Source organism: Argiope bruennichi, chromosome X1, assembly GCF_947563725.1.
Source record: "Argiope bruennichi chromosome X1, qqArgBrue1.1, whole genome shotgun sequence".
NCBI classification, from domain to species: domain Eukaryota; kingdom Metazoa; phylum Arthropoda; class Arachnida; order Araneae; family Araneidae; genus Argiope; species Argiope bruennichi.
In genome coordinates, this window is record NC_079162.1 from 101839987 (window position 1) to 101984165 (window position 144179).

General features: G+C 29.5%; 1 protein-coding gene across 2 annotated transcripts; it reads right to left on the minus strand.

Annotated features, from left to right (window-relative positions):
• Window positions 1–29928: 29928 nt before the first annotated feature.
• On the minus strand, window positions 29929–75756 carry LOC129958803 (putative glycerol kinase 5). 2 transcript variants are annotated; one of them, XM_056071491.1, is made up of 16 exons: window positions 75191–75756; window positions 74341–74434; window positions 64685–64760; window positions 64497–64590; window positions 64252–64341; window positions 60758–60799; window positions 54550–54687; window positions 50300–50373; window positions 48446–48506; window positions 46124–46250; window positions 44630–44734; window positions 41161–41211; window positions 36052–36095; window positions 35238–35401; window positions 31553–31686; window positions 29929–31346 (listed from the first exon to the last, which is right to left on the minus strand). In XM_056071491.1, exons 1-16 carry the CDS (start codon window positions 75305–75307, stop codon window positions 31213–31215), a joined length of 1545 nt encoding a protein of 514 aa, XP_055927466.1. In that variant the 5' UTR covers window positions 75308–75756; the 3' UTR covers window positions 29929–31212. The 2 variants fall into 2 exon arrangements, with proteins under 2 accessions (XP_055927466.1, XP_055927467.1); XM_056071492.1 differs by having other exon boundaries at window positions 74341–74415; window positions 75191–75314.
• Window positions 75757–144179: the final 68423 nt, after the last annotated feature.

Consider the following 144179-nt stretch of genomic DNA (forward strand, 5'->3'; position numbering starts at 1 on the left):
ATTCTGACTGAGTAATAATAAAAGTATTTTTTGAGTATGTATATAAAAATGAAAGACAAAAGATATGAATTTTCAAAGTGGTATATATTAGCTTCTTTTTTTAAAAAATTTCAAGTAAACTATAATACGTAAAATGTTGGTTCTCTTATTATTCCAATATTTTTATACATGAAAAAACTACTTATATTAAGAACAATAATATGAATGGAATGGAGGAAATGGAAATGAATACAAAAAAAAGTGTGGGAAAAAGGAACAAAGTTCAGTTTTAGCTTTTCTTATTAAAAAATCGTATTTATATCTTAAATAAGAACATATTTCCATGGAAAAACATTTATATATTCTATAAATATGTAAATGTTTATATATTTTATACAAATAGCCAATAAGATAATGAGTAAGTGCCGAACAATTTGGGCAAAATGACCCCGCGCGTGTGCTAATGTTAAAAAAAATGGGTGCGCGTGTTGAAGAGTTAATAAACAACACCAGTCTCAATTTCCCAAATTTAGGATTGAAAGAAGAAAGTGAATTTTTTTGCAACCGATGGCGAATTGTTCTGTTTTATGTTGTTGTTGTTGTTTCCCCTTCAAATTTTATAGGAACATGAGACCGCATTTCATGCTTAATGTGAAAGAAAGCCAAAAATATACATTATTGATTGCAAAAAAATCTTATTATTTAATTGCGTGTTCTTCTTCTTCTTCTTACGGAATTTAGAAAATTGAGATGGTTGGTGCTCTTTATTAAGCAATGATATGCTAATTTTTAGCATATAATTTTTAAGTTATGGAACTGACGACAATCAGTGAATGAAATATTTAACTTGCTGAATATTCTCAAAATATAAACAAATGTTTCTGAGTCATTTCTTTCTGGTGCTCAAATTCACAAGTACATTGTTTATGAGACATAATCTATGCTCAGATGCAATTCTGTTATTAATTAATTACAGAATTTGTTTTTCAAACGAATTTCTGAAAAAATTTATAAATTCATATTTAATCATAAAACTGACATGGCGCTTTAAATCAGTAATATTTTTGCCATTCAGCAATTATTTTTCTGGGCTTTGCAGCGACAAAGTTAACGCAAAGGATATGGTCCTATTATTATAATCTTCTGATATCGAGATTTCCAAGTCATACGGTTTAATGAGATATAACATTCATTTGAATAGCTCCTGGTGAGTTTAAATAAAATTACGAAAAAATACAAAATCGGAGCTACAGTAAGAAGTAGACAAAAATGACCTTCCTTTGACTCTTTGCGCAACAATCTTAGTTCAAAACAAAATCCTCCATTGGTAAAATATTATAGCAGATAACATCTCACAGCCTTTAAAACCCGTGCGGATCCTCCTACGTTTATTTATAAAGATAGCCCTTTTCAATAAAAAATAATGTTGATGTTTATAAGAAGTGGCCTAATGAAAAGTCTTAATTCCCCTTTAAAGCAAGTAAATACTTTTAGATGTCCAAGCACAATAAACCTTAATTGCGGAGAGAGATTTTGAGTTCCTTCAATGTAGTGGCCTTAATTGCGTCGCCATCCATAGAAAAAGTATATTTCACTTTCGATTCAAAATCCGAAATAGAAAACTCCTCTCATTACTAATAGGGGGAAATGACGCGAGATGAGATTCCTAGTTCTTTTGAATTTATAAAATCGCCAATTAGGATCAGAAATCAAAAGGAAACTACGTGCTATTGATCATTGATGAAAGGATGCTATAGATCACAACTATTTATAAACGAGAATATCACTATTTTAAATGAGTTTTTCAGAAATCCGTTTGAAAAACAAAATATTATCTTGCCTCAGATGTCGAAACAAGATGGAATTACCGCTGGGTTATGATGGGCCTAATTGCACAAAAATAATCTGATTCATCCTCTGCTTTTCACCTTCCCACATAAAATTAAATTTTCGTTTACATTTCCATTATAGAAATCGTCCTTGGTAAAATCTGAATAAAAATAGCTACAGTAAAGCCACTCAACATCAAATACTTCTAATGAATAAAAGAAGTGTGGCCTTTCTCGGTGTGTCCTAATCACTTATTTGTATACTTTCACACAGTTTGCTCTTGCTGTAAACAATTTTATATTTCATTCTTTTTATCGTTCCTATTTTTTTTCCGCAAAACCTCAATGCAAATTTTTATACTCATTTTCTATTTTCCCTTATCTTTCTCATCATTTTTATTTTATTTTTTGTATTCTCAAAAATGTACTTCTCAAAATTAATCTTGCCATGCCTCTTTTTTAATCCCCATTTTTAAATATGTGCTTTTTTACTCACTTTATGTGCCTATTAATAAGCAAGTCTGAGGTCTTGAGCTGTGTGTGCGCATGTGTGCCCCCAATGGATCTTTCTCCTAAATTAAGAAATGACTAACAAATTTTCGCCCTCAACTGTAAAAATAATTTTTAATAGCCCTATACTCTGAACCAGAATTTGCTGGATTCTGTTCGAGTTTTACTCTTCTTTCAGGTGTTAACTATGGAAAGTGAAAAAAATCAATTGCCTTTTTGCATAGGATTTCCACCTTAAAAACAGACTTAATTGGAATTTTCAACGATTTCAGATCCCTCCTTGATCAGTCTTCCTTTTGTACGTCCAAACCATCTCCGTAAATCAACAAAGAAAAAATTATGACGCACAAGAGTGAGGTACTCCACCAAGCCTCACAGAAGGAAATAAAAAAAACCTTGTTCCTCTATGAACGATTAATGTTCACTTTTGGCTAGTTTTTATCAAGATTATTCATAAAATTCGTAAATTAATCGCTAATAAATACATTTTTGCCAGCGTCTATACAGTTATAAGCAAAAAAAGTGTAACTTACATTCATCCGGCACCAAACCGCCATGACGCCTTGGCACGAGCCAAATCAAAGAAATGGTAACGCTTCTCAATCGAAATCCCCTGCTGTTTACACTACAGTTTCTCCTCCATCTCTGCCACTAGTGCCAATGTTGTCAGCTCTATTGCCTCCCCAACTGAACTGGAAGTGAAACTCCCTCATCTTGCCTCTCAACCCCGTTTTTCCCACTCTTCCCTCTCTTATTCAAATATTCAGAAAATTCCTTTCAGTGCGTTTGACAGTTATTAAATTTGACTTTCGTCTAATTGGATATTAATTTTAAACCAACTCCCCATCTTTTTAAAACTATTTATCTTTTTTTTTAGAATCAACACTTCTGCTGACTTAACCAGATAAAAATGCTCCAAAAACTATGATCACCTTATAAAAATACATTTGCTTTATTCCTTTGCTCTATTTTTTTTTTAATTGACCACTATCAGAAAGATTTTGATCTTTTTTTTTCTGATTTAAAAATTACTTTTAAAAATCACTTATGCTTCATGTTCTATTCTTTATTGATTTATCATTTCACGACTTTTTTCTTTCCGAGAAAACTTATAAAAATCGAATATAAAATAGGGAATTTTTTTTCTAAATTTTTTTGATCTGCTTAAAAGATGTTGTTGAATATGTTTTCATTTGCCCATCTTCAAAAGTGATCTTTTTAGAATTAAAGCAATAAAAGATCATTTTATAGACTGTTTTTCTCACAGAAATCTAAGCTGTCTGTTTCTAACGCAGGGATTCTGCTAAAATATTGGGGTGTTTTTTTTTCCCCCTAAATTTTTTTATCTGGTTAAAAGATGCTGTTGAAAACGTTTTTATTTATTGTTTTTTAAAAGTTTCCCATCATACCTTTTTAGAATTAAAGAAATAAAAGATCATTTGATTGACTTTCACAGAAATCTAAGCTGCCTGTTTCTAACATAGAGATTCTGCTAAAATAGGATTTTTTTTTCTAAATTTTTTTATCTGCTTAAAATATTCAGTTGAATATGTTTTTATTTATTGTTTTTTAAAAGTTTCCCATTATACCTTTTTTAAATTAAAGAAAAAAAAGATCGTTTCATAGACTGTTTCTTTCACAGAAATCTAAGCTGTCTGCTTCTAACCGTGATGTGCCAAAAAATATCTTGAATAACTTAACAACTTAACTATAAAAATAAGGACAATTTTAATTCTTACAACTTAATTATAAAAATAATACGTTTTTATGAAGCTTAACGTTTTATCGAAATTAAACTTTTTATTAAATAATGTACATGAAAATTGCACAAAGAGTGTATTTCATTTGATTCTATTTTATTTCTAAAAATTAACTGAGAATATTGCAACTATTTGAATAAATGGATAAGTGAAAATAGAAAAGACAATAATTAAAAAACATTTAAGTTTTGTTGCTGCCAAGAAGACGTGATAAGGCTCTTACAAATTAGGCTTCTACTAAGGAGAAAGTTATCACTGCTCTCAGTTAAAAAAACGATGAATATAATACTATTGTACTTAAAAGACTAGTATATGGGAAAAGAATTTAGTTTTAAAGTACTAAGTTAAAGTACTGTTACGAATCTGTGATGCCGCTTCCCAGAATAGTTGGTTCCATCATCAGAAAGACTGTTTTACAGTCATCTGTATTGGACGGAGTCCAGGTGTCGCGTCGGAGGTCCCAGAGCTTGGCGACAAACTTGGCGACCATTTTTTGATTTGGCGACGAATTTGGCGACTTTCCCGATCCGTCCAGTAGGAACCGAGATACGCCTCGAAAGTTCCTGATTGGTTGAGAGGCTTCTAACCCCGCCTCCTGAGACCTATAAAAGGAGGCAGTCTGCAGCTGCCAGAGTATTCGGAATCGACGGTAGACAACTGGTCTTCGAGAGATTAGCAGAGCAGCGACGGAGTCAAGCTAGTGCTGAACTAAGCTGCGCGCTACTGTCTGCAGTAGAGTCTTCTTGTGTGCACGTCTCGGCTGAAAATAATTGTCTTCCCTATGCTGTATATAGTTGTAGTCTTTGTGCTGTCCTGTGTGTCTTCGTGTAAATAAACGTCGTTGTTTTTTTTCTACTGCCGCCTGCTGATTGAGCGTTCTCCACACCATAAAACTTCCACTATCCAAACGAACCCGGAAATTTCGTAACAGTACTTTTAGTACTTTTACGAAGCACTCTTTAAAATCTACTCTAATTATTGAAGATCCACGACATATTTTTTAAAAACGATTACACAACGATATTTTGACAGTTTTATACACATATTTATACCATAACAACTTTCACCATAATGGAGCATTGATAATTTCTTGCATACAATATGTTAGCAATAAAACAAATATCTTTAGATTTTTATTATCTTGTTATTTTTATAGAATAAAAATAGGTCTTTATTCATAATGCACTTGATTTTATAAGGCATACTAATGAGCAAACATTATTTTCTAAATCGCAGTTCTTACAAAAATGAAATTTGTGAAACTTTGCGCTCTGACTGTGAATCTATTCCATTCTATCTATTCCAGATTGAAGCCAGTATATATTTGAGTTTTAGTTTAGTTATATTAAAGTTCCGTTTTAAAGCAACAAGAGATATTTTGGGACAGACTTTGTAATTTTAACTGTGACGAGAAGGACAATTGAGCTGGCACCTCCTCCTCCAAACCCCCTTACAAGGTGGTTCTTTGGTAGAATCCGATCTCGAATCTGGAAACCTCTGATCCCAAAGCTGAGACCTTACCACCAGGCCGCCGCTACCATGACCTATATTTGAGAAGGATTCAGAAAGCTTTATGCAGTATATCGTCCTCTTTGTCTAAAGACACCCCTTAAGGAACATTTTTCTATTGTTTATTTATCATATTGATGCTGTTTTTCTTATAGTATATGGTAATTTTCTCTTTGTAATTTGTCATCTTGCGGCTTCCATTTACAAAGCAATTTTTTACCGGATAATCTGTTAAAATGTAACTCACAGCTGACTTCCATTTTGACGACATTCTCATCGTCAGCTTTTGGAAATTGCCCTATTTCCTGTGGTTCGAAATAAAATGGCAAATTTCTAACAAAAGATTTCCTAGTGATATAGGATCTCTTTCTGATGTGAAAGAAATCCATAATGCCTTTGCGTCATTGTTTCGCTCATCTTCTGCAACGTTTCATCCCTATTAATTGTGAGCAATTAGCCATGGCAGATGAAAAAAATCTCCATCTCCAAAAATTTTCTAATTAAATTGTTATATTCAAATTGCGAGGAAATCTGCCATATTCTTCGACTTAACAGGACATGGAAGAGCCTATTTCACTATATAAGAAATGTCATACAAGGTCATAATCTTTCAAAGGTGTATTAACTGCATGACATTGGCGAACAATGATTATGAAAGATCAGTCTTTTGCGTAAATATGGCCTTCTTACAGAATCTAACGTACGTTTTTTGGCGATAAATTCCTGACACGGAATGAAATATATATATATATATATATATATATATATTCGACGCCTTTCTTTTTTTTTTTTCCAGATGGAATGAAACCAAAATTTGACATAAAATTACAATTATAATCACAAGATCACATACCGAATATTATTTATTTAAGTTATTGGGTTTTTGAGATCACAATTGCATGCATGAGGAAGTACAGACCGACAGACGGTCAACCCTTTGATAGATTTGGCTCAAAATTTGATGGAAATATACGCCTTAGATGCTAAAATGCGTGTACCAAATTTCATTGACTTAAGTTAATACGCTTTTGAATTATTACGCTCTCATACACGCAAAAGTACAGATCGACAGACCTTGACAGATTTGGTTCCAAATTTGATACGGATCTAAACCTGTGTACAAATTTTATCTATCTTGATTTTTTCGTTTTTGTACTTATCGTGTTCACTTGCACTCGGACTGCCGGAAAAACTTCCTCTGAATGGATTTTGTTCAAAAAGTGATAGAAATTACAGATTTGGTATAACATATACCAAATTTCATCGATCTGAAATTATTTTTCAGTTATCGAGTTCACAGACAAACAGACATAATTCCAGACAAACAGACATAATTGTCGGATTCAGTGAAGTCCGAAACCTGGAGATTCGTCATACTCTCGAGTTCGAATTTTTTTCCTATTACACTATATGTAATACTTCCCCTAGTATATTCTGTATGTAAAAAGCTATTCCTTTTTCTTTCAACATGTTTGGGACTTATGGAGGGAAAAATTATCAAAATGAAACTCATTCCAGGAGAAGTGAACAATGATTCCAAAGAAGTGAAAATTGAATTTGTTGAAAATCACGCGAATCTCAAGTGCAAAAGTTTTAGAAGGCACTCTACGAAATGGGCTTTAACCCTTTCTAGGGCCGTGGGAAGTATGCTTCCCACCAAATTTATCAATCTTTGTATGAAATTATGTAGGTTGGCATAAGTTCTGACATTTTTTTTTAGAAAGATAGAAACTTAGATGCTTCAGTTCTTTATCTTACAAAAAATGATGTATCTTGATTTGTTACTTAATTATTAATTAACCAAATTAATTAATTAATTAAATGAAATTTATCTAATAAGCTAAATGAATCCCTTTTCTTATTCTAATTTCAAGCCTAAAAATATTTTAACATAATATGACTAGAAAAAAATGGCCCTTTAAAGGGTTAATAAATATAACCTTAGTAAAAAGTTACATTAGTATGATAATACTGTCCTTCGTTACTTTTTTTGAATAAAATTTGCTAACAATCTCTTATATTATTATAATATATAAGAAACGCGAACAAAGAAACAAGAAAATCAATTCCTTCAAGACACCGAAAAGTTTAAAAGAAAATATTAAATCTGACAGAAAATCACCTTGCCGATTCAATATTATTGAGCATTGTATAGATATTGAAGAAAATCATAGATACCAACAGGAGTGGTTTCCTCCATTTTCACGCACTCTTTTTAATAAAGGTGTTATCCGTCCGTAAAAAATTATGGACTTTGGGTAAGACAGCGAAATGCTCAGATTCCTATTTTCAACGCTCCGCACATGAGAATGTTACACTTTATTGGGCTGAAAAGAAAACTGAATATGTATTTTTAACGTCCTCTTTCCGACAGACTAAAACCCAAATTTGACTACGGTAAATTTAGTAACCAGATCACATACCGAATTTCATTTATTTAAATCATTGCGTTTATAAGTTATTGAGTTTATATGCATGTGAAAGAACAAATCGAAAGATGGGCAACCCCTTAATGGATTTGATTTCAAATGTGATGCGAATCTAAATTATAGATGCTAAACCTATGTACCAAATTTTATCTATCTATCTCCTTGCGAATTGTAGTTAGCGTGTTTACCTGCTCTTGAGCAGACAAATATACTTCCTTTGGATTGATTTCGTTCAAAACTTGATGGAAAAACCCTATACCAAATTTCATTTATCTAGTTCAAGGCATTTTTTAAATATCATGTTCACAGACAAGTATACAGATGTAATTTTAATAATGTGTGTTTTTTGGTATTCAAAGAAGTCTAGAGTGAGGAGATTCGTAAAAATCTCGTGTTTGAATTTTTTGGTGATTACAATACTTTCTCTTTGCATACTTCATTAATACTATATAAGTTTCGAAGAGTATAAGAAATACTACATTAATTTAGAAGAAATTAATGAATAACAATAAAGAGCCAAAGCAGAAAATAACTTCTGATAGTTATTTGCTATTAATTTTTAATTACTTTAAATACTTTCTTCAATTCTCGTTCAAAAGATTTCGTGAATAGTGTTGTATACTTTTCGTTTATTCAATATGATACATTTAAAGCCAATTCCTTGCAAGTTCAAATAGCATTTTCTGAAAATTCTTTACATAATAGAGAAAACTAAAATTTGTATTTGAAATCAGTAATGGTTTAAAATACAAACATTTTTCCAAAGTCTGAATTGTGTAGTTTCGCGAGTCGTGAATTTGAAGGTTTTGAAATCTATCGAATGGGCTTCAACCTTTCCTCATCTGTAAAACACAACATTAATGTACTGCGTTAATAAATATTCATAGCATTAATGTAACACATTAATAAGTATTCACAGCATTAATGTAATACATTAATAAATTTTCATTATAAATAATTAATGAGTTACATTCATCATTTTGAAAATAGTGAATGTAACACATTCATTGTATTCAAAACATTCAATCGCACATATTTTTCTTAGCTAAAAATTGCTATCATGCAAAATTTTTCTTAATTTTTTTATAACTTACGACTATACGGGTGAATACATAATTTTTGTTTCAAATGAAACTTATTCCTTAAATAAAACCCTTGAAAATTAAAGTATAAAAGATTAGAAAAAGTAAATAAAGAAACAAAAGAAAATACGGATATGAGTCAAAGACTTTATCAAGAATCATCTTTAGTGAGTATTAAAACTAGGGTGTTTTTTTTTTGCCAGGGGCTTGACAATAATCCAAAAAGTAATCCTCGTGACCCCAAAAATCCCAATAAATTGAGGCTTCGGAGCGAAAACAAAACATGAAAAGATACACATAACGCAAGAGCAGAAAAGCCAAGAATGAAAAACAGAATCACCAAAAAAACAAAACAAAAAAAGCAGAAACTCAAATTCTGAAAACTGAGAAAGAGCAAGAACCAAACAACGGAATGGCAAAATATCAAAATTTAAAATACTCATTTACAAAAGTAAATAAACATACATAATTTAGAAAATTGAGCGAGCAGTTTAGCCATAATTATCATCAAAGAGATCAGAACAGTGATAAAAGAGTTATGTTTATTTGATTTTATTATATTTCACCATTTTTTTGAGAGAAGGGGAGTACTCCTTATAAATTTTCAGGGTTTGAGTTTCTGATTTTCCTGTTTTTTGTGTGTTTCTGTTACTTGTTCTGTGTCTTTCTATTTTTGCGTTATATGTTTTTTTCTTCTAAAATATTTTTCCGAAACCTCAATTTCTTGGGATTTTAAAGTTAATTTTGGGGAAATTGTCAGATATCTCCCCAAAAAAATCCCAGGTTTGCATCCATACTCAAAGATAACCAATGATAAAATCTTCGAGGCAAATTCATATTGCCGCATTCAAAACAGGTAGCGGACTCTCCATGGCCGAATGGTCATAGAACTGATCTCATAATCAAGAGATTGTAAGTCCGAATCACGCTAGAGACAATGCGATTCACAGTCTGTGTAAATATTTAATTCCTTTATTTCATGTTCCAGAAGATTCTGGACATTTCTTTAGTCCACCAGACTCGTATTCTGGACTTTTCTTACTGTCTCCAGAAAAATATCCTGTAACTTTCCCTGCTAGTATAAAAGCAGAAGATCTGTCAGTCACTGTGTTCTCAGTTCAGAGTTGAGTTAATAAATTGGTTTAGCTCTACTTCTTGTGTGTGTTATTGAGTTTCACACTAAAGAAGCTACATGACATTCTTTGGTGGAGGCGCCGGGTACGATTTTGAAGAAGCGTGGAAACGGATTTACGAAGAAGCGATCGCCTTAAAGGCCTTGAACCAGAATTTGTACTTTATAACCCACCACCCAGAAAGACAAGGAAAATGCCTGTGAAACAGGACACTAAACCGGTCATCCTAACACCAGCACAGCCACAATACAGGAATCCATCTGTATTTAAAGAAGACGTGGGACAGGACCCAAACAAATGGATTAAAGAATATGACATATTGTTAAAATTCAACAGATGGCATGACATGACTTGTCTCGCAAATAGGCACAGCAAAACACAAACAATGGTTCGAAAATAATGAAGATAAATTGACTTCCTGGGATGTTTTCAAATCAATGTTAAAAGAGGCATTTGGAGAAACACGGCACTATGTAAAGAAGGCAAAAGATGAGCTCAAAAATCTAGCGAAAGCACGCAGTCGTACATCCAAAGCGGGTTGGGGTTATGCCATCAAGTCAAACCAGATATGTCAGAAGAAGAGAAAGTGTCTCATCTGATGAAAGGAGTCGCCGAAAATGTTTACCAGCCACTACTGACGGAAGAAATAACCACTACAGAGAACTTTATTAAATGGTGTAGATCGAAGAGATGCAGCAAAAGAGGATCGGGGGTAGGAAATTTAAAAGGCTCCCAAATGTCGTACCAATGGCTGCAATTGACCAACAACTGGATCTGGTATTAGTAATACGTCAAGTAGTGAGAGAAGAGGTCCAGCGCCTCATATCTCCGGTAGTCGATCCCGAACTCAAAGATAAAGGCATTGAAATCATTGTTCGGGAGGAAGTGGAAAATGCTTTGGCTCCTTTATCACAGACAACACCAGAGTGGAAAAATGTCAAACCAAGACGCCAACCTTCCTATGATGACGTTGCCAGACGACCCTACGCCCGTAACATAGCAACCACAGAGGAAGACAAATGCCTGGCGCACTCCTGATAGATGACCCGTCTGTTTCAATTGTGGTCGCCCTGGCCATGTAGTTCGATACTGCCGAGATCGCAAACCTATTTTTGAGGCATATCGGGCTAATAGGGGAGATTTCGGCCGTCCGCCGTCGAATGAGGAACGCTATGCCGACGAATACAGCCGACCAGCAGCCCAAAGTTTGTCGCCCAGCCCATCACGAGGACGATCGCCGACATGCCGCTATAGATCTCCGTCACCATATAGAAGAGCCAGTCAATCTCCTAGCCGGAGAAATGAGGAAAACTAAGCGGTGCGACCTTCCTTGGGGGTGAGGCCGCTAGTGACAAAAATCCTCCAATTGCCGCAAAGATGTCCGGAAACAACATTGAAGTACTCGTCGACAATGAGCCAGTACCTGCCCTTGTGGACTCTGGAGTCTCATTTTCTATCATCTCGGAGAAGTATCGTCGCCTACTGAAGAAAGTTTTGTTTCCAACAACTAACAATGTTCTTTTAAAAGTCGCCGATGGAAATTACATGAGACCAGTGGGTAAAATGTACGCTTCGTCTCGAAATCAATGGCCGACCTCAAGCTTTCGAATTTTTGTTTTGCCGCAATGCAGTCACGATATCATCCTTGGATGGGACTTTCGGGGCACTTCTAAAGCTGTTATAGATTCTAGTAGTTCGGAGCTCTTGTTTCAAGACGTCATTCGAGAATTCCAGACTCTAGCCGTTTATTCACGTTGGAAGACTATACAGTGCCTGCTCGTTCTATCAGAAAGATTACTGTCTTAGGGCGTAAGAACCATCGAGCTATCGACGTAATGGTAGAGGGAAACAGGATGCTCCTCTTAAACAAGGAAGTTGCTATCCCGTCTACTATAGTTACGCTCCTTAATGGTAAAGCCGAACTATGGGTTTCCAATGGACAAGGAGAACCTCAGCTCATCCCTAAAGGTATGTACATCGGGTATGCCGAACCCTTACGCGAAGACTGCGTAAATACCACAAACGGAGAACCTCTTTATTCCACGACCATTTCAAAGGCAAAGTTGGGCGTCATCGACTGTACCACGATGATAGCTCCGGATTTGAGGATCAACCAAAAAGAAAGAATGTTGCATCTACTCCAAAGGTTTCCAGAAATTTTCGATCAAGAAAGGAAGTCAACTCAATGTTAAACACCGAATAAACATAGCGACCACTTACCTATCAGTCAGAGAACTTACAGAGTGTCCCCATCTGAACGCCGCATTATCAGTGAGTAGGAAACCAAAATTTTAGAAAGAAACATCATTCAACCATCAGAAAGTCCATGGTCATCTCCAGTCGTCTTGTTCAGAAAAAAAGATGGAAGCTGGCGTTTTTGTGTTGATTATCGCCGACTCAACAAAATTACCAAGAAAGACTTGTATCCATTTCCGCGTATTGACGATATCTTGGATTGCCTGAAGGGGACAAAATATTTTTCGTCTATGGATCCCTACTCCAGTTACTGGCAAATAGAAGTTGATGAAGCCGATCGTGAGAAAGCAGCTTTTATAGCACCTGAGGGATTATACGAGTTTCAATTGATGCCATTTGGCTTATACAACGCTCCTGCAACTTTTTAAAGGATGATGGATAATCTTCTACGACATTTAAAATGACAATGTGCCTTTGCTACTTAGATGACATTGTGGTGTTCTCAGAAACATACGATGAACATCTTCAGAGGTTGAATACGGTCCTTCAGTGTATAAAGAACGCAGGCCTTATCCTTAATCCAAGAAAATATCGCTTTGGAGCACAAGAGATAAAGATCTTGGGACACTTAGTATCCAGTGATGGCGTACTACCGGACTCAGAAAAAGTAAAGGCCGTGAGTGACTTTCTCTTGCCTAGGAATATCCATGACATCAGAAGCTTTCTGGGACTTTGCTCTTACTATCGCCGATTTATAAAGGACTTTTGCCATAAAGCCGAACCTCTACAGTTGTTACTGAAGGGGGACACAAAATTCTGTTGGGGACCTGAACAAGTGGAAGCTTTTAATAACTTAAAGAAAGATCTTACCTCCGATCCTGTATTAGGCCTTTATGACGAAAAGGCACCAAAGGATCTTCACACCGACGCGAGTGGATACGGAATCGGCGCAGTATTTGTCCAAATCCAAGATGGGAAGGAAAAAGTAATAGCTTATGCCTCGCGTACTCTGACGAAGGCTGAGAGAAACTATTCCACAACTGAAAGAGAATGCCTTGCGGCCATATGGGCTATAACTAAGTTTCGGCCATATCTCTTTGGAAAGGCTTTCAAGATCGTCAGTGACTATCATTCCCTGTGTTGGCTGACAGGACTGAAGGATCCCTCTGGAAGACTCGCTAGATGGGCGCTCCGACTCTAAGAATACGACGTATCAGGGGTTTACAAAAGTGGAAGGACTCACAAAGATACTGATAGTCTGTCCAGAAACCCGTCCAGTCGATGCTTCATGGTCTGGGGACTCCATAAGTGCCACTTTATTCACTAATCTCTCAGAAGTTCAGATGCAAGATCCGGAATTGGCAAAAATAATAAGATACCAACAAAGTACCGAAGCAAGCAGGCTGGGAAACTTTGAATTAGTCGAAGGAGTCTTCTACAAGAAGAATTTTGATCCGTCTGGAAGGAAATTTCGACCAGTGATCCCGAAGCAATTACGGTTCAGTATTCTAGAATCTCTCCATGAAGACCTACCGCCGGACATCTAGGATTCACCAGGACGTATGATAGAATAAGAAAGCGATTTCATTTGCCAGGCTTCTACAGAAATGTTCGAAGATATGTGATGCACTGCCGAGAATGTCAAAGGAGAAAATCTATTCCCCAGAAGCCATAAGGTCGTCTCGTGCTTATTCCACCAGTGCCGCTTCTTTCCGTCGCATCGGAATCGACCTAATAGGACGATTTCCAAAATCTGACGACGGCAACAAATGGATTGTGGTATGCACAGATTATTTGACATGGTACGCAGTCACCAGAGCTTTACCGACGGCGGAAGCTACACAAATAGCCAAATTCCTACTAGAGGACATAATTCTGAAGCATGGAGTTCCACGAGTTATCATTACAGACCGTGGTCAAATATTACAGTCCAAGCTGGTGTCCGATATTAATCGACTGCGCAATATCATTCATCGAATGACTATAGCCTATCATCCGCAAACAAATGGTCTCACAGAGCGATTCCACAAAACGCTAGCAGATATGCTTTCTATGTATGTTGATGTCGAACAGAAGAACAGGGACCAGTTATTGCCATTCTTCACATTCGCCTACAACACTTCCAAGCACGACACGACAGGTTTTACGCCCTTCTACCTACTATATGGGCGAGAAGCTGAAACGCCGTTGTATACGCTGTTTCCCCTCTGCCCCAACGAGTTCAGCCAAGAAGACGATTACGTTAGTCATCTGATCAATAAAGCAGGAGAATCTAGGTAATTAACTCGTGCACGAACTCTCGATTTTCAGCAGAAAGATGATCGCCGGCGTTATGACTCCAAACATCGGATGGTGGCATACGAACCAGGGGATTTGGTGTGGATTTTTATACCAGTTCGTAAAATAGGGCTTTTCGAGAAGCTCCGCAAGAGGTACTTCGGCCCTTATCAAGTTTTGAGGCGGTTGTCCGACGTCACCTATGAAGTAGCCGATTTCGATCCTAATTCTAGTAGGCGGAAACCGAAGGAAGTTGTCCATGTCTTACGCATGAAGCCATACCATGACCCAGAAGAACAAGACGACCAACATTCTAAGGAAAGTATAGAGGTTCCGGAAAGAGACATTTCTCAAGAGACTACTCCCCGTGATGACACGACGACTTATACTGGTCCTGTGACTCGATCAAGAACTAGAGCCACAAAATTAAATGTCGCAACATCGAGACGCTGTTCTTCTAAGGAAGCAGAAATGCCGCATTGAAAAGAGGTAGTGGACCCTCTATGGCCGAATGGTCATAACACTGATCTCATAATCAAGAGATTGTAAGTTCGAATCCCGCTAGAGACAATGCGATTCACAGTCTGTGTAAATAATTAATTCCTTGACTTTATGTTTTCCTTTATTTCATGTTCCAGAAAATTCTGGACTTTTCTTACTGTCTCCAGAAAAGTATTCTGGAACTTTCTCTGCTAGTATAAAAGCAGAAAATCTATCAGTCACTGTGTTCTCAGTTCAGAGTTGAGTTAATAAATTGGTTTAGCTCTACTTCTTGTGTGTGTCATTGAGTTCCACACTACAGAACCTACGTGACAATATTTTCAATTTTTTTTAAATTTTATTTCATTTTTATTCCTATTTTTTTCACTATTTTTATACACAGTAATCTTCAAGTTTTCCTTTTAGGAAAAGTCTAATATTATGCTTTTTAGATGTTGCAGCTCTCAAAGGAGCACTCTAATTGTCATTGTTTTACTCAAGAAATTTTTCTTATAATTTGAATTATTTTAATAATTTTTTCTTGACAAATTTTTGCTATAATTATGTTTAGATATTCTTACTTTTTAAACAGTTTTTAAAGAAAAAACGTAAGCATTAATTAACAGTTTCTTAACTGTGTTTAAAAAATTCCCTCATTTGAATATAAATGTCTGAGAATGTATGTATTACCCAAGACGGAAAACATTTTCTTTTGTCAGAAAAACTGCGCCTTTAGTCACTGACAAAGACTTATTCATTTCAGATTCATATGAAGTAGGATTCAAACATAAATTTACGGTAGGTTTAATTTATCTTATGTGAACTACTTTTCGAAAATATATAGAAATTTATCGGGAAGAGATTAATATATATTATCTATAAACATTTTTAATACTTAAGTATTTGATGAAATTTTAAAGTTGGAATATTTTTTATTAAAAAAAGTCATTTATCTTTTGTTACTCATTTAACGCTCTAATTAGCCTCCTCTTAAATAAATTTTACTGAAAGAAATTAATTTTAAATTAATTATTAGTATGCATTATACATTATTGATTTTAAATCATCATTAAAAAGTTTTAGTGATTAAATGGCGTGATTTTAAGTATTTCTGTAATGAAATAAACATTTATGTAAAACATTATACAGAAATAACTCCAGCTGTGTCCCTTCTTTGGCCTATTAACCCTAATTTAACGAATTAAAAATTGGGCATAAGGTACTTTGGATATTAAATTAAATTCTCGACACGACCTCGGCGATTTAGTTTATCGCTGGCTACATAAAAATGAAGTGTAAACAAAATAGTATCGAAAATATTTCTGTATCCCAAAAACACACAAATAAACACATTATTTATGTACTCGTTGTTGCTTCTTTTATAATTTGATTGCAAAATTATGACAAAATTTTAAATAAGTTTTTAATTTTTCACAGTAAGAAGAATAAGAAAAAAAGAATTCCATGCTTCAATACACGCTGACGCTCTTTCCATATATATATGAGAAAAGTTTAAGGCAATTAATTATTGAATGTGCCTCGGAAATAATATAACAAAAAAATTTCATATCTAGAACTATTAATTGAAAAGTCGGGTAGACTTTAATATTACTCTTTCAGCTTATTACTTTTTGAAGTGCCTATTTTTATTTTCCTGGAAATGAGGGCTAGAAATAATTGAGTCAAGACTTCCTAGAAAAATGGTAGAAGAAATTAAACCTTCTCAAGCAGACGATGAGAATTGTGGTTTTCTTCATCTAAAGGCATCCGTTTATGACGTCAGCAAAAGAATATGATAAAATAATCTTCTGCCTCCTCTTTCTTTTATCCTATTACAACCACATACAGAAATATTTATCAAGGAGATTTTGAATTAATGTAATAAAAAAAAAAGTATTCCACGCACCCACTCGAATCAACAGTAAAATAAATCAATACCTGAAAGAAATCTCCTCTTAAAAATTCAATAAATGAAAACTGAAAAATTATGTTTTTGAATTCTAAGAATCCTTTTTTTGATCCCGAATATCTTTATACTTTACGTGATTACTTAGTGCCATCTATCGAACTTAAAATAACGAATTAATCTAATTATGACTGTACAAAATGCACTTTTAGATACTTAGTGCCATCTATCGGACTTAGAATGAAGAATTATCCTAGTTATGATTATACAAAATGCAATTTTAGATGGTAATCCTTTTTCAAAGGAAAAATATTCGAAAAAAGAATACATAAACGGTAAACACTCGTAAATGAAAGTGAAGCTTGTTAAAGCTTCAATATTCGATTCCATTTGTCGATACCATCTATCGGACTTAAAATAAAGAATTATCCTAGTTATGATTATACAAAATGCAATTTTAGAGGGTAAAATTGTTGTTAAGCTTGTTAAAGCTTGAATATTCGATTCAGACGTTGATAAAGTCTTTTATTAAATCTATTATGTTTTTATTGTTGTAGTTGTCGATAGCATTTGCAAATGGACACAAATTTACATTTTTGTTTCAATTATCCCATAGATGGCAGCATGAGTCTGAGTTTCTTTGAAGTTCTGCTTTAATGTATTTGCTTGACATTAGTACCTGTAGAACGCCCAAATTGATTAGGACATTATTTCTCTTTAAAATGTTCTTTCGACAATCGAGTAAAATATAATCATAAATTATATCGACGATAAAATTTTTAAATAAATTGTATTAATATTTTTTTGCTTTAGTGATTAAATCAATAAATAAAATATGAAATTTATTATTAAATTAATTGAAATCTATTTAATTTACTTGATTAAACTTTTCTTTCGTAATTTTTAAAAAATATCATATAAATAATTATAGTAAAGCGTCTGTCTTTTAATTTATTTTCATTTTCATTAATTAAAAAAAATCTCTATTTTTTGAATATGGAAAATAACCCATTCCAAATATACTAATATACTAATAAATAATAGAAGTTATTTTAGATTTAATATATATTCACAAACTATAGATTAATTACCTGGTAATTTGATTGTAGAAATCATTTCGTAGCAACAATTTAAAAATTTATATGAACAAATTTAGCAATTACTGGTCTTGAGGCTTATTCCTTCTCTTGCAAATAAATAATTGCTTACAGAATATTTAATCATGAAAATAATTCTAATTATGAAAATAATTGAATCATGAAGATAATTCTAAATTTCAATTTCCCAATAATTTTTCAAACTTTGGTACTCAATATTCATAAAAATCTCTCTACTGGGTTTTTCTTTTCTATTCGTGATTGTACTGAATCTCGATAGCATATGATTACAAACTAATTCCCTGGGGGGGGGGACAGTACAGAAAATATGGGGAGTAGGACGACTATGTCAATCAGCGAAGTCAAAACATTGTTGAAATATATCTAGCAATTCAGTTTCTGGAGAATGCTATGATTCAAATTAATAATTATGTAAAATAACAGGTTTTATCAATAAGCTACATCTTTTTTTTAAATGACTATATTATTTCCAGTGCAATATAAGTATTGCGGGCCCCGAGTCAGATCTATTTATAATAAATTTTATTTATCCTTGCTTTTAAAATAAATTCTTTTGCCTGCTGCATAATTTTTAAAAATAAACTTATTTTACTTCAACAAAATTTAAACTATTACTTCGATTTAAAAGTCATGTGAGTTTTTAATTTTTCCCAAGCCTCTAAAAATTTTATGACTATAACTCTCAATATCTGGAGATAAAATTGCCTTACAGTGGCATTATGCAGATTTAGCAATATTTCAGAGTCTCATTCCAAAATCATAAAAGAAATATAAACATAGTCACGTTTTTTGCCATTTGACATTTTGTATTTCATGCCACTTTATCGATATCCTAGAAATGGCAATGGATTGAAGTGATTTAAAATACCTTAAGCTTTCATCTAAATTTAACATTGTGTTCGAAACATTAATAAACGAATTTCTTTGTTTATATAATTACCAGTTCCTTTAAAATACTAACAATTCCCAGATACGGAAACCCGCCATGCTTTTGAGCATGCGTCAGGATGCATTTATTTCACCAAAAAAAGGGGTAAGATGAAACAAAGTAGGAGATGTTTAGATGAATTCAAGATAATTCGCAGAAGATAAAAACGTAGTAACCCGCAAAACAGCCGAAAGGAGACACAAATTTACAATAAAATATTTTAGAACAATTTTTATTTAGAATTAAAGAGAATAACATAGAATTATTACTTAATAGACAGCAGATTTCTGAAATTAAAATTTGTTGATTTACTTTTTTACAAATAATAATAATAATTTTCATATTTTACAATTTCTTTTTTATTTATCATTAAATTTTTCAACAACTTTATTATAACATTATATAAAATATCCTTAGTGTCATTCCCGAAAGTTTTATCACTACTTGAAATAGCCATATGAATAATCATTACAGAAGTTTCGGATTAAAATAAAATAGTACGATCCAAAGCAACAAATAAATATAAAACTGAAAGAAAATGCATTTTAAGACACGGAAGTCAACTCCTAACAAAGAATTAGGGAAATGTGTTCATCTTGCTGGGCATCATCCCTTTGCGAAGTAAAATCGTCCAAAAGTACTAATCTCAAGATTCTGAAATGAGCAGCATCTTCTCTACACAAGAGAACGTCTTAGGTTACATGCTTTAAATGCATTAATCAAGTATCTGGATGTATCGGATACTTCAACACTGTACTTCAACACTGCTTCTGCTGCTTTTTCCTCTAGTAATCATAAAAAGAGGATTGAAAGAGTGATAAAGATTTTAAGTAAATAATTCAAATAAAAATTATTTTTATAGTTTTTTTTAATCAAATGAGAAGAAATCTACTAAAAACATATTGCAAATTGTAAGGAAAAATTTCCTGAAGGTGTAGTATCTCTTCTCAGAAGTGATTTATTTCATTAACCAATTTATCAGTAAAATATAAAGGGTGTCTCAAAATTAAAGCAAGAGTTGAATTTGCTACCATTCGTGCAGTAAAGTGTTGACAATCCTATTTAAAAAAAACATTTGACAGCTGATAGTTTAGGATTAGTAAAAATGGAGCGTTACACGATAGAAAGCGTGTTTTCATTGTTGAACAATATTTTAAAAATAATGAAAGTCCGGCGACCACAGTAAGAAAGTTTGGTACAAGATATGGTCGAAATAGGGATTTAACTTCATCAACTGTGAAGAGAGTAATTGAAAAATTCAGGATGACTGGATCATTTGGTGATGATAAACACACTAGTCATCCAAAAATAAGCCGCTCAAATATCAGTATCGAATCAGTGCGTGAGAGTGTTGGTGAAATTCCAGGAACAGCAATTCGTCGTCGTGGACAAAACTTGCAAATTTCAGGAAGCTCCCTACAGCGTATATTCACTGAAGATCTGCGTCTCCATGCTTACAAAGTTTAATTGACACAGAACTAAGGCCTAGTGACCATGCACAACGAAGAGAGTTGAATTGAGCATCAACAAGTGGATGTCGATTTTTCGAACAAAATCATTTTCAGCGATGAAGCACACTTTCACCTAGACGGATTTGTTAATCGTCAATATTGCCGCATTTGGGGTTCAGAGAGCCCACATGTGATTGTCAAAAAACAAATGCATCCTCAAAGTGTCACTGTTTGGTGCTGATTTTGGGCTGCAGGCATCAGTGGACCATACTTTTTCGAAAATGAACCTAATCAAGCAATGAATGTTACTAGTGCTTGATATCCCGACATGATAATACAATTCTTCCTGCCTAAATTGGGTGATATTGATGTGGACGACATGCGGTTTCAACAAGACGGTGCCACATGCCATACAGCCAGTAAAACAATTCAATTACTGCCTGTGACATTTCCTGGGCGTGTACTCTTTCTTTTCGGTGATAAAATTTGAATTAAATAAAAAAATTGTTTTTTTTTTTATTTAATTCAAATCATGCTTTAACACGTCGTTCTATCTCCATTTTCTCAGACTCTGAACTATCAGCTGTCAAATGGTTTTTTTCTTATAGGATTGGCAAAACTTAACTGCAAGAATGGTGGCAAATTCAAATCTTGCGTTAATTTTGGGATACCCTATATTAGGGGATAATGATAGAGCATTAAATTAAAATTAAATAACAAAAGAAAAACTTTTATAAGTATTAGAATTTATTTAATATAAATAATAAATCTGCCATTAAAAGACTGCTAGGTATGTCCAAATGCCTTTCTTGTGAACACTTTCAGATTTTATAATTTCTTTCTTCAGTAAAATGAAATTATTCTTGATGAGCATAGACTTCTACCCTATTCTGGAATATTTTTCTCACCCAACAACCTCGATAAGTGACTTCTCACCAGTTTAGGCTGTACACTAGTTATATTCTAGGGCCACAAATTATGTAAATTTTGTTCGATATGTGATAAATGTATCCATAATTCTGATTTCCGTCATCGATCACGGTGGTTTATCCAAGGATTAAAGCGAACTTCACTGAGAGTCTTTAAAAAAGCTAAAAGTGATCACACTTATAAAAACTTTCCAAAAAATACACTAATAAAAATAAAAGGTGATTTATCTTTATCATGAATAATTCTCATGAATATTTTTCAGATACACTGTTTTAAAAAATGCGATACATTTATATTTACAAAACAATTTTTAGATGGGAAGTGCTAAAAGTTTGACATTTTTTGTGCAGTATTTAAGTACTGAAAATAATTATTTTTTATTTTTAAAAGGTTTTAGTGATTAAGTCCTTCAATACATTTGGGAAAGAATGTCTGACTTCCCAATGATTTGAAGGATTATCACTAACAGACTACTCCAACCCGCCCGTAGGCACACGGATAAAACTGAATGACCGAACCACGGCGGTAGCAACACTGGCTGGAATTGTGGTTGAGTTCTAAGGGTCATCACCGGCCACGGCACAACCCTTCCCTAGGGAAGTACGTCCCGTCATTAATGGAAGGTTGCCAACCCGCCTTTTTCTGTACCCGCCAGGACGACGAGAACCAACCTCCACACCAGAAACTTCTCATCTTCATTTTTGAAGTCCCCTTCCCCAATGGGAGTGATTTGAAGGATAACCAATCATTGAAACAATAAAGCGCTTTCCTCTTAAGCAGTCAACAGTAATATAAAATATTAGGAGCTTCTCGCTCTACTTTCTTCGCAATCAAATAAAAAGCCGTGTAAAATTATGTATACTTGAGGTCAAAGCGCATTGACATGATCTTCTGGGCTAGTTGTATAACGTCATGAAAGTGAATAATATATGTATAAAAGTTTTTTTTAAAAAAATAAACACTTTTATAAATGTATTAAAAGGGGTAAATAATTTTTTATCAAAAATTTGCAGGTCAAAACAAAAAAAACGTAAGAGCAAAAGGTACAGATAGGAAAGCTTTAAGTAAAGTAGAATCGTAATCATATTGATAATGTATTTCAAATTTTATATAAAGAATGTTTGAGATTTTTTTACAACATTTATTGTCGCTTTATTGCCTTCTCTTATTATTTTTTGCGCATCACACTTTTTGCTTCAGCCTGCAATTTTTGATTAAATAAATAATATTTTTCTTTCGTAGTGTACCGACAAAAGCGCTTTTAAAGAAGTTTTTTTTATATTTATTATTCTCTAATTTTCAGTTTTTATCTATTAAGATATTTATTGTCACTTTAAAGAAAAAAACGTAAAATACTTAAATTTTACCCGGGAATCAAACGTACGCAACACCAGGTGCAAACCATTATACCAAACCAAATGGCTTACGTTAGGTCTACATCTATGCTCTAAATAGTCATATAAAATTTTATCGCGGAGAAAATTGCCTCTTTATCATTTTTTTTAGAATTCTTACAATAATATTCTAATTTGTAGATTTTTATTATTTTGATATAAAAGTAAATATTATTGTTTGCAATAGCAATACTCCTATTGTAAAAATAATTTTTTCAATTCTTATCTTTTTGTAATATCTTTAATTGTTCACTTTAATGAATTTCTTTACCAAAAATATAATTGTCAAAACAAAACTATAAAAAAATGAGATTCTAATAAAAACTACTAAACTGTAGATCAAAATGTTAATCAAATTTATATTATGTTTTAAATTTCAAAAGTGCTCAAGAATTCCCCTCTTGTATTTCTTAGCATTGTCTCTTTAGATTTTATCTTAACTGCTTTATAATAATCTTTGATTTTCGATATAAAAAAAAATCTTATTTCGTACTTTTTCACTATATTAATCAAACAGTATTAAAAATCTCTTTGATTTTTTATACTTTTTTTATATTTTAGTTTTTAATATACTTTATAGTTGCATCTCTCTAAAATCATTATTAAGTTAAATTAATATATTAATTGACAACTTTAAAATTATCAAAATATTCTATTGTCATCTGAAACCAATAACTGTCCAATGATTACAGTTCTCTATAATTTTCAGAACACTAGGACTTGAGGAAGCGAGTGATGAAGAGATTACAAAATTCTATTCTTTCAAACATGAAAATTGCTAAGTTATATAGAAGCATTTAAAATGAAAATAAAGGATCTATAAAAACAGTTGATTAATCACTATTTGATCAAAAGTATTTAACAAGACTAGAGATGAAAGAACAGCATAAGAGATCTATTCCCTCCTCCAACTCAATTTGTTTCTCATCAGTCATCAAAATCTGACTTGCTTAAGGATACCTTATTGTGTAACCTAGTTATATGAAGCAGCATACATATCCTTTATGAATTCTAATATAGGCCAATTTGTATTTATACATTTTTAACCTTTTTTTGAAAATTTTTAAAAAGGGAAATGCGTAATTATTGATTCACCCAAAAAAAGCTTCTTTTGTTTCCCAAGCTTAATTTGCTTTATATTTGAAGTCAGAACGAAATTATGCATTGGTAAAAACAAAATTACCTTCAATACCAAAAAAAGTTTTTCTGTTCGGGGAATTACGAGTTTAGCATATTTCAAGTATTAATAGATACAGTGATATCTTTTGATAGATATAGTAATATTTTTTATAGATACAGTGATATCTTTTGATAGATATAGTAATATTTTTTTATAGATAGAGTGATATCTTTTGATAGATATAGTAATATTTTTTTATAGATACAGTGATATCTTTTGATAGATATAGTAATATTTTTTTATAGATACAGTGATATCTTTTGATAGATATAGTAATATTTTTTTATAGATACAGTGATATCTTTTGATAGATATAGTAATATTTTTTTATAGATACATTGATATCTTTTGATAGATATAGTAATATTTTTTTATAGATACAGTGATATCTTTTGATAGGTGCAGTGTAATTCATTTTCACATTATCACATATTGTACATGAATAATTTACACAATACATGAAAGGCAAATACAAAACCTGTGTCCCACCTCCTATTTTGAAATGGGATACCTACATGGGATATTCTACAAAGATATCAACTTAGTTGAGAACCATCGTTTTTTTCTAATACAAAAACCTTAAATCTATTTTTTTTTTAAATCAGTGAAAATACTGTAATATGAGTAAGAAAGTGAAAGATTAAAGCGAAATTAATAAGCGAATAAAACTGACATAATCAGTCTGGTTATTAAGGGGCGATTGCTGTGTTATAGTTTTATTTTGCAGTAACTCTCAAAATGGGGTGATAGGGTCGACATGCGATCATTGAGGATTTATCTAGAGATCAGGAGGTTCCAGTGAAACAGAAACAGGCGAAATCTAACTGGCGGTTGTGGCTGGGTGACTCGATAGTCTTTTTTTTTTTTTTTGTCTGTATTATTTTAGCAATAGATTGTTGATTTAATAATATCGGTTGATTTAATTTTATCATATATATATCTTAGAAACTCCCTGAATATCACGGCTTCCGAAAGTTACTTGGTAATCTTTTTTTTTTTTTTTTTTTTTTTTTTCCTTCGTACTCCTATCAGTATTTATTCTCTCCGTCATTTCATTTGGCTCTTTATATACATTCATTTTTTTTAAAGAAAAAGTAAGGGGAGAAATTTCTGTGAACCAGACCGAAAGGGAGACTGAGGGCAAAAAAAAAAAAAATCTAACTGTTTAGCAATATGATATACGCCGAAATAGATTTTGAGACCCCCTGTAAATGTCGAGGCACGAGGTGAATGCCTCCTGTGCGGACAATCACCACTGTCAATAGTTACACCATTTATATATATTTTCCGTAATGTTTTGAATTTTTTTATAATAAATTATAAGGAATGGTGTGTACAGAACACGAAGATGTTATCCATAAAGAAGATACACTCAATACCTTCCACCCAGGTTTCATAGAAATCGTGCATAAAAAAGACGCATAGAATGGGTGATATTCATAGGCAACGACGCATAGAGTGGTGATACTAGATAATGAATGTCTCCAAAGAATCTATAAAGTTCTGGGTTGAAGGGAGTTGGATAACCACTTTACCATATTGTCTATTATACCAAACTGTAAAATTTTAAAAATGAGTTTATCAGTATGGACGGAATCGTATGCACTCTTGATATCAAGATTGGTGCAAACAAAATTTTTTTATTTTACTTTTAATTTATGAGCTTTTGCAGTTTTTGTCTGAATATTGTATATTGCAGTTTTGTTATATCTGAAAGATAGAAAGTCCTGCAGATTATTGTGAAATCTTTTATTAGAAGTTAAATAATGCGTTGAGTAAAAATACATTCAAAGCACTGAGTTGAAATTACTATTTCTACTAAATAGTTCAAAGACTTTGCCAAAAACCAAAGTTAGGGAGATTAGACAATATGAAGATGTCTTAGTTTTATCTTGGTTTGTTATGGGAATTGAAATGGTTGTTACAACGTGTTTCCTTCCAATCCATTCCAGCAAAATCAAATTGGTGTTGAAATAATTTTAAAATAACTTGGAGTTTATCATTTTATAAATTTTTAGCCAGATAATTGGGATGTAATGAGTTCTAGCAGTGGAGTTTTTAATTCTGTGAATTGCTGTCTTAAGTTGCCAAATTTCCCATTCGTTATTAAGGGAAGTTTTTTTTTTTTTTTTTTTTTTTTTTTTTTCCAAAGTAATTCAATTTGTATTAGAAAATAATGCACTTTGTCAAGCATGATTCACAAATAATGATTGTTTTGTAAAATAATGTAGTTGTATTTAGAATGCGGATTTGTAACATTCGAAAGCGTATTTAAAATTTAAAACATACACATATTTTTGGATTTCGAGATATTGTGCAAATTTTTCTCCTATATTCTCTTTTCGCTTTTTTAAGATGATAGAGTTATTGACTTGTGAATTTCTTATACTTTATCTAGTCTGCCACAGAAATGTTTCTTATTGCTTTTCTCCAAAAAAAAAAAAAACTCATTTAGCTTTTCATAATTATGACAAGAAATGTTCCAACAAGGAGGGTAAAACTATAGGACAAGAGTTTAAAGGAAACCTTTTAGATAATTATATCGGTTGTATTCACATTGATTTCTTTTATGGGAAATTAAATAGCAGTCAGTATTTCATGTTTTTTGTGAAATTCTCTACCAGTTAATTATTTTCAATCTACGATTGGCACCTTCAACAATATAGTCAACCAGGAAACAGCTGAAGGTTGTGATCGCTAAAGTTGAATGAACTACCTTACAAGTGGTTTGATTATAAATATCAGATGAACAAAGAGTTTGATCTAAGAGTAACTGTATGTGGAAATAGTTGTATTAAGAATTATGGAATGCGTAGTAATTAGCCAATCAATAGAATTATTACTTAGAGCTAATGAATGGAATCTTCCCCAAAGAGTGTGGTGCAGATTAAAATTACCAAGGATTAAAGTCAGGGACAATGAAGTGACAACGAATCAAAGAAGTATTTTGTATACTCCATACTGAAACCCTATGGAGAATATAACTGGGTAATATTAAATTTGGTCTTCAGAATTAATGAGGTATTTATCTTTAGTTTTTGTATGTTCTCTTCGTAGAAAGATGCCACCTGCGATGGTGAATACAACTTTAAATTTGAGGAAAATTCATTTACACTATCGTAATGGCGAATCTTCTATTCTTTTTAATCTTCTATTCAATCGCTATAAACAAATCTTCAACAATTAGAGACCACTGCCCATTTCTTTTTTCATCGTGAATGTTTTCACGTCTTTATTGAAACTGCGTTTCGACTTCCTTAACATCGAATGACTCATTGCGTTTTGCTATCAAACTTCACAAATTTATCTGTAAATTTCAATTGATTTTGTATTCCTAGTATTGAGAAAACGGATGACAGAATACAACTCGCATGCGGTAGAATATTCATTATTTTTTAATTTTAAACGCTTCATATGCAGCCGACGCAATACTCAACGATCAAAAAATTAATTATATTGTTTGACAATGAATCAATAAAGTGGACGGGCAAGCATAAAGTCACAAACTCAGATCTTCCGCAACAAAAATTTAAAACAAAGCTTCTGAATTGTATTTGTTTTAATTGCATTGGAATAATTTGATTTTGAAGATTGTTGGAAGAGACGTCTGGCCTTTCCCGTCGTCAAGTGATTTCGATATATGAATTCAAGCATTTGTCGTTCCGTGATGCAATGAAGACAAAATTTTGATGTCACTGGATGAGGATCCTGGAGATTGATGCATTTTTCGGGAGCGTGGTATTGATTTTCGTATGTTTTACCATATAGATGATAATTATTTTTTCGTTTTTGCATATTCTAGTTTCATGCAAGAAGTTATACTTCACGCATTGCCATGGTTTATCTACAAACTTCCGAATTTTTGATTTGCAAACCAAAAGTTTAACGGATTCTAGTATGGCAATGCGAGAATTATGAAGAGAGCATGGGTAAGATCTCGAGTAGATTTAGATTTCATAAATCGTTTCATTTCTATATCTTTACTGTGTGTTAGTTTCTGAGATAATTCTGCTAACGAAATTTCAGTGGGAATATCAACGATCAGTAATCTATCAATCACATTTTCAATGATGGTTTCAAGGATTTTATCCAAATTTAAGAGCTGGTATTGTACATGGGTAACGATGCGAAAACTTTTCTTTCCATGTCGCATTAATTTCATATTAGAAATATCAATATGCGTTTCGTTTTATATAGCCTTGAATAAGAAATGGGTTTGTACGAGGGATTTCGGATGTTGCGGCTCTGTGGTGCACAATTTTGTTAATTTCTTCATAGCCAGTTTGAATAATAAGTAATTCTAGTACCATAGGAATGACCATAATTTTCTTATAAAAAATTAATAACATATTAATTGAAACTATCTGTAAGTTTACAATTACTGTGTATACAATTACTGCAAAATATACTGCATATACAATGAAGTTTTAAGGCTGAACTGAAATGCTAATTTCGAAATCTTCTGAATGCTGCTTCTAGTATTTTATATTTAATAATTTAAATACTAGATAGATATAGTTTATAATTAATTACATGGATTGAGAAAAATGTGTTCTCTTATTTTTTTATGATACAAATATCGTCATATGTCTGCTAATTCTTTTCGTATTATATAGAAAAACTGAAAATTATTAATCATCAAAATAGCCTATATTTGTTTTAAATCACAAAAAATTCAATTTTTACAGAAAAATACTTTCAAATTGTATTATATTATAAAATTAAATATACGAGAGGCATTATTTACATGAATAAAAATTAATTAAATTTTAATAGTTATCTCATTTTACTTATTTATTATGATTCATAATTATGTATACAAAAGTGTTCCTCAGTGTTTATACTTTAACTGACATATTTCTGAAACCCCAATAATCGACAGTTCCATTTTGTTATTTTACAACTCTCTAAGTACGTAACTAAACAATTGATAATTTTATCGAAAAGTATACATATACGTTGCAAAGTTGCTTTTTATATTGTGCAATGCGCAAGATTTTTTTTTTTTTTTTTAAGTTAGTTAATGTAAAAAATGGCTCTATCTTTAAAACTGAAGACAATATCAGTAATAACATACTGTGTGAAATAAATATTTACTTAATGTGCAAAATATTAAAATTATCCCCACGATACTATGGCTTATCACACTTTCATCTTCTGATTTCCCATAATTTTTTTAAAAAACCTGTCATAAAAAATAATATTTTGGAAAATTTTTCGCTCAGATTACAATTTTTTTTAATAAATAAAAATATCTTAACCGATGATATTTTTGGATCATTAAAAAAACAAAATTTATAGCCTATTCTTTTTAATATAACCCCCAAACCAGTCATTAACTTTAAATGCTTTCAAAGAAAAATCTATTTCTTAACTTAAAATTCAGAATTAATGAAAAAAATAAAAAACACAAATCAAATCGTTCCCCTTAGGAAATGCCTTGTATGACACATATCAATTGCATTCTTAAGATGGATCTCACAACCAAAAAATAGTAAACAACAATCGTTACGAACAGATAATCGGGAAGCTGGTTGTTTGGCACCTGTCATGGAACTTAAATATTAAAATGTCTTTTCCCTAGCAATTTGGCTGTTTTATCTCAAGGATTCTTTGTTATATCCCCTATGTTATTAGATGAGAAACAGTGTAAGAGAAATATCAAAATAAACAGTGTAAAAGAAATATAAAATCAATCTACTAAAATAAATATAGAATTAACCTCTCACTGAGGGTTTTTTTTTTTTTTTTTTTTTTTTGAAGAAACCTAAGAAACATTTGAAGACCTTAATATTTCTATTGAAATGTGACACAACAAACATATGAAAACATTTTTTTATTTCAAAAAGTGTATAATAATTTCATCTCATAAAATAACAATTAAATAACAATATATGTTAAAATAATTATCAAAGTTTGCATATATATTTAAGCTATTTAAAAAACAATATATTACATTGCTGCATTATGGAATCGCAGGCAGAAAATTTAATGACAATGATACATTCTTAATGAATAATCTGTACATCATCTACTCACAATAAAAATATTTAAATTACAGACATTTTAAAACGAATTGAAAATACTAAATTCAGTAAAAAATAGCAGCGTCCAAAATTTCAGCCTATAATGTTCAACACTCTTACTAAGCCCTTATTAAAAATATCTCACAAAAATTATAAATACGACCTTATGCTAGAAATGAAACCAAAAACTGTAATACCAGTGGTTATCTACCTTTTATGCATTAAGAGTAATTAAAAAACCGCAGCGAAATTCGGGAAAAAAGATATGGCAACAATTATTAATCTAGAAATAGAGAGTGAAATGTTACATCACGGATATTGATTAATTTCACAAAAATAATGGAAGAGAGAAATCAGTATATTATCTCTCCAGAGATTCGTATAAGTTTTCAGCCATTCCAACGATTTCATAAGATGAATTTAAATAGACTATAAAAATTTAATAGATAAGCGTATGTATGCTTGGATTCATTTTTAGAATTCTTTTATCGTAGTAATATTTTTCTATTTACGTATGTACAAAATTCAACACTTAAAATAGCATGTGGGAAACGAAACATAAGAAGATGAAAACCACAGGACTGGACTACTACTAAAGAGGGATAAACAAATATAAGAAAAAAACTAAACACCTTTTATCATCAAACAAAAATTTAGAGTTAACATATTATTAGCAAATCGACAGGCTTAATAAATATTAACTTTCTAAGTTATAGGCCGTTTTGGAGAGAGAGCATAATTCATCACAGCATCATGAGCAAAGCGTTTAACTACAAACCTATACATAGTTTTTAGACGATCATCACTAACCAAAACTTAAAGCTCTTTAAAAGTGAAATTGGAATGTTGAAAAATGAACAGTGTAATATCAATTAAGTATATATAATTTCAAATGGCAGGCTAAATTAGTGTGAACTAAAAGTATGTATCTTTTATTTTTTCCATAGAAAGTAATCTAAATGTTTCAACATATTGCGATAGTTTTTAGACAAGATACAAGAACAAGATACAAACTTTTCTTATTATTACACTCAAAAGTGATATTTTTGGATTACACATTGCTTTACAATAATAAAACTTCAGAATTACTTTGGATTAGTTATATGATGAAACAGCTTTTTTCCAGTTCAAATATCGCATCTCAAATGATGATGTAGAAATACTTCGAGGAGAAAAAATATCACGATCGGTTTGTATTGCCCGTATTTCATCCATATTTTGCCAGACACCTATAAAAATCATTAAGTTTTCTTTACATACCATTTATTTACTGAAACACACTAATTTGAAAAATTAAAAATTTGTGGAAAAGCCTTTTTTTTTCAATGCATATGAAAATTTTTTAAAGAACGGCTTTATTATAATAAAATATACTAGGACTATTTGTTATATTATTACGAGATTAAAGGAACATTAACTAAACACAGATACATACCAGTGTGAAGACCAGCAAATAAAGCAGCTCCAAGACTAGAACATTCAGTGTGTTTCATTCGTTCAACACGCTTTTTGCATAAATCAGATACAAGTTGAAGAATAAAATCGTTGTTAGAAATGCCACCACAAGCTCTAAATTCAACAAGAAAATATGTACAAATGAATAAAATATTTACAATCACACAAACATACTGAAAAAAGTTATTCTCATGATCAATTTCTAATAGACAAGTTATAGGTATCTGTCAAACAATTGCTTTTAAAAAAGTAATTGATTTGAAATGAATAAACTAATGACTAATATTATAATATATAAATAGGTTAAACAACAATGTATATACTCCTAACAAATTAAGTCATGACAGGCTGCTAAGAAAGCATTTCCTACCATCCCTCCTCTATTTTCGACTGAATTGAATAGATTCAGCCTGTAGCTTATAACTTCATGATCTTGACTGCAAATGTATATCTTGAAGATTTGGCGAATAATTTTTCTTACATTCCAGTTGTTTCCACAGGGCACCTTCATACAAACAGTGCCGTAAAAATATTATTTAAGCCTCAGAGAACGAAATGAAACTGATCTCTGAAATATCAAACAATTTTATGTTCCTTATGACACAAAATACGAGATTTTTAACTAGGAAGTGATTTCAATAATGAAGATAATTATACAGTGAAATTTTTGATCGAAAGTTCGCATTGGTGTAATTCTGAATTATTTCTAAATAGAGAAAACCTACAAGAAAATGAACCACGGTCAAAATTTGTTATTATGGAGGGGGTGGGATTGTTTTAAATACTCATTTGTTTCAAACATATTCCGCATATTCATATGACAGATGAACAAGGTGATTCCCTGGGATTTTTTATAGGTTGTTATGAATACTGCAAATTCGTATATTTTGAAACAAAGTTATCAGGTATATCTTATATCTTATTTTGAATAGAAAGCAGTTTTCAAAAGAGCTCACAAGAAACTTAATATTCCCCAAAATAAGAAGAACAAAAAATTCAGAAATAAGCTAACAATTAAACATGACAATGAAAGAATATTAGGAAGTGCTGCTTGATCTAGTTGGAAGCATACGAAAACATATAATTTATATCCACCAAAGAAATGGAAAGCAGCATATTTATGCGTAGATTGTAAAAAAAAGATCTGTACGTTCAAAATATCCACACTATGCATGTTCACTATTCACAATAAGTATGTTAATAAGAAACTGAACAGAAATAATTCCATATAAAATTAGGTAAGTTTTACCCATTGTTATTTACTTTTAAGTAATAATAATTTTTCCAAATCTGTTACCTTCGTCATACATTTTCATAACAGAAAAATAAATAAGATAAGAAATTTTTTTTTAAATTAATATTAGCTAAAATATATATTCTGAGAAAAAATATATGTTCCAATATAATTAATTTTTCTAGTGAACAATACATTTTGTGATATTTTTAAAAAATATTTTGATGGTAATAAAAAAACTCAGATAATATATCGGTAGAATCCTATAAAGGTAATTTTATTAGAAATTTCGTTTGAATTTTAAAAACACGCAATTTCGTACGCACATCACAGCAGATAAGCTTAAACATTTCACTTCCCAGTTAAAGATTAAAAAATAATAATAATAATAATTGAAACCACTTTATCCACTGATGACACAAAGTGAAAAAAATTTTTAAGTAAGATGTTTTTTTAATACACACATCATTTTATGAAGGGTAACAATCTAATATTACTGAAGTACATTTTAATCCATTTCTTGGCGAATACAGTGCATGAAAAGTTAATAATATATGTAACCAAAAAGCTAGGGGGGGGGATTCAAGAGAGCATTACAAATGATTCAAGAAAACACAATAATTACCTAAAATTTATATAGAATGATACATTCAAATACTTAGATCGGATTTCTTACTACAACACTAACTTATACAACAAAATAATTCATAAATTGATGCAAAAAGACAAATTTCAGCAACTTTAGTCGATTACTATCAGTTTTACATAAACATTAAAAAAAAAAAAAAAAAACGATAAGTTCAATTAACTATTAACTTTTGCACTACGTGGAAAAACAAGAAAATTCTTGCAAAAATAACAATTTCCTAATCATCAAAAATCAAATAATCCCACAATCATAAAGATTTCGAACATGCCTATGTGCGGGAAAGTAGGTAGAGTGTATGAACTCTAAGGCTCTACATCTCCGGGCATTACTAATGAATGAGGGGGGGGGGTAGATTTACAATAATATTACATAGCAAGATGGTAGGAGATTTCGAACACAGTTCACAATGCATCAGAGGAAGCTCTGGCACACATACTTTTTGATCTAAATAAGCAAAGATCACTTTATATACGAAAATGCTTAAGGTGCTAATGACTTTTACCATATTTTTGCCTTAAAGAGTAGATCCCACGAGTTTTTAGAATTTTTTTAAAAATAAATTCTGGGAAAATATTTATATTTTTTTAAAAATCAAGAAACGATATAATTGATACAGGTTTAATTACTTTAAGAATATATTCTCTTTAAATAATTCATAGCATAGTTTATGATTCATAAGCTACAAACATCTCTAATGTTTCATGAATTCATATTAAGTTATCACTATAATAAAAATTGGGAAATCATATTTTGGACTAATTATTTTTCTCCTAGAGTTTTACAAAAGGTACAGACCAAACATAATACTCGTACATAAAAAATGAAATAATAAATTTTCTAAAATTAGCGCAAACTTCATTATATTTTAGTTTTTGATTTTAAAACAATGAGCTGCTTATTAATACTGCCTTCATAATGCTCTTTTATACCTCAATGTTCTTTCTTCTTAATACAACTTTCTTCAATTTTTTACAGAAGAATGTCCCCCCTCCCCACTGTTTTTTTTTTTTTTTACACTCACAAAACAGCATCCTTTTAACTGTTTCAAAGACCAACGCATTTTTTTAAATAAATATTTCAATTTAAATAAACATAAATTCAATTTTTTATACTTTTTTACAACACAAAAACAACATATGAGCCAGGTAAAATGAAGTATTGCTAATAGTTAAAACAAATAAAGAAAGTTCGCTACCTATTGATGAACATTAATTTCTTCAATGATTGCCTTCTTGCTCCGAAGAGAAAATGGCTGTTTTGTATATTTTAAAGCAGATTTTGCTAGCCATTTAAAAGCATGTCTTTTCTACTATATATAGATGACAGATGTTGAAATAAAGGTATTTATGCATTTTCGAATGAAGTTTACTTAATTACTAATTAACTTTCTGGTGTAGTTCTTAAATAAGAATTATTTTACTAACTATGAAGTATAAAAAAATTTAGACATAAAAATAATATTTTCAATGTGCAAAGCATAACTATTCGGGAGAATGATCTGCTTGAAAAAATAAGTTGAACGTTTAAGTTATTAATATAAAAAAGAAAGAAAAAATACGACTCACATTTTTAAACTGAAATTTGCAAATACAAGTGACTTGATAATGGTACTGCTTCATTCCAGTTTAAAATTTATAATAAACAAAATTTTATTCGAAATTACATTACTTCTTACATGTTCAAAGAATAGAAAACAAAATCAAAGATGAAATATAATAAGAAACACACAAGTAAATAAAGAGCTCTCATAAGCAAATGAGGCCATAATTCACCTTTACTAACCTAAATTTTTTAACATCAGTTTCATAATAAGTTTCCACAGTATCCAGTAACAAACGAACTTGGAAAGCTATTGATTCTAGAATGGCTCTAACAATATGATTCTTAGATGTTTGTACTTTTAAACCAGTCAGTGATGATATATTTCCATTTCGTTGACCAGAACACTGGAAAAAAAATCCTAAAATAAATGCTTTTTTCCAAATATCTGCCATTTGTATTAAAATACTATTGCATTGAAATTATTAAAATAAAAGTGGTTACCGAATTTCATTAAATATAAAAAAGGTAAATTAAAGCATCATGTATTACATACAAATAAAATTGAATATAGATATCTTGCATTTGAGTTAATATTTTTTTTTAGAATAAATACCTATAGCTATGTATGCATATACTAAATGACCATAATTAAAACATCCCTTTTCTCAGTATTCTGCAATCTAATCTATCTAAATTACATTTACTCAACGGGTGGAAATAGGATTTGATTTCTAAAAACGAAACAGTTTTAAAATTATCTGACACATTTGAAAAAAAATGTTTCAAAAACAACATATAAAGATATAAAAAATGAAACTTCTCAAATGCTTTACTATTATTCAAAAGAATTCTAGCTAAATAAAATATACCTGGATAAATAAACAAAAAAAAACTAGGTAAAAGGTAAATTATTACCCTTTTTATCATTTAAGATTATGCTATTGAAATGATATCAAGTTGCTTTCAAAATGGAAATGTAGTACGATACAAAATATAAAGTACATAATAACGTAGTAATGAAAAATACATTTGGAATACAATAAAATGCACTTACTAAAGAAGAGCAAGAACTTGGCAAGAAATAAACATCACCAGTATCTACATAAAAAAGAATTAAAAAATAAAGTTCGTTGAATAAATATCCATTCATAATAGAAAGTTTAATGATACCAAGGAGACAAATTTAATTTGAAACACTGAGAATTAAAACTGAAGATTTCAGCAATTTATATAATCGCAGTTTTGTAATCAAGATATCAAGATTTGAACTTTAAAAAAAAAATCTGTCGTAGTTAATTGAATATATGATAAAATTACAAGAACTAACTCAAAAAATCCAATAAAGAAAAAACAATTTCAAGTATACAAGGTAAATACCGGCGTTAAAATCTCAAAATTGCTCTGAATAAAAATTACAGTTTGATATAAAATAAATTACTACTAAGTTTGTAATAAGTATAGTTGCAGCCATAACCAAGTCTTCATTCAAGATACTGCACGATAATATAAATTCTTCGAAATCACATTTCAAATCATTTTTACCAAGGTCAGGAAATCTGTATATTCCTAATGGAAACAATCATTTTTAATCTTGAAAAATTTGTATACAGGATGAATTTTATCAATTCTGACAAACGAAAGAGGGGCCTAGAAGAGGCCGTGCGGATCATAAAACACTATAGCAACCTTGGCCCATCTCCAACCGTTTGCTAGTTACGGCAAATATACTAAATTTGCTCAAAATCGTAAAAAAAATCTAAATTTTAAAAAATTGGGTACATTGTCACGCAAAGTAAGCACATATTATGAAAGAACTCTTCAAATCCTTTACGTTGACACCAGATTAATGAAAATACATTGATTTACAGTCGAGTAATAAGTGCTGAAACATTGACAAAATTCAAAATCGAAATGTTGCCAAATTTTAAATTCTGAATTTCGAAAAAACAGTACACGCTACAATTTTTTCACATTTACCAAAAACTTGTCCATACCATAGGCTTTCCAATGAGTCCACCATAAACCATAAAAATATTTCATTTCAGGAAAATTCCTTTGTTGGCAACACATGCCTGAAATCGTTCGTCAAAAAAGAAACTTAAGACGGGTCATTGCCACTCCTGATTTTAATTTCCTCTTTACCTTCATCCTGGTATTTAAGTTAGGAACAAGAAGAAAAAAAGGCTTAAAGAGAAATAAGTTTTAAAAAAAACTTTTATTAAGAATGGTAAAAAAGTACTGAGACTTTTCCCAAAAAAAAATGCAAAAATAAAATGTTGAATTAAAAACTGTTTAATGAATTTAAAGCTGCTGCTCAAATTGGTTGCCGCCACATCTAATACACGCTCTTGATCTTTTCCGAATGGATTTAACAGTTTTTTTTAATAATAGTTCATCCTTAAGTTATAAAATCTCATCGAGTTCTTATGCCTTCAAACCTGGCGACTTCTGCACAGTAAAGTTCTTGCTTCAGAAAACCTCAAACAGAGGAGTTCACTGGAGTCAAATATGGCGATCTAGGTGTCCAAAAAATTGGCTTCTACAACCAATCCATCGTAGATAATGTTTATTTAAGTTCTGAACCGCCATTGAAAAATGTGTAAAGATCCCATTTCGTTGGAGAATGACTTCCCATCGTTTGGGTGCGGGAATGATATCAAATAATCCAAGCAGATGACGTTAAAAGAATTAAAAATACGCATTGCTTGCCAAATAACCCTGGAAAACATGCGGACCAATTAAGCAATCGTCGATCACCCCAAGCAAAACACTTAAACAGAATTGTATCTGGAACGAAGAGTTTCGTGTTAAATGCAGAATTTGTTGCACGTAATGATGCCAAATAGGCTAACTGAAATGCCATCTCGAGTAAAAAGTGACTCACCTGTCCACAGTATCATTCTCAAGAAAGGCCTTTCTTCAATATTTCTTAATAACAGCTAACGGCAAAATGTTACACGCTTTTGGAAGTCTGAACTCCGTAATTCTTGTACTTGTGTAAAATGGCATGGGCGATATTCATTTTCGTGCAAGATTTTCATCACTGTAAAGATGATACTCTTGCTAGGTTCCCCGAAAGTTACCATTGCAAAATTCGTACACAAAATGAATACTACATACTCTTCGTTTGTAAAATGAGACATACAGTTAAGAAGCAGTAGTAATAAGCATAACATGAAAAAAAAAAAAATCGGGCGAGCTAAAGCAATAGCAGTAACAAACATCTAAAAGGTTGACAAGCTAATGATGCAATTAGTGGATTGTCTTGCCCTTTTGCACCTGTGTGTGTGATATGTACGTAGGTAGATTAAAACACATCTGCACATCCGAAAAAACTAATAATAGCGGATTGGCGTACATTCCACTTATCCGCAATTGTTTTCTTTTGTTCTGTTTTTTTTGTTGTTGTTGTTTGTTTGTTTTGTTTTGTTTTTGGCAAATTTTTGTCGAATATCTCTTTCAATGAACACTGATTTCCATGATGCATTGTCAACAAAAGACTTAATTTCTCCTGAAATAAAATTCTTATATGGTTTATGGTGTGTTTATTCGAAAGTTTTTGGCATGAGCAAGTTTTGGGTAAATTTGACAAATTGTAGCTTGTACGGTATATATATATTTTTTTAAAATTCAGAATCAAAAATTTTGGCGACATTTTGAATTTCGCAAACGTTTCAGCGCTTTTTACTCGGCCGTAAATCCATATATTTTCATGCAACTGGTGTCAACTTAAAGGATTTAAACCGTTCTTGCAGAATATGTGCTTACTTTACGTAAAAATGCAACCAATTTTATTTTTTTTTTAATTTAGATAATTTTATGTTTTTCAGCAAACTCAATATATCTGCCCTAGCTCGCAAACGGTTAGAGAAGGTACAGGGTTTTTATAGTGTTTTATGATCCTCTTGGGCTCTTCTATCACCCTCTTTCCTTTGTCAGAATTGATTAAACTCACCTTATATACAACTTTTATCTGCAATTAATCACTGCATGAAAATAAATCATGAAGCTTATTATTCTGAAATCATCGAAAATGGAAGCTGTAAAAGACTGGCTATTATTTAAACTTGAGAATTTCTCAGTAACAAATTCATGAAAAAAATATTGCACATGATTTGTGATACTTTTTTACAGTAAAACAACCAATTTTAAGATATGACACTGGATATAAAAAAAACTCATGCAAAAGTAACAGCATAAACTATCATAATCTACTTTTCAAAACTAGCAATTTAAATTATATTAATGAGCAAATCTTTTAAATTTAATCTAATTAACAAAAGCTTTTACCACATTTCAATTCACCACACATTTTACGTAAACTAACATAAAGATAACCAAGAAAATGTTTAAAAAGCATTCAACTTAGATAAGACTACATTATTTTTACTATTTATTTATACATGAGAGTTAAGTACATCATTTATCAAAGTGTAAACATCAATCAACAGAAATAAATTCCTACAAATAATGTAGTCAAAATATTGATAAATATTCCAAATTTTACTAGTGAATTCTGGTTATTATATCACTATTAAATTAGAGTAGAGCATTAACATCCTAAAGAATGTCCCTTAACACATTATACAGTAAAACTCTTTCACTTTTTCAAAGAAACTACATTGAATTGAGAACATAAATGAAATATGAAAGAGGACAAGGGCCTAATTTTTTTTAATTACAGTGAATTGTATTTTTAATAACAAAAATTATTTTTGTGGACATGGTACATTTTACAGCAGTCAGTGCAACAATCAAAACTTTAATTTTCACAACTTAGAAACAAATAAAAAATACAAGTGCCTCAAAAAAAAAAGAGAGAAAAGAAAGAAAGAAGGAACAATGGCAATGGTAACTATTTGAATCCTACCAATCTGCATTTTACCTATAAGGTATTTCAACAGAAATATGTTAAAGAAATAAAATGCTCTTGTTGTATACAGTAATATATTCTGGGAATATTATATTGATTACTATCATGAAGATTCTAAAATATGGGATATTAACCTTAGCCGCTATATCACATTTCAATGCTGCTAAAAATGCTAAAACTCTTAAAGAATATCTTCCAATCAGATAGGCTTTTTTTTTTTTTTTTCCTACTTCTTAAAATTCTATATTTATAAAAAAATTAATAAAACTATTTAAATAAAAGAAAGTAATAACTGAAAGATTAATCCATAATGCTTAGCAATTCTCAGTAAACTAAATTCACTTTCACAGTGAGCTCCAACAGAAAAGCAAATACTTTTATAATATCCCTATATTTTATAAAATTAGGATTTTGCTCATTGATATTTCTGTCGTTTCTATACATGACAAGAATGCCTGCCTTTAATATTACAAAATGATACTGTAATATTTCGCACAATGGGAGAGTATTATTCTTATCCAATAAGTTATTTTAACTAGATCGCAAATATTATATAAATGTGATAAATTATTTTTAAAATAATACATTTGTAATCATAACTCATTCATAAAGCAATTTTTAAATCTTTAATATTAGTGAAAAATTCATCCTGTTCTCAAACTCAAGAGTTGTGATTAATTTTTTCTCCTTAAGTAGGTCATTACTCGATCCCACGCATTCTTAATAAATACTATCGCAATCTGTAAGCTTTAGCATCTCGTCTACTTTCAAGGACATAAAACGCTATAATTTGTAAAACACTCGATACATTATCTTACAGTGATAATAAATTCAAGTTTTGTCATCTTTATAATTCCATAAATGTGCATGCGCAAATTGTGATTATTGATATAATCAGCAAAAATTCCAGAAATAAATTGAAACAAACAGCAAAAAGGGATTCTTATTCAATTCTAAAAACAAGTAGCATAGATATTCTTCTGACGCGAAGAAAGAAATAACAAATTTTACATTTTAAATAATGCTTAAAATGTATGTTTCACCTTGATATATCTACGATTCAGTTGCTATAGTGTTAAGTCTTAAATATAATTTCCTTCCTTTATACATATTTTTCTTTTGCGTCTGAATCGAAATGATTGTTGAAGGAAAACAACAAAGCCAGTAATATTTAGTGTGAGAATTTAAAATCAGTTTCCTACATTTATAAAAATAAGTATATTATATATAAAGTGAAAAATGAAACGATTCAAGACAAGTGTTACTAAAATAATGAAAATTGCAAAATACCTGACACTGATTCGGCAATTGAACACGATTTGGCTGGATGATCAAAGAAACCTAATAAATAAATAAAACCAAAAAGGTTTCTGAAATAAACATGTTAAAAAACACAAATGCATGTGAAAATAATTTCTAACATCGTAAATAAATTTTAAAACAGAATGTAGTTAATTTTTAAACAATTTAAAATCGCACACAATAATATAAATTTAACACAGAAATTTTCTCTTCTAAAATATCTTACGTGTGATTGAGATTTTATTAATTTAAATTTCCGAAATGGAAGACGGTACACCAATGCAGCGTCACTCACAAGTACTTCTAAATTTCTCACATCGACCAGGTACTTTTGGCATTCGTCATCAGATTCTTAAGCAACATCAATAATGTTTTATTAGACACAAAATAATTTTAATGAATTTAATGGTAGCAATTTAAAATATAAATATCCATTTCAATTTCTGGAATCATCAAGAACGGAGAAAATATTATTTCTATGCATTTAAAAAATGCAAGGGTGAACTAAAATTTTAATTTAAATATTATCAATCAATATTTTCTTATTCGTGCTTTGAAATAAAAAAAAATAATGTAGTTATTTCAAAATTTTGAATTACTTTTATAGAAATCATGTGCGAATATTGTAAATAGATTAAGCATAGAAAGAAAATATTTGAGTACTACAATAACTGAGAAATATTTAATTTCTTTACATCTCCTCATTTAAGAAATAGGAAACAATATACTATAAAACAGAATAAGTTATGATTTGCAGTGCTATAAGTGTCAACAAAAGACGATACCATAACTTAAGAAAACATTCTCCCAAAAAATTTAATGTATATAAATATGATTATTAGCATACATGATTATAATTATACTCAATCCAGAATAAATTTGTTATTCAAGTATTCTTCTCTCTTAACAATTTCTAAAGCCTTTTTAAGAAGCTTTAATAATTTTTTTAAGAAATAAGAAATTCTTTATATTTTCAATTTTCTGAGTTTTTTAAATGCGGCACACCTGGGTGTATAAATAATATTCAGAGACAAACTGAAGATACTATGATCATAAAGAAAAGAATACAAAATTTTCATGAGACTGCTATTTACAATATTCTTTTTTTAAAATACAGGCAAAACGCTCAGTCATAATTTCAGTTAAAAGACAACATAACACTTCTCTAATTTTTTTTTATTCTGGTCATATGTTTCAGCACTTAAGGACTAATGTTTTTCAACAGGATCTTGCTCAGGAGATAAAATTTTAGACAAGAAAACTCTTCAACCTTTTTCCAGTAGTTGTTTTAGAATTGTTTGGATCTTAATTATAATTTTGTTAAGATAAATAATAATTCTACAATATTTTCAATGATATTTGGAACTCACTATTAATCGATGATCCAGCTTATATAATATTCAATTATGAATGTTTTAACTGCAATTCACTGTCACTTTTTATTTAAGTTAAGTCATTTCTCTTCAATTAAATTTGATATAAATTAACAGAAATAAAAAAAATTCACATTAATCCGAAATTTAAAATTTATGAAGATATCCTTTAAAAATCACTGCTTAATAACTATAAAAGCAATTTTTATAATCTGCTTTTTAAAATATACGAATATATAAAGTTTGTAATCAATATGGGAAAGAAAGCATTAATCAGCAAACTTCATATTCAGAATTATTTGATTAATATAAAATTCTATTTTGAAAAATAAATATTTTTCATCAAATTTCGCCAAATCGTTTTCGAAAAAAGAAATATAAAATTAAAATACTGCCAAAGCATATAAGCACACATAAAAAATATAGGTTAGAAAATTCATAATCAAGTTTTAGTAGATTGTAAATCTAAAAAAAACCTTAACGTATGTGGTACAGAAATCGCTCTTATTACTACTTATTGTCAAATGGCAAAAATCAAATATAAACAACCGATAGTATGAATTTCAGACTACTTCATGGAATGTTTTACAGCTGCACTGAATTCAACATTTCGCTTAGGTAATAAATGGAGGTGCAAAATATTACTAGAATTGTTCTGGAGAATATTCGTCGTGTCACTGAAAAGTTCATTCAATCAGAAACAAAAAGATATAAAAGAAATAGAGAAATAAGTTTCAAACAGAAAGCTTAATAGGACGCAAAAATAGACTTAATCGCCGCAAATGGGTAATCGCTATTACTTCACTTCAGAAATTGATGTTCATATTTTATAAAAACGATGTTCGTATTAATGGAATTAAAACTAAATCATCAAAATATCCAAATGCATGCTTTTGCCAGTTATGAACTCCATAGTCGGATTTTGACTTCCTCTTTTATTTCCTAATATACGCAGTTTTTAATTTGCAGTAAATCAACTCAATTGAACTCATACTTTTCAGTTGTGTCAAATAACAAGGTGAATTTTTTTAAATACTTATATATGCATTCGATATTAATCATTTAACAACTTAAAAAGTCAATAATCGGAGCGAACAAGCTGGTCACCAAAGGTGGATAGTGTAAATGAATGTTTTATAATGTAATCTTATAATCGTATACCTATTCATTTTGTTTCAAAGTTCAAGTCAAAGTTTGCAAAAGAAAATCTTAAAGATTTTCTGATTAAACAAAGAAAATAGCACATAAAAGTAATATAAAAGATAAAATTGAAATGTAATTCACGTTTTACGTCAAGACAAATCAAAAGCTTTTACTTTACGCTTTCTATTTGTAAGATTCGAATATTTGTAGCAAAATATAAATAGTTAAAATAATAATACAAATTTTCATTAAAAAAAACTTAAATGATAAAAATCAAGCATTTTTTTATTCAATATAAAAAATTTGGTCGACCTGTATATAATTTTCTTTTTCATAAACATTTTATTGATGTCAAATTTTGCGACTCAAAGTTCGATTCCCTACATATCAGTATCACACTTAAATCCCTTCCCCCTTCCAAATCATGATCAACAAGTCACTGAAAATAATACTGGCAAAACTCGATTATCTGCTGCTGATGCTGAATGTTACTACACGCAAAGAATTTCAGCAAAATCGCTCCTCTGAAAATTTCACTCTTCGATAGAATTTTAAAAGGAAAATATCTCCATAAACAACATTCAAAAAATCATTTTTTTAGATGTTGTAAAAATTTAGTAAACTCTTAAAAAGCAAAGTATGTAGTTAATTTAAATGAATTAATTTAGGAAAGAATACGTGCGAGCTTCACAAAAACTACAAACTAGAAGTATATAAATATTTATCAGCACTTTTTGTCAAATTTTATTAAAGCAGTTTCTACTCAATCTTTCGTGTAAATATTTCAAGTGCCGATAAATGAAGCGCTAACATTAAAAATACATATAGAAAAGTCCACCAACATCAGTGAATGCATGCAAGAGTGGAATAAAAAATCATCACTGCCATCGCGATTCACAATATTATTGCACAAGAGTGGAAAAAGTTTAAGAAATACTTACCTAAATTTTGTGCTACAGATAAAACGGCGCCAACATCATGAAAGCCACATTCTAAAATATATGTAGTTTTTGCAGATATAGTCCATCCAACTAATGTATAAATACCTACATAAATACAAATGAATAATTCGCTTGATCAAAGAAGATAAACATTTAAAATACATAAAGATTTTTTTAATTCTATACTTCAGAGACTTTGTTAATTTGAATGTTAAGAAAAAAAAATCGAAGTTAAATTACAGAATAACTAAAATAATTTAAAATAAAATAAATATTACTAAATAATAATTATACCAACATTAAAAGAAAATTACACATTTACCATATTTCAAAAATCAAATAAAAAGCACAAAAAAATTAAAATTACAAAAACTTTCAATTTTTATTAATCTGCTCGTTTTCACACACACACACACAAAAGGAATGTAATAACACAAAAAGATAAACTAAGGCAATGATTTGAAGCAGAGTAATATTCAAGAATGATATCTTATTGGCTTAAAAACGGATATTTTATGGTTTTTAATCATAAAAACATACTAAAATAAACGTATACTAAGAAATCTTCCAAAAGTTTAAATTCGAATGAGATCAAATGAAATTAAACAAAGAGTAAATTTTTCATACATTAAAAAAAAAACACTACAAATCTGAATAATTTAGAAAAGGGACTATGTTGACTACTACATGGCAGGAAGCTAAAACTTTTATTTATGAAAGTGAGCGAATTAATTCTTTCTCAGATAAAATAATGGATAAGAACATTTCATAGCTCTATTTACAGAGAGAACAGTTAACAATGCATGTTACCGCATAAGCAAACAACAGAAACAAACTTCAAGAAACATCGCTAATAAGAAATCCATATAGTGCTAATACATTCTGAAGTAAAATTATGAATGAGCAAAGGAAATTCGCTAAATATTTCATATAAAAACCTAAAAAAATAACAAGAACGAATATAGGAAAAATCTCAAAACCAACTCAAACCAGTGACAACTGTAAGAATAAATATCCAACTGATAAACTCAATTTATTGTTGTTCTCATGTCTATGGATTAGCAGGAAAATAAAAATTAAAAACACTCAATACACTTCAAAATATATATTATATTTATGATCAGAGCTTTACTTTACACTACATATATCTTTATTGTGACTTGATAACCATTTTTGCTTTTGAGAGAATAAAACAAAAACTTTCATTCTCCATATTTGCACTGACACAAAACAAGCACAATGTTGATGGGAAATATATACAAGCGAAAACACTCGCGTAAAAAATATAAAGATTGTTAACAACAATTTTAGCGTTCTAACAGTGATCAGGCAGCTATACAAAACATTCAGAATAATCTAAGTATTTCAGACAGTAATCAAAACATTCAGAACAACCTAAGTGTTCAGACAGTAACAGACAGTAACCTAACGTAAATCAAAAATATATGAATATTTGCCACTTGAGAGAAGAATCAATACAAAATAAATTCATACCATTGCTTGCAACTACAGGTTCAGAACCAGTATTGATGTTTAAAAACGTTCCAGTACCCATTGTACAGTTTATATCATCCTTTCTAAAACAGCCTGATCCAAATAGAGATGCTTGCTGATCACCAACCTAAAATAAAGATTTTATTCATTTTCATATTAAATATATTTTATTTATACAGGGTTATCCAAAGAGTTTTTTTTCAAATTTTATGTGTTCGTCAGCCAGACCATGACCTTTTATGCTGGAACCTGCGTCCACAAACGGGACCCTGATAGTCAGAGACTGCCAATATTCGCAGATATATTTAAAAAAAACAGGTTAAAATTATCTCAAGTGAGACTACTGCAGTAAAAGGATTATCCTCCCCGGAACATGGAATTGGCAAATATGTTTCACGTTTATGGCGCCATGAGTAGAAATACGAGAGTAGCGGTGTGGATGACCCAACAGTTTTTCCTAGATGTCTTTAGAAAATTACATAGCCCATTTCAAAAAAATGTGCAGGGATACATTGATATGACTATTATCATCGTTGAATTAACAGAAATGAACCAATAAAATGACCATCCTTATCTCATCAACATGGATTTCTGGAGATAAACAAAGTGTGTGATAAATAATATATATGTAACATCGCACATCGATAACGTCACTAAAATCATGGAACTGGCAGTACATAAATGCGCCACACTTGTTCAATTTTAGCAAGTCTAAGAATTCATATACAGATAGATATAAGGAAGCTCACATTTTGGCGGATAGAAAGAATTTCGAACTCCTGTGATGTAGCCAAAAATTTTTTCTCTATACATATACTTAAGGTTTTTTTTATTAGTAAAATGGTAACATAGCTATTGACTTCTTTGACCTGTATATCGATTATATTGCTGTAGCACTGCAATATTTTATTTTTGGGATACAATCTTCTAGTAAAAGAAAATAAATAAAAAAATATATATATAAAACCTTGTCTATTGTGGTTTGACAAACGAGGATGTTAAATTTGTAAACGACGTTTCTGGATACTCTAAATAATTGTCTTAAATACTTTAATATACTATAAAAAATTTCCATCAATATTAGGGAGGAAAAAAGCATGGGTATTTTTCACATTCTTTTCATTACAGCAAACAATTCCACAAACACAATAATGTGTAGCATCTAATTGCAATCCGGAACAGTTATCTATGACTGATATCATTATCAGCAAAAATAAGTAGGGGAAATCTGTGTAGACTTAAGCAACTGCATGAGTAGTGTAGGTGAATACCCAAAATTTTGAACACTTGTCTACAGTCACACTCAGTAACATCTGAATAAAAAGTAATTATTATAAACATCACACTGAATGCTTTGCATTTTGAAGTATGCAACTGAATCGGTGCGGAAAAGAACAGAGTAAGTTCTAAATTCTCAATTCAAGATAATCAGGTATTAAATTTGGTGTGTGAGTGTGTGAATGAGTGGTCTACTTTGGAATAAATGTGGATTTGGCCTAATTTTTTTTTTTTTTTTTATCAGAACAGAAATCAGTTAAACTTTAACATTACATATTGATTTAAGAAAACATTTCAAGTTAGAAAAACAGAATGATTATTGAAGAATCTGGCATGAACAAATATTTTTGATAATATGTTGTCAGAATACTTTATTAACCCTAATTCATTAGGAATGTTAGTCATCTGAATATCCTGAGTCAATAGAAATTAATTTGTAACACTAGACAAGAAATAATAAATCGAATAAAATCCCCAAAACACACAAATTTAAAATATACATCAGCAAAAAAGATTAGGGAACAAAGCAGAATATCAGTTTACAAACAAAATCATCAGTAACAATTAAAAGGCTTAAATATTTCCAATAAAAGCATGATTTGCAAAAGTAAATAAATATACAAACTAAATGCATCACAGAAGCAAAAATTTCATTTTAAAACATCCTACTGCGTGTTATTCATTTTATGATAAATCAGAATTTAATTTTATTTAGTTATATAGTAGACATATATTGTTATTTCGAGCCATGATCAGACGACAAGGATAGCATCTAAACCAACAAATCCTTCACAAACTTCCACTATACTCCAGATAAAAATTTGTGAACTTCAATGTTGAATTTAACATTCATCAGACCCACATGCGCGTGTAACGTTTGCCAGAATCGCGGTTCGAATTTGGAAACTTCTAGTAGCAAAGAGAGTCCTTATCACCAGGGCAATGCCGCCAATGATGGTATTAAGGAGAGGAAAAGAAAACTTATACATATTTATCAAAACATTGCTTTTTAATGCATAAAATGTATTAATAAAAAAAACTTACCACAGCAAAAATAGGAAAAGCTGCTCCAAATATTTCAGGTAATACTTGACCATAATTATCGCTAAATTAATAAAAAGCAAGTGATATTAAAAATTGTTTTTAAAAAAACTCACTGATAAGATTTTTTTTTTAATTAAAATTACAGAAAATCGACACGAAATATAATTAATAAAACATTTGCTTGCTTTTACGAACAGTGAAATGTGTTCGCTTTCAATTAACATAAATAACAAATAATAATAATCATGAATAATAAAAATATAATTTCAAAGCAAATTTACAATTATATCACAGAAATATATAAACTAAGAAATGAATAAATACATAAAAAGGTATACAAAAATTACTTTTCATTTTATTTCCTCCTTCTAAAATTTTCTTAAATATATTAGAAAAGTTCTCTACTTTAACTTAAAATTCAATATTGGAAAATTTTAGTTAAATAATAAATATAAGATATAAAAGGGAAAAAAGTACTTTCTAAAATAGATTTTAAAATATTGTTTACTTGTAAATACAAATGCCATTAACTTCCGATTTATTTAATATTTCACTAAAATGTTTTAAATCGACTGCAATAAATAAATAAAAATAAAAATTCCTAGAATAAAATTTTGTGAAATTCAAATGACTGAAAATGATTTATTTCAATATAACTGAAAACGCGTAATTTAAATCTTACATAAAAATCACTTATCACTTGATCACTTATTAAAATCACAAACTAGAGTTCAACTAGTAAATAACTGTAGTCCGAAACTAAAGAATACATTTATTTTCATGCTTCTAATTTTTACAGTTCTATCTAACAAATTCTCTGATAATTCTAAAAAAAAAATTTGTAAGATGATCTTGAAAGATAGCTCCAAACTCTTGCCACGTAGTTTTGCTGCTTTCTCAGTCTAACATCACTCCATAATTAATATTAAAATTTAAAGAAAATAAAATACGAATCAATAAATCTAAAAAAATAATTTCTGCACAGTCGAAGTTGGAACATTACAATGTTATCTATATATTTGAAATAACTAGCAAAACCAAATAACTGGATTTTCAGCATCAACCATTGAATCGATTTCGCCACTTTTGATTTTACTATATTTACTATATGCAATCTATATGCAGATCCACCAAATGTCTCTCATACTTGATGATTCATTTCCTATCCTTTTTTTTTATTATTATTATTATTATTATTCCTTTTTCCATTTTCGATGATAATCTCTCATAGCGGGGGGGGGGGGAATGCAAGTTTCTAAAATAATTTCAGGTGGTGTTGCTGCTGCAGCCCTAATGGATGAACAGCCACAGATATTAATGGACTTTAAGTAGAACAACTGTTCAATTCAACACTTCTCATACACCAAAAATAAAAACATTTCAATTAAAAATGTTCAAAAACAAACACAAAATAATCAATTGCAGGATAGATGGAATACATAAAGAATCGGCCCTTTATAACGAAATTCATAAAAAGGTAGCTATTACATCAAAACACCATTAACGGAAATAAACTAATAAAAGATAATTTTATTTTCAAAAGTCATATTCATACAAGAAAAATGTCGATTCCTAAATGACGCAATATCTACCACAGCAATGAAAGCTGACGATTTTTTGACATTTCAAAACGCTGCTCATTTTCATATTTTAAAAACACTTGCTAAGAAGTATAATCAAGTACTAGAGTAAAAAAGATAACACAAAGTATGGCATTAAGCATGTTTCGTTTACACTACATTAAGTAAATGAGAAAACTGAAGTTCACTGGTAAAATCTATATTTCTTAAAATACTAACACTGATATAAAATAACTTCACATTAAAGATCAAATTCAATATTATGAATGCTTACCAAGTATTCTTAACTTCAGGCAGAATATTTCTAGGAATACTGCATGCATTTAATACCATTTTAGACCATTCCATCTGAAAAATAAATAGGGAGAAAATGAGAAATCAAATCTCCGAAATGAGAACCATTTTCTTTTATTTAATTTATATATATTATACTGTAAACATAATTTTGAAGATTCACAGCCGAAAAGAAGAAACTTTTCGAATAAAATTCAGTTTATTTCATCACGGGAGGCATATTTTATACACAAGGAAGATCGTTGATAAAGAGACGCATTTGTTTGCATCGCGGCACAAGAACAAATATGACGAAAATTTTTCCCTTTAGTGATTTTACTAAGAGACTCAGCTAGGGATTTCTTTAACACGTGGAGATTTAAAAAAGAGAATCTTGGGTATATTTGAAAGGAGTGCGTAGGTCTTTTAAGTAGGCAGGAAAGGAGTATGTTTCATTCACTACGTTGTGATTGTGAGAAATTGCAGTAGTCATGAAATTATCTTCCCCTATAGTAACTTTAATATTTAGAAAAAATAGTTCTCATTTATGAGCATGTTTCCCACTCTTATTGAAGGGGGGGGGATTAAAGAGATTTCAAGTAGCTTTTAAATTAAATTCAAAGATCATACAGTTGCATGTCTTAAACACAAAAATGCAAATGGTAAATTTAAATAAAATATTTTCACCATTAACGTTCAAATAAGGCATTTTCTTGCTCACCATTACTAGATGCTTAAGTGATGCGCACTACATGCACCCATTACCCTTATCCTGCAATTAATAAGCCTAAACTTACAATTCAAAATGAATTTTAAGATTACAATGCGAACGCCTTTACCACTAACCACCAAAAGTCTATAACAAGATGGTAATTTCATACAAAATACTACTGGGTATTCACTTCACAAACACATCCAGATTTTAGATTAAACAAAATCAATTTTTTTTAAAATTCACAAGAATCTCTAACATTACTTTTGTAAAATACTTGACAGAATGAAGAAAAACGCATGAAATACACCAACCCTTTATTTATATTTAAACAAATAGCTAGCAAAGAGAGTAATTTAGAAATTCTGTATTATATCCTTTTTTTTTTTCGTTTAATTTAAAATCAAATGTTTTGTAACTTATGTTTTTCTTTTAGGTTTCCGAACCCAACAATTTCGTGTAAGAAAATTCCCTATCAGTTATGATTTGATCATAGGAGAGTATTATCAGAATCTTAATTACCTCTTATAACTTCTGATATGATTTTGACCTTACAAATAAATACCTTGATAAAAACTCATCATACCATTTTTTCATACTTCAGATTCCTCAAATTCTGATGTATCTCAAGCCACATAATAATAATAAAATAAATAAATAAATAAAATAACACCCTCCGTTTGTTTGTTTTTTTAATAATCCCTTGAAATTTACAAGAACAGAAAGAATGGCATTTATCTTGTTATAACAGGAAAGAATTTGTTTGACATCTTCAACTAATCGTTAGAACATAGTTGAGAAGGACTTATACAAAACTCCAAGACTGAAGTTATTGTAAAATCCTAATATGTTCAAAATCTTTAAACTGTTTTTTACGAAATTTTTCCCCAATTAGTGATTTTTTTTAAGCATTCTGCCATTATTGAATCCCCAGCTAACTTTTTTTTTATCCTTGTTAAAACATCGAACTAATTATATCAAAAAAATTAATGCTTTAAAATCGTTAGGCCTTCAAGAACATCACTGAATGTTTTCAAACAACCAATGATCATCTTTTTTTACGCAATGTTTAAAAAATAGCAAAAGTAGACAGTCTCTCTCAAATATTAAAAATGTCTGGAAACGACAAGAAACACTTTACTTTGACAGGTAGGTTTGAAATTCGGCTTTGCAACAACTTTGCAACAAATTTATACAATTCAGATTTTGGAGTAGAAAACTTGACCTTTTAAGGCCTCTTTTACATTGTTCATAGCAATGTGAAAATACCAAGTCGTCTAACACTTCGATTGCGTTTAGTAGCAGCTACACTCTCTACCCACTTGGTCTACCATTCTGAAAATTCTAAGTCCAGTGGCGTGGCAACAGGGGGCAAGGCAGTATATATATAACGGGTGCCAGTCTCATGGGGACACCACGGAGGCAAAACCTTAGAGTGTTTATGTCATCTTTTAAAACCAATTATGATAAAGGGAAAAAATACAATATTTTGGGCAATGCCACTTACATTTGCTGAATGCATAATAGTTTTGTCCCCAGCTGCTAGATACGTTGAAGATTCCTTGACAACTATGATATAATCTTTCTTTCTCCCCTTCTATCTTTTTCGAAACTACACAAAGAAAAAAATTTGGAGATTGACAGGGTTCCCATAACAACACCTTTTTTTCAGTTGATAAAATTCTCAATGCAAAACCATATCACAAACAGATTTTCTCTTCTCTCTCAAAGAATAATGGATGCACTCTTAGCCTATTTTGAAGGACTTTTCAAGAACTCAACGAAAATTCAAGTGCTTTCCTGGGACCCCGAGTACAAGAAAATAATTTTACAGGCATCCGCATAAACAAAAATTAGGCAGTTTTTAAGAACCATAGGAAAGCTAAGGAAATAACAATTTAGCGCAAATTTTAATATTTATATAAAAATTTCTACTTGGTATGCAGGGTACAAAGTATTAAAATCATTATTCCTTACAATAAAGCGTCCATCACAAGAGACTGATGAATTTAGTAAGTATTGAAATAAAAAGAATAATAGAAATGAAAAAAAGAATTGGAATAAACACAAATGTTTTTAACTATCAATAATAAATATTAACTGCACTAATCGTTAACTATGATCATTTCTAAATTATCAGAGATACACAAACACATTTAATTGGAAAAATGCTTTCAAATGAAGAAAAGAATTTTATGACTTTTGAATCAATAAATGTAATGTAAAAAAATGTGAAGTCTAAATTTTTATACAGTTTTACGATCCTATTAGTCATAATTTAACAAAACATTCTTGACGCATTATTATTTCAAACAAAAAAAACACTTTTCTGCAATCGAAACTGATTAAGTTAAGAAGCTTTGAATATCACTATTCAAGACGAATTTTACATCTGCCTTCCGAGATCTCAAGAATGCTTTTAAGGGCCGTATGCAAGTCAAAAATATTCATTCACTTATTAATAAGTTTAGATTTCTTTCGATTACTTGACATGTAGTATAAATACTGCTTTGGGCATATTTTTAACATTAAATTATGTATTTAGAAGAAATTTAATATGCCTCATACTTTAATCGAACCATTTAACCCCTAACAGTACATAACTCAATTCATCGGTGGTGGTGGTGGGGATTTTGGAAAGAGGTATTAAGATAAAATGATCTTGAAACATAAGAACATAAAACTTTTGGAAATTAGACAAATAATTTGAGAAATTAAAGATGACAAATACACTTTATCAGTAATCATACATGACAAACTGGAAGCGCTAACCACACTTACCTCTGAGACTAAGAGTGAAATTATCGTTGAATGTTCACTAGTAAGTGTAATTAGAACTTAATTTTAAAGAAATTAAAGTAATTTTTTAGCATAGAACAATCAAATTTTTAAGAATTGAAAATAAAAGAAAAAGCAAATTTAAACAGAATTTTGCATCTTATGTAATTTCCACACAAAGGGTAATATTACAAAATAAAAGAAAAATGCTGTGGTCGAATATAACTCAGCTTTGTTTGCGAAGCAAACTAAAAAATAAAAAATTACACCCTTTAAGAGTGCAATACATTTAAAACGGAAGCAGTTAATATGCAAGATTAATAATGGGAGTTCTCGAATTTGAAGGAAGCTCTGCTACAAACTTTGAAACATACATTCAACCATCGGCATTGTGTTTTTGTTGCTGGTTAACCTTTTGAAGTTCAGAACATAAAACTACTGAATTTCAGGCGGAAATTGATTAAATTGAATGAAATACGCAATAAGGAAATAAAAATAACAGTTTATTAATTTTTTCGTATATTTGCATACAAGTTAGGAGCTGGCTTTATTTGAAGCACCTGTGGCAGCGGCATACACGGCTGAGAACAAATAAAAGGGTACGTGGACTCAAAGAAAGTCAAAGGGTGCCTCAAAGGGTTAAGAAAGATTCCACTGCCGTGTATGCCGCCTCTATCACCTTTCCCCATTTTGAATTATCAGTTTTATCAGAGAAACATATGCTAACATATATAACTGAAAATTGAAACATCAAAACAAACCTTAATAATGTCAAAAAATCCTGTAACGCAAGCATTAGAAGAATCTGTGGCATGCACTTTTCCACCAGTTAATTTCCAAACTAACCAAGAGTCAATAGTACCAAACAAAGCTTCATTTTGAAAAATTTTGTCTCGTACCTGAAATAAATAAAATCAAGAAATGCATAAATTTTACTATATTATCACGCAAAATACATTGTCCTTCAATGTATTTATTTTAAAAGCTTATACCAATGAAAATAACATTAGGATTCATAATAATAAGTGTAATCAAATATTTAGAATATATTTTCTTGATTATAATAAAGTATTAAATAAAGCAATACACTACAACAATTTTCATTAGTACAAAAGTTCAAAATTTGCACAGTGCAACAAAAAAAAATTGAAGTCAAAAAATCCACAATAATAATAAAAATACAGAACTGAATATATACAATAAAATTAGCAAAATAATTAACATAAAGCAATGAAACTGTGGCATCTACAGAAAAAAAAATCCAACCTTTAAAAATATATCCTTAGAAAACTGAGTCAAAAAATTTATCAGAAAATTGGCAGTTACTCAGAAATATCTGACAACTGAAATAATGGTGTTCATTTTGTTTGTATACGCAAATATATCTGAATAGAAATTTCCATTCACTCAGTATTTTTCAAATAAAAAATAATAATAATTCAAATAAATTTCAAACTCTCCAGGTTAAAATAATTTCAAAACATTATATATTTCATTCGAAAGAAGTGATTGATTATTTTGAATAGTCGAATTTTTTTAACAGAATTCTTTATGTATTCAGTTGATAGCATCAATACCTTTCTACTATAACTACAAAATAATCAAAACAAAAACTATGCACTTTTTCAAAGTGCATTTTATTGTATTATTAATTAAGTTTATATTTTGGAAATTTATGAATAGAGCTTGTAAGGTCTTTGACTATAATGATTCAGCAACAGCTAAGTAGTAATTAAGAAATGCAACATTTAGGAATATTAAAAATAGTTCTCCCCCCTCTCCACGCTTTCATAGGGAATTGTCACAAAATAGCACAAAAATTCGCAGAATGGAAATTACTTCTAACACATAAAAAGAAAATACTATCCGTCTTAGGATAATATGTCGTGAATTATTCTCAAATCTTTTTTATGAGGTAAGTATCTTTAAAACAAAAAAATAAAATAAACTTTATTTTCCGAAATTTATTTTTAACCTTTTCAAATAATTCTTAATCAGACAAACTTAAGAAGCAGGGTAGCAATAGTCAAATCATATTAACATCAAAGCAAATCATTGAAAGACCTGATTTTATTCAGACTCTTTTATGAGAAATGAAAATACAATGGAATAAAAATGTATTTTGTAATGAAAACATTCTGCAGTCTTCTAATGATTTCGAAAGAGTAACCAGATTTTGCCTTTGGAAGTATGATTTCAAAAATATATATAAAAGAAATATAGTACATTGGGAACAATTTTCCTTTTCTATTTAGTATGAATGTTCATCACAAAACATTGGAACTCTATGCAATAATTACTGCAAAGTGAAAGGTATTTCATATTGCAAATTACTGGGATATTATAATTCGGATATCTTATATACGCATTTTCAGACTGGTTAATTATGCCTGCAAAATGGCAAAATTAAGTAACGATGAAAATCTGCGAAATCGGTCCAATTGTTGACTTCATGGCCTCTATTTTGCAACATCTCTCAAAACTGGAAATGACTGGAAAAAACTGGAAAGACCCTTACTAAAACATCGAGGAATCATGAACTGCCATACGAAATTAAAATTAGCAAAATCGGTACACTAGATATTTTAATTAGTGATTCTGATTGGAAATTGCGATCATGGATATTCAAAATAGAGAACGAGAAGTGAAGTAATGTTTTCGATATTTCTCTCAAAAATGGACGGTGGTTGAGAAAAGAACTACACTAATTCGATGCGAAATTCATGTAACCTTTAAATAGTATTAATTTAATATGAAATAAAAATTGGCGTAATCAGAACAGTATCCGGGGCTGTGAGAAATGATTCTTTGATTTTGCCAATTACTTTAAGAATATAAATGGTAGGCGAATAGCTAGTCATAAAAGGCGGCTAATAAAAAATGATAGTAAAACATCCCGCTTTATAAACAATTTTTATTCGAATATTTTAAACAGTTTCAGGCTACAACTTTCCTATCAATAAAAGTAGCACCATCACAAAATAGATGGAAATAAACGTGTTACAGTGTTTCGGACACATATATCTTCAATCCATAGAGTCACCAGCACAATAAATATGCATTCCATGGAAAAAAATTTGATCATATAGACAAGAAAAACTAATTACGAAAATGTTTAAACCCACCAAATATTTTTTATAAGCCGGTCGGGGGAAAAAAACCTGGAACTAATGTTAAGTCGATTTGTAGGGTCTTGAAACTAATTTTGTACAGTTAATTTATTGCATATCTTTATTAATCACATTGCAGAAATTAGTGCAATAAGGGCTTCAAAAATATATAAAACTAATAAATAATTATTTTTATGAAGCCAACATTTCAATCACTAACGTAATAGTTGATAAAATCAAAAATACTTGCTATATAAATCAATACAAAACATAGAGTTGGCAATCCAATCTGGGGAAAAAAATTCCTATATGTATGAACAGTATAAGAGGAAATGCACGACCAGCACTTATGTATTAGCTATAATAATAATTATTATTATATATATTCCTGTAGTTATAATAATGCCAGTTTATATATTATATATATTATGATATTTTAAACTCTGATTTCAATTCTTACAAAGTTTTTTCTTAATTTAGCCCATAGTAAGTTCACTCTCTTATTTCTTGATCCAAATCCACTTTCTCAACTTAATTAATTCAAGAGAAGCTTTATAAAATTGCTGAATCGGCTAAACGCTGACATATTCTCACGCTCCGCGAAAAGGGCTAGAAAAATGTTCAATAAGTACATTCTTTTTTTAAAAAATCCCTGTATTTCCCTTACTTGTGATTGACATTCGTCAGAAATCCCTATCAGAATCTTAATAATATATTAGCACTGTAAAAAAATATTTTCCCTATCCATATCTCATGTTATATAAGACGAGCGATAATTTATTTCCCTCTTCTTCCCGACTTCTGCTTTTGTGCCGTGCTGTGGCGGACGTGCCTTGTCCGCACCTTATTGAAAATAATCATGCCTGCCTCTCGAAAGAGAATAAAACGAACTTAAAAATACAAAGTATCTTCACTGTCTTCGAAACTACATTCTGCTTCACATAAAATAATGTTTACATACATACATATATATATACACACACACACATACCCTGAATGTATTGGTTATCATAATTGTAACCACCGAAATTTTATCAAGGAAAAAATGAAAGGGAAGTAAGTAACAATCAACACTCACTGAAGTAATAGTATATTAAATGAAAGTTTATATTTATTTTAAAAAAACAATCTCTATTTATTGTCTAGAATTTAGCAAGACAAAATTTACGTGTTACGGGGGGGGGAGAGATAGTTGATCATTTACCTCATGTTCTCTAATTTAAAGTCACACAAAATTAAGGACACAGGTAAAATAAAACACAAAAATAACACAAAATTTTGCTATCATGATACTAAACATTAAATGATTAATTAATAAAAAAATAAACATTATAAAGCAAAATATTTTTTTTTCTTTCTTGTCACCAATTTATATATTTGAACATCAATGTCTGCAAATCTCCCAGTCATCAGCTTCATTTTTTTCTTTAATAACAATTCAATTTTCAATGCTCCAGAAAAGTTGATGGCATCATACACAGTTCTTAAATCAATCAAAGAATATTCTTACAGATTTTCAATAAGCAGATCCTTGTTGATACTAAATCCACTTTCTACAGTCGTATTGAAATGTGACAATGCAAGAATTAATTTATGACTTCAAAAATCAGAAAATTTGAAAAATCAGAACATTAGAAGAGAAATCATCTAAATGAATTTCTTCATCAAATTAATCAAGTTGTTCTTTGTATTCATCTTTTTTTTCAGGAAAATTTCAAACTAGACCATTGCACATTCTGAACATGCAGGAAACAGTTTTGCCGTGAAATAAAGAAATTGAAGCAAATCAACCATTCGCTTTTTACATAATATTGCATTGTTTTTCAATAAATGTGGATTTAAACAAGATACGGCTTTTAAAACGTCAAAATTTGCAGACATGCCTTCATATATATATATTTTGTAGTATTCTTCACAAATATAAAACACTCTGCTAAAAAGTATCCTTTCTCAGTTTCTGTCCACAAGTATTCAAACAGCTTGTACTCATCATTCCAATACCAGTATTTTTACTCAGCCTTGAAATTAATATTGATCTATGCAGAAGAAAAAGGAAATGAGTGGAAAAGAGATGAGCTTTTGCAGTTTAACAATCGGGAACGGTTTTGTTTTGTTCTTCAAGCTATGGCTATGATCTTTTATTCTTGCAATGTTTAAAGAGATCGCTATTTTTTAGATAAAAAAAAATTTAGGTGCAAAAAATTTTCCATTTCTGGTACTTCCTGCTTCTAAAAGACAAAACTTGACGACTAAACGATTTCATAAAATAAATCAAAGCAATCAATAATTTCTTGAAAAGATGTATTTAAATCTTTGCAACATTTGAGAAAACCATCTTCCATCAGTTAGTTAATATTATCAGAATTAAAAAAAAAAAAAAAAAAGAAAAGAAAAGAACTACATGATTCTTACGTTCACGATAAATTTTGAAATTTTTTTACAAAGAATAATGGCATCCCTAGTTAAGATTATAACTATGCAGTTGTGAAATATTTAAAAAAAACCTCTTGATACTATTGAAATATATATAAATTTCAATAAAAACTAAAAACAAAGGACTTTTTGATATTTTAAAGCAGCTTGAAATATAGGTGAATGTTTTGAGATAGCTTTGAGTTCCTTTTTCTTTTCTTTCTTCTTTTTCTTTCTTTTAGATTTGATATAAATAAATTTAACTTCGGTCAACTAACGAAAAGCGATTCATCACAAATATCATGCTTAATCGCCATTTCTCTTTCTATACTATGTTTCCATAAATATGTATGTAAAAAAATAGTAGATTCCCAACTATTCGGTCTAAAGTGGCAGAAGGGCAGACTAGATAAGAATGAAACAGTTATATACCGCAATTATTTATATACGCACTTTCCAGCCCACCAATACTATCAAAAATATCCTTTTTAAATCAAAACCAGCACTTATTTTAATTTTTTTCTAACTTTTAAATACAAACCAGAATTTTATAAACGTTTGTTATATATATAAATTTATTTCAGAAGAAGGAAATTCTAGAATAAACATATGATACATTTTTTACACACAATAAATTCATACTGTCCGACTTAATTGGAGAATACACAAAATTATAGAATGAATTACATTTTTAACTTAAAAAATATTTTCGATAACGGCAATATCTTGGAAGTTAGGGGCTGAAAAGTTCATATCAAGCCGAACTTTTGACTGTTTCTAACATCAACAATTTACATTGCCATATTACAGTAACTTGTGTAAAGGAATCTACTTCTGCCTTCTAGCTTGCCGACAGGAATCTTTTTATGCCCTTCGGACGCACTTTTTTAAAAAGATAACTATGAATCCCTGTTAGAAAATTAAGCTAATTACATCTGAAATGAAAATAGAGTGTAGGAAAATAATGTCATAAGAGTTAGACATTTTATACAATTCAGCATATTTTCAAATCAAATGATATTTTATTTTTCACATTTTATATTTTAACATATTTTTGGACAACTGACTGTGCAATGAATCAGAGTATAAAATCATAAAAGATTATTAAAAACACATCACCATACTAAAAAGTACTTTTTTTGCTCTAATTATTTTCTACTTTAATCTTTACTTTTATAATTCATTATTATAAATAATATTGAAATTTGAAATCACTTTTCTCTCCAATTCTCAGCCATGTGCCATTCAAATGAAATCAAAATGCAATTACATTAATTGATGAACTATTAATAAATCATGAAAATATTAAAATAGTGCATTGTCATGATAAATACACAAGTGTATAATTCCAACAAATTCTAGCACATCAGAAAAAGAGTGAAAAATCAATTACAACTTACAAACTCGAAATAAGAGAATTAAATAAAGCAGTAAGAATAATAATTACCTTTCTGTCATATTTAAGAATCCAGCGCAATCGTGTCAAAACCTGAAAATAAATCATCTATATGAATCCATGTGAATGAAAAGTCATCAAAAATAATCAAACAAAATTTTTTTTCCTGTTACAAGTTGTGATAATATTTTGCTATTAAAATTTAGATTCTATCAATATGAAATTTTAATTATGAAAAAGTAGCATGCATTAAAAAGATTTAAATTCAAATAACTTTTTTTCAATATAACTATAACTGTAAGCATTTTTTAAAGTAATTATAAAGCACCTTCTAAAGTTTCGTTTAATGGTACAATAAGATATTCAAAAATAAATCTAGAGAGGATCAGATAGCAAATAAGTCAATATTCTGTTCTAAAAATATATCAATTTATGAGGCATCCATTCTAATCATAGCTCAATAGCTTATTGATAAACCTTAGAGATAGGAATATATTCCAAGCTTGAAAAATGATTTAAATGAAGTATAAAATAATTTTTATATTGTTTGATTCAATAAAGTACTGCTTATAAGATTATGAGATCAAAATTATATATGTGGTCTGTACCGAGAAACTGCTGCAAAAATTAAGTACTTTTAAGCACTTTTTAAGTATCTCAGCCAAAAAAAATTAAGCACCTTTCCAGAGCTACACAAATGTAAAGTTGCGTATTTTCTAAGCATACGATATTTTCTGTTTTATAATAATGCATAGTTTATTATTGAAATTTATTTTAAAAATTAATTTTAAATGCACATTTTTTAAATTTTAATATTTAGTTCTGTATTTGAGCAATATTTTCACAATGCCTTCTATTGTAAAACAAATTATGCCCTTCTGGTTTTTGAACAAAAAAAAAGAAAAAGAAACTTATACCAAAAAATTTAGTCAACTTTTATAAGATTAATAATAAAAATGTGTGATTTTTTCAATATTTCTTTAAATTAATAAATTACCTGTATATTTAGACAGATACATCTATTCTGAAAATGTCAACATTAATGAAAAAGCATAGCATGACCCAACAGCTTGTTTTTGATTTTTATATACGTAACAAAAAATAAAGTTCGAAATAGTTGGGATGGAAAGTGTAAATTTCCCCCTGTACTAACTTGCTATATTTAGAAATTTTAGCTACAGTCTTATAAAGCTAAGAATTAAGCATTCAGGAATGGCTGACATCATAAAACTGGCAAAACTGCCATGACGATAGTACAATGCCATGTTCTACATGAATTTATTAAATCATTTTTTTAACAGAATTCAGAAATGGTCAGACTATAAAAAAAATTCATTGTTTCTTACTTCTGAAGTTTAGTAAAGACCTTTTTTCGAACTTTTTTTGCATTCCGAGAATTTAATAAAAATATGCTTTTTAACTGATACATAAAAAAATCCTTACTTTAGCTTTAAAAAAATTGCAGAAAAACGTGATTATATATTTTGCGAAGAAATGAAAATGCTTTAACGACTTCTAGTTTCCATAAATAACGGAAACAAATCCGTGAAGTTAAAAAGGAGCTAGTTCTGTAGTTAGAAGCAGAATGAAAATAAAAAATGTTAGTTGAAGCATTTTTTGAAGCCAGAATGGGACAATATATCGCATTGCTTTAAAATTTAACAAAACTCATCAAATGACGAATTTTATTTATTAAACTGCAACATTTTTTAAAAGTTTAAATAAAAGCAAAGACGGTATTTTTTTTTTTTTTTTTTTTTTTTTCCCTCGTGTCTTTAACGGCGGTAAAATAACGCAGCGTGACAATTCGAAGAAGCAATGACATTGGTTTGAATTTCATCATAATAAAAATCATTGTTATAAATTGTGTCCAAAACTGATTTCTTCAAAAATTGCTTAAACAAAAGATAAAAAATGTATTCATTCAAACAAAATTTTTATCACTGAAAAGCTATTTTTTAAGCTTTTAAAAGGGCATTAAAATGATTTTTCAGTGATGATGCACTGATGTTAAAGTGACAAAGTTTTTTTTAAATTTATTTTTTTAATTAAACATTTAAATTTTTTAAATATCCGTTTTTAATGGGTTTCTAATACCCAAGAATAACTTTCTAAATTTCATGTTCCTAGCTTCAAATGGTTTATGTTAATACGTAAAGGGAGATTTCTTTGGGAGAAAAATTCTATAAAAAATAAAAAAAAAAGGAAAAATCGTGATAAAATTATAGTATCAAAAATCTAAAGAATAAAAGTTTTTTAAAACTTTATTTCGTTAAAATTTTTAAATACCAGAGCTAGTAGGGTTTTTTTTTTTTTTTTCCCTTGGTAAAAACTAAAATTTGGCGAGATTGGTCCAACAACTAATAATTTTCAAATAGATAGGGTCATTTAAAAAATACACCGTGAAAAAATAACGATAATTGAAAACTTATGGCTTCAAGTTCAAATCTCTTCATACTAGATTTTACGCGACCGACTAACATAACTACACACCGCAATTAATTACATTTCAGTATAGTACATAGAAATCAATCTAATAAGTCATTCATGGGGTTGCTCCAAAACAACATATTAAAAAGAATAATGATCGAATGTGTAACGTATTAAAAAGGCTTCACTGCAAGTGTTTTTACAGCAACTTCTACAATATTCGATATCTCTCTTTGGCGCACCAAATTCATCCTGCTGTATTTTTGTTTCCCGTTGATCGGATCAATCTCCGTATTCTTCTTTAACAATACATAAAAGGTTAAACATATGCTTACTAGACATAACTTAAATAAATTCTTCAACATCTCAAACGTCAAAAAATTTTTAGTATCTGAGAAAAATTAAAAAAAAAAAAAAATCCAACATTTTTTGAGCCGCAATAAGTATGGTATAGTACATATTTTGTACTGCCAATTCCGGATAACTATTCCAGTATTTCAATAAACGGCAATGCACATTGTTGAAGAAAGGAGTGGAAAGAAGTCTCATGGGCGTTATCTTTATATATGTTTGGCACCTGTGGCTTTATTGCACCCTGGATTCCTTGCCCGAATTCTTCCCTTTTCTTGGTTTTCTTTCTTGATAATCTGATAAAAAGGCTTTTACGACTATGCTTTCGCTTTCAAATCATCGCATTCAAAGTGTGGGGAAAGACTGAATAAAATGCTGTCTTTGCACTTCTCGAGAAAATTGAGCATTTTTCAATGACCTTTTTCCAAAGTTAAACGCTTTTAAGGTATTTAAAAATGGTTTCCAAATTTAAGCACTTTCCATGACGCTACGCAGCCTGATATAATTTTCCTATTAGTCATATTTGAAAAATGAGCTAAACTAACGGAACTATGGAGCTTTGAATTTTCTTATTTTAGCCCATTTCAATGGCTACCTTTTCAGGAAAATCTACTAATCAATGGATATCAAATTAGTTTGGCTCAGATGAATAATATGCAGTCTGACATAAAAATATTTAAAAAAAAACAAATAGATAATATTTATAGAGAAAGTATATTTCAAGAAGTCTATATAATACAAATTTATGCATAAATACATCATACCATGGCAGGAGTAAACTTCAATCTGCTAAGAAGCTGAAATAACTTCTTTCGAGTAAAGAAATAAAGAATGGCGGATACAAATCTCATAAGCTAGAAATAATATTAAAACATCAGTATAAGAATAATGTTATTAGAAGAATAATTCATGAGAATGATAGAAAAATTTATATTCAGAGGAATTACATTATAATTAGAATTTGCATTTATAATTTTTTAAAAAGAAATTTAAAAGTATAGAATTTTACTTTCACTAAATAAGATGAATTCCATTGTTCACACAATTTTTCACTCCTCATATCTTTCCATGTTATGAAATTATGAAATGCTTCATGAGTCTCTCTGCAAAAAAAAAAAAAAAAAAAAAAATGTACATGCAAATAATTAGTTTTTGCAATGTTTAATTAATAATTTTAGAAAATGAAAAATATTGTACCTATTCCAAGTAAGAAAAGTTCCTCTTTGAGTAGAAATGCCCATACATGAAACTTCTGCAGCATGCAGATGGGAATCTAATTAATGTAAAACATTCTTTAAACCTGTTATAGTTAATTCATAATACAAATTAAATACAGGTAAATTAATATTGCACATATCTGCATTTATATAAAAAAAAAGTAATATATTTCCAAAACAGAACAGCATACCAATTCAGTACTCTTTAATATTAAATTATACAGAAATTCATATTTAGCTAAATAATAAATTTATGTTAAATTCAAAAGGTCATTCACTAAACTATGGGTGCCAATTTTATCGCAAGAAAAAAATGGAAACTACAGATCTGAAGATATTTATTCCCATATAGCATTATTGAAATAATAATAACTAAGAATTTTTGAATAAAATAACTATTTCTGACTTATGAAACTCTTCAGCATATATGCATTTTTCATCATGCATCAATAACACTTTTAAAAATATGGAGCAAAAAGGAAAATAAGGCTTTGTAATCACTTGCCAAAACAGTCCACTGTAATTTCGCAATGAGGCCACACAAAGCATCCGATACCTCAGAGAAATCATAAAAAGTTTTATATCTTCTAATTGAATTAATTTTCGACCCAAGGCTGTTCTCCAAAGTAAACAACTCAGTCGAAGGGTCACAAACATCATTTTTACTGTTGTGATTATTGTTTGTCTGTGTCAACATGTACAACACATCATTGGCGATTTTGTGACAAAAACATTTCGACGTGCGTGGCACGTCTTTCCAGTGCAAGTGGTTAACCATTGTTTAATCATAAGAGATATTTACAAAAATTGCTTGAAACGAAACGATAAAAAATTAATACACCAAAATTCAAAAAACAAAATGCAAATTAATCGTATTATAAGGAGAAGCTTTGGATAATCTAATATATTTAAATATTAATAAAACTGAATAGAATTGAAAGTAATTAATTCAGAAAATAAAATTTAACAATATGTATTAAAATTATATGACATTTGGAATATGAACAAACCAAATTATAATTCTACCAAAATGTAATTTATTCTGTATTTTATGTTGAAGAAAAAAGTTGAAAAAACATAAATGATAGTAGTTTGCATAATTAATAAATGATTAACAACCCTTTACCAATGGTTATATTTAGTTCTTAGTAGCAAGAAGACCGAGCTTAGTTCGGCAGTTGAACTGGTCATTTAAATTTAAAAAAAAAAAAAATCTTGAATGCACTCAGTTTAACATGTTTTTCGACACAATCTGCTACATTGCCTTATTCATTTTACTGTTTATCTATCATTACTTATATTTTTGAGCCTACACTCAATTTTATCGTGGTGAAATTGGGTCCGAGATGGCTCTATATGACACTGTCAGCAAGAAAGCAGATAGAAAAAGGCTCTAATAGTTAGTTATAAAAAATGTTTTGTGTGTGTGAGAGAGAGAGAGTAAAATCTTTTTTTTTTTTTTTTCCCAGGAAAGGCACCCATATGGATAAACTTAAAAAGCAAAAATATTTCAATACATACGTAAAAAATAAAGCAAAAAGCGCGACTCGAATCGAGGACCCGCAACATACGCGTCGGCCATGTTCTGACCAATATACTGCACTGCTCCGAAGTGGAAGTTGAATAAACTTATTCTAATAATTAATTATAAAATATAAGGAGGTTATTTTTTTAATGTAAAATCCATTTTTTCAGGAAAGACGTCTATATAGATAAACTTAAAAAACAAAATCTTATCTAAACACAAAATTTGATCCAAATCGTTGGAGCCGTTTCCGAGATACACAAAATAAATAAATAAATGCATATATAGAGAGAGGAATTGCTTGTCTAAAGATGCAAAATTTTTATTCAATATCTGTGAATAAATCTAACTGTTTTTGCAATGAAACAAATTTCTACTTGTATCTACTGACATAATACATAACTCAACAGTAAACTGTAATTCATTTACGTTAATTTATAATAAAATAGCCAATAAACATGTATGGAATCAGAGGCGGCGTCAGTCGAGATAGGGGGTGGAGGTAACTGCAGGACACGTCTCACGGTGCATTACCGATAGGAGGGTAATTGGTCCCCTATTGGTAAGTGCTTACCTACTGTTGGCGGGAAATTGAGAATTTCGTCGGGAAAAATCTTAACTGCTTTCGGAACGGTTGTGGAGAGCTGAGCATTAATGAATATAATTTTAAAACCATTTGATATTGTAAACAGTAAAGTAACTGCTTAAGTCGGCAGAATGACAACAGTTGGCTAAATGATTGACAGTCAATAAGATATTAGATGGCCGACGAAAAATGTGATAACTGAATGTGACGGATGCCAACATTAAATCTGTAAATTTTCAGATATCTTATTTAATTGTCGTCCAAACAATTTATAATTTGCACTATATTTGGCAAAATAACCGGCACTGTGGCAGGTAAATAAATTGCCGCATTTTTGCCAACTGTTCTTAGTGATTCAGCTAAAATATCATCATGATTTACGAAAAATTAAGTTCTTATTTTCATCTACAATTTCAATCACCTATCAGTGCAAGTATTAAAAAAACTGAAGCATCTATATTATACATAACTAGCCGCCTTTGGCGAACAGCCGGTTCGCCAATCTTAATGTCCGTTAAAATTTTAATAATTAAATATTTTATGCAATTCCAACTTTAATAGCTTCTTCATCAAAATATTTTAAAACTTCAAATTTTGATAGTCATATAATTCTCTCATAATATTATAAACGCCTTCAATCATAACGTAATACTTATCTCTCTAATTTTCTGTTAGTTCCCGTAGAATTTATACTATAAATTAAAGTGGAAAAGATTAATCTGCAATTAATATAATAATATTTTTTACTGAAACAAAGTATTTTTTTTGTAATATGATTACTGAAAACAGTCACTGAGCGTTTAAACTTTATGGGCACTAAAGAATATCTTTCCTAATTTATGTAATATTTCAAGAATTTGTCAACAAAATATTCTCAGATTCATTATGACCAGAACGATTAATTAACAATGTCTAATTTTAAATGCATCAAACACTAAGAAAATAAAACGAATCTTTTAAAATAATCGGTTGAAAACAGGTTAAAAAGAACTAAAAAAACGATGTACTTAAAACTATAAGCATATACAAAAAAATATAACTAACATAAATACAATTTAATTACAAAAACATGCAACGAACCTAAAAATAATTTAAATCATCCGTTGATAAGGGTTGTCATGTCAACGATCAGAACACAATGCGCATGCGTGAATTTTCAACGCCAGTTACGGTAACGCAAATGAGTGAATTTTTCTACGCCAGTTGGGGTAACGCTATGCAGATTAGACATTTTTAATTTCCTTTATTCTGTTTTATTTTAATTCAAAAGTACTTAAGAATGAATCTGAAAGATCGATTCATTAATAATGTTTAATTTTAAATGCATCAAACATTAAGAAAATAAATAGAATCGTTTCAAATAATCAGCCGAAAAATCTTAAGCCTAGCCTCATGACTCTTGGGAAAAAAATCTGAAGCCGTACTCATTTGGCGATGGGGGAAATGAAAAAATTTTTTGGCGGGAAAGTTAGTTTTTAATTAATAATTAAAATTCTAATTAAAAATTCAAAAAAGGGCTATCCTATCTTTTAAGTTAGATCAAACTGCACACTGTGTGCAAATTTGATTAAAATCGGTTAAGTAGTTTAGGAGACCATCGCGGACAAACAACGTGACACGTAATTTATATATATTAAGATAATATTTGCGGTTACTAAAAATGAAACGATTTTTTTGGCGGGAAAGTTAGTTTTTAATTAATAATTAAAATTCTAATTAAAAATTCAAAAAAATACTATCCTATCTTTTAAGTTAGATCAAACTGCACACTGTGTGCAAATTTGATTAAAATCGGTTAAGTAGTTTAGGAGTCCATCGCGGACAAACAACGTGACACGTAATTTATATATATTAAGATAAGATTGGCGGTCGGAAAAATGAAACGATTTTTTTGGCGGGAAAGTTAGTTTTTAATTAATAATTAAAATTCTAATTAAAAATTCAAAAAAGGGCTATCCTATCTTTTAAGTTAGATCAAACTGCACACTGTGTGCAAATTTGATTAAAATCGGTTAAGTAGTTTAGGAGACCATCGCGGACAAACAACGTGGCACGTAATTTATATATATTAAGATAAGATTGGCGGTGGGAAAAATGAAACGATTTTTTTGGCGGGAAAGTTAGTTTTTAATTAATAATTAAAATTCTAATTAAAAATTCAAAAAAGGGCTATCCTATCTTTTAAGTTAGATCAAACTGCACACTGTGTGCAAATTTGATTAAAATCGGTTAAGTAGTTTAGGAGTCCATCGCGGACAAACAACGTGACACATAATTTATATATATTAAGATTAAACGATAAGTTGTTTCCCCTGATTCAGAATTCATTGAATAGTTCGAAAAAGAATTCTTTTATTCATCCAATTGTTACTTCTTAGACAATGAATTTCAAACGTTTTCTAATCTATTAATTACTGCAGGTGACTGAAAAAACGGTATATCTCAAAAATATCGAATTTTGTTTTATTAATTATTCTGATTTCTGAAAAGTTTATTTTATTAAATCATTTGGATTTAGTTTCTACACTCATTTTATATATCCTTCATTATAAGAGTATGCTTTCGTACATTTGACATGCCATGTCATCTAGGTACAATCAATATAAAATTAAATGCATTTTGTATCAAGAATGCTCTTACACTGATTACGTTAAAAGACTCACGAGTGTGAAGCATCTCCAGTTAGAACAACACACACTTGGGTAGATTTGGTTTTAGTAGCGGGAGTGAGAAAAACGAAAAAACCAAGGGGAATTATTTCCTCAAAATTTATCCATTTGAAGACGATGGAATCTAATACTTTTCCAAAATATCGCTATCAAAATAATCTTTTTTTTTTTCTCTCTCTTCTTTCTTTCTGAATTGGAAGAGGTTTATAAGAATAAACATAAGAATTTTTTTTAAAGAATAAACATAAGAATTTTTTGTTATTGTTTCCTCTTGCGCGTCTTATTCATTAATTCTTTTTTTATATATAATTATATATTGCAGAAGCATTGTTCACTTTCAAGAAAATTAACTAATCAAGAAATTTTTTTATGAATTTTTAGGTTTAGTAATTTTATTTTATTCTTATTATGCATATCTTTTATACTTATCTTTTTAATACTTTATGCAATATCAAGCATTTATAAATTACTGCAATAATGTTTGATTAATTCATTTTTACTGCAACTGAAATATTTTAAGTATTAAAAATGATCCAAAAAATAAGAATTTTGTTAGATTCGGACCAAATTCAAAGCAGTAAGTCCTCGAGACTCTTAAAGTCTGTTTAAATATTTCCATGATCATGCTATAACAAATTTAGGCGATTTATTACTACAAACTGTGTTTCGATCTCTATACTGAAATCTAGAATGAAATATGCTTATATATTCCATTCATTATAATATATATTTTTTCTGGAATTAAATTGCATTGCAATTAAATCTCAAGAATCTCATAGAAAATAGACAAATATTGACAATACTTTGATGGTCAGTAAAAGAAACTGATAACAATTTTTTTTACAAATATCCTAACAAGATTTTAATAATGAAAGAAAAATTAGGGTCAATATCTGAATTTTAAAAAATTAAGAACGGGAAGAATTTTACTGAGCTAATCAATACTTAACTAGCTTTAATTGAAAATAAAATTAATTATTCTGAGTTATATTGAAGCTAAATTATAGAAAATATGCTTGTCGGATTTGTCTTCCCCCGTTGATAAATCTCTGGCGCCGCTTCTGTATGGGAAAGCCTAATGACAATTTTTAGATTTTCAAACATAATAGAGTTACTAAAGACAAAGATTCACACATAACGACACAAATGTAAATGAAAAAAAAAAAAAAAGAATTCAAATTATCATAAGTATAGAAAATACACCCAATACCCAAACCATCTCATATTAACAATTACCCCAACACACCAGTGATATTACAGTTATATTAATCTTCATCACAAACTTTGTATGTAAAGATCTTGCTTACAATCAAGAAAAATAAATTTATATTACAAAATATAATTAGATAGTATAGTATCTCAGGAAAATATTGAGGGTAATGCCCATTTTTTACTCTGGGAGGGTATAACAGAAGTACTATCTAGGAGCATTATGTAACATCTTAATTGGGGACTCCAAAATCACAGACCCAAAGCATTTTGCCAGCCCTGCACCGTACAGTTAAACCATTGTTCACAAAGAAAAAAAAAAGATACTGAAAGAATCATCATAATTATCAAAATTAAAAAGAATAACATATATTTAGTTCAATTTTAACAGGCAATTTAGATTATTCTAATTTAAACTTAATGAATTCAGCTCTAATATTAAGAGACTTTATTATGAATTTGAAATTATATTTAGAAATTGAATATTAAGTAACATTTAACCCTACTCAAATCTTGTTCTGCTAACTGTGCCTAAACCTTTTTCTGCCATAAAAGTGATCAAACAGAGGACAGTTGAACCAACCTCAACATAATGCAGGTTGGTATGTTATTAGTTTTTCGTGTTTAATACTGGTAACTTACTTGAAAGAAAAATGGGTATTTCCCGATGAATTGTGGTAGCTGATGTGTGCAACACATAAATCAAAAGTTTCTAAGGTATTCAGTTGTTGTTTCAACAGTCAATATTAATATCTACTCACTTACTCTACTGCAATAAAGTAAATCCAGTTAATTAATTTTCACTGGATTTACTTTATTTTCAAAATTTTACTGATGAATTAATTAAACTTAACATGGACATTTAACAAATTGGCAAAGGTTTACTTCTACCAAACACATAAATGTTGAATTTCCTAAATATTAAGAAATTCACACTTTTTTTTTTTAATTTTATATACACTGATCTAGAAATCAATTGAAAGATTAATAGGGTACAGTGGCTGAAATAAAATGACACAATAATACCTTAGCCTCTAGAGCAACACCAAACTTTCAGAATCTTAATAAAAAATAATTTATATAAATCATCCCAGGATAAAAACAAACTTCCTTTAATCTGAATACCAGAAAAATTTTGATTCTAAACAATGGAATAAAAGGGAGGAAAATTCTAATAACTATACATAAGCCAAATTAAATTATCATGCACATGTACTATTAAAATCTAATTTTCTCTATTCAAATCCTGATAAAGAAATTAATGATTTTTTCAAGAAAAACTTTTAAAAAATGCATTTGAAGCTAAAGATTGGAAGATGCAAATTCAGCAGATATAATTTCTCTAATCAAGCACAAAAATAAAGGATTATGTACATTATAAAAGAAATAATTTTGCAGGTGCCTAGATACAATCAGTATGTAATAGTTTTAACATATTTGAAAAGGAGATAAAATAAAAAAATTATACTGAATTTTTTTTTTTAAATCAATTTTTTTATGGGATCAATTACTGAGAGAACTATATTTAAAAAATTCCAAATATAACAGAATACTTAGTATTGCAACATGTATAGAAATGAACATAATAATCAATAAAAATGTGTTAATTCTTCAATAAAAATTACCATACTTGGAGTTACTACAAATCATAAATATAAACACAATTAAAAAATAGATGAATTAACCATTTCTCTTCTTATTGCTTCTACAGCAAATATATGCTTAATATTTTATAAGCACTGCTAAACATGAACCGAGAGACATAATTAAGTGATAGAAAACTTGCACAAGGAGCTACAGTTATGATGACAAAAAGAATCAGTAAATTCATTAGTTAATTAAATTTAGTGAAACTGGGGCAAGCTAACAAAATATCACAGTAATGTATCAAACAAAATGGAGTCTATCATCTAATTATAAGCTATCTTATACTGTTCTGTAACATAATGCTACAAACAGCAAATAAAAAATTAAGCTATAAATTCAAAAGTTAAATTGTATAAAACATCTTCCAAGTTTCATAATAATTTGACAATTAATCAACATTAGATTTATTCCGAAAGTATGAACTTTAGTAAGTGAAATGCACGGCACTATTTCGAAATAATTTTTTTTTTTTAAATGTGCCAGGCAATAATGCATAAAAGTTGTCATATTTCTCAAAATGTCAGTTACAGAGTCATCTTAACAATTGTTAGCTCCCAGGATTGGCATAATTTGGAATCCTAACAAAACCAAAACTAGACATTTGGGTGCCTATGTCCCAATGTAAATACCTAACTGGCAAAATATTCAAGTGGAGAAAAATGTCCCTAATTCTAAAATTAACACTTTACAATTTTGTAAAATGATACCTTCCAACGCATGTTTTTACAAGCCAGTTTCTACCATCCGTGATCATATACATGATTAACTTTAAGGGTCACATTATAAAAAAATATGCAATTCTACTTATTAATACTTAAATACAATATTATATATATTAAAATTAATACATGCATTTATATATCTTATACTAATAAAGTATTTTATTCAAAATTTTAAAAATAATTTAATTGATACAAAAATATGCATTTTAATATACAAGAACAATATTATTCAAACAAACACACTTTATATTATTTAGATAATGCATCAATTAATGTAATATTAGTATGTGTCTATATTTATAAATACTGAACATCTCATTTAACAATTATCTATTTCATTGAAATAAATATGTTAATATTATAATTTATAAATTTTAATGGCATTTATTTATAGTTACTAACTTGTCATATTCTACGAATAAAAATCATAAAGTAAAAATATCCTAATGACAATCTTAAACAATTTTTTTATCCTTTTCAACAAAAAAAATTCAAGCAATATTTTAGATATATTTATATGTCAATAAATGTACATTTTATCTTTGATTGCCTTACAGTTTTCAAAATAATAACTTTTAGGACTTTCCTAGATTATCAATAAAATTTATGTGTTTACAATGTACACATTCTTCAATCAGTGCATTTTTTAAATCTTTTTACATAAAATTTTTCATTTTATTTCATATTATTTCTTCATTGCATTTTTCAAAAAATACTTTTTCGGTTTAAATTTTTTCAATCCAACCTTGGAGGATATTCGATTGTATGTCAATTTTCTTTTAAATGTTTCTGATAAAAAGTACATCAATGATTGAATAAGTATTAATACAGAAGTCTGGATCAAAATTAAACTGTATCTATATTGATGTTCCCATAACTCTTATTATCCCTTGTCTTTTCTTTATTCTTTTCAGTTTTAAATTTTGAAAAATGATAAATTTCAAGTATTTACACATAGCTACCTACTTTATCAATGATAATATAGGTAACTTTTATTACAAGAACAGTTTAGGATTTTTGAACTGATATGTATGTTCATGGAACATTATAAAATCCTGGGTTACAGACCATTAACCATTTGAGCAAGGTAGTCATGGTCAATAATATATGTGTAGGTCATTCTTAGTTTATCATTAAAAAAAAAGCATAAAATTCTATAAAAACATTTTAGTTTTATTAGTATAATTAATACAGTAAAACAATATTCTTTTTAAAACCATTAACTAAAAAAAAAGGGAAAAATACTATCAACAATGGGAACTTATTAATAGTACTTACTCAGTAAACAGTTTCTTACAACAGTCAGGAAAACACTCCATAACAATTCTGGTTCAATTTCATGTCTGCCATCCCCTGGATCAAGAATGGAAACCTAATTTAAATATAATAATATAAAAACTGCTGAATTGATCAAAAAAAAAAAAAAACTACCATAATTTTATATTATTATTGCCTGCTGATTACATTTTCATGAAGCAAAAAAAAATTTGAAATACTATATTGCTAGCTTAAAAAAAATGCTAATTAAATATATGAATCAAAATAACATATTCCTCATATAATAATTGAAAACTCCTTAAATCTCTTTATTTTTTTCAATATTTAAAATCTTGTTCTATTAAACAGAAGCAATTAGGTCGATCATTAGAGTTCTTACAATTAATTTAAAATCATGCACAATACAAATGCTTAAAATTTCAAACTTACTTTATTTTTTTGCTTCTCGCATTTTAAAGAATTGATTTCTGGTAATAAAATATAATGGAAACTTTTTTACAATCTAACTGTCTTAGAGTATCAAAATTTCTATGATTTTAAAACCTAATATTCAGTAAGATATATTCTAATTTAAAATAAATATATATTGATTTCAAATATATCAAAAATTCTCATATACTATAACATATAATAAAAATACTGAATCAGTAGAGTAACAAATAATAGAATCCAACTAACATTCTTTTTGGACTGATATCACTAACTCGCATTCTAATATCTTCTAAAGCCTACATTTATCAAAAAATATTTCCCATATATTATATCATACTTCAAAGCATGAGAAAAAATAAGTCATTAAATACACATTCAATTAATCTTCACTAATTATATAATAAATATAATGATTTACCTTTTCATGTGCTTGTCCAATAACTTTAAAATGATGGTCATAAGCGAAACATTTGACGTTTGTTGTTCCGACATCTACTCCCAATATAACATGCTTTTTCATTGAATTCCTTGACATAATGAACTTCAATAAAGATAAAAATTCCTAAGTTTTATTAATACATTTATATTTACATACATTTGATCAAATGCAGCAAATTCTCGATTTTTAATTTTAAAATTAATAATTTATTTAAATAAAATCTATATGCTGAAATCGGCAGAGTTAACACGACCGTTTAAATTCGATAAACCTCCAATAAGGGATACACAGACATTGAGCATAATTCCACGTTAAAAGATTGAAGACAGATTAACCCAATTGCTTGAAAATATGATGAGGAAGTAGAGTTCTTTCAGGCTGTTTAGCAGCAAATTTATTCATCCCTTAACTGTACGTAATTAGGATGCTTTAAAGACGACAGTACAGCCATCTTCTCATCTGATTGTATGCAGAGCACACCTAGTTTAAAATGTAAACAAATATAACATGCATTATTTGCGCTTATGGCATAATTCAACCGATCACGCTGAGTGGTTGAAATTTCAGTGAGGAATAAATAAGCGCCAATAGGGTTTGAGACATCATTTCAATTTCCCGTCTTCCATCTGTGCTGAGTTAATTATTTTGGTTAGTTATTTTCGAAAAAAATCCAGAAAATTTCACGAGTTTAGCTCATCGTAGCTATCTAAGGCCGAAAGAGAAATAATTTTGAAAAAAGTCTAATCCATCAGATTGGCAATGGAGTTAGAAATTCTTGATCTTTTTACATATGGAAAATTAATATAAATATTGTCAATTGCAGCCCTAGGTCTTTTCCTAGTTAGGATCATAGGCTGGTAGTTGGAGTAACTCGTTGCGAATCTGGGTTAGTTTTTTGAAGAATTTAATTGATATTCTTTTAATAAATTCAAAAAAAGGTTCAATTTGGAAGTCATTATAAAGAATTTTCCTTCTAATGTAGTAGATTGCATTAACAATCTTCATCAGGTGTTTATTTTGGAAAACTTTGCAACTTTTTAATGTTTTGGGCGGAAGTAGCTCCCAAAATTTGAGAGCCGTACATCAAAATTGATCTTAAAGTTGCTTTGTAGAGCAGAAGCTAGCACTTTATCGATAGCTTACTCCATGAAGCGATTAAGCTATTGAGTTCAAAACTCATTATCGTAGCTTTGGTGAGGGTCGATTTAATAAGACTATAAAAGGTTAATTTTGCTTCTAAAACTAACGGTAGGTATTTGTACGCATTTACCTAGGGTTGATTTGGAGTGAGTTTAGATCAGGCATTTTCAATTTTTTGTGAAAAGAAGGCAAGCGCATTTATTTGGATTGACTTTCATTTTCCAGCCGACGAGCCAGCACTGTAAAAGAGTTATGTGTTGTTGTAGTTGTTTTATGACTATTTGTGCATCCCTATGCTGTGTAAGAGTAGCGGTATCGTCTGCATAAATTGCTAAATAAACAATTTCTAACTCTTGGTATGTCATTGGCATAAATATTAAAAACGTACAAAGTAAATCCATTCAAATTCTCTATTCCCCCATAAATAATCCAAATATTACTTCTTTATTAATAATTCGATCATAACAATTAGATAAATAATTATACCAAATTTCATTACGTTAGAGCTTTATAAACTAAATTTTAATATTTCCCTCAAACTTACAAGTTATAATTGCTATTCCAAATTATGATGTGGAGGTGCTCGTGACCACTTTGTCACAACGTAGAACTAAAATATCACGATGTTGCCGTCTTCGCTGAATGAATTGCAAGTGCGTAAGCACATGCAACGAGTTCAATGGATGATAGTGATATCCCGTTTCGAGTGCTGTAATATCTGAATACTTCGAATAAAGATCTATAAAAGTCCAAGACGTTCCTTTTTTTCCATTAGCTGATTAAATTTTTGAAGTTCTGTAAAGACAATTCCTTCTCTAAGCTTGAATCGATATGAAGAAGACATTTGAGTATGTCCTAAAGGTTTCGAAATGCAATGCACTCAAGAACAAATAAATATACCTCCACAGTGTATCTTTTTACTCGTTTGAATTTAGAAAAGGCCATCGCTAATTCTTTAAGATTTTTTGAAGCATGTCTTTCGTCTAGTTATATTAGTAGGTGTTCCATTTTTGAATAGCAACAACAATCCAGAAATGACAGTAACAAAGGTCAAAGCAATTGTATTGCGCGTATAAAATTCCATGTTCTTAATGATTATTTATTAACATTTACAAATTTATAAAAAATAAAACTGAATGTGGTAATTTTTTGCAGAACTTCAATCACGAAATGAATTGTGCACATTAATATTTATATATAAAATGTGAAAAATGCTAAGTATTATAAAAATTTCTATATAAGTGTTATATTTACATTCTGATTGCATACAAGACTTTTTAAAATTCTTGGTACAAATTTCAAGGGAAGAAAAAATATACCTAGATAAGCTAAAATCAATATATATAGTGTAAGACCGTAACTCAAGAGGACCTACTTTATATGAGGTCACAAAAAGAGTCCCATCTAGGATAATTCTAGAGAAAGATTTGTCATCGGAATTTTCTTGCATTGCAACAGGCCAGCTTAGAGAGTGCAAAGTTTTGGCTTCTACGTGAAAAGCGCATCTTCACCGTGATCTGGGCGTCCTAGGTTCGAGTTCCGGTTCGGGCACGGCTGTTCTTCATTTGTTCTATTGGTGAGATGTATGAAGGTGCCCCCCAGTAAAAAGAGGTTGAGCAAGCGAATGTGATGCGTGAGTAGCTAAGACGTGCTCTTGGCCCTAGTTGGCGCTACTAAAAACAAAAGACGCTCCCTTGGCTTACAATCGCTTCGTCAGCGAGCTTGTCCATTTTAAGTGCCATTAGAAACAACAACTATGTGAAACGATTTCAGACCCGAGTTCCGATTTCCTCGAATATCCTCTGCTTTGTACGTAGATCAGATGCACATATGCTGTCAAAGATCAAATGTCCTTAAACTGATGTGGCTTGAAATTTTAAAGAGTGATATACTGGTATGTGTGTCACACTTACCATCCAAAAGAACACACTATATTGTACAATATAAAATTGAGAATAATTGTATAAAATTGAAAAAAGTTTGTATAATATTATGTTTTAATTTGAAACATTGTAATTGATAAGACTTTTGTCATATTATTAAATATTTAATTCCAGTATTTTATAGTATAGTTCCCAATATTGTACAATGTTTTATCTGCTGTATTGTACATTATAGCTCTCAACATATTTTCTGAATATCATAGTATTGAATAAAAATTAAAAGTAAAGAAAAAATTTCTTTATTTTTAAATATCTTCTTTAATCAATTTTTGATACATTTTCTTCTGCTGAAAAATTTCCTTCTTCACTCCCGCTAATTTCACTTAATTTTAACTCATTTTATTTTAAATAAATATGTACCAATTTAGGATATTTAAGTAAAAGATGGATGTTTTTTTTAAAGCCAGGACTAGAACAAATAAAGAAAAATATAAGATGTTTCTTGTTGTTATGCTGTTAAAAGAATTTACAACATATTGTCGGCACAACATTGTTATCGTTTTAAACGTAAAATGTACAGTATAATTTTTACAATATTATATTGTAATGTAGTATTTACATTATTGTTTATACAATGTTGTATAATATTCGGTTAATAATAAAAAAATTGTTCCAGTGAATATTTAAAAATAAAATTTCAAATAAAACGAATTATTAAATTAAAACTAATCTTCTTGCGACAAAATTTCACGTTAAGAATACTTTAAAAAAATTCGATTCCTCTTCAGTATTATTGATGCAGTATTCGATACTTCCATTATTGTTTAAAATATTTTGGTTCTACTGACCACAAAGGCTCCCCATCACGGGATGCTTTTCCTTTCTTTGGAGGGTGAAAAACCAACAAAGTAAGTTCAAAATGCTGTAAAAGAAATGTAGAATGCCTTCTATTATTAAATATACTTAACCAATTAATTTCAATTTTGTTCTGTATGTTTTTAAAAGTAATATTAATCAAAAGTCATTGTTTTTTATCAACATTCCAGTTTCATATTTAAAGTATGCTTTCTTGGTAGATATAACTATTTATATGTGAGATCACTTTTAAGATAAAAAGGGTTTTCCAGTAAATTTGTTAAACATGAAAATTAAATTTAAATGATATAATTGTAAATATGTGATAATATAAAAAAAAATTCGCTCATCAAAATAATGGTAAGCATTTAATGAAATAACTATTTACACTTTCATTATTTATTTAGAAATGGAAACGAATAATATCAAGAAATTTTTAACTGAATGAAAAAAAAGTAATGCACGTGCGTGTAAGAAGGTAAAAATGTGAAGAGTTTGTAATAAGTGGTACATTCTAAGAAATTTTCAAAATTGCTTAGGATTGGAATTAATTGATTTAGGAGTTATAACAAATATATATATTGGCTTTTAAATTTTATGTTAAAAATAACCCCCTATTTTGCACTTGGAAAACATATTCACTTTTTTGCTATAAATATTTTTCCGGAGTACTTTTGTTTTTAAGAAAATGTGTAATTTTTAAATTTTCTAAAATACGGTATAGTATTTATACTAGTTATGTTATTCTAAACTCTCAAATGCCTTAAAAGCATTTTATAGTAGTTCTTGATTTTTTTTTTTTTTTTTTAATTTTTTTGACTTTTTGAGAAATTACATATTTTTTGTCATGCATTCTTTTAAAAAAAGGAGAAATCTTTTAAGTTTCAATTTCTTGTTTATTTTTATGATTGACAAGAGTCAATAAAAATATTGGTATAAAAAGGTGGGATAAAAATGCATAAGTGATTCTTTGACGGTCGTAATTCTTTTGACAAAATTACTCGATTAGCGGAAATTGTTTATTTAATGAATTTTTGTAAAATAATAAATTTTTGTATATTTAATGAATTTTTGTAAAATGAATTTTGAAGTGTTATAAATCGAAGTAAAGTGGTTTTCACTGATATTCCTTCATAAGTGCAGAAATCTTCATATCTGAAATTAAACTGCTTCAATACACTGTTTAGAAAAGAGAATAAATTTCTATAAATTAATTTTGTATATAACTTTTATGTAAAAAATTATGTTCAAATTAAAATTAAGAAACTCATTTTTTTTAATACTGATATGCCTACGCATTTTAACATGAGACCTTTATGAATTGTACCAATTCCCATCTGATTTATCTGAGCATATATTTTAATATGAATAAAAGTTATTGTAGTTATGTATGCAGGTTTGTATTTCCCACGTCTCCTTATAAATGACTGGGCCATTTCAAGTAAACTTTTCACATTTATTCTTTAAGATAAGAAAAAGAATACTGTCAACTTTGAAAGCGTAAAAATTAATTAAATTTTGTAGCAGTTGCATTATTGTATCTTCTCTTTTGAATAATAGATGGCGATGCTTGATTAGGTACGCCTCCCATGTGCATTGCGATGGTAAATAGAGAGATGAAATGCTGTTATGTGAAGGTGTGCTAGCGTTAATGTCTTGTCTTGTCTTATCTTCGTGTTTTGTATTTATTTTTTTGTGAAATGTGATCACTAAAGAAATGTTCCCGAAAACATGGGTCCTCTTGCTTCCACTGCACGGATCATATGATCTTCATTCCACCACACCTTCATTTTTCTGCAGTAGTTTTGCCATTTTTCTGCAGTAATTTCGCAGCGAATAAACTTACAGGAAATATTGTAATACCTTTTAAAAATTCAAATTTTTACCATAACAATGATATTAATTCCAATTTTGCACAATATTTTTTTTAATTTTTATTAATTTAAAACATTTTAACTTATTAAAGTTAACGTTAACCTAAAATACCCAACCACTATTTTTTAATTTCTGTTTTGTTTTTATGTCTATATTTTTACTAGGCAAACATAGCTTCAAAATAGTGTTTCAACTATGGCTATAATCAAGCATATTCGGATTGTATTATTCCGAAACAGATTTACATCATCATAATTTTTAAAAATTTATCATTTTAACGATACTATTTTCCTTTTTGTATAATTTTTTTATCGTTATTAATTCTTTAGAAAATTTAATGCAGTTGATTTTGAAATAAAGAAATTTTTAGGTGCTCCTTTGTTGTGGTAGTAGTTTTTACTTTAAAATAATTACACATGAAAGGTTTTTAACCTTGGGCAGCGTTGGATATATATCATCTATCTTTTTATAGTTCCCCATATATTCTTGAGCCATTTTGAAAGATCAATTTATAACTAACCGGTTTCGACGTCTAACTGATTCGTTCTCTAAAATAAAGTAATAATTTAGTTAAATTGATCAAATAAATTGTTTTACATTGTTAGAAAAGTTTGATATTTTATTTGGTATTGGTTATTTTAAATTTAAGCAATTCAACGATATATTTTGAAATTAAAACTACTGAACCAAATAAAGCGTTATTTCTGGAAAAAAAATTATTTATATGAATGACTTTTATAAAACAGGCAAAATATTAAGAAACAAAACCCAATCAAATTCACAAACACATTTCCAAAGACAAAGCCAAATGTAATTATGATGAAATCCATGTCTATTCAAAAGTAATGAGAAATAAAAGGAAATTTTCAGCTTTTGGTGCATTAATTCAAACTTTGAAAATATTATCCGAATAGCACCTTGAAAACATTTTTTTTCAATTTCACTAGTTAATTATTAAAATAAATAAATGCAAAAATCAAAAGAAAGTAAATCTCCCAATTTTAAACGCTTAACTTAACCATGGGATAACTCATTGCTAAGACTCTGCTGATAGCCGGAGTAACTAGTAGTCTACAGTTAAAGATATAGATTTATTATGATGTATTACGCACAGTGGTTGGTTCTTTAAGTTTATTGAAAAGCCAGGGGATACTCTACTATTTTTGACCTTGCATAATCTACTGTTGACTGTATATACTGATCCTAGCATATCACTCCAATGAACTGAATTACAAAAACAGCATGCAATGCTCCCATTAATATTTTACACCTAGTTTTAAATAATAAGTCATGATACAATATTCATTTTGATACTATATCCTATGTTCAAACATTTATCTTATATTTAAACGAATATTTTTGCATAGCTCTATAAGCTGAAAATAGCTTTTTAGATTTTATGGATATTAATAAAAGAAATTTTTTCCACTGGTGTGCTCTCGTAACAATGAATTATATATGTGAATATCGATATGTTCTTTGTTTTTCCGACACGACAGTTGAAGTGCTGTTTTTCCTTTGTTTTTCAAATACTCTTTTCAGAATAAAAACTTTGCATTAGCATCAAAGACAAACTATTGCATTATTACTGCGGCCTTCTTAGATGTCAATTTCTCACGAAATGAATTGCAAATCTTGTATTTATAAAAAGAAATCCTTTTGGATTCTCAGCTTTTAGTTTCTGCCATTAAAGAGCAATTGGAATTTTTGATTTATGAATTGAAAGATTTCAAATAAAAACAGTACTTCTACGGCACTATGGGAATGAGAAATTTTCATTTTTAATTTATATTATTGCATCTGTGAGGTGACATTTTCTAAGAAGTTTTAAAATCTGTTTTAGAGTGTGCTGAAAGGTTAAGTGGATCAATTAATAATGTCATCGTGAGAAAAAAATTAATAACAATAATACTATTAGCATGAGAAACTTTTTTAAAAATAAGCAAATCTAAAATACCTAATATTTTCCAAAACACCCACTCACACTTTAAAGAAAATGTTTTTTTTCTCAAACTAATTCGGATATCCAAAATCGGAACAGTAATTTTACTTATCATTTTTTGAGACTCATTATGAAAATTTAGAAAAGAGAATATTAAAAACTAAACCAGAAGAAGTATTTATCTTTTAAAGTATTTGTTTTTGTTTTCAAATTCGTCAATATTTCATTTCTTAACGTGACAAATATTTTAGAAATTTGTATTTCCATCCAGTGAGCATCTAGATTCCATTCAGAAAAATTATTAATTGTAGAAAAAACAATATTAAAAAACTGCTTAGTATTAAAAAAAAAAAAAAACTGAGATGGGTAAGTTTTAACGAGTATCTAAGGAAAATTAAAAATAAAAACATATTTTAAAAAGCAAAATGAATAATAAAACAAAAAATCCTTCATAATAACATATATCCGTGATTTCACTTTTCAAAAAATAACGATAAATTTACTGAAAACTAATAAAATTAATATAATTACAATATTGTAAATTCTGTGTTTCTTCATAATTAGATAACTGGGTTTTTTTTTTGTTAATTTTTTTAGACATTTGAAAATAGCATATGACAAGCAAATATTTCTTTAATACCACACAAATGAAAAAATTAGTTCTCTCTCGCTCTCTATACATATTATGTTTTGTATGTATGTTACAACTTTATACAATTCCAAACACCTAGATGGATTCGAACGAAATTTCCTTTCCCATGTTTCTTAACACCTAGAATGATTTATTCCGCTATTTAAAAGCTTTCACGACCCTCTAAAGAGCATGAAATAAAAATTGACTGATTTCACTTTTATCCGTCATAATATCTGAACAAATCAGTGTACAAAAATTATTTTTACAACATCTTAAAATTTAAATATATATATATATCTTTTTAGACATAAATTACATTTCTAAACAACTTTTCAATTTAACCGTTGGCGTGATACTAATTAGCGTGCTTTTGAAATGTTGAAATCAAGTTATTTCCTTCAGAAATTTTTACTTTTGCTTTTGTTGCGAAACTTTAGTTGAATTTATTGCGTAGTATTTTTTTATACGTGTTTTACACGAATCAAAACGTATCAAACATATATCACGCGTTTACGTATGCTTTTGTTACGTGTTAGCCCCAATTTCTTACTGTTTGACCCAATTCTGTCTCATATTTTAGTAATTTTAAAATTTTAATGCCTCTAGTTAACATAATATAGGCCTTTTTTTTTAGTTTGAGCTAATTAAGTAGAATTCTATTTCAAAATAAATAAATAAATGCAATTAAATTATTTACAAAATATATGTTTATTTATACGTGTGCTGGAATTCAAACGTTCACATTGCATCTTACTCTGAGAAAATTATTTATTTACTGGTTACATAAATTTTCAGATTGCTGGAATTCTATTTTAGTAGCAGTTGATATTAAAATGTATAGTCATTACTATTAAAAGATTTAATGTTACAATCTTTCTCTTATCGAATTCATTCAATTAATTCCATCTTTATGGTCGAATCTTAGAAGATCCGTCAAGACACTGATGACCTCTCAATTTCAGAGGAAAATACATTACTGTTTCTGACTGGCAGTTTCTCTGTCCTTCAAGGAAGAACAATAGAAAGGCTAATCTCTGTCCTTCAATGCAAAGGCTAATCTCTGAAATTGTTGATAAATATTCATAGAATATCTAAAAAAACTTTATTAGAGCAAAACTGAACCAAAAGATCTCATTAGTTTAAACTCCAGGACATTCAATATTTCTTAGAATGAAATGGATTCTCTCACAAAAACGATTTGTAAATCCAAACCGTAATTTGAAAAGATTGCAATTGAAGATATTATCACATATTACCAGAAAAATCTCGCTTCAAAATATGTACCAAACTTTTCAAAATAGTAAGCACCACGAACCTCACGGAGATACTCCTATTTTATCCCTTACTTTATGACTTAAAATAAGCGAGGAAAATATCAATATCATTCGTATGATTTAATGATGCGTTTAAATTTTGTACAGACATCAAGAAGATAAATTTATGATTATTTATATTGTTAATGCATAATGTCTTATTTCAACCGTTTGAAATATGTTACATGAGATAACTTTATTACAGTTTTTATTTATTATATTCTGAAGACAAGCAATTAAAGACAAACATCATATATGCCAGATTCTCTATGGTAAATTTTAAAGCATGTTGTAGCACATAAAACATTATAGTTTGTGCATTCAAATCTAGAAATAAAGTAATTATTTTTTTATTTTATCTTCTAGTGTTTTTATGATGCGCCTGACACGTGCATTGCATTATTGAATACTTAGTATTTAAATCTGAAATTAAGTGAAAGTATTGTGCAATTTAAAACTCAAAAATCACTTAACAAAATCTCAGTATCTCAAGTGGCCTTTATGTTATTATAAGGATTGGAATAGCAATAATTGTCCCAAATAGGATGTGTCAACAAATTAGGAGATTAAATGGATTCGCAGGTAAAGAGATTAACATTAACAACGATAAAAACACACGTAACAATGCAAAAATAACTCATTCCAATTTCAAAATCTGAAATGCTGTTCAACAAATTTACAAAAAGAATTAAATTCAGATTGAACCAATACTTTACTTTATATATGTGTGGTTTTCATTGTTATTTATTTATTATTATTATTATTATTATTGATTTTGCAAAAATGTACGAAGCACATAAAAAATCAACATTTGAAACATTTATTGAAAATTTTTAAATTATGAAATTATTGAAAATATTTCAACATTTTTTTTCATTCATCGAAAAACTGTGGTGAATAATTTTATTAAAGACAAATTTTTTTATTTCAATTAAAAATGTATGATTATATTAATATGCATCTAAATTTTTATTAATATAATGCACTTAAGCCATAGCAAATACTTCACCAGTTTTCGGTTTCTAAAACAGTTTTAAAAACGATGGTTAAATAGTTCAATGCAACCGTAAAAAAGAAAATGAAGCTATAAATATTACCGATTTATCTCAAATATTCTATAAGACAATAAATATGTACAAACAGGGATCCCCCAAGGGGCTCTTCGAAACGTGGGCAAGAAGCTTCCGGCATGGTGGTTGGTTCTCGTCACCCTGAAAAGTGCAGAAAAGGTGTTGTTCTGCCATCTCCCATTGATGACGGGACGTACTTCCTTAGAGAAGGGCTGTACCGTGACCGGTGATGGCCCTTAGGACTCAGCTACAGTTCCCGCCAGTGTTGCTGTAGCGGCTGTCCGGTCATGCAGTTTTTTATGCCTTCTAGGCAGGTCGGAGCCCCTTGGTGAGAGTCAGTGATATGACTATGTGCATACATGAATTTTAATGTTATCTGTGTTCTTTTCACAAGGATTTATTAGATTTAACACCCAGTTTTTCATTATACATCAAAGCCTCTGATAAAGATTTAGCAATTTTGAACTATATTGAAATATTTAAAAAATTATGTCAAGATTTCATTCTCCGAATTTCCATACCACACTAGCATAAAAAATGCTTTACTCATTATAGATTACTCCTGCGCCAGACTCGCATATGGTTGCTTGTTGTAGTGAAACTTAAAACTCGAGGGAGTTTACATTTCTCTTTTAATCACAAGATAACATTCACTTGCTTTGAAATGAAAGTCAATTCCTTTTTTGCTGATGATGCATGCATAAATTCTTATTTCTCAATTGCTGGCAAATGATTTTTAAAGTTCCAAAATTTGATAACTTCTTTACGGATACTGTTCAGTGAGTGGTGATTCAAAGAAATAGTGTTTTTATTTTGTAAATAAATTTTTCTCCCTTCATTGATCAAGAAAATGAAAAAAAAAAAAAAAAAAAAAAAAAAAATCTTATCAATCATTTTGTAAACGAGTTATAAGGTTCATTATTTTTAATAGTGTTATTATATATGCATATTGATATATAGTAAGTTTACAAAATGGAATTTCACAAAAATATGAATCAGTTCATTCATGAAATTTCCAACATTAGATTTCACATTAAGGCTAATTGTCTTTAAATTTGCATTTATTATAAATGCTCATTTCAAAAATTTCTGCAAATGTATAATTTGCATAATCTTTATATTCAATATATACATTTAAGTATCCTCTATGTAAGTATATCATTAAAACTTCTATAAATGTATCATATAGAGAAGGCCATCTTCGAAATCTATATTCAAGTACCTTCTAAGGAGGCTTGTCCTTAAAAATTCCCTGAAAAATATCATAAAAATGAAATAGAAAATACAACAGATTTTTTAATGTTTCTTTAGACTAATAATTAAACATTTATATAATACATTCATTTTCAAAATAATTATATGAACAATCGATTCAACAAAAATTAACTTTTAACATTAGTGCAAAATGAGTTTTACTTATACTGAACTGATTAAGGATGCGAGAATTTCTGGAAAATTTCTGTTTTATTAGCAGATATACATAAAATAAAAATATTAAGCAGAATTTTTGATAAGTTAGCTGAAAGAAGTGTGAATGAAAGCAGCTGTAAAAGTAAGATTAAGTCAAAGCATGAAAATCGGCGAATGAAGCAAATACTCATGTCAGCTGTTAATTCAGAGTCTTTAAAAATTAAATAGAAATGTAAAGATTTTTTAGTTCATTTTCTTGTTTGTTGAATGAACTAGGCATAGAGTATCGATCAGGAATCATCTGAACATTAGGGTGACGGTAATCCTCCTACGGCCCATAGGAGCCTTCCTTTTTTATGGTAAAATGCAGAAGACTTGACTATTATGAATTTGATTAAAGAATTATTTCGTTGTTGAGCATAAATTTAAATTCCTCTTTAGCTATTGCCATTATTTCAGATGAAGCTGTCGTGCTTCGATATGAATAGTTTGATCATCATTTGTTTCGATAAAATCTTTAATATCATGTGATGTCATGCCCGCGTTACAACGGAAAAGGGTTGCAGTAGCTTCTGAGGGTAAAGTCCCCTGAGCACCCGAGAGCGGAAGTCTGACTTCTAGCTCATATTAAGATGATACACACTCGCTTACACAACCCCTTTTTACAGGGGGATCTTTCACACACCTCATAGATAGAACACAGTGTGAAGAACAACGATGTCCGAACCGGAACTCGAACCCGGGACGCCCAGATCACGGTGTAGACGCGCTGCCACTAGGCCAGGACGCCGGCTTAATATCATGTTTTAGCTATAAATGAAAAGTTTAGGGTGAGAAATTTCGTTATATTTGGAGATTAAATTGGAATTTTTCACGAATGTGTTCAAATTGCTGACAACTTTATAACTTGAACCAGCGTTTATGTCACCTTGTAGACTCTGATTTGCTTTCGTATCAATTAATTTTATTTATTTACATCAATGAGAAAGTAAAATTTGTAAAAAAAGTCAATCCTTAAAATACCATTTGTGACATTAGAAATTTTGAATGGATTCTGAACTGCCATTCATACCAGATCAAGGCATAAGATTTTGATTCCGTAAGTTAAGATTTCTGCGCCATTAGCAGTATACAAATATATTCTGCTTTTTTTTCCCCCATTTTGAGATATAGATGGAATTAATTATGCTAACATCAGCTCCAATGTAAAGAGGAAGTGTACACTGATCTTTGATCACTTATGAATAAAATAAATTTGAAGCAATTCTGTTCGTTATTCACAGAAAAGTTATTCACAGTTACCGCTGAACCTACTGCAGATCGGAATCTTCTTCATCATCTTGTAGTTTTTGAATCCAGCTGCAAGGAAACGAAATTTTTCCAGAAAACTTTTAATGCAGTTTTCCTTTGGGATCGAAATTCTTGCGCTTGTTAATTCGAGAAGGATTACGGAACGAATTAGTATTTCGTGTTCTTGTTCTTGATCCAGGGTGAAAATATAACTCAGCGATTCTACATTTTCCCAGCGGTTCTTCCAAATTTTTAGTTATATCCCAAAATTCATTAGAAGAATTGTGTACATTAATTATATTACGAATTTCGGTTTTAGAGCTTATATCACTAATATTATCAGCCGCAACTGCTAAACTATCAATATTTTCTTTATTGACAGTTAAAATATTTTTGATGGATTGAAATAATTTTCCAAATCCTAATATTTAAATCAAAATTTCCGAAGTATCTAAAATAGCTACAAATCCTAATTTCTGAAAAAATTAGCTAGGCTTTAAATCACTTAATTCAATTCTAGTGGTCAGCAATTGAATTTTAGTATTATCACTTTCCTTAAATAAATTTAAGAGTCAAGTCTTAGAATATTATTTTGGCTGTCACTGATAATTATATCCGATACATTTTCAAAAACATTTCGATCTAATTGAGAAACATAATTGATGCATAACATATGACAGACTATATCAATAATATCACAATTATTCATGAATTTATTATAAATAAAAGCCATAAAAATATATGAATTAAAATGAATATACTTTTATCTATTATATAAATAATAGAAAAATGTAAAATAAGATGTAGCATTCATTTATATATATAACTGTTAGTATATTAACTCATATATTATCTAATATATATTTTTTTTACATAATTAATACCTTTTCGATATTATGCATATTTATTTTTATATGAATTAAGTAAACAATTTTCAAAATATTAAATAATGTACGAAGTACTTTATCAGACGTAGCCACAGACAATATATAGAAACGACAAGAATAATACTCACGACGATGGTTTTATAATTGCTATTAATAAGTTTAGTTGACCGAGGTGAAATATGATCAATAATATTGGAGACTTAAATAATCATGTACTTACAAGAATAAGTCCTTGTAAATATGCATCTCTCTTCTATGTGGAATTGAATTTCTCCAGACATTTTTCATTGTTCATATTTCCATGTTCATACTAACTGCTTTGATAGTAACCACTTCCCATTTCTATGTGTGTGAAAAAACACTTCAGTTTGAAAAGAGTTGCTATTTTCTCTTCAGCTCATGAATTAATTGGGATAGAGCTAATAAACAGTTGTGCCGAGTGAAATTGTTTACTTGTTGAGACAATTTTTGCCAAATACAAAAATGGATGAAAATCAAATTCCCCTGGAAATCGCAGTTACTGGATTTCATCTTGCGAGTCGAATGATTTTTCCAGTAAAATCTTTTGAATGCTTAAAAGCCTTTTATACAGATCAGTTGACACTTTTTCTTTTAATCATTTTCTTGTTACAACTAATCTTATTTATTTATTTCAAATTTTCAATCAGCCGGAATCAAACTGCAATTTTTACTGATAATGATATGAAGACATCTTTTTGACATAAAGACACTCTCCAACCGATCCCTTTTATCTTCTAATAAGTAAATGATATTAATAAGGATTTTACTCTTGCGAGTTTATATTTCTCTATAAAGGACTCCATATTTTTTATTCCAGGTGCAGATAACGTCTCTGCTCATCTTTTCAGAATTATGTGTTTATTAAAAGTTGTAAATATTTCAATAAAATATGTAATAGCAATTTTTGTTCCTATAGACTAGAAACGGCCAAAATAATTGCAGCTTTGAAAAACGAGGAGTCTAAAAATAAAATCTCCTTTTATCGTCCCATTTCACTGACCTCGGCAATGTGCAAAATTTTTGAGCGCAATATTTATAAAAGATTCAAGAAAAAAGTGTCAGGAGTGTGCGGAAAATACCTAATTTTAGGCATAACTACCCACCACAACACAGCATACCATAACTGTTCGCGAGTGGCTTGAAGAACATTCTGGACAATACCAGCGAATAAGTTGGCCACTTACATCTCCCGACATGAATCCCATCGAACATTTCTAGGACATAATTGAGATATCAGTTCTTGCTCAAAATCCTTCACCGACAACACTTTAGCTATTACGGACGTCTATAGAGGCAATAAGGCTCAATGTTTCAGTAAGAGACTTTAAATGACTTTTGTCCATTTCACGTCGAATTCTTGTAACTCATAGGACAAAAGAAGATCCGACACATTATGAGGTATTATCCCATGACTTTTGTTACCTCAGTGTACGTTAATAAATTATTTTCGATGGTTCGTGTCTCCAAAAAACCTGAAAAAGGCTTAAAGAAAAGGGATTAAGGGTAGAGAAAGCTGTGGATTTAATGTATTTTAAAATAGATATATTTGAGAATGTTAGTCTTTAAGAGTAGCAGATCTGCATGCTGAAAACTGCAAGCTATCTAACTGATGCCATGTAAAATACGGCCCAGTGGACACAGAGTATGGACAAAATATATTAGCCAAATTCGATTATAGTTATTTCTTATTTGATTGTGTTTGAATACAAGAGAGTCAATTACCTATAATTTGCAGTAGAGAGTATAAGACAAATTCCCCAAGCAAATTGTGTTCGATAGTATAATTTTTTATAAAGTAAATGAAATGGGTGATTGGAAAAATAGAGCGAAGCAGTATCAGAACTATTGAATATATCTTTAGATTTGAAACAAAACTGAAAACATTCCGCTCATTCTCAAATGAAGAAATAGAAGAGAAATTATCGCTAAGGGCTCTTAAAGATGTAAAAAGATTACACTCACCATAGAATTATCAGAAGATTGGCTAAATGAAAAAAAAATTTTTTTTTGGCTTCAATTTCATAAGAAATATTGGCAATTCGTTCCGAGCACATGAAATCAATAAATCGAACAAAAAAATGCATTTGAATAAATAAGGAAATCGTCATATCAGATTACAATAAAAATGCTATTTCATTTTGCATGATTATTGGTTGATATTTCCAGAAAAACAATGCATTTAAGATCCAGACGATAAAGGCCTATTAACTTCTAGATTTGAAACTTGATTAAATAAATATATTTATGTAGAATAACGTGTAATTGGCGTAAATGAATAGAAAATCCACACTTGCGTGTCTAAAACGCCTAAAGCTAGAGATTATTTTGAGCATAAATTCAAAACCGATTGTTTCAGATTAGTTTAGTAAACATGCCGTTTTTGAAACAACACGGAAGTTATTTCGGAGATAAATTCTTTGAACATTATTTTTCAGATTACGGGCGTGTAAACTGAACGAAAACCCTATTCCCAAATTTCTACAATACAAAAACGTGAGGGCATTTGTCCTCAATGGGTATAAAATGCACCAGTAATTGCTTTGATACCACAAATATCTTTAGGCATTTGAAAATTATTTGCTGACTATGTATGCTCCAGAATGATCAAAAAATAATTTAAAATTTAATGCACAATAATTCAAAAAATATATGCACAAAATAACCATCTATAATAATAAGAGTAAATGAATATTGGCTTGATGTATTTTGCATATTTTCGCTTTAATACATTATCTTCTAATCTGGTCTGAAATATTTACCGAATTATTTGCACGCTATAACAACTTATTATACCTGATGATCTCTCACCAAAGCTTTCTCGAAGTGAGTAAAGAACAAACTATGCAACTTAGTTATGTGAAACATAGTTTAAAAGCAATCTCATCGTTTCGCTATCAATGCATAGTTCCATATTAAGTTATATTAAATATTAGGAATTTGAAGTGGATAGCAAAATTGGTCAATTACATCAAACTTTTAAACTAATATTTTCCTTAATAAAAAAATAGATTTGCATGATCCAAATGAATGCTCGTAATATTGACACGCACTTTAGATTTGACCGAAAAAAAGATGAATACACGGAGTAAGAACATGAATTATATACGTATAGCCTTGACCTATGAGTTTACTTACTTCTCCATTAGATGTTTCATTTTGTTTCGTATATTAATTGTTATTTTTATTTCTTTAATAATATAAAGGGTAATTGAGATATTGAAGCATTTCTTAGAGATTTTTCATTTCAAATTACTTAATATTTTCCCTTGATTACCGATTTAAAACTAAAAATTTAGCAATTCGATGCGCTTGCCAGACATTATTTTAGTATGTGAAAGCAATAACTGCTTACTCAAAATAGTTCCAATTTTCAATCGATTTCTTCCAATAAATTATGAAAAAATTAGCGGATGATCCACTCTTTACTTATGAATGCGTCTTTGAACTATTAATCCCTTATACTTCTAAAAATAGTAATGCAATATTTTCTGGTAACTTTCTAGTGTAACATAGGCTAAGTTATTAACGTATAACTTCAAGAAATAGGGACGCAGTTGGAACATATTTTGAAGGATTATGACGTCTTGATCAATAATTAAGAAAGTTTTTCCCCGAATTAACATATTTTGCTCTGTCCACATAAAGGAACTTCTTTTCCGTAAGTTGTAGAGGGTAGGTGCGGTTCAAATTGTGTTAATACAAATAGAACGAATACCAAGTTTTTAAAACATTCTTACATGTTATTATTTTGCGATATTCACACAATTCTACACAGCGAAATTGAACATGACTCAATAATATCCATTAGGATGTCTTTATTCTATATCTAAAACTTTTTTGTCAGCATAAATAGCTTATAAAAAAAGTTCATCAAACTTTATAAAGAATTTATTTTAATGAATAAGGTCAGTTAAAATTTAATTTTTTTTTACAATGCCCTCGTACATTATTTCGAAGATAGAATGATATATTCAAAATAAATTATTTGTAGAAAAATAATTTATAGAATGCAGGTAAAATAGGACAAAGGGCTTCATATACTATTATATTGTTCTACGTCCATTAAAATACTTAATAGTGATAAAAGTGCAATGATTGTTAACACAAAGGGATCTAAACTGAGAATTTTTTATAAGTACTTTTCTTATTTGGGGCATACAAAGATTCATAACCAATATTTAAACGGCATCCATCCCAAAGTTTTCTACAATGAAAAATAGAAATTGCAGTTACTGAAAAAGTCTCACGAAAAGTTCTCGCTTCATTTAAAACATCATCAGTATATGTATATTTATAAACTCTGATAATCTCTACAACATTCGATTATGTTCATTTGAAAGGAAACGGTTGATAATGCACTACAATTAACTTTAGAATTTTATACATCAACTTATTTTTTAATTGTCTCTAATGTCAAATAATATTTTAAAAAAATATCTCGATTTCTTTTCCTTACACATAAGAATCAAAATCCAATTTCACAAAAAATATTGATAATTTCTTTCCTGAATTTCCAGAAGCAATCAATCAATCTTTCCTGTAATTCTTCCCTAAATTTTATACTTGACGTTAATGGATAATAAGAAAAATGATTTGATAAATGAATGTAAGGAAAATATTATTTGCAAATTATTACCATTCTTTGAATGCAATACAAATAAATAATGCTACAGAAGTAATTTTAAAACATCTTCGGTTCTAAATAAACTCTTAAATTTCTTTTCTCTGCTTATGGATTGTTCCCCGCCGATCTTTGTTGTACTATGTAAAATATTAGAAGAAAAAGGCAGAAAGGTTTTTTTTTTTTTTTCATAATGAGACCCTGCAATTTTGCCATGAGATATGAATAGATTCTTTGTAAATTGTTTTTGCATAGCTCATTCTCATAACATTATTGAAATCTTTAAAATACGAAAACTAATTAGATGCTCTATTATTCAGTGAATAATAATGGTTCATTTTAAGGCTCTAATACTCAGAATGTACAATTGGCATAAGAGGATTTTTTTCGAAAAATTAATCTAAGACTTCATTCAAATGTATAGATATTTTTTCTAATTATTGAATCAATTAACATCAGTACAGTATTGAAAAACATCATAACGGTGTAGTGTAAGAAATTAAATACTTGTTTAAATGTTTTCGAAGGTTTTTATTTAATAAGCCGAAACTTATCAATAAAGGGATATTTTACGTTTTTCTATAATTTGATGCCGTTTAAAGCCGAAAAAAGATTTTTGTAAATTTGGAATATGGTTAAATGAGAGAATCGATGTCTTGGTTTACATACGGTTGATTTATTATCATGAACTAAGACTTTAATATCGAGATATAGTAATCTCCAAGAGATTTGCTTAACTATTCATTAAGAGTATTGCTTTTCAGATATTCTTTGTGTTTCACAATTGTAAAGAACTATTACACTCGCACAATGGTTTATAGGTGAGCTAAAAGGATTTAGTTAAATCATATATTGAACCACATTTTAGACAGCCAAATTAACCAATTAGTGAGTAAGATCTGTCTTGAAGAAATTTAATGACTTTAAATAATGAAATGAATCAAGAGTGATGTTTAAGAATGTACTTAGCTCTTTAATAAACCCTGAATTTGGTCTGTTTTGGTCTGTATTGTTACCAAGAATCGTTCATTTGTGGAGATTTCCTGTTGGCATTTGTTCTAGATGAAAATTATTTAATCAACAATTGGGTAAAATTCAAATTCTTAATACATGTTGCATTTACAATCTTAAATCCTTTTATATGATTTAATTTTCCTGAAAAATCAAAATATTTGTTTCCAGAGAAATTTCAGCATAGTGAGATGGAAATTTGCAATGTTAATATTTTAAGAGTAATTTCTTTAAGGCGATAATTATTAGGTATTGTTTTCCTTTGATTTTTGCAGTAAGATTTGGCTTAAATTTTATGTTCTAACGCTTTTAACATGTTGATCACAGAGGAAATTTTGTTAATTGACATTTCAAAACACAGTCATTCAGATATCAGAGATGCGATTAGACGTTTAAACTTGTAATATAATTTGTAGTAAATAATAAACATGGTTTAATCAAGGTTCAAATTATCATCTTAACGTGAAAATAAAATATGACAGAAGGAAAATCAGACTTTTACATATCTTTCAAACATGTTCTTTTAATATTAAATGCATATCTAAAGAGAATACAAGTAATAAAAGATTGAGTATTTTAACCCCTTATTGTGGAGTCCGAGTTTAATTCATGCATTGAATAATAATTTTTCAACTAATAGACTAAAGTAAAGTTATTTATAGACGAAAAATTTGAATCATACGTGGAGTCCATAAACAATTCAAGTGTTCCATAAAATCTTAGTTGAATCAATACAGTATCTTTCCAAATCAGAAAATGAAATATAATCAGATAGCAAAACCACCAACTTTTAAGGGATTAAATTAACAATGTAAAAATAATCTCCTTATCAAAAGCTCAATTTATCAAATTTTACACAGTTCTATAAGTCAATTTTCATACAGTTCCAGCTACTTTTCTTTTATTATTAAACATTTTCTTATTAATATTTAAAAAATTTGTAGTATGACATTTACAAGAAGTGGATTTTCGGTTCCAGTAAGCAAACAATTTATCTTGCAGCGACACGCAGGACAACGTACGTTCCAAAGGACAACTGGTAGCCAGCCACCGCTGCTCTCTGTTGACACAGTGTTGATTAAGAAGATAAGAAGCTATGTAAAAGTTTTCCCATTTCCTCGATGTATTTAAAAATTTCCCCTCGTACAAAATTTCCGTTAGAGCTTGAAGAGGAAGATGGGCTAAATGAGTATGATTTTTCATAGCGCTTAAAGTACTTACTTGCCCGGCGAATGCACATAACAGGAATAAAGGATTTTCTGATCGTCTCAATATCATTTTAGCACATCTCTTCACGTACAGCATGGCCTTACTATCAGAATCTTGGTTCCAAAATAATGTGATATCAAAATCGTTCGAGAGCCTTCCATTCATTAGTTGTCTTATAATGTCCAAGGAAGTACATACGTTTCCGATTTCTGGAATAAATTTTTTTGGAATCGATTGTAGATTAATAAGAGGTGGTTCGATGAATGATTTGCGCCATTTCAGTTGATAAATATTCATCAAATATCCTCCGTAGTCATCTACAAAACGTGAAATCGTAAAAGGATTTTCCTCTTTTGAAAGCATGATCAATATAAATATTATACAACCGCGATATCGCGTGAGTCAAGAAAGCGTTTTTTTTATTTCAAGTAATCTTTTACTGTCTAATCTATTGCCGGATTTACACTCGGCAAGTTATAAGACGACCAGTAGGCAGAACATGCGTAGAAAAGGAACTGATTTATGATTGCCACAATTTCATAATATATATTCAAGCATTTTATACTTGCCTATAAACTGTCGTTTTGGCGCCCCTGAATTTTTCTTTTTTACTGAGTATCGTTTAAAAATGATGGATATTTACACAAAGAAACATGGTAAAATAAGAAAACGGTCAACATACCTACATTTGGAAAACTATAGGAAAAAATGGTAAATAAAATGAAAAAAAAAAGCACTACATCTTATCAGAATGAACAAAGAGCAAAAAATGTCAGAATGTGTCTATGTCTATGATAAGTGATCGATTTTTTCACGCCAAAAAGCCGCCAAATTCTACGGATGCATGCGCAGTAAGGAAAAAATACGATACAGCGGCATGTTGTTGTCCCGTCGGGTATAAGTAAAATTCAGTTTTATGGGTTGAGGTCAGAAGTGAATTCTGGCATGCTGAGTTTAATTAAGTTACATTAATATCATATTTCGATGCAATATGAGCTCTATTTTGTGGCAATCTCCTAATTTCGAACCATAAATAGGTGACTAGGTTGTAGCCTGAGTCAAAATGCCATTTCTGAACTTTAATGATATACCAACGTGAGGACATTTGACCTTGCTGGATTTAATGTGCATTGGCAATTGCCTTTTAAGCGAAAGTGTCTTCTGGTATTGAGTATCCCTTACTATCATATCGCCTCCCCCAAGCCATTCCTCCGAGTAAGTAACTTTTTATTAATAAATATTAAGGACATAAGCGAACTTATTAGAGAAAGAAATGAATCTGAAGAATAGTATTAATATTTTTTTTCCTTCTACTATTTACTCCACATCCTAACAAATGAAAACAACGTTGAAATAATTTAGCAATCCACCTAACTAATAATTGAACCCACTAATTGCACAATGTGATAATCAGCTCTTCAAAAGGCAGGTAATTTAAATGGGACCGTTGAGTTTCATTTACTGAGTTTTATAAAAATCAGTTTAAATAAAAGCAGTTATAATCTCGTATTTGCTACTGAATCATGTCACTCTTAATTTCGATATTTGTTATTCATATGAATATAAGATGGATATATTATTTCCTCAGGTTCTGTGTTCGGTAATGATATTACATATTTTATTACATTTATTTTTAATTATCTGTATTCTTCTTTCGTGGCTATTCAGAAAGCATTCAGACATTCATAAATATAACTTTTTTCACGAATTTGAAAAAAAGCAAAGTTTTATAATCTTTCTTTATTTTTATCCCTAATATTTTATCTTCTCTCCAATATCGGGGGCCGCGGTGGCCTGGTGGTAAGATCTCGGCTTCGGAACCGGAGAGTTTCAGGTTCGAGACTCGATTGCGCCGAAGAACCGTCGTGTAAGGGGGTCTGTTACACGTTAAATCCGTCCTGACCAAACGCCCTCCCGCTGGTGTGGAGAGGGGGGTGCCAGCTCAGGTGTCGTCTTCGTCATCTGACCGCGGTTCAAAATTACGAGGTCGGTCCCAAAATGGCCCCAGCGTTGCTTCAAACGGGACGTTAATATAACTAAACTAAACTTCTCTCCAGTATCAACATTGTTTTCCCATACCCACAGCATGATCAGAGGTTCCTAACCAAAGGTACACAGCATGTTTCGCATGTGTACCTTTGGTTAGGAACCTCTGATCTAAAATGCATTATTTTAAAATTAATTACTAGAGACGAAGTATCAAAATGTAATAACAAATTTATTTTTAAATTAAATTCCAGTCCTATTCGAGGGATATTTTTAGACTGGCTGGTAATCTTGGTAAGATGACGATGACTTGTTAAAAGGACGGTACTGAAAGCACACACACACCTTGTCTAGACTTTCACACTTCATCAGCAAGAACACGTTTTACTGATACGGAATTTACGTATGCATACACAACGAATCTCCAGTTGAATCGGGCATTGAACTTGAAACCTCCCGATTTTGAAATTTGAGACCTACCCAACAGGCCACCAAGGCCGAAATTGATAGCATATGTATTTTTGTCTTTGTTGTCTTTGAATCTTTTTTTTTTTCTGAGATGATTCTGCACCAGTCTAACCGTCAAATGTACAACAGAACATCTTTCTAATCAATTAAAAAATGCTCAAAGCTGATGCCAATATATGCAAGTGATATGTATACTTAAAAAGGAAGCTTAACTCTTTCTAGTCTAAAGGGATGCTTTTTACTAGTACGCTATGAAGTTGTTTCAAATCTGTCTCGAAAAGATTAAATACTAAATTAGCTTTCAGAAAATTCAACCGTTACTCTGTACTTATTATTTAATGTTATAGTTGTACAAGCATTTTTCTCAAAACGCGAAGAGACATTTCATTCCATTTAAAGTGAGTTTCTTTCGCCTATTTTAATGTATTGACTTCATTATCATGAATCCTGATCATTAGGTGAAGAGGACGTCTGAACCGATTACAATAAAAGAAAATTTGATCCTTACAGTTTTCAAGGACAACCTTGAGACCTGCGATTCTTGTCTTTTATCCACACAACGGGCTTTCAAAATTGATTGCGTTGACACACAAAATTGTATACATTTTGCTATATTAGCCACAACTTTTAAAGCCAACAGCTTATATCAGATCGTATTATTCCAATTTAATTATGTAGATTTTCCTTATACGAATTATTATAAAATTTTAAAAAAATTCTAAAGATTTTGATATTTTCTTTATTGTTATTAAAATTAGGAATTTAAAGGTTGAAAACATATAATGTGGTTTTAATATTTTTAAGACTGAGTGTTTTGAATTCTTAAATAATTTATACATTTTTAGTGTTTAAATTTTTTTGTATAACTTATGTTTTGAAGATTAACTTATGTAAATTTTAAATCCCTAAAACGTTATTAAATATTTCTGTGGTTCATTTATTACAGCTTTTATTTTTTCAAATTTTTTACTTTCTCTTATACAAAGAAAAGCAAAAAATTCGAACTCAAGATTTTGATGAATCGCCAGATTTTAAACCTCTCTGAGTTCGAAAAACGTATTTTTAAAATTATGTCTGTATGACAAAAATATTTCAAAAACGCTTTGAGCTAAATGGGTGAAATTTTTATTCAGTCTTTACACCAAATTAAAGATTTATCTTTTTTTAACGAAATCTGTTCAGAGGATGTCTGTCTATCCGGCTGTCCGAATATAAGTTAACACGATAGCTACAAAACGAAGAGAGCTAGATGGATAAAATTCGGAACAAATTTAACATCCATAATGTAGATCTAATTTTGAGACACATCAAACAAGGGTTTGAGATCTGTCGGTCTGTGCTTTTAGAAGCATGTAAACGCGATAACTCAAACACAAGCATTTAAATATTACAAATTTGGAATGTGATTTTGTGACCACAAATGTAGTTCTGTGTTACATTTTCCCCAACGAATTGCAACAAAAAGATATCTAAAACACAGATTATTTTCGAATACTATTTACCGCATGCCAGGCATTCATCGCCAGAGATCTCTGCAAGGATCACACGATAGATTCAGTAAAAAAGCTGAATTCATGTCAAAAAGGTAATATTTCGTAACTGTTGAGTGTCATATAAGACGCACTTTGGGATAACATCTTTAGTAGAGAGAAAGTTTTTGAGACACCACTCCCGATGACTGTCATCCTAGCATGTATATCAATAATACGAATCTTGCTTAAAAGAATTTCACACATAATTATGAATGCTAGAAATATATATTCCTGTTGGTAACTTCATTGTATCACATTAAACGTCTGGACTGTGATTAAATGGATTGCTCCTGACACAGAAATCCCTTTCCAAACTTACTCTTCTCACCAACAGGAGGTTGTTCGATTCTCAATGAATTTATCTTGCTTCAGGCCTTTATAAATGGCGCGACTTTGGAGAAACCGGGTCTCGAACTTGGGACCCTCGGCTGTTGCTTGATTATCAAGTCTCAGCCATAAAGTTACAGAAGTCCGAAACAGACTATGGCCTTGTGGACTTTCAGCAATTTGAGTCCTGGACCTCTTTTATTTTATTTATTTATTTGTTACTTAGAAAGAAGAAAAAAACTTCTCTTTTTTTTGTTAAAGTTGCACGTGTGGAGAAATTTAAATCCATGCAACATAGACGTGGGCAAGCCTCTCTTCAAAAAGAACACACACATTATAGCATATTCGGTAATTCTGAAATTAACACAACTTTCACCCTATGTTGTATACTAAGCCTACCGATAATAACAAAATCTCTCGCTTTCTTTAGATATTTGAATTTATCTATCGGGATATTGAGTAAATAAGATTAGCCTACTAAAAGTTGACGACAAATACAAAATAAAACTACAAATTTAGTTGAAAAGTAATAAATGATACGAAGTCTCTTTTTAATTAGATACTTTGTATCATTATAATGATACAAAGTATGTTATAAGATTGTTTGCATCATTACAATGGTACAACATAACTTGTAAGATACCCTTAAAATAAATGCGCTCGTAACGTAACAATAGAAACCGACCTTTATTTAATCAAAAACAAGATTTTAATTTTCATCAAGAACAGGGAATGAGGTTTTCAATTTAATATCATGAAACACATCTTTATCGAATATCTTCATAACAGACTATATTGAGTTATCCTAGCACAAATCATATGAGTTTCTTGTTCGCTTAATTTCGTTACCATATCTTTATTTGATTTCTGTCTAAAAATAACTAGCATTAACTTTAAAAAGGCCATTCTTTTCAAGTTATAGTATATTAAGAAATTGTTCGGAAGGAGATTGATTTAAGGTATCCGACTGGGTAAAAGTCGTCAAGTTTGACAAAACTAACGAAAAAAATTGTAATGCTTAATATTTAAGCCTGTTCTTTTGGCTTTCCGAATTTGTCTTATTTTTTATTCTACTTTCTTTAGAAATAAAGTTACAGCCGTTTTAATTTAGTATAGTGTGACGAAAGTCGAACTGGAAATGGCATTTCGAAACCGGAAGTTGGTGTAAATATCGCGATCTGTCAAGGAATTTCGATGTTAAAAATTATTAAAAATGACTAAAATAATTAATATGACTTTTATACCTGATAATAAATATATGTAGGTATTATTTTTAATTTATTTCATCAAAATTGGGCATCTTCGTGAATTAAAAAAGAACACCAAAGGGCTTAGTTGCAAAGAAAAGTTAACCGACAAATCTGATAAACTACAAAACTATTATGGAATCGCCATTCGCAGTAATGTGGGAAATCTGGAAAAAATGCGAAGTGCCATCATTGCCTCCTTTTTTCATTGTTGTTCCGGCACCAATAATTCAATGCATCGCCATTGCCCTGAACGACCAGATAGGTGGTGTAAGTTTCAGAGAGCCAAATTTTAAGGGATAGAACTTCAGGAAAAGAAACCAAGCCTATCATCTACGACAGTGGTTCTTAACCTTTTTAAGCCGCGACCCAAATTTGAGAAATATTTGAGAAAAAGTCAATTTTTTCATTGCTTTATTTTAGATCGTATTTTTAAAAAATCTTCAATCCTACGATGGTGATTTTTTTTTAACTTACAAATTTTTACTTACAATTTTTTTTAACTTACAAAAGTACTTTTAGATCCAAGGAAAATTTAATTAATAATCAAGTCTTTTTAATAATTTTTATTGACCAAATTAAAATATATTTATAACTTTTTGAAAATAATTGACATTTTAACTTATTCCCCCCCCCAAAAAAAAATATCAATACATATGTTAAGTCTTTTAAATTTTAAATGCAAGTCATACAGTTTTAATGAGAACCTTGTGCTTGAATACATTTTGAAAGATCTTCAAACCTCGGTTGAATGTTTGTCAAGGAGCACCTTATATCTATTTCAGGATTTAACTTGTTCCGGTAATTTTTTTTGATTACACACAGAGCCGAAAAACCAGCCTCACACATATATGTTGTTGCAAAGGGCAATAATACTTATAGGGCTGTTTCACCCCAACTTGGCAGTATTGTAAAAGGCAGAAAATGTGACGCTCCGCCCTGGGAAAGAGTTCCCCATCCATTTTGACTTTAAAACAATTAAAATGCGCTGAAATTTATCAAATTATATCATAAATTACAGATATCGTTTTTTTATCAGCATGTATTTAAAATTATTCTCAAGTTAGAAGTGTTTACCTGTTAAATATTTTGTAAATAAAGCGAACGAATAAAACCAAAAGATTGACATAATGAATTTCACTTTGTAGAACCGGTCTCCGAGGTCAAATATTTGGCGCGCTTCTCTTGTACGACCTCGCCAGCTTTGCCCCATTTAGTTCCCACCGTTATTATCATCACACGTACTTTTCTTGCTCTCGCTTTTTAATCAGCTGATATTTTTTGATCTTGTTAATCACATTCATTTTCGATTGTTGATATTTATTCAAGTGGTCATTTCTAAAATGTCTGAAATTTGGTGTATTACTAACTTTTTTGGTTCGACTCAGCGCGACCCAAGAAATATGCTTCGCGACCCAATTTTGGGTCGCGACCCATAGGTTAAGAACCGCTGATCTACGATTATAAATAAAATAAAAGTAGCATATATGGAACTGTGTGATCAAAAATTATTGCAGAAATGCCTGCATGGAAAAACAAAAGTTGTGCCCAAAGAAACATTTGTTGAATTGTAAACTCTTCGTTTAAACACTTATATTGTTGTTTTAATTTACAATTCTGGATACACTGATTTATTACCAGTTTTTGAAAAATTAGGCGTAGCTGTTGAACCAGAACAAGTGAAAGGTTTCATTAACATTGATGATAACAGAATAACCGATTCGATACGACATTCTTCAGCGTCAGTAAAATTGTCCAGAAAAAAAAAGAGCAGCTAGAAAGAGTAAATCTGTAAAGGATGATATAAAGGAAGGCACAGCTTATAAATCAAGAGAGTTTTAGACATATTGAAAAATAATTTTGCTTTTTTTCAAAATATAAACTTTAAAAACATTTTCTGAAGAATTCAACTTTTGCACTTTATCGATTACCGTAAACACAATATCTCAAAATGTTCTGAATATATTCTTATGAAATTTTTTAGAATTGTTTTATACATTATTTTGAATGCTATACTAAAAACTAAGATATAAACGCAGTTTTAGACATTTTACAGTTATTCATAGACAAATTGAGTACATTTTTTTTTCAAAAAATTCTTGCTTATATAATTGTTTTAGCCATATCTCAGCATACATTCAATATATTCAAAACATTTTAGTTCAAAGCATGCATATTGGTTAATACAATGTCCTCCTAAAATAGTTTTAATATCTGCTTGTAATTGTTTTCTCTATGACTGCTGGCGTAACAGTAATTTTTTTGTTTTTTCTCTACAATTGTCCCTTTTTTCAATATGTTACTAAAATTTCTTTTATTTTTGAAAATTTTTCATTATTCTGTTACATATTCAAACTAAACCTAGAATAAAAACAAGCATTTGAAGCATAATTAGAAAAAAAGGTTCCGAACCCCATCGGATACCTTAAGAAAAGAATTTAGGAAAATAGATCATTAGCTAAAATGGTTTCAGATAAGAAATTAAAATATCTATTTTTATTTCTTCAAAAACTTGCCGGGAGCTTATGATAACTTTCTTCTCAGCTTAAGATATTAACAAGTTACTATGTCTAAATAATAAAAGTTATTAATTTGATTGGGAAGACCATATTAAGCGGTCAAAGTGTTTATTAATAATTTTTGAAGTTTTTTAAGATTTAGAAGCTCTAACGAAAAATGGTAAAATAGCTTATGATGGACATTTATAAATTAATTTGTTGGCAAGTATATTTAGTCCTGCCTTAGCAAAAGTAAAGTACCCCTCTCCTACTCCAAAAAAAAATTCAGGTTCAAAAAAGAGTATTTCTGTTAAATTCATTTATGGAATTAAACTATTTCTAATTACATTTCATTTATTAACTTAATTTAATCGCTTAAGTTTCATACATTTATTTACCAAAGCCTCGATGATTTTTTTTAAATATCTTGCTTCACTTCAAAATTATTTTTATTTTGACTACGATATAGGCAAAAAAACCCTCTTAAAATTCTTAATTTCCGTGCAAATTTTATGTGAACTACGCTGTTTTCAACATTTATTTCACTTTAAGAAAGAAAGAAAGAGCATCAGCAGCATGATTTATTTATTTTTTTCCTTATGAAAAAGGGAATTTTCTAAGTTTCCAATATCAGAACATATAAAAGATATTTAAACCACGTTTATCCAAATTTATGAAATAAAGAAATAATGTCAAGGCCCTTTATCAATTAAGTAACCAATAAAATTTTTTTATTTGAATATTACATGAAGTAAAATAAATACTTCATTGATATAAAGGGAAACTTAATTTTAATTCGAGCTTCAGAAATCAATTTTAGTTTATTACTTTCTCTTATACGAATTACAGAGGATGTATTATAATTGTCAAAAAAATCAATTTCGAAATTTTGACGAATGTCCACATTTCAAACCTCCCTTAGTCTGAAAAATACATTTATAACATTATGTCTGCCTATCTATCTGTCATTCGGTGTGTGAAAATGATAACTCAAAAACGCTTTGAGCTAGTTATATGGAATTGCAAGCAAATTTATAGATTTCTATGAAATTTTGAATGAAATCTATTCACAGGAAGTTTGGCTGTTTGAGTACAAGTGAGCTCAATAACTACAAAATACAAAGAGCTAGATCGATAAGCTTTGTTACATAGGTTTAGCATCTAAAATGTAGATAGTAAATAATTTTTGAATTAAATTCATCAAACAATTGACCGACTGTCTGTCCGTGCTTTCGCCTTCATGTAAACGCAGTAATTTAAATCAGTGAAATTCGGTTTGTTATCTTGTGATTACAATAGAAGTTTTATGTCGAATTTTAATATCAACCGGCCAACAAACAAGCGTCCAAAATACATACTCTCACGATAGATTCAGTAAAAATGCTAGCTTCACGCCACAGATCTATATTCCATAACTATCGTTCACCAATGCAAGATATTCACAGCCTTTATTCGGAGGAAGGGGGATCAGACATATATTGGAGAATATTCCAGAAAGTTTCGGGGTGACTACTCCTGCTGATTTATTTATCATTATTTAATTATTTTTGCATGTGTGTGTACTCGACATTCATATTTTGTCTTGCATTATGTAGCTGAAGTTTTTCTCTGTAATGTACATCAAAAAAAATATTAAAATAGAATATAATAAACTTTCGCGCTAACCAGCCAGCTGTGAAAAAAATTAAATATTGACGATTTCAGAATGCTTTAAAATAACATGGAACTAAAAGCAAGCTTGTTTATTCTATACCGGAACTTAAAGGCTGTCATGATATGATTTGACTGGCTTAAAGTAGAAAGGGAAATAGTTCCTTTTCTGGTTATATCTGAAAATAAGCGGTAAACTATGGCTAGGAAAAAAAAAAAAAACACGAATACAAGTAAAATCTTTTAAAAGTAACACAATCTCCGATAAAGATACATTTGCGCTAATATTTCTTTAATTCATTAGAATTTAAGTTTCAAGATATGGCAGTTATCCATTGCTACAGCTATCTAAAAGGGATTTTTGTAATATTCATTTTCTATAAAGATTTTATGCTTGGAAGAGTGATTTTTCTTATTATGATTATAGTTTTTTTATGATTTAATAATAATTCTGACTATTTCTGAAGTCATTACTTTTCTTTTCTTTGTAAGTTTTGATATTCTATTTATCTTGACAAATAGAATATTATACTGAATACTCGGAATGTCCAGCTTTTTTTTTTTTTTGTTTAACTTTTAAAAGATATTCATTTGTTAATATTGATAGTCAATAGCTTATTTTACTCTTAAAGTTTCTCTAGTTTTTACTAGGAATTTCATTGTAAACATTTTAAATTTATTTAACAGAAAACAGAATTACTTGATTTATCTAAATGTTACTAAATTTGCGTTCACTTTAACAGGGTATTTAGTATTCAGCAGAAGCTCCTGTGGTTAATGGGCCGAGAAGAAAAAATATTTATCTCACTATTCGATGTAAAGAATGTGCTTTATATTCCCGAGATCTGTTGCAGTGTAACAAAATTAATTGCTAATCTGGAAAACGTGCAGCGTTTATATAAAACGAGGGAGAATCCAAATTAGAGAAAAAGATGTGATACAAAACTTGATTTGTAATTTTTGCGCGTGAAAAAAAAGATACATTTGGTGAAAATACCGACCGCAGGGAAGTTGTTCTATATTTCTGACGTGAAATAAAAAGAATGATGGATTTAACCTCAATATTTGTTGAGGTAGAAAAATAAACCATGAAAATTCTAGGAGGAAGCATTCGTGATGCTAAGATTTCAGCATGAGTTTTAAGAGAGGGAAACTTCCACATTCAGAACAGATAATTAAAAAAACTATCACTTGTTTAAAAGAAAAGTAAATGTAAAAATTCGGCAAGAAATTTAACATTAAAAATGAGCTTAAACTTACTTTCAAAAATTGTAAAAATATTAGAAGAGTAACAGTAGAATAAAATATTTTCATGTACAGTTTCGAAAATTTTATCGTTTCTTTGTAGCAATGTATAGATATAATAGTATATTTTTGATATTTTATTAAATTATATAAATATTTATTTTCGGATGCTAATATAAAAAATTTAGTTATTTTTTAAGTGGAAAACATTATATTAAAAAATCATTGAGGATTTTTCCTTTTATGGGACACTTTTATTAAAAAGCAATTTATTTGGTTTAGAAATAAACTACAAATATAATCAATTTTAACCAAGACATGAAAGAAAAATTCAAATAAATAAAACAGGGCAGCAAATTATTTAATTCTCATTTATAAAAATTTCCATTCCTCTCATAGTTTAATCTTTTCGCACAGCATTTTTTTACTCATTTTAAACACTGTAATATTACTTAAAATTTAAATTTTTTTTATTGTCTCAAAGGTGTATAATTCAGGGAAAAGCTAATAAGTGTTTTGAAATAACAATATTCATAGTTTTTTTATCGTCATGCATGTATGCCAAATTTGCATCGCATTATCATGTTTTTAAACTGATAAGATACAAGTTTGTCATTCAAGGACTTTAAAATCCGATAAAAAAATTATCTGTGTTACAATGAATTCTTTGTTGAATCAATAAGATTATATATTTCCAAATAAAAAGACACCAACAGATACTCCTACAATACTGGTACGGATTTGAGTTATTTGAAAAATATTAAAAGTTTATTTCAAATTCATATTTGATGATTTTATATGTTATAAAATATATTGTATCACGGAGCATAAATGTTAATCAGTGAATGTATAAAATTATGTATATTATTATAGACAATAATGCAATAAAATATAATATTATATTTTCGATCTATCGTTTCATGTATAAGTTGTTACAGCTGTATGAAGATGGGATGCAAATAACTTGCAGCTTTTCTTTGAACCTCTCAAGTATGCAGAACCGCAGAAATTCTAATACACTTTACAAATTCTTTTTCATTTACAAAGATCCATATAAGATTATTCATCGAATTTTGGATTAGTTATTTAGATTTTCTGCTAAACTTGAGGAATTTATTATTATTATTGTTGTTGTTGCTTATCCCTCGATTTCCAAGGTTATTTTTTTTATCTCTTACTATTTTAGTATTGAATTATACTAAACTTTTATAACTATATATTTATAACTATTTTATAACTAGCAGCTCTTAGCTTCCGACCTATTTACAAAGTATTCATCTAAACGGCCATTTAAAAAAAATCCCAATTAGAGGGTTAATCGATCTTTAAATTCAAAGGTTGCGAATGTGTACAAATGATTTTTTTTTAAACCAAGGGAAGAGCGATTTGTATGAAGACTCTAATAGCGTTAATCGATAAACTGCATTGAATAACTGAAATGAGATTTCTACATTATCTTAGAGAAGAGAGTTAATAATCCATGCACGATTATTTCTCGAGAAATAGTACAGAGATTACATTTTACTCATTAAAAAAAAAAAAAAAAAAAAATCTGAATATTTTTTTTAACCCTAAATTTAAAGAAAAAATGGATTGTTGCTTATAAAATACTATCTTCGACTATGAATTTTAATTTCGTACTAAATAAGAGGTTGTGTACGTGTTTGGGTAATGCATGATTCGGAGCAAGTTTCAAATTAGAATTTTAATTAATTATAAATATTAATTAATACGCAATAACATTTTGAAACTTTTTGAGATTCCAAGCATTTTATATCCAAAGATATTGAATGGGCAGCCATTTTATCCTTTTAATAATTTTACCAAAATTTATATAAATTAATTTCTGAAATTTGATGCGTAATAATACTTCCTATAATTGAAATTTAATAGAATTTATTTAGAAACAAATATTTAGCTCTATTTCTAATTAATAGATGGCAGCACGCATGAGGATGAAAATGTTATATACCCTTACCTCAACTGTAACGTTTCGAGTTCTGCGAAGAGGGAGATAACAGAAAATTTTAGGTATAAATAAAATGGATTGATCGTCTGTTAAGGTTTAAATAAGCAACATATAATTTTTCTGACTAACATTCGGATTTGAAAAATAAAGAACCTTTTATTTCCAACTGAACTGTCTGATGAAACAAAATGATGTTGAATTATAAAAATATATGAGTAGTTTATTATTGCATTTTTTTTATAATAGAGCATACAGTCAATTTTGAGTTAAATATTTGAAAAGAATTTTCAGATGGCAGCATGAATCTATGAGTTGTAATATAAAATATGTAACTCAAAAATAAGTGTGAGCTGTGTGAAAACTATGAAAAATAGGAATAAAAATCAATTGATACTGATTTGAAATAAGATAACATGACACCTAATTGAGTAAGTAAATAATTAAATCTTTAATGATATATTATTTTCAAATTTGAAAGTAATTGCTCATGCGCTAGAATGGTGGAAGTTCTTGAATAATACATTAAATGCCAAGGCATAATTGTTTTGTTAGTTTATAAGATATATCTTTTTCCTTTAAATTCCAACTTAACTTATAACAATAAATCCCCAAAAAAGAAGGAAAATTTACAATTTATATCAAAAATTCTTTCTGTAAATTAAGAAATAATTGGAGAGCATGAAATGTAAATGAAGTGATTATTATTTTAATGGATTATACTAATATATAACAATTAATTTCAAAAAAATAAGCAATTTTAAATATAAGATATTAAGCTTTTCGATAAATTCCCTATGACCACATGTTTCCTTCTCCATTCTTGAGGTATACTACACTCATGTCCATAAATTAAGGATAATTCAGAGGCACGCCGAAATCGAACTCTAAAATACATATACACCCGTAAAATGATTACACACATCTTCAAAAATCATATGCAAATTGCAGGAAGCCACCAGATGACATCGATAGTACGTCACAATGACGAGAGTGTAAGAGAGCGATGTTTAAGGAATACAAGCAAAAAAGTAAAATAGTTCGCCAGCGCTTTATAAGCCTTTCAGGGGGTCTGGGACACAAAAATCGTCAAATTTTCGATTTTTTTTTCAGCTGAAAAAATTCTGCATGCTTTTCTGCTTAAAATAACATTTAAATCATGTTTCTGTCTTAATTAGAACGAGAGATATCATAATTTTTGTTGACCATTGCTTTGAAATTCCAACTGTCAAAAAGGCGTTGCCATGGCAACTTCATCTCTTTAAATGTAAACAGACATTTCCCGGCACTGTTTTAGCTTAATTTTTGATTATTTTTTTTTTGAAATAAATTTTTAAAGAATTTATTTTAAATCCTAGATTTAGTTTGTATACAACTCAACTCCTTCAATAATGAAGTGAAACGAAGAGATTCAGTGTTTATTAGAATCTCTGTGTTTACATTTCATGAGACAACGTGCTTTTTAATTTTCTGCTCTAAAGTTTGTTTTCTTAATTGTAAATGTAAAATTAAATTAAAATAAACACTTGTGAGGAAGGGAAGCGTCTCTTATGCATCTGGAAGCTTTTAAATGTATTTAAATAGTTTTAATTCTTATAAATTTTATTTTTAAACTTTAAACGCATTTTTAACCATGTTGCGTTTTTTCATTATTTGTTGCGATCAAATTGATATAAGTCCAGATCATATAAAGATAGAGGTCTGAAATTTGAAACACATACTTTTCAAACTCTTTGCCTTAATTTTGATTCAGCAAATTAAAAAAAAATTTTTACTTTTCAAGATATGAATTTTTTTAAAAAAAAGTACCCAAGATTTTTTCAAAATTTTCATTCAAATTTTTTAAATTTTTTTTAAATTAATATTTTTTAAATTGCCGAATCAAAATGAAAGAATATATATTTGTGTTTGATTTAATGAAAAAATTTTGAAAATTGATCAAAAATATTTTGAGTTATATCGATTTAAAACAACGTCACTTTTTTTTAAAAAAATTTAAATTTTAAGTTTTGAAAAAATTTTGAAAACTTTTGTGTTGTGATTTTGCTTATTAATAAGATGGTTGATCAGTACAAAAAATTTCAAAATTTTAAATTAATTAATAAAATTTTTTTCAAAATGTGTCCCGGACCCCCTTCAGTGCAATAACCGCATAATTATGACACGAAGGACGCATTTGGATTATTTTTTATGTGGTAGAATTATCGACAGTCTGGAATGTGGGCGTACCCAGCTGAAAGTATCCGAGGAACTTGGAATCGCCCAGATTGTCATCTCCAGGCTTTGGCAAGGATTCCAAGATGATGGTAATGTGAGTAGACTTTACAGCACAGGTCGCCTCCGAGTTACAACCCCGAATGAGGACCGGTATTTCACAGTTGCAGCCAAAAAAAAAACAGACGGAACACAGCATGAGACCTATCTCGTCAGCTCTCTTCAGCCACTGGTTCGACAGTTTCAAGGCAGACCGTGTATAGACGCTTACGGCAGATTGCTCTATATGCTCGTAGGCCTGTCAGATGTGTTCCACTCACTGCAACTGACTGTCGCCTGCGGTTAGCCTGGAGTAGAGAGCATGAATTGTGGACACCGCAACAGTGGGCTTTGTTTCCATTTCTCCGGAATAAAAGATGTTGTAAGAACCTCTTGAAAGATGTTCGTCATGTTTATTAGATCTGTGATGCTAAGATATCTAAACCAATTTGCTGAAATACCATCAGCACCATGTGTGGAATTCCGTCCTTTTTTATAGCGTATCTGACTTCCTGTAGGTGAATAGGGTATTAAGACAAGAAATGTAGTCTTCGCTATAATCAAGTAGAACTGGTTCGTGCTCAAAACTACTGTCTGCAAAAAAATTAGAAAAAAGATTGCTTTGTTGAGATATATATGCGATAAAACGATTGTTATACTGAATGAGATTGGAAATATTCAATTCTAGGCTTGAATAATTATAAAACTTATTGAGCATCGAGTAAAACATTCTTATATTTGTAGAAATGTTGCAAATTTTGTCCCAATAATTCCGACTAGCCTTTTCGATATGAAAACGTAGTAATGCTGCATATTTTTTGTGTTTTATCCAGTCTGGTTCTGAAACGAAACGAAGGGCTCTTTTTCGAAACAGAATCTTCAATTTTTGACAAATATGATAAGATAGTTCCACCAGGGAGGATAATTATTAGTCGAAAATGGTATTAATTTTGTGTTTTCTTTTATAACTTCCGAAATCCTGCGTGTCAATACATTTAGATTAGTTCTTGTAGTCAATACTTTTACGGATTGCTCAATTGTCCGATTCCAAACTATTGAATTTGCACTAAGTTCCAAATTTGACCATGTAATTATGACCGAGCAATGATCACTTTCAAAGGACAAATCCGAAATGTAAGAAGTAACGCCATGAGATATCGATGCAGAGCAGATCGAGAGATCGAGGAGCAATGCTGATCTAATACAAGTGGCATACGTAGGGTTCGAAGTATTAAGGAGGACAAAAATGGAATTTTTAAGCCATTCTACGAAATTATTACTTAGAGGAGATAATTTATTTCATACTCAGAGTGGGTGATGGAGATTAAAGTCACCGAATATAAAAACAGGGATGCACAAAGAATTTAAAAAAAAAGCATTACATTTTCTATATTGAGTCCTTGGGGGGCATATAAGTTAATTATAATAAAATTTAAACCTTTATAGTAAACTTCAATTGCAAGAATTTCAAGGTTGGTATTGTGTGTAGCACTAATTGGAGTAATTCTACCATATGCGTTTTTCAGAATGCCGGTAATTGAACCACCTCCAGGCCGATCTTGCCTGTCGAAATAAAACAAATTTTTAGTTGAACAAATAAAGTGATCTTCCTGCTTGAAGAATGTTTCTTGGAAAATCCAGAATTCGGACGTATAAAAAGAGGAAACTTTGAGCCAATTTTTTTTAACCCATCGAGCGCCGGCTGTCTAGCTTAAGAATGTTCTTAAAACGGCGGCAGTCAAAATAATGGATGAACACAATTTACTAGAAAAGAAATTGGCAGAACGTTCGTAAACCGGCCTGGTATGTTTTACTTTCCCCCGACCATTAACAGCAGGGTGTAAACTTTCCCGCGTCTCGACTATCACGTCCCCCTAAACACCGGGGATTTTGAATAGTACTGACCGATTAATCAAGTAATAAATCTGTCAACGCAGAGCAATTGCCATGCGGTTTTCAACTGAGAATTTGGTTTTCGCTCTGAAGACTAAGAACTTCTCTTTTAATCTGCAATATTTGCAAAAAATAGAATTTGTTCAAAAATAAATTCCGCATAAATTCAAAAATAAATAAAAAATTCCGCAAGATGATTTTATAATTTTTTTTAAGTAATAGAAAAATTTGTTTAATAAATGATTTAGAGGAATTATCATTTATCAAATTGCATTACGAATATAATATATTCTTTTTACTGACATTCAGAGAATTTTACTTAAGTTTCATCTAATTTTTAGTTTTAAGCATTTTACTCGTATATTTGGTATACGAAAAGAAAATAGCATTGCATATTATATATATATATATATATATATATATATATATATATATATATAATATTGTTTTTTGATTAAAACAGATTGTAAAAAATTTATTTTTAATGATTTAATAATACGTAATAGTAAAAATACTACGTTCATTTCGGAAAATATAATCTGTTATTGAAAATTTTTAAATAAAAATTTGCATGATTTTTTTTGTTTAAATTTTTGTTTCCTATTCCATTTTTTTAAGTTCTGAAAATAATAAAACAATCTTTGGTCAATATATAGTAGGTTTATTTATTGATAATATGTTTATGAAAATATTATTAACTTGAATATTTTTGACATATTATCTTATTTTAAAATAATTAAAGCAATAAGGTAAGATGATACGTTTTTAAAGATAATTTTAATGCTGAAATATGAAAACTTATTAATGCATCCATTTACTCACGAGGTTTATATCTGATAAAAATTATCATTTCATTCATATTTTTAGTAGGTGAATATTTTGAATGGCAATTTCTTATATCATTCCTAATCTTGTCACAAATCTTGATAAAAAGGACTCAAAGTCAGCGCAAAAATAATTTCCTAAATCCATGCATTTCTCTGCCGACAAATATTGGAAAGAAACCTTTCCTTCATTTAACTCCATCAATGAACTCAAAATTTAAATTGTACCCATTTTATTAAGTTACAACATTGATTTTTTGTGAAAATTCGTAAATTATGAAATCTCGCAGATAAAAATGAGACTTAGCTGCATATATCGAATAATTAAGAATTACCCCTTTCAGACCGGTACTTCCATGCTCTTCATGTCTGAACAATTCAAACGAATTTCATTGGCAACATTTATAATACATTTCACTTCATGTGAATTTCAAAAAACGGATGCACAATAAAATAAAAGAAAAACAATCTAGAGTAGGTAATCATAACTTCAGCGAAGTTTAAAAACCCGTGAGGGAAAAATAAGGTTTTTATTTCATTTCAACAATAAAAGTACTTGCTATAAATTTCGGCACATTAATTAAAATAAAACAAATTATAGATATTAATGAATCTGTAATAGTTTTGCCAGTTTGTGGAGGAAGGACAGAGTTCTTCATTTAAAGGATCTTATCCTCCGGTCACAAAAATTGGATGGAAGAAAAGTGGCTTAACAATGACATTACATATTAAGAAGATTGCGCTAAATCAGAAATAGTATATATAAGTTATTTTATATATATAAGAAAAATAGAGAGAAGCGTGAATTTTAACGTCATAGAATTAATTAGCAAAGACTGGGTCGGAGAATCATGTTGGTGTGGTAAAGCAACAAGTTATTGGTGGTCTAGTCACAGATGACTCATTGGGGTCACATGATGTTAAAATCTTATCATCTGTAACTATTTTTTATCAAAGCAAAAGGTAAGATTCACACATAGCTTTTAAAAAATTCAAAAGCTAATATTTTCGTAAATTATTAATTTTTAAAGCATGACAAAAATTTTAATTAGAATTTTCCCGGGGTAATTCAAAGAAAAAAAATTAATTATTTTGAAATTTGTATATCAATTTATCGAATTTATGTATATTTTACATCAGTATATTTCATTATGAAAGGAAAGAAATTATGGAAGTGAAATTAAATTGTCTTTATTGTTGCTTCTATTGTTGATATCAAGATATGATTCAACTTATTCTTTAATGTTGAGTATGTTTCAGTGGTATGCTTTTGTTAAAAAAATTGTTATACTTTAGATAAAGTTCAAGTGCAAAATCAAGCATTGGTGAAAAAATTTTAGCTCATTTTTAAAAATTGCTATTAGGACCGGCCTTAGGAGGTACATTAGAAATAAATTTCCTAAAGGAAGCAATTTTTCTATTGGAAACAATCTTTACTAGTGTCTGATCAATAGCCGAATTTCAACCAAAATATAAACCAATTTAGTAATAAAATCCATTTGCATTATATTAGTGAACAGAGAAATCGATTTTTTTTATTTTACTTGTTAGTTATTAATTATTATTAAATATATTAAGAAGTACGTCTTTAAATGTTCTATGAAAAAAACTTTAATAAATATGAAAATCAAAAATGATAGAGCACACAATTTTTTGAACCAAAATTTGAACTTGAATAAAGAGCAAAACTTTAAAACTTTTTTCATAGATTATTGCCATAATACCGACGTTAATTTTATAAAAAGAACAGTGCTTTCAAGAGTGATGAATAAATCTTTTGAATCCAAGACTCATAAATTTCAAGAATGGTAAAGATTAAAAGAAATACTCGTAACATCCTTCAAGAATTCTTTCGTGTCTTGCTGAATGCCTAGCAAGGGAAAATATCCTCCCTTTCAATGCAAAATTAGTACTTCTATTGTACAATTTGCCTGGCGCATGTTTTATATAACCCATTTTGAGACACAAATGTTTCTTCAATAGGCTATTGTCGCCAGATATAACGCTTCTCTTTGTAACGTAACTCGGGTAACTGTTAGCACTAAACCTACCGACATTTTACTGCTTGATTTGATCGTAAAACTTCTATTAACAATACGGACAAGCCGAAAAACTACTTTCACATTGAGAAACACTTGCACTTTCTTACGGAATACTAACAATTGAACAGAACCGAAATCCATAGAAATAATAATAATAAAAAAAATATTCTTGAGATAATCTGTGAGAAGTTTCTCTTAAAACACATTGCGCAGTAAAACGATAAAGGAACCATGATGGTAATAAAACAGAATATTATGCATTTACACCACATCGGTCCAACTCTTCGACATTGTTCCAAGCAAATAGGAATGGTTCCATTATGTCTTCATTGAGAGTAGACAGTAGATAGTAAAAATGTTGCTGACTGTTATCAATTGACGGGTTGCATATTCTCTACAAAATGTCATCCAAGAAATCTGAAAAATCGAAGCAGCATTAAAAAAAAAAAAAAAAAAAAAAATCCTTTTAGATGAGGGGAAGGGGCTCTCTAAATAAATCCTTTATCACTTTTTATTGCCTCTGCTTTCTTATTGGCCACATGTTCAAATTCTAATTTCTCATTGGTATTTTCTTCATAACAGCTTGACTTATATAGGCATTCACCAGGATTCTTATTCTTAGATTTTAAATCCAAAGGCTCTTAAGTTTTGCTGGCTATAGTTTTCTGTTTGAAAGGTCTAGCAACTCGAGGGAAGTGCACTGCGCAGGGAACTTGAGTAGACCTTATTAATATTTATTTAATTAAATAAATGTTGATTGCTTTAATGAAAGATTTTATCATCCAGTTTCTTTAATATGTTATTGAAATTTGCAATTGAATTCCTGCAGTCAAAGTAATTAATATTATATTTATGAGAAAATTGATGAGCTTAATATGGATTCAAATTCTGACTATTCTGACTGTGATGAATTAATGTTATCGTCTGAAGATGAATACTCTGAAAGTGAATCTGACGATGATACTTTAAATGCGGCTCGCTGTTGGTGTCCTATTGACTTGCAAGTACTTTCACCTGCTCCTCCAAATTTTCAATTTACTTCGACTCCTGGTATCAGTTCAGCGGCAAAAAATTTCCTTGGGGACTCAGATGATCCGATGATGTTTTTCAGCATATTTTTTGATAATGCAGTGATGAGTTTCATTATGGAAGAAACAAATAGATACGCCGAAGACTTTTTCAACAAAACCGATTTGACACCATCATCGAGAGCATTAAATTGGAAAAATACGGATATAAAAGAGTTACATCTATTTTTTGGTTTACTTTTACTTCAAGGAATAATGCCAAAATCTGTGGAAGCAACGTACTGGAGCATAAGACCCATTTTAAACACTCCTTTCTTTGGACAAATCATGAGTGAGAAAAGATTCTGTTTGCTAATGAAATTTCTTCATTTTGAGAATTCAGATGAATTCAATAAAAATACGCATCCAAATGCAAAGTTAAGAAAATTTTTTGATATCCATAACATGCTGGTTGAGAGATTTAAATCTGCTTATACACCCAATCAATCTGTAACAATAGACGAGTCTTTGCTTGCTTTCAAGGGTTTACTTGCATGGAAGCAATACATTCCAACTAAAAGAGCTAGATTCGGAATTAAATTTTTCCAACTCTGTGAATCAGAAAGCGGTTACATTTGGAATTCTTTCATCTATACCGGTAAAGGAACCCTTTTCATGGAAGAATACGAACAATTTGGATTATCTACAAAATGTGTACTGACTTTAATCCATGAACTTAAAAATAAAGGATATCAGCTAACAACAGACAATTTTTATACTTCTCCGGAAGTGGCCGAAATTCTTCTTCAATATAAAACTGATTTAATAGGAACTGTTAGAGGAAACAAAAAAGGGTTACCGGTGGAATTTAAGAACACAAAATTGAAAAAGCATGAATTGAGAGCATTTCAAAAGGGAAAAATTATGGTACTACAGTGGAAAGACAAGAAGGTTCTAACAATGCTAAGTACCATTCATAATGCTGCATTAGTTAGTGTTGAATCAAAAATATCCACTACAACCAAACAAAAGCCTAAGGTGGTAGTCGATTATAATAGATCTATGGGAGGAGTTGATAAGTCGGATCAGTGCTTAGCATACTATTCTTCACCCAGAAGCCGACAAAGGAAATATTACAAAAAAATATTTCGACATCTACTTGACCAGGCTGTGTGGAATGCTTTTCTGCTTTATAAAAAAAATGGAGGAAGTGTAAATCATCTGGAATTTAGAATGCGATTGATAGTGAGATTATGTGGGGAAGGAAGAGGATTACCATCGTCTAAAGTCCCAAAGAGTATTGAAAATGTGGGAAGATTGACGGGCAGACATTTTTCGTCTTTAGTTGCTCCAACAGAAAACAAAAAATACTCTGCTAGGAGATGTGTCGTGTGTTGCTCAAAAACAAATGCAAATGGTAAAAGAGTGAGAAGAGAAACACGTTTTGAATGTGTAATCTGCAAGGTGGGTTTATGCGCTGCTCCATGTTTTGAGATATATCACACTCAATCTGTTTTTTAAATTTCCTTACATGTAATTGCAGTGGATGAAATATTGTAAAACTTGCTCATGATCACATTTATCTTTCAAATATTGAATTATGCCTTTTTATAAATTTCATCTAAAAATTTTGCTGTATTTTAAGTTCGTTTTTTTTTTTTCAGTATTTATAGCTTCATATATTCTCACTTTTAAGAATTCTGTAATGATACGTGGAATTTGGCAGTTATTTTCTAATTTTGTCACTTTTCAAAGAAAGTATACAAACTATTTCTGATGAAAAACTTTTAATAATCGCTTAATTATTTTTTAAAAAATATTTCTAGTAAAAAATAAACAGATTTTATGCAGTACTGTTTGTGTTATATTTATTAATCTTAGAAATTTTATTATATTTAAAATTTCTTCTAGAAGACATTTTAAAATATTTATATTCTACAAATTATCAGCAGCTTTGTTGCAGATATATATAAAAAAATGTGTCATCTGTTAGGTAGTAACTTTTATTTAGAATTGCATTCATTTACTTTCATTTTTAAGTTTGCATGTAAATCAGTATTCATTATTAAGTTCTGAATCCACAGCCTTGGGATACGTTCAAACAGCTAGAAATCGTATCAGCCTTTAAATGCATTTGTTTAATTTCATTAAATAGCTAATACTGTTTTAATGCAAAGCAATAATTATAATCACACAGATACAATTTATTCTTTCCATTTTTCAAAGCAATATCTATTAAATTCACTCATCATCGAATTTTGTTGAATATAAATAAATATTTTTATAATAGTTCCCCATTTATTAAATATATTTTCTTTCTTTCATATAATAAACTTTTTTTAATAGTCCTTATTATTTCTATGTTATTTTTTTTTCATTTATACTTTTCGCAGCCCGTCACAAGACACAAAACTTCTTCCCATTTCAATGTGGTTTTTTTTAATAGAGATTTTAAATATATATTTATAATATAATTATATATTTTAAAAATATAATTTCGAATTGTTTTTTTTAAATATTTATAAAAGAAACGTTTTTTTCCTTCCCGAGCCCCTCTCTCGAAAAAAAGACAAATATGATTTTCAAAAAGCAGTCAACAGCGCTTGTATTAAAATAGTGAAATAAAAAATAATATTAAGCAGTAAAAAGAATAATAGTAACAACATTTATTAAGATACTTTAAATAAAAACGTTTATAAAAATAATTAAAAACACTTTTACTATAGTTCACTCTAAACTATAAAAAATAAATATATAATTAGATCCAAAAGTTTTCAAATGTGCCTTTCATTACGTATTAAATACTTCGCCAAAATCTATATACAAAGCCTAAGCAATAATTAAAATTACATTTATAAATAAATATTTGTCTCGATTAATAAGTGGAATGAAAATAAATTTTAAAAAATTATATAAGGATTTTTTTTATATTTACTGCGTTTTAAAAAATGTATTATTAAAAGTTCAAACGTATTTTTTTAATATTTCATCAACCAAGTACTGAAAATTCAAATCTGTTTTTGCGAGCTAATCACAGTCAATAACTGTTATACATGATTATGACATGTAAATATGAGGGATTCCCTACCTTTAATAAGTATGATAGTTTTCACCTGTATATTAAATTTGCTGTGAAATAATGAAATATTCAAATCAATAATGAAGTATACAGCTCATATCACCAATCGATCCTGCAATCGTGAATTCTTGCGAAGAACGTTATTTCCACTTCTCGTGAGTTCATTCCCCTAATTGGAGGGACCACCCAAATTCTAACTGTCAGCGAAAACCACAAAATGACCTTAACAAGCAGATGACCCACCTCGTTTATTGCCTTTAAGGGGGAAAGCATTGACGACTTTCTACGTTGGAGCCGGGATTCAAACAGTTTGCGGAAAGCAACTTCCTACGTTCCAGCCGGGATTCGAACGACACGTTGGAGCGACTTCCTACGTTCCAGCCGGGATTCGAACGACACGTTGGAACGACTTTCTACGTTCCAGCCGGTTGAAGAGTTAAGACCTCTACAATTCCACTTACAAAAGTCATTGTAAAAAAGAAACCAATAAAAATTCGCAAAAAAACCAATCCTAATGGAATTATGGGGAAAAGAAAAGGACAAAAAAAGGAATGAGAGAGTCCAAGAACTAACCAAAAGTACCTGCATCTAATTGCATTGGAATAGCAGATGTTTTACGAATCTTCTGTAATAATTTTTTCCTTCTTGATGGCGAAAGATTTTCGCCTCCAACTTCGCGTCAAGACACTCATGACGGTTAAGTTATGCGACAATGATGCCAACAATTTTTCGAACATCCCAACGACAATGTTTATTTGCTCTTCCATTTTGATTTTAATTGTTTGAATGATTGAGTAAATCCTTTCGTTCATTTTATTGAGCATAGTCAGTCTCCATTTTTTAGCTTATTTTTTCTTAGAAATTTTTTATAGGGGGTATTTATTTTTGCAGCTACTGCGTAACTAGAATTCTTTGACTGATTATAGATTCGTTTTGCCTCAGCTGTTGTGATATGGTTTTTACATTTTAGTTCTAAAATATCCTTTTCTTTGATAAAGAATGGACATCTCGACGTGGCCGAATGCTCTCCTTTACAATTTATGAATTTCTGTTGTGAATGGCAGATACCCGCGTGAGTGTCGCTACACAGATGACAAATCCTTTGCTTTTCGCATATCCTTGGAAGGTGCATGAAACTGTAACAATTTGTACATTGCCGAGGATTATCAATGAAAAGTTGTACTCTTTGGTTTGTAAACCAAATCTTAATATCCGCCGGCAATCGTGTTTCTAGTTTCGTGATAAGCACGGGTGATGTCTCCCGAGAGTCGCTTTGTTTAAGAAATCGCCTCATTTCCACAATTTCTATTTCGTTATTTTTTGTTACTTCTTCGGCAATTTCCAGCAACGAGACTTTAGAGGGGATATCATAGAGAGAAAACAAGAGTTTATATTTTCCCATATGATACCCGTCGTAACTGGAATGTTTACTAATGTGTCTAGGCTAATTAGCTGGGTTGCACAAACAGGATCCTCTGTTGTAAACATGATTTTCCTCTTGCGGGTAAATTTCATGCTTAGCATGCCGATTTATTATTTCTTTTATGAAAGCTTGTAGCTTAAACGGGTTAATTTGGGGAATTCTTAATTTAGGATCAGCATTTGTCATTACAATATTTATTTCTTCCTATTCATTCTGTCCAAGATGTGATACCAATTCATTTGGGGATTTTCTACACTTGAAGAATTTTTCTGATATTGAGGATTGCATAATGCTTACAGGGTAGCAAATATAATTTTCTTCCACTGCCATATCCTTGGAATGACTCAGTTTTTCTAATTTTCAAAAACAGTAGGGAAAAAACTGCACAGGTCTCCCCTGACTTCAATGCCCTATGTCAACCACCAGGTGAAAATTGAACTTCTAATAAAACACAGGAAATAATGGCAAATTCTTTTGCTTCAAAAATAGCAGTATAAAACTATTCAAAAGTGCCGTCACTCTCGACCGACCAACCGCCCATTTCTATTTAACAATACAATAAGACAGGGATGGCGAACCAGTGACACACGTGCCATTGATGGCACTCGACACAATATTTTGGTCACGTCACCGATCAAAACGGTTTGCCTTTTCGTTCAAAATGACAAAGTTATCTATGAATTAATTCGAACAAACGCGAGTAATCCGTCGCGGTACGCGGAGTGCATAATCCCATTCCCTGCAAGTGCAATAAAAGATAGAAATGAATAATCGACGTCTATATTATATATTTTAGCAAAAATTGTCATATGAATGCTGCAAGTTACTTGGCTGCAAATGTCGTTAATCGGCATAGTAAGCCTTTTCAAGAGGTCGGGCTTTTGAAGGAAGCCTGGTTAACATGCGCGTCCTCACTTTTTGAGGATTTTGATATTAAACGTAATATAATTCAGCACATCAAAGATATTCCTCTATCAAGAAACACAATAAAAGAATCTTAAAACTGGCCGGAAATGTAACAGATGACACACAAGGACACGAGGAAAAAGGTTTAGGGCGCCGGCGCCCGATTCAATTCTGGAATTTCACTGCATTATTCACTAACAAGCCTAGTGTGATAAGAGTGGTTTAACATCTTTTGATAATGTAATGACGTTAGTCACAAAAGTAGTCAACCTCATATCCTCGCAGGCTTTAAATAAACGAAAGTTTGATGCTTTGTTGTATGAAGTCAACTCGATGTATAATTGCTCACTAATGTATAATCATGTTCGCTGGATGAGCCGCGGGAATGTACTTCAAAGGTTTATTGACTGCTTGAAAGAAACATGATTGTTTCTGCGAAATGAGGGGGAAATTGAATAATACCTATAGCTGTTGGATATTATGTGGCTTTCTAAATTGATGCTTTTTATAGACATATGCCAACATTTCACTCAATTCAACGCAAAACTTCAAGGCAGAATTAAAAAAAAAATTATCCTCATGATGGATCTTATTCACACTTTTGTCGCTAAACTGCGTGTTTTCAGAAACGATATTATTACAAGAAACTATAAACTTGAAAATAAAATATCAAAAATATCACTTCCCAAACTTGAAAAAAAAAACTATCAATATTATATATCGTATTTAGATGTATATGAGAAACCAGACAAAGAAAGAGTTATTGAAGAATTTGTTTGCGTTATTGATTCTTCAATCAAGGAATTTTCAGCGCGATTTTCTCAGTTCAACGAATTATCGGAAGTTTATTATGTATCCCGATGTGATTTCATTTGATAAACTGAATTTATCCCAATTCGATTAGTTGGAAATTGAAGAATTTGAAATGCAACTGATTGATTTCCAGTCTAGTTCAATGTGGATTTAAAAAATTTTGAAAGAGGAGAAAAGTTGGAATGAATTGAAACAGAAAGATTAACAAGCGACCGAAGTAAAAATGACAGTAACGAAATTTTGAAAACATGGAATTCGATTCCAGAGACATTTAACTGTATGAAAAAGGTGGCTCATGCTATTTTAACCATATTTTCATTTACTTATGCCTGCGAGTCATCATTTGCAGAAACGAATAACATTAAAGACTCGCTTAGAAATCGTTTGGCAGATGACTCCCAAGCATACGTTATGCTAAAAGTAACACCTTACAATCCTAACATAAGATATTTGTCATCTAATCTGCAACAACAGAAGTCTCACTAATGTTACTTTAACTTGAATTACACATAACTAAAACATTTACTATTAGACAGTGTAAAATGTATTTTTTCGTAGTAAAGAAAAAGTTTTGAGTTATTAGTATTTAATTTTATTATTTTCCCAATAAATACAAATCAAAATTATTTGACGGCACGTCTATACCTCATTGAACATTTCTTTAGAAAAAATGGCACGTTGATCCATAAAAGTAATAAGCAAAGGTCCCTGCAATAAGAAATGTTTCTTTCCCTATTCTACTAATGGCAGTTTGGCTCTGAATGCTGATTGGCTAGTAACATTTTGGGCGTGTAAGGTGCACCGCTCTATCTAGCTGTTCTCGTGATATTGTGGGCAAACGTTGGAAACAGGAGAATAAAAAAGTGAGTGAAACAGAATTCAGCGAAAATAAATCCATTTTTCTATCTTTAATGTATATAATAGCTACTTGAAAGGATTTTCAGCAAAGCCTTTCGACAATTTCAGAGAACTAGAAACAGTTGTACCTTCAAACAATTGCTTTTTCAAGTTTAGCCTAATGAAAAAGAGGCATTTTTACAAATTACAAAAATAAATACGTTGTATAGTTTGGAGAAAACGAAAGTTTATTAATTGTCAACAATGAATCTATCATGAGCTCCTATGATAAAGACAGAGAGGTTTTAAATTTTCTTTTCAAACACCTTTTCTTCGAATTTTGACACGCATGGAACACATTCTATTCATTGCAGATGCATAAAACCTTGTACAACATGATTTACAAATATGCTTCTGTGAAACAAATTTTCATTTTCTTTTTTCTCTGTGCAACAGTAATAATATTTTGAGACTATTTAATCAAGCAAAATATCATACATTTCTTTCATTTTCAATTTACAGGACATGCATTTTTTAAAAAATTTTTGTCAACATATTTAAAGTAAAATAAGCTCATTGTAGTTATTAAGCCGATGCTTTCATATTAATCTAATTTTCTAGTGGTTTTTCTCACAATTATTTAATCCAAACGTTTCCACTTCAGTAATGTACTTGAAAATTATAATCGTTTATAATTATGTGCTTGAAAATTATTGCATCACGTTACATATCCGCTTTGCCATTATAAAGAAATATATTACTTCAAGAAATAAATATTTCACAATTATTTTATAATTAAAATATAAAAATGTGTTCTATGTCCTAAATTTTCTTTCTACTATATAATTTATTTGCGAATAAATCCTTTTTACTTACATGTGAAATTTTGACAATTTCACTTGTCTTAATTGTTCTCGTTCCCTTGAATCGCATAACCTGGTTTTAAATATAAACTTTTTATAAAATTGCTGGGGTCCATTTACTTACTGATGCATTTTATGATCAAACTGCATTTGAAAGTTCTAATCAAATTTCCTGTGCCGATTAATTATATTAGAAAAAACATTAAAGAATTTGAAACATTATTTCACATATAATGGAGAATAATTGTCAATATATAAAAATTTTAATTTGTTAATAACTTTATTGATAAAATTGCCAATTTTATAAACTTGGCTACGAATCTAACAAGTTCATCTCTTTACGGTACTGAATTTCACATCAGTAAATTGGGGAATTATTTCTTATCAAGTAATAGTGCAACTTTTTTTTTATAACTATCGGAATGTTTGAAATGTTGATTTGTGTTGCTTGTATTTGATATGTAGAAGCTGGGAAACATTTTTTACGCCTGATTTTATGTCAGTAACAAATAAATTGCACTATTTTTCATTCATATATGTTATGTTCAAAATTAAAGAAAGAGATTGCAGCGAGGTTTCAATCAAGTTTGATGAACTGTCGCAGCGCCATCTAAGCAAAAATTTGAACATGATAATCTATTACCATTTTTTAAAACATTGTCTAAATCAGCTATCAGTGCGAAAACGAAATGTCTTGCCAATCTGTATTATTTCTAGAAACTATTTGTTGACAGGCACTCCCGTTAGATCAAAATAAAATTCAAATTGCATCTTTAAAAATGTAAAAAGCTGCGAATGATATAAAAGATAAATTAAATTAGATAAATTAATAATAATTATAAAAGATAAATAAATAATTTTCAAAGATAAATTAAATTAGATAAATTAATAATAATTATAAAAGATAAATAAATAATTTTCAAAGATAAATTAACTCGGACATTATCAGATATAATTTAGAAGTTTTATTGGGGAATTTTGCATACAATTAACATTTTCTAGGAGTTTCCGAACTTTGGAATTCAAAAAAGACCGTGGTGTCCTCTATGAAGCGGTTTGTACAAAATCTATTAACAGTTGTATTATTTAAAACAGCAATTGGTTTGAAAATAAAAGGTCTTGCCAATGAGTATTAAGACCTAATCAGACGGGCAAATACCGTCTACACTTTCGTGGACAGTTTTCCGTTTAAGCCCGCAGGCAACCGGTTAAGAAAGATTTTCGTCATCGTTAGCTCTTTTCAACCTGCTTGAAAGTGTTGACGATAGTGACGGAAAAATCGTTTGCAAACGAAATCCAACCAATCGTGTATGGCTTTGGTAATGACGTATTTGTCAAGAATGGCACGATTGACGACAACATGAAACTAATTTGTAAACATATTTCCGAATCACTCCTTCTCTGTAAAAAGAAGACAAAAAAATTGTATGGTCGTGTGATAAAAAAAAATCGGTTTTGATTGCCTCTATTCGTGAAAAACCGGCATGAAAATCGGAATCAACTGAATTATTAATAAAAAAAAAATGTTATTATGAAGAAATTCGTACAAAAATGATCAGTCAATAGTCTTCAAAACCACGAAAAATTATTTTCAGAATTAAAAATTTGTTAATGTTTATTTGAAGTCTTCTTTTTGTGAAATATATTTGATCAGATTAAATCTTTAATTTTTTTTACATATTGGTAGAACTTTTGATTATATGCTTTGAATTTCGAAAATATGTAATTACCATCTTCCACACAATTAAAAAATTATTTAACTACTACGCTGATGTGAAAGTTAATAAGGATCAATTCATTTTCTAACCACTGAATTGAAATAGAATTCAGCAAATTTTATAATCACATTTGAGGGAATTGTAAAATATGAATGATTCTGCTGCTGTTTAATGTTTTGATGAAAAAAATAATAGTGAAGTTTTTAATTTTAAAGTTAATTGCACACCCATCCACAAAATCTTTTTTTAGCGTAATTTCTATGTTCAGTTTGATGTTCAAAATAACAACACAGACACATTATGCAGTTATTAGATTTTTTTATGTAAACCTGTCATTATTACAGAAAAATTAACAAAATTGATAGGACAGTAATATATCCCAAGATTAATGAAACAAAATTGTTACTAAAAGTAAGCACAAAAAAGTAAAAAAACTAAAAAAAGCAATAAGAAGCCATTATAAATTGTAAGTTCCCTAAGTAACATTTGTACGATCAAACGAATATTTATACTTCAGGAAAGACTTGTTTGCAGTGACGGATAAAAGTTAACAGTTTATTTACATTATATTTTTCAAATAATATTTTGGATATAAACACCAGAGTAAAACAGAATTAAAAAAACAAAACATAAATTTCAATTTCAAAAAGATTATCATTATCCAGAACTTAATTTTTCAAAAAGATTAATGTTAAAGAGTTTAAAGTTTTTTAATGAGGAGTAAGAAATTTTGCAAAGTATGGAGCTAGTCAATATGAATTCATCAGAAATTCGAAGTGCGTCGTAAATATTACTGCCACAAAATAAAAACAAATTCGAACAGTGGATTCTTTCAAACCATACAAATTAAGTGACGCCAGATCTTCGTCGAAATATTGAAAACTGTATCGAGGTACAAATACTCATAATAAGAAATAAATAGAATATGACTTATCGATAGTAAATTTTTTAATTAAAAAATATTGTATCCAAATTAATAAAAAAGGAGCAAATTGAGTTATTTTTACAGAAATTTTTATTATTCCTTCTAAATGACAATATGATTATTAACAATAAAATTACTCATTTAATTCTCAATTATGGAATCTTAATATTAAAAATATATTCTAATAAAATATTGGGCTGTAATTCAGAATCTGTACCACTTCCGAGAATGCAGATTTTCAAAAAGAGCAGATCTAGCCGTAAACAAGAGAGAAAATTCATCGTTTTTACTATGAACGTCGTGGTGACCTGCATTTTTAGATTATTAGCTTTTGTTTCAAAAGCTTTGGTATTATGGTTTTGCATGATTAAACATTGCCCAATACTAGGTGAATTTATTTATAAAACATATCTTTTATTTAAAAAGTGGTAATATATACAAGCATTTTAAATCTTTAAAAATAACAGTCTGGACACTAAGCAAAAATTTCAATATCTATTTAATTTGTATATAGACAAATTGTTCCAACACACCTATTTTGCCTTTCATTGTTTTGAGCATCAGGGGATCAAAATAATAAAAGTCAGCAAACTTCAGTTAAGTATAATGAAGTTGCACCCCTTCGCCTTCGGAGTTTCATCAACGATCGTAGCGGCCTCTTGCTGAGAGACTGCAATTTAGCATTGTGTATCTTGTGTTTTCAAAGAAAAACAATTTGGAAAAACCCTTTTTTTATATTCAGAATAAACAAAATGAAATTTTATTTTTATTACTGCTATGTTGTATATATTATTGCTAAACTTCGTTCAACATTATGTAGAATATATAAGCAAAAGCTGAAAACTTGGTGCTAATATATAAAACTAGTGATAATATATCGCACATTTCCTTCTCATTCTATAGGACCCCAAATGATAAACTAGTTATGTTTGAAATACATCTCGGATTCGTTTCGAATATCATGCGGCAAACCCATCATTTTTAGTCATCGGCTGAGGGTAAGAATTTGCCGTTTGTTGTAAAGCGAGGCGAAATGTAACCGCCACCAGGCGGCGGTGTTGTGACGCTAGCCTGCGCGTTGCATGATATATTCAGTACGGATTGTGATCTCGGCGTTGCCCTGTGATTATTTTTTATAAGTGTATCTGTGTTTGTATCGTCCATTTGTCAATAAACGTTATGTGTCTGATAAACCTTTGAACTTATTTTGATGTAAGTACCCCGCATCTGGTAGATGCAGACCTATTTAGTTTCTGAAAGATTCTATGTTTTAGTTTTGGTTTTCGAAAATAGTGGCGTCCGTGCCAGGACCGGGTACTTTTGATTTGAGTTTCATGACAATGGATTTGACACAGTTGAAAACACAGCAAAATCGTATCGTGCTTCGTTTACGGTATGTGCGAAAAAGCTTGAAGAAGAAAAACAAAACATAAATTTCAATTTCAAAAAGATTATTATTTTAGAAAGATTATCATTATCCAGAACTTAATTTTTCAAAAAGATTAATGTTAAAGAGTTTAAAGTTTTTTAAGGAAGTACCTGAACTAAAAAAAATGTGATTTTGAAGTGTTAAATTAGCGATAAATTTCATCGTTTGGAAATATGCCAACCCGAACTTACGTACCGAATCTTGGAGTCAACTTAAGAAAATCGATGAAGACCCGTGTTCTGGAAAGCTTCCCGGCCACAGCTGAAAACTATCCAAAAACCATTGCTCAGCTAAAAGAAAGATTCGGACTAGAAGACTTACTGGTTCAAATATACGCGAGAGACTTGCTGTTCGTTTTTTAGGAAAATTTTCTGAAATATTCAAATTGCATTATATCGCTTTTGCTCCGTCTAAAAATGTGTTAAATTTTGTACTTAGATTTTGGATTTCTATTTTAATTTTACTGATTAATTTAAAAGTCAAATCAAGAACAACAATTTTTGCTTGAAATAGTTTATTGGTAGTGTCAATTTTGCACAATATTGCAAACTATAGCAGTAAATGTAAATTAAATACCATTTCTTGTATTGAATGCCATATTTTAGCTTTTGATACCGGTGCATTATTGCTATTTGCGTCAATAAATTCTTCTAGAGCAGTACAATTTTTTTCAAACTGGGTATATACTGCTTTAACTAAATATATTTTGGCTTACCAAAGAGTATCACATAATGGTTTAAGAATAATATTGAAATGCTTTTGTAGAATTTTCCATCTTTCTGTAGATGCAGAAAATTAGCGATATAAAAGTTGCAATATCCAATTTTTTTAAACAATATATACTGCTGGAAATGGTAACACAAATTCATATTATGCTTTGCCTATCATACTCATTAATAAATTAAAAGAGTATGATAGGTAAGGCATATAAACAGCATGTGGGTTTAGAGTAATTATTCTAGATTGTACAACGATATTTCCTTATCGTGTTGCTACAGTAGTGGTATGCCTGTCCTCTACAATTCATGATATCTAAATCCTACTCAATTAATCTTTTCTCACTTAAACTTTACATTTCTGCATTTGAAATTTTAACAGAAATCTACTTTAAAAGTTGCTGGTTAATATTCAGATCTGAAAATATGGATGGATTCATATTATATAAACATCTGTAATATAAAGAAACACCAAAAATGTAAAGAGACTGTCTTCAATCTTCATATATTATTGTAGTTTTTTTGTTGTTAGGTGGTGGATTCTCTTCTTTTGTACTTTTAAAAGTTTTGATGCAATTTTAGATATGATCTTGAAAGTTTTGATATTGTACTGAATTTCACTCATGCTTTTGCTTTTAAGGCCGCATTTCGACTATTGATTAGGTAATATAATCTTTAGATTTCATTTTAATCAATCTTTGAAGCAGATTGCACTAAATGTTTTTTTTTCTTTGTTCTTTTAATTTTGAAATATTTCTCTTTTCTTTATATTTTATGTGCCACATAAAAAATGTGCACTTGCATTAATTTCAAGTGAAATTATTGCATATTTTTTTCTATGATATATCTAATTATCAATCTTCAGAAATTTCTAATGATTTTTGTTGTTCCTTATTCAATATTTTGCATGTTTTCTAGAAAACTACCCGTTTTCTTAAGCTTCAAACTAGAACTTGCAGAGCATCTTAAATTCTTAAAACTGAAATAATACTAAAAGCAACTTAGAATTCCATCGGCTTGTTTATTCTTTCAACATAACAGCGTATATTACAAACATTGCCCGATTCCAGAAGGTTTACAATTGATCATCAGCTATTATACAAAAAATAAACGAAATAATATTAACAAAATATGTTTATCAAGGAAAAAATCGTTTGCTTTTACTTTTTAATAATATTTTAACAAAATAAAAATAGTAGCAGTTATAAAATGTATGAAAAGGAATCGTCTGCTAAATGTCTATTAACAGATTTAGATTAGGATATTTACCAAACACAATGTTTTTGTAATTTAATAATAGCAATGTCTACTATATATGTTTTTATCAAATACAAATTAAACTATGTTCATTTAGTGGATTCCTGAAATGATGTTTGAAATGTTCTGATGTTTACTCTAAAATAGTTTTGGAAACTTTAAATTTTTTCTCCTCCAGTGATGTTTTATATTCATTTTTGTAGTCTTACTAATGTAGTGGTATTCCTTTTATTCTACTTTTAGTTGTTCCATTCTAAGCAATTATTCAAAGCTCATTATTAATTATTGTTAACCAAATAACATTCTTGAATGTCCTATTAATCTGGAAAACCATATTCACAACTAGTATTCAAAGGATATTAAAGGTCTGTACCAGCCAGAAATTTATTGCTCTATGCATAAAGGTTTCAAAATATATTTTTAATGGCTGCTATGGATATTTTCCCTTATAATTATACACTTTGATGTTGATGGAATCATAAATATATCATAAAGTGTTTCTTTTTTTAGGTGAAGTTTTGGACATGACCAATATACAGATGGAGGATAAAATAATACGAACACCTGTGAAAAAGTATGACGTATTTCACACCTGCAGTACAGCCGCGCCATCTGCTACAGAAGTCTGCCACCTAGTGGGCGTGAAGAGGAAGGTATTAGTCTCTCAACAGCAGTCACCTGCGTTGTATGTGTGTTATCGAACTGTCTGTGATAAGTTGAAATGTCAGAGTTCCAAAGAGGAATGATTGTTGGAGCGCGTTTAGGTTGGAGCATCGGTTACGGAAACAGCAAACCTTTTGGGGTTTGCAAGGAGTACGATATCAGCCGTTATGACAGCGTTCACGAAAGAGGGTAAATAACCGAAAGTCAAAGCTTGCTGCTAGGGGTAGACGGGTCTTGAAGCGCATAGTAGCGCGAAAGCACAAGCAATCGTTATCCGAGATAACATCCGAAATGAACAGTCATCTCCAGGACCCCGTTTCAACAAAAACTGTCAAAATGGAACTTCATACTGCAAACATTTATGACAGAGTGGCAATTCGTAAACCCTTGATGACAGCAACAAATGCTTTCCAGCAACGTCAATGATGCAGAGATCACAAAAACTGGTCCCCACAGCAGTGGCAAACCCTTTGTCCAGACTGTATTCCCTGGAGAGCGACATTCTTTTTCAAGACTACAACGTCCCTATCCACACTGCTAAGTATGTTCAAGAATGGTTTGAAGAGCTTGACGATGCAGTTGACCATCTCGCCTGGCCCCCTCAGTCTCCGGACTTGAATATTATTGAACATTTATGGGAATATTTGAAGTTTAAACTTCGTTCCCGATTTCCACCTCCATCCAGACTTTCGGAATTAGAGACCGTTCTGCAGGAGGAATTGCTTAATATCCCTTTAAATATTGTCCATGACCTTTATGCATCTATCCCATGTAGCATTAAATCTCTACTTCAGTCCAAGGGTGGTCCAACCCCCTATTAATAAAGATCTTCCATTATTTCGCAGGTGTTCATATTATTTTGTTCTCCACCTGTATTTCTGATGTTTTGATTATTGATGAATATTTGTATGTATATATAAATATTTGTCTGAAATGTTAACAATCATAACTTGCTTATGCTAGAGTATGTGTATGTTCTAATAAAGTGCCGTTATTATATATAAATCCATATTGGCCTTATAATTCTTTGTTGAAACATAAAATTTTTAAAACGTAACTTTCTACATTTAAATTTTTTGCCCAAAAAAGCTTTCATAAGATATTGAAGCGGTATGAGATGTGCTAGGATAGAACCTCGGTCCTTGTGGTTAGCAGTCCTGTAACTAAACCATTTTACCAAACCATGGTTCGAGTAGAGGAGTTGTTAACTGGCTTATATGCTATTCACCACAATATCATTGTTTATATTCATCTCTGAAAATATTCGTATATTAATGTATATAAACGTATATTTTTCATTCCAGTCTGTGTGTATTTCATAAAAAAAAAAAAAAAGAAATGAAATGATATTTTATTTTTTAGAGTATTTTAAAAACACTTTTTTCTGGTACAAAATGCTACATGTTTTCTCTGGTTGAAGTAAATTCTACTGGCAAAGGTTCAAAAATTAAATATATATTCTGTCTTTCATTTTCATAAATTTGAGCTCTTTTTTGAATTCCAATTATACATCTATATTTGGAATTTAAATACAAATCTATTTTAAAAATATTTTTCCATAAGTGATCATTGTTAATATTCCGCTTTGAAAATATTGAGTTATTATTATATGTAAATATATGTTTTAATTCGAGAATGAATAATGATATAAAAGTAATATTGAGTAAATTTAATGCATAAGGAGATTTTAGAACTACTACATTTGGATATATAATTTGTTTTTTTGCTGGCAGATAATTGACAATTCTCCATTATGCTCACATAAAAAGAAAAACCCATTCCTTTATGACTTTTAATTTCATAAAGTAAAAAATAGTAAGAAATTAAAATTTTATGTCTCAGAATATTTTGAAAACTTTTTTCACTGTTTAAAACTTCCTGGCAGTGATGGATATAATACTTTTTACTGGCAGATAATAGATAATTCTCCATTATGCACATAAACATTCATTTCAGTATGTGTTATTTCCATATAGAAAATAATTAGAAATTTTTAATCTAAAAATTATTTAAAATCTGTTTTTTTCTAGAAGAATGCAAAAAGTCTTTCTCTAGTTAAATTATGATATATTTTATTGGTAACGAATAAAAATAAAGAAATAAGTGCCATAGAAATAAGTGCTAATATGTTTCTAAATTCATTTCTACATTTTACATTTTAACACACATCTATTTTAGGAAAGTGCATGCATAAGTGGATCATTGTTTTTATTCACTTCTGAAGATATATTTGCATTTTTATATATGTTTTGATTTGAGAATGAATGATATGAGAATTAAAGTACAGATTCAGTAAATTTAATGCGTCGGAATGTTTTAGAACTACTACACATTAATGGATATAGTATTCATTTCTAGCAGATAATAGATAATTCTCCATTAAGCTTATACGCATCCATTCCAATATATTTTGATATTTAATTTGCATTTAGTCATAATATAAAAAAGTAATGTAATGGAAAATTTTATATTGGAGTGTTTCAAAAGGGGTTGTTTTTTTTATGTCGAATGTTAAATGTCTTTCTCTAGATAAATAAAATTTAATTGGATTGATAATCAATCAGAAATATAATGAAACACCCAGTCTTCAATCTTCATGCATTTGTACATATTCCTATTGTTATGTTTTGAAATCACTTCTAAATTTTACAGAGATTTTATTCTGCTTTTCATTGAAAAATTATACAGTTATTTGGAAATGATTTAGTAAGTTTTGATATTATACTGAATCTCTCTCTCTCTCTCTCTCCTTTTTTTTTTTTTTTTTTTTTTCTACAACAATCAATAAAATAGTATTTTAAGCAATTCTTTTCTTATTTTTAACCACAGTTTTCTAGTATTGGTTTGGTAATATAATTTTAAATTTATCTTCAATCATTCTTTGAAGCAGATTACACTAAATGTTTTTTTTTTTTACTTCTATTCTAATAATTTTAAAATATATTTCTTTCTGCTTTTCTTCATATTTTATATACTACATATGAATTATTTCATTTGTATTAATTTGAAATGAAATTATTGCATTTTGCCTAAAATATATGAAAATATTATTCTCCTGAAATTTTCTTATTTAATATTTTTTGTTATTTGATTATAGTAGTGTTTATTGAGTTAATAAAAATTCTGAAAGGGAAGAGGTTGAAATTTTAAAAATAAAACAGTTTATATGAAGAGAAAATTATGGGGAATAAATAGTTATTATTTACCAATAACAAATATAAAAATAGTTTTGAAAATTTCATACTATTCAATATCATGTAATCCACCAAAAAATTAAAGATATATCATAAAATACTTAATAAAATTCTTCTTTATACAATATGCAGAACTACAGATTATATAAATATATCTCTTTGTATAGAGATAAATGATTTTAATAAATTTTAAATTAAGAGAAAAAACGTATATTGTCTGTTTTAATAAATATGCTAAGATTAAATTTTAAAAGCTTACCTTCTAAAAGAATGTTCTTTAAATGCTGAACATACATTCTTCCTTTCACAAAGAGATACTTATTAAGAATGCAATATATTAAAAATTATTAAAATATTATACATGTAATAAAATATAATATGCAATAATATATATTTCTATTGTGGTTTAAATCAATTACAATTTATTCTGTGTTTACTAAGCTTCAACACTAAAATGTTTTTAATATTAACTAGAAATAGAAGTTAGCTTAATATATACAAGATGGAAGGTGGGGGGGGTCTTCTTTCTTTTTATTTACTAATATATAATTTATATATTCAAGAATAGAATTTAAATTACACAGAAGTAATTCTGAAGAAAATTAAATATTTTATTATTTGATTGAAGAGGAGGGCATTAAAAATCATTGATTTCTTGTTATAATTTTGTATGATCTCACTCATTACATAACGACAGACAATTTAAAAAGGCCTTGAGCAAAATTAGAAAACAAATAACTAAAACAATACAGGCCCAAAGAGAATGAACTTACTGTTACAAGACAATGGATATTGTTTATATATATATATAAAAAAGAAAACATGAACTTGCTTTATAGGATAAAAATACAAATAATTAATTAGAAATAAATGCATTCCTATCCACTGAACACAATAGACATTTGCCTGCAAAAATGTTCTTAAAATTCTACAAGAAACAAAAAAAAATTCTACATTTAAACAATTATCATACAATATTTCATGTCATTTAGTTTTAAATGATACTTGGCTAAACTGTACAGAAATTTGCTTGATTTGGAAACTTTTATGCTAAAAAAAGAAACAATTTAGAAAACCTCTGAATGTAATAGAATTGATGGAGTATATTCTTTCTGATTTACATATACAAAACTGTAAAAATTCTTAAGCATTATTATTTAATTATTTGTAAATAAATAGTATAATGCTCTTTTGGTTACAGATTTATTAAATGTTGAGTCGATATTTGGATATTCATTCGTTTCTTTTTCTTTGAAGTTAGATGAGAATGTGTTTCCTCTTAGGGACTGAAGTTAAAGTTAGAAACGATATTAAAAAGAACATTCATAAAACTAATAAAAACCAAAAAATATGCAAACTTCCTAGTAAAATAATCATTTATTATTTTTATTTTTGTGAACTTTACCGGATTCAAATAATTAGTAATTTTCAATGTACTAAAAATAATTAACGTTATCATAATATTAATTTACCATTGTAATAATTATTATTTACTATATTTAATAATATCAATAAATTTATTTTTTATTTTAATAATAACGAACTTTTCACTACGTTTGATACAATTAATATTGATTACTTTAGCTGAATACTATTTTTTCAATTTTATCTAATCATTTTAGCTTGCAATGTTTTCAAATTACTACTTCATATATATATAAATTGTAATTAATTATCCATGTTTGAGACATACAATAATGAACAAAAAAACTGCATCTGCAAAAAAAGAAAAATGTGACACTAATGTTTTTTATGCAATGATGAAATGTTTACAATAAAATACAGTTGTAGGATTAATCAATAAAATTTTATTAGGATGAATAAATTACTGAGACTTAATTATTTGGGAAAATGAATAAAAAATGAAATTGCAATATTTAAGAAAACGTGGAACAAAGCAATACACAAATTCTGTGATGAATATAAATTCCACATAACTGCAGTCATATTGCATGTACTTAGATGCGTATACATGCATGAATATCACCTCAATATTTAACAGATCTATGCCTCACCACTTGGTAAATCTATGCCGGCTGGTATTAAATTTTACAGTCCGATATATGCGATATATGCGAGATAAGCTTTACTTTTACAATTCAGAACTTAAAGCTTGCTGTCCAATGAAGCATTAAATGTAGAAATTCTCTTCTACATTAAAAAAAAAAAAAAAAACCGTATTCAACAAAAATATGGAAAATGAAATTATTAATCATCAACTTATTTATGAATTGTAATGATATTTTCACCTATTGACAGAAAAATTAGGTGCACAGTAATATTTCATCTGAACTTCACGCTGAAGCAAATAGTGCAAAATGCGATTGTCCCAGAGAACTGAATTATATATTCTATTAACAATACAGAAAACAAAGAGGGTCATCATAAAATTGTCTTTCCCAGAATGTTTTTAAAAAAGCATTTTGATACAATTTAAGATAAACCTTTAAAAAAATATTTTCTGGTCCAATCCAAAATAATTATCAATTATGTTTCCATTGCCTTCTAAAAGGTTATGTTTTTAAAAAATGATAATATAAATTGTAAATTAAAACAATGATGTAGAATTTTAAATCTAACATAACTAAACAAGTGTGTACCACAAAATATACTAGCGTCCTAAATTTAGTTTATTCACATATTTTCTGATAAAGAAAACAAAATTAAGGGAGCATTTTCGAATAGCAATAAAAGAAATAATATTGATAAATGATAAAAAAATTAAAGTTTAGAGGAGGATAAGAAAATAAATATTAAGTAGCATTTAAATAATATTTTTGAAATGATAATAAAAGGATACGGCAATAAATGATAACAAAAGAAATAGGAATAAAATATTAGTTATTGAAAGACGACAAAATACTGAAATATCATTCTTTTTACTTTTAATTTTTAAGAGCTTGCATTTTTTTCTCCTTTAATATGTATATAAATTCACTACTACCTTTTCCAATAATTAGAACTACAGTTTATTTGGTATAGTTGCCTCCTATTAAAGCCTTAACAGACGGACAAATACCATCTACACTTTCGTGGATAGTTTTCCGTTTACGTTCGCAGGCAACCGATCAAACAAAATTTTCGTCATCGTCAGTTCTTTTCAACCTGCTTAAAAGTTTTGACTATAGCCTAGGAAAAAATCGTTTCCAAACGAAATTAACACAGTTCGTACAGTGGATTCTTTGAAACGATACGAATTAAGTAACGCCAGATCTTCGTCGAAATATTGAAAACTGTATCGAGGAACAAATACTCATAATAAGAAATAAATTGAATATGAGATGTCGATAGTAATTTTTTAATTAAACATTTTTTGTATCCAAATTAATAAACGGATAAAAGTTAACAGTTTATTTACATTATATTTTTCAAATAATATTTTGGATATAAACACCAGAGTAAAACAGAATTAAAAAAACAAAACATAAATTTCAATTTCAAAAAGATTATCATTATCCAGAACTTAATTTTTCAAAAAGATTAATGTTAAAGAGTTTAAAGTTTTTTAATGAGGAGTAAGAAATTTTGCAAAGTATGGAGCTAGTCAATATGAATTCATCAGAAATTCGAAGTGCGTCGTAAATATTACTGCCACAAAATAAAAACAAATTCGAACAGTGGATTCTTTCAAACCATACAAATTAAGTGACGCCAGATCTTCGTCGAAATATTGAAAACTGTATCGAGGTACAAATACTCATAATAAGAAATAAATAGAATATGACTTATCGATAGTAAATTTTTTAATTAAAAAATATTGTATCCAAATTAATAAAAAAGGAGCAAATTGAGTTATTTTTACAGAAATTTTTATTATTCCTTCTAAATGACAATATGATTATTAACAATAAAATTACTCATTTAATTCTCAATTATGGAATCTTAATATTAAAAATATATTCTAATAAAATATTGGGCTGTAATTCAGAATCTGTACCACTTCCGAGAATGCAGATTTTCAAAAAGAGCAGATCTAGCCGTAAACAAGAGAGAAAATTCATCGTTTTTACTATGAACGTCGTGGTGACCTGCATTTTTAGATTATTAGCTTTTGTTTCAAAAGCTTTGGTATTATGGTTTTGCATGATTAAACATTGCCCAATACTAGGTGAATTTATTTATAAAACATATCTTTTATTTAAAAAGTGGTAATATATACAAGCATTTTAAATCTTTAAAAATAACAGTCTGGACACTAAGCAAAAATTTCAATATCTATTTAATTTGTATATAGACAAATTGTTCCAACACACCTATTTTGCCTTTCATTGTTTTGAGCATCAGGGGATCAAAATAATAAAAGTCAGCAAACTTCAGTTAAGTATAATGAAGTTGCACCCCTTCGCCTTCGGAGTTTCATCAACGATCGTAGCGGCCTCTTGCTGAGAGACTGCAATTTAGCATTGTGTATCTTGTGTTTTCAAAGAAAAACAATTTGGAAAAACCCTTTTTTTATATTCAGAATAAACAAAATGAAATTTTATTTTTATTACTGCTATGTTGTATATATTATTGCTAAACTTCGTTCAACATTATGTAGAATATATAAGCAAAAGCTGAAAACTTGGTGCTAATATATAAAACTAGTGATAATATATCGCACATTTCCTTCTCATTCTATAGGACCCCAAATGATAAACTAGTTATGTTTGAAATACATCTCGGATTCGTTTCGAATATCATGCGGCAAACCCATCATTTTTAGTCATCGGCTGAGGGTAAGAATTTGCCGTTTGTTGTAAAGCGAGGCGAAATGTAACCGCCACCAGGCGGCGGTGTTGTGACGCTAGCCTGCGCGTTGCATGATATATTCAGTACGGATTGTGATCTCGGCGTTGCCCTGTGATTATTTTTTATAAGTGTATCTGTGTTTGTATCGTCCATTTGTCAATAAACGTTATGTGTTTGATAAACCTTTGAACTTATTTTGATGTAAGTACCCCGCATCTGGTAGATGCAGACCTATTTAGTTTCTGAAAGATTCTATGTTTTAGTTTTGGTTTTCGAAAATAGTGGCGTCCGTGCCAGGACCGGGTACTTTTGATTTGAGTTTCATGACAATGGATTTGACACAGTTGAAAACACAGCGAAAATCGTATCGTGCTTCGTTTACGGTATGTGCGAAAAAGCTTGAAGAAGAAAAACAAAACATAAATTTCAATTTCAAAAAGATTATTATTTTAGAAAGATTATCATTATCCAGAACTTAATTTTTCAAAAAGATTAATGTTAAAGAGTTTAAAGTTTTTTAAGGAAGTACCTGAACTAAAAAAAATGTGACTTTGAAGTGTTAAATTAGCGATAAATTTCATCGTTTGGAAATATGCCAACCCGAACTTACGTACCGAATCTTGGAGTCAACTTAAGAAAATCGATGAAGACCCGTGTTCTGGAAAGCTTCCCATTCATTATGATGGTAATGTTTTGATTATCATAATCTTTCATCCTCACAGCAAGCATTGAATGCATCCGTTTGACAGGAATGCTTTTAGACCATTTTTAAAACTTATTGCAATCAGACAATGAACTGGATGTTGACACCAAATAATAGTAATAATTCTGTTACCATGCATGACGTGGCTAAATTGGCTCCAAATAACATCACATAAGTTTTCAGTATTATATGCCTTTAAAAAGGTTTATATGTTTTAGCATTTGAAAAAGTATATTACGTAGAAAATGATTCTTCAGAAGTTGAACTTTTTAAATTATCTAAAATTAACGGAAATTCAGGATAAACAGTAAAAAACTGGGATTGTCTCAGCCATTATGTTCATTTAATTTATAAACTCAATTGTCACTATAGATAGTTATTTCCTATCTTTCAAGGGATGTCATAATTCAGATTTTGAGCTACGAGTTTAAGGAAGATCTTTTCAATCTTTTATACAAGAAATATCACACAGTGTTGAACAGTATGCACAATGATATAACTTGGAAAAGGCAAGGGTTGTATGGACGTGAAGGTCGCAAATCATAGGAAATGTCTTGGGCAAAATATTAATGTATTTTCGCTACTTGTTGAAGTCAAAAATAATGGAGTGGGCTCGAAAAATTGTCACTCTGCTCAGGGAGTCGCTGGTCTTTGCTACACCTTTGAACATATTATATTATACATATGAATAATTTCCACGATTCCCAGAAAAAAAAAAAAAATTCTTGCCATTAACTTTCAAAATGAAAAAAAAAAAAAAAAAATCGGATTATCTTGAGGATTTTCGCACACCGAAGCAGATTATTTTCTCAGAAAATGACTGTTGTTATAGAGGTTGTTTGTTTCAAAACCTGTATTTGTCAGAATTATCAGAACCTTAATTTCATTCATGTGGTCTGTTGGCATATTAGCGTCAAATACTAAAAATGAAATAATGAAGTCTGTTTGGCATCTTATTACCTACTACCAACTACTGGGTACTACTACCTTCTTTGCTATATTCATCTTCAAAAGAAAAGCAAATAATAATAATAATAATACGCCTTTAAACTATAAATCAAAAATTATAGAAACTGTCTATGCTGTCAAAATATTTTCGCCTGGCATTGTAATCAAAAGTGCTGGTAAATTGAAAATACACATACTGATAAATACGATGATAGTCTTTCAAAAGCATTCCGAGAACTCAAATTTGAAGAAACCATCTTTCTGAAATCAAAACATTTTTTTTTTTTTTTTGAAACGACAAAGTAAATTTGATGTCTTAACTAATAATATCTCTGCAATTGAAATAAATTTTTCACAAAGGAAAATCCGAAATGAACTTATTTGTAACACTTGAAGCAAATGTAACGGTTCTGTGACTGAAAGAAAAATTATTCTGCATTAATATTAAAATTTTATTTGCCATTTATAAAATTCTGATCTATTATTATTTTCAATGCTTATAATATTTAGAGAGAGAAGTAAATACTTTGATAGGGGCTCCGTCTGATGCTCACTAAATTAAAACTCTTTAGAATAGATAATAATATAATAGAATTACAATTATTGGAATAAAACGGGAATGGACCAATCCGGATATGTGAAAACGCAAAATGATTGTATTAAGTACAGGAATTAAGTAAAACATAAGTCGGTTATAGAAAAACATCATCTCAAAAATTGAAAGTTTGGAACCTCAAATTTGAAGCATCAGAGCATTTCGGCTTGCTTCGCTTATCTTTATTTTGTTTAAAATTTATTCTGAATTATGTAGCAGTGATAATGTGTATGGAAACAACGAATCGAACTGTCGCTACGCGCAAATATATGAATACAGCTGATAAAATAATTAAAAATTGTATAATAAAATATAATTAAACATGTTTATATAAATATATCAAAATTAAAGAATAATTATATGAAACTAAAATTGATATCACTGAAGAATTAATTTTTTAGAATTGAAAGGTAAAGTAAAAAGGTTCTTGATATACTCCTCAATTATTGGGGGAGGGGGAACTTAATCATTTCGATTGATTTGTAAGTAAAAGCCTAATTAAAATTTTGAGAAATCTTTTCTTAATAAGCACATGCTATGAAAGAAGTAATTATATTTCAAATATCATAGCTCTAGTTTCAACGATCTGCTTTGTACAATTTGCGAACTCGCGAGGTTTCCAGTTAACTTTCAGAAATGCTCAAAAGAACAAACAAGAAATTTTGATTGTAATAAATGTTCCCATATTAAATGTCGTTTCAAAATATTTATTCTCCATCATTCATTTTTTTTTTCTATATAGAAGAGAAACAAAATATAGTGATTGTATTTTTACATATGTAAAAATAAACGAATAAATAAGTATCGGTGAAACGGACACGTATTAGATTTCGTAGTAGCGAAGTGAACTGAAATATTAACAAGTGAAAAGAAATGGCGATATTTTATGGTTTCATTTGTTTTAAAGTTTTTTTAATTTATTTTCTTGGAGATATTTCTTTTGCCTTTAACAAATTGCACGAATATTTCTTTGTGCATGTTTTTTAAATGTAAGTAATTTTTATATCTCAATAAGAAGTGCATGATACATTTACGACAGATATATAAGTTTTACCTTCTTTAATTCCACTGTGATATTAAGATTAGATTTATTTAATAGTTTCTTAAAAGTAGGCTACGTGCGCCAAATTAATTGTAACTAATCATATTTACTTATGTTGATTTCTTCGATTGTGGTTTCGATTTGACGTTTGTAAAACGATAAATCGAACTATATTCTTAAACCTTGCTGCAATTTGTTTTCGAAATGGTATGTGAAAGCGTACATCTTTTATTTAATTTTCATGATCAGTTTGAAATGTACACAAATTTTTTTTGTTGACATAAGTGAGCATGATTTATAAAAGATTATTAATTCATTTCATATATACCACGGACATTTTTGAGAAAAGACTGATCAATTTTTAAGAAATTAACGATGTTTCATTCGATAAGTTTTTATTTTCATTTGATTTTATACCAACTATGAGTAACACTGCTAATTGATTTTTAAATTTTACTTCTGTTTCACGAGTCATATCAGGCTTGAGTTTATTTCATGGACGTGAGTTGGACATACCCCCCTCCCTTTTCCCCCAGCTATGCTTCTCTTTTCAGCACATTGTCTTTTTAATAAATTCTGGTTAGTTTCATATACTATTGAACTTTTTAGAAGATGATGCAAATTCAATCTTGTATACATTTAATTTAATACCATGTTCAACATAAAATTTTTTTATTCACTGAGTTGTTTATTTTATTTACTACCCTAAAATATATATATATTTCTCTCACTGTTTCCATCAATTTGCTCTATTTACTTAAACTTTCTAACTAAAATAAAAAATTCTAAAACTTTCTTTTCTTTTAAAATTTACTATAACTCCTATATGATATTTAAGTTCATTCTGACTTTCATTTTCATTATTTACTTTTTTAAAATTTATTTTGTTCCATAGTGAAAAAAATTTCTTGGTTGTGACGTTCCAAAAAAAATTTCAAATAAAAACCTTTTAATGTGGAGTCTAAACATGCATTATAAATGTTATTACACATGAATTTTTATTATTGAGAATCTCTTTTTCATTTGT

Excerpts from the sequence above, each read along its gene's own strand:
- LOC129958803 (XM_056071491.1), bottom strand. The coding sequence starts at position 75,307 with ATGTCAAGGAATTCAATGAAAAAGCATGTTATATTGGGAGTAGATGTC. Across the intron at positions 46,251-48,445 it reads CTTTTCCTATTTTTGCTGTG|GTTGGTGATCAGCAAGCATC; the intron begins GTAAGTTTTTTT and ends TCTTTATTTTAG. Across the intron at positions 35,402-36,051 it reads CAAGTTCTTGCTCTTCTTTA|TGTTCTGGTCAACGAAATGG; the intron begins GTAAGTGCATTT and ends TTTTTTTTCCAG.